Source organism: Pomacea canaliculata, linkage group LG5, assembly GCF_003073045.1.
Source record: "Pomacea canaliculata isolate SZHN2017 linkage group LG5, ASM307304v1, whole genome shotgun sequence".
Lineage (NCBI taxonomy): Eukaryota > Metazoa > Mollusca > Gastropoda > Architaenioglossa > Ampullariidae > Pomacea > Pomacea canaliculata.
The window spans coordinates 8,553,391-8,675,286 of record NC_037594.1 but is presented as its reverse complement, the minus strand read 5'-3'; the positions used below and the strand labels follow the sequence as shown (position 1 = coordinate 8,675,286).

The window sequence follows — 121,896 nt, the reverse complement described above, 5'->3', positions numbered from 1 at the left end:
AGATATATATATATGTGATTTATTAGCTGGATCCACACGAGCAACCACACACACACACGTACGCACGCACAGACCGCAAAACCTTACAGTGTCTTCAGACTAGTTATGAAAGCGCACCTTGACCTATAAAATGATGGCTCTACCTGTCGACCGCGCCTCGCGTAACATGCGCGTCATGCGATGCGGACAGCAAACACGAGGAACCGCATGCAGAACGATCCTGTTGCCCCTACGTCTTGAAATGAACTATACTGTTGACCTCAATATTCAAAGTGAGGCTACAGTAGAAAATGGCGGCGCCCTTAGACGAATAAATGTGTAATGTAGGAAATTACATCAGTCATTCATCATGACGAGCTCTGGAACCACTCCAGTTCAAGATGTGGACGAAGAAACGACTAAAATGGTCCAAGAGACCATCAACAAAATTAAATCTCAGGGTCTGTTTGATCAGTTCCGCCGAGATTGTCTCATTGACGTCGATACAAAGGTAAACAATTGTCAAGATCATTTTGGCAGTCAAAACAGATGATTCGATAGAAGCTCAAAGAATGAAAAATGAGTCTTGCAGTATCTACTGCTGTGAGATTTTCGCACCAAGATATCATTCAGTGCATCTGTTTTCATAATATTTCTTACGCTTGTGATATAGAATCAATAATGAATATTCCCTTCTTATAGCTTGGTTATTAAGTGAATTATATAATACTTTATGCAGAAACATTTGTTAAATACATAGTATGATTAACTGTTTTGTAAATGATTTCAGCCTGCTGCACAAAATCTTCGTCAGCGAGTTGAAGGCTTTGTGACACGCTTCCTTTCCAATTGTCAATGGAGCCCAAACTTGAATAAAAACCAGCTTCGGGATTCCTTGCGCAAGCAGATTAATCAGTAATCTGTTTTTATGTTTATATCATTAATTTAACATGTACGTGCATGAGTCAGAGAGTGTGTTTATAAGGAAAGAGAAAGTTGAATTTCTTGATTCCTTGTACTTCATAGCTTTAATCTCAATATAATCTGCATTTGTGCAGGTCAGGGATGCTGACACAAGGTGTGGAGCGTATAATTGACCAAGTGGTAAACCCCAAAATTTTCCAGGTTATCAAGCCAAAGATTGATGAGATTGTTTGCTCTCAGCTGAGACTTGACTATCGAGAGTGGCAGGCTGAAACTACTCGCCGCAAAGCTGAAGCCCTTCGTATACATCAGCTCCAACAGCAACAAAAAATCCAAGCGGTAGTAAATAGCATACAGCAGAAACAGCAGCAACAGCAAGCTGCAAACAGTGCCAGTGCAACAGCCATGTCTAGTAAGGAATCTTTTTCTGCCTATTTAGTCATGTCTTTTGCACACTTTGTTAAATATGATGCTATACAAATCATTAATAATAATGATAATGATCAAAGTGTTGTAGTCTTAATATGCCTTATTTATGGAATTATACTGTAATAATAACAGAGAAGTCACACAAAGGCCAGCTAGCTTCATGCACAACGCACACACATGAATACACACACACATATGAATGCACACACACACACACATGAATGCACACTAGACACATACCTGGTGGAGGAAACCAGAGTACCTGGAGAAAACTACTAAGTGTCAGCCCTGTAAACAGGTTTCATTTCTAGAGAGAGGAATGTCAGAGTATTGACTGTCATGAAACAATGTTTGGAGTTGTTACTAATAAAGTCTGCTGGCATAAATTATTGTCACCCTATATTTTGTTGCAGCTGTTGGGGCAGGGTTCAACATTCCTCCCCCTGGCATGTTTCCAGGTCCAGATGCAACATGGCAAACTGCAGGAGGGATGTTCGGTGGTGGCCTTTTCCCACAGATGCCGTTTGGCAATCCTTACAGCTTTGGTGTCATGGGGCAGCAGCCATTGCCACCTTACATGCAAGGCTGGGGTGGTGGGGGAGTGGACATATTTCCACAACTTCAGCAGCAGCTTCTACAGCAAGCAACCTCGACCTCACAGTCAGCAACCAGCACACCTGCACTTCAGCCACCACCTGTGCAGCCCATTCCCCCAGTCCAGCCCCCACCACCACAGCAGCCTCCACATGTGATTCCTCCTCCACCATCCTTTGCAGCAATACCTGCTCCAGCTACACCAGCACCACCTATAGCCCCACCCCCTGGCACCATAATCCCACCACCACCACTCCCTTCCACTGCTCCCCCATTATTGCCTGACCTGTCAAAGCCCCCACCTGCAGACATGCCCATGCTGCCAGCATCATCTGCTGGCATCTCTTCAGCTCATGACATCTCAATTCCCCCGCCTCCTCTTTTTGGACTTAGTGCATTGCCTTCTATCCCGTCTGATCCCCCACCTCCAGGAACAGAACTTGCTCTACCTACAATTCCCATGATATCTGCAGTGAGTGGAAGCCCCAGAGTCATACCCAAAGTAGAACAGGTAGTATCATCGCACTCATTTCTTTCACCTCGTCTTCTTGCTGAGGCCATGATTGAGTCTCCATCACCCAGCAAGACACCAGCGAAGGATAACAGTGGCAGAAAGTCTGGAAAGCTAAGTCAAGAGAAAGAGGTGAAAAAAGAAGAAAGTGTGGAAACAGTCTCAGAAACCAAGCCATCCCCTACCACTGCGGCTTCTACAAAAATGGTCAGGAATTTATTTGGCACAGATAAACTGGAAGAAACACCAGCTTGCAAAAAATCTGGGGAAACTGCTATATTACAGCCACAACCAGTCAAAGATGAGAAGGAGACGGAAAAGGAAGTGATAAAAGAGAAACAGAAAGATGCGGAGGCAGATGTGAAAGAAAGCAAACGCCATTACCAGTTTGCATGGAACAAAAGTGATGACGAAGATGACAAGCATAGTGATATTACCATCAGTTCTGTGCATACAAGTGATCTGTCTTCTTTCAGCCATTCTTCAGAGAGCAGTGAAGAAGGGGAGATATCTGACAGAGATGAAGGCAAGTCCCAGTCTTATTGTTAATCAGTCTAAATTTTTATGTGATTCTACATTCCATTCTTTTATTTATACAGTTGTAGAAACAAGTAATATGCAGGAAGGGACAGACAGAATGCTTAAACAGAAACTGCAGTGTATGAAAGGCAGAATTTTTTTTATTTTTTTTTTTTATCAGTTTGAGCTGAGTTGAAGATACAGAAAATAATAGTGTTTGGTCCTTCATGTTTTTCAGTGTTCATTTTGATTTTGCTTTCATTTACAGAAGAAGTTTCCAAAAAAGACTCAGAAGACGTGTCGAGCACTATAACTGAACTTAGTCACAAACCGGTTGCCTTGGATAAAGAAGTGTTGCCTGCGAAGGTGAGGGCTTCATCGAAGACAGGAGCAACAAATGATGGCAAACCAAGAAAACTAGTAGCGTTGTCTTATAACTACAGTGATAGTGAAGATGAGGAGACCAGAGAAGAGCGAAAGGCGCGTTTGGTAAGTATGTACTTAATTGGGTTGCCAAAACGTCTGGGGCTTACTTGTATGCATGACACATCACCCACACTGATTATCCCCACATGCACATGTTTACACAGAGCTAGATTTTCAGCCTTAGTCCTTGAGTGAGGGATAAAACTTTTACTCACAAGGAGGAGTTGGAGGGAGACTGTGTTATTGCAAGTCGTGCCTTTTTGTTGGTTGTCAGGCAAAAGAGAAAGAAGAACGATACTTGAAAAGGCAAGCAAGGCGAGCAGAGATGGAGGTGAAGAGGAAAGAGAGAGAAGAAGAGAAAGCAAGAATGCGGGAAAAAAGGAAAAAGATGCTGCCCAGTGAGCTGTCGGCATCAGATGGAGGGACACCAGTCAAAGATGAAAAGCCATGCAGTGGTTTGTAAAAGCATTGGCACACTTTTTAAAATTTAACATCTGTGTGTCTGTTTTATGGAGAAAGAGGATGTGCAGATGTGAGTACAATTTAAGTAGCTTACTTTGCTAACTCTTTACTGTTTTTCTGCTTACACTGATTTACATATATATTGGGTTTTATGGTGAATAGCAAAGCCTGTGCAAGAAGAGGAAAGAGGAAGAACTAAGGTACTTGTGTCAGCAGCAAGCAGCTCAGTTGTGACATCATTAATTCGGACAAGCATAGCTCAAGAGGAACAGCAGAACACTCCTCGCAAGAAACGTCGAACAAAGGCTGAGATGAAAGAGGAACTAATGCAGCAGAAAGTGAGTTTTCCTGGATATATGGTGCCTACAGTATTCGGATTTGTAGAACACAGTGGTGACACTTTCTTGTCTTCCAGTATGAAGTGCATTCTTTCATTATAATTGCAGCATGAGCAGATCTTAGGGATTAAATTTGTTTAAAATGGCTTGAAAGTGTAATGAAACGTAGGTCCCTGGAAAGAAGAATGTAATGTCTACATGCTATGTAGACCCTGAGGATGGACTTTATTCCTTTAATTAACAGATGTTTACCAAGAAAGAAACTCTGTGCTTAAAGTTTATAGCAAAATATTATTGATGTCTCAGTTGAAATAAAAATGAGAAGAAGGGAAGAATAATGGAGAAAAGAGAGTTTTTATTCCTTCTTCTGTTGCTTTAGTATTTCTTGATCATTCACCAGAAAGCCATTGACAACATCAATTTGGTAGTTTCGATTTCTTGTTTGAAAATCATCTAAAGGTCTTAGATTCATGTATGTAGCAACATAGATGACAGATTTAAGCACCTTTTTTCAGAATAATATTGCTAAAAATTTTTCAGGTTGAACAAAGAAGAGCCATGCGCAGGCAGCGCACCCTCAATCGGCGATATGCATCTGAGGAGTTCACATCAATTTTTAGTGAAAAACGTGAGCTGGCACCTCATCTGGGAATCTGTAGCCAGAGTCTGCAAGAACAGGATGTTGTTGAGGAAACGGTGGAAGTGGATACAACAGTGGACATGGATGCCAGTGGCATCATTGAGCAAGAGTTGGTGGTGGGAGAGTTTGTTGTTACAACTGAGTCTGTAGAAGAAGAAACTACCACCGTAGATGTTGCAAGCAGTGAGCTGCCATCAGCATCTGGAGTTATTGAAGTTGCATATGATCCCCTTCCAAGTAACAGCAAAGCTTCGGTCGCATCATCAGAAAAGCATAGTACTCAGTCAAGTCGTGCTAGTTCACCATATAGTGATATTTCAGAGGAAACAACAACAAATTCTTCCTCCTCGTCAGAGAGATCCATGCGTCAGAGACGACGAAAACAAAACTCTGGAGATAGCAGCCTCTCAGATCAGACTCCAGTTAAGCGCTCCCAGAGGATTTCATCTCGGCAAGAGGAACCTTCTCGTGGAAGAAGTGCTAGGTAGATTGTATTTTCAAACTATTGCTAGGTTGTATTGTTTAAAATGTCAGTGGGTAAAGCACGGTTTACAAAAGATATTACTACTTTTTAACCAAAATGATGTGCACATTTTTAAGGTCATAATTGTTAGAATGAATCTGCAAGTGGTTTTGTTTAGCAAATCATGAATGGCATAACTGTTATCTAACTTGGTCACTGGAATTTGCTGAGCATCATTGAGTACGCAGTCATACTTGAGCATTGCTTGCTGACTTCTTTGAGATTCCATTCTTGCATTAGAAAAAAAAAAAAGAGGGAAATGATTCTCTGCAAGTTATAATTATTATTTACCAGTACAGGGAAGAAAAAGAAACTTTTGTATTGTTATGTTTGTCTAAATGATGCTTTACATTTGTTAAAACTTAAGTCAGGTATTGCCACTATGATTTTATTTATGCATTTATTTATATGTGCTTTCTGTCACATTCTAATATTTTTAATTCTTATTAAATGACTTTAATAATAATTGAAAAAATATGTACTTATTAGATCCAAACCATCTGAACCACACAGAGCATCGGAGGCATCTGAAAGCCGCTCCCGCACCAGTCAGCGTTATGACATGGATGATCTCTACAAACCACGAACAAACCGGCGAAGACCGTTGACCCAACCTGCTGCAGACTCTTCTTTTAGTGGCAGGTCTGAGAGGTGTGTTACTACAGACACTACCATGGTCCTAAAGTGTTCTTACAACTTAAGAAAGCTGTTTTTGTATTTATTTGTATTGCCATTCCAGTTTATTTCTTAGTTTTAAAGTTTCTGATAAATCTTCTTTTCGAAAGTCTAATTTATCAATTGAATAACTTTAAGACATTCTATTGTATCTTCTGTAGTCCTCTTCTAATATCTTGCAGAGTGGCAACATTATAACACTGTTAGTTTATCTACTAACAACACCATTTCCTCTGTTCCCACTCCAAGCGACTCTATGACATTCTTCGTCAACGCCTCCTTCTTGTGTTCCCTCCATTGTTGTGGCCTGGTCCTCACTGGTGCGTGCAGGCTTGGCATCTCTTCCATCACTGGCGCTTGTAGCTCCATGCCTCTTTCTGTTGTAAGCTGGTTACCAATTATCACATCTTCTAACAATCTTGGGACGAGCGCCACTTCAACTGTCCAATGCTAATTAGGTGATTCCAGGTGGACAATGGCCAATGGAGCATTGATTCCAAATTTGTGTAACATATTTGCCGGCTACGCCCTGTCAGATGGGGATTAGAGACGAGGTCGCTCCTTACACACAGCACGTCTAAAACCTGTGTCACGCAATGCGTAGCTTGCTGACTATTGATACGAACAGTTTTCTTGAATCCATTATCTCTTGCCTTGTTGGTGGCCTGAACGCATAGCACTGATGCTGGTTTGTCGCCAGTACTGACTGAACAGTGGACACTATTGCAACCCTAGTGTCAGTTGCTGGTGGTATGTCAGGTAAAGATGGTGGACGAGGTCAATTCAGGATCTCTTCGAAGTGTTCCATCCAGCGGTCTCTTTGTCCTGCATTGTTTGTTTTATAGTCTTGCCGTCTTTGTCTTTCACTGGCTTGTTTGGGTTTATGTTCCTGCCTGACAAAGTTTGTGTTATTTCGTATAGTCGCTGCATGTTTCCCTGTATAGCTGCTGTCTATGCTTCCTCTGTCAGTTCATGGGTGAAGTGTCTAAAAGTGCATTAAAATGATTAAATTATAATTATGAACAGATTGCATGAGCCACATTCAATTTTTAACATTGTAATTGACTTTAATTAGAAATGGTTACATTTGCTATTGTTTGCTTTCTTTATCTTGTATCTTGTGAGAGAAATGGAGCATATCATTTATTTGGCATCTGTTAAGTTAAATAACACAAATTTTAGTGAAATGCATGTGTGTGAGTGAGAGAAGGAGGGAGAGAGAATAGTTAAATAGAGGAGGAAGTGGGAAGTAGTAGTATTTATATATTTGTAAATTTTTTGTTCTTACAGAAAAGACAAGCATGGAACAGACACACGCAGGCTGGATAGGAGACGAGATCGAGATTCACCAGACCGATTTTCTAGTAAAGATAAACCCTCAGTTGGGAGATCAGAAAACAGAAAGCGAAGTAATGTTCCTGAAGAGAATGCTGGGCTTTCATTGGCTGAATATAAGAATTATACTCCTCGAAGCACTTCGCAGTCAGGAGTAATGTCCCCTGGGAGACAGTCAACAGCAGGAGGAAAACCAGTGCTCCAGACACCCCCTGCCACCACACCAATTATTGCTGATATGGATTTAGAGCCAGTCTCTCCAGAAGATGAATCACTTGATGAACTCCTGGAAGATGCAGTAGATAAAAGCCAGTCAAAAGAAGCAGAAAGTCACAGCATGACTGCAGAGAAAGAGCAGCCAAGCACAGATGTGCTAAAAGTTGCCACAGAGGAGGATGGGGAAGGCACTGCAAGACGATGGAAGGGAAAAGTTCCCATTGAAATGGTTGACTTTGGAGAAGCAGCACGACATGCCCGTGGCACTGGTAGTGGCGGAGGCAGCAGCAGCAGCAGCTTGAGTGGCATTAGCAGTGGGGTTAGGGCTCAGTACAGCGTAGAAAATGACAGACGATCTGCCAGGCGACCAGATGGGTGTGCTTTTGCAGGTGGAAAGTATGGGACATCCACTTCTCGACCGCCTTCTAGTTCTACGCCAGGGTATGGGTTTTTAGCTTAATTTATTAAAGTGATACTGATATCCAAAATTTTTTGCTTTTGCATAACTTTAAAAAAAATTAACTGTCAGAAAAGGTATTTAGCTAACAGGAATAATTGTTTCTCGTTGACATTTTTATGCACTGTGTATATTCTGTTGCTTATATTACTTACATTAATGGTTATGTGTTTTAACTCTTTGAGACTATGTTGGACAAATTTATATTCTGCCATATTTAATAATTTTACTGCAAATTTATATAAAAAGGACAAAATCAAGTCATTCCACTAGGTTAATCACATAGGAAAAGAGCTACATTCCTTAACATAGGAACAGGAAGACATTGATTTGAATATTTAAATTTTTCTGGATGTACATTCCTATTCAAAAACAATGGCTAGTGATATTTCATCATTTTTGGGCCTATTTCTGATATTAATTTGTACATGGTGAGTAACCAATAAAATCCACTGAATACAGGAGTCACTATCATTGTGACCATCAATTGTGCAATCAAAGTTTCCTATTTTGGAAATACGATTGTAATACTTAATTTCCTTGGGATTTACAAGAAAGTACAATTTCATGAAGGAGTGAAGTAGGAACAGTGTCTTTCTTTTGGCTGAACTTTTTGAACTATGATTTTCTTTTATGCTTCAGAATCAAAGATCAAGGCCCAGACTCGGAGTGTTAGTGGAGGTTGTAGTGGTCACTTATCTAGCTAAATTTATGTTGAGCTGCCAATGTTAGTACTATTTATTATCTTTTGTTTTATATGTGTAGACTTGCCAGCTTTGTTTTTGTTCGTATTTTATATTTGAAATTTTTATTTGAAATCATATTTTCTTCTCAGACCACTTAGCCAAGGATATTCCTATGATCGCAACAAAATGTCATGGACTGCTCAAGTTACTGCCTCTAAGCCAATCCCACCACAGACACCAACAGAAAACTTGTAGGTGACCTGTAAAAATGCCCTCTCTCTCTCTCATTTATCCATTTATATATGTTTTAGGTTATCTCATAAGCTTATTTTTGTATTCTCATCACCTCATTGTGCCATTGTCATTTTCTAAATTTAAACTTATGCTGTTAAAGATATCTCTGGGATCTGTTTTATCATTGAAAGTATCGGTATAACAAGTTTAAAAGGATTTTTTTTTTTTGGTTGCATTTCAGATTATTATTGTCATCATTGTTTACATTTGTTCTAAGGAATTCTATTTTGGGAGAAAATTGGATACTTTTTCCTCCTACTCCAGCCTGTAGATCGTATTATATATGTTTTTCTTCTATTTCAGTCAAGGTCGATATGATCGAAGTAAAATGGTTTGGATTGCACCAGGACTGAAAGCTTCTAATCCACCCAAAGCCTCTTACGACAATAGTTCTGACTCGGGGGGTGGGGCACAACCAGGAGGAACCCATCAGGAACGGGATGAAAACAAGGCTTCATCAAACAGAAACAGCAAGGACTCTAAATCACAACCATCTTCAGAAAGTCACTCATCAACCCCAGTTCAGCGGCAGCTGTACTCTCCCATCAATGACAGTAGCAGCTCAGTCTTGACTGACAACAGCCACTCCCCAACACCACCACCGCTGTCTCCTCCTGCTCCCTGCCGCAGTAAACGTCATCGCAAAAGCTCTTCGTCATCTTCCTCTTCTTCTTCATCTTCTTCATCCACCTCATCATCACCAGAGCCACTTCCACAACCAGCTAAGCGAAGGCGCAAAGAATCAGAGTTGTCTGATGGAGAGATTACTAGCAGCTCAAGCGCTGAATCAGTCTCAAAAAGTAAAAAGGAACTTGAGACTAACATGGAGAACTTGCCTAAAGCTTATCAGATGCACAATCGATCGCCTTCTCCTGAGATCAAGTCCTCACCTGAGATGGTGAGGAGCAGAACACAATCAAGGTCTTCTCTTGAAAGGCAAAGGAAGAAGAAAAAATCACCACCACAACGGTATGCTTGCTTGCGAGATTCTAGGTCACCATCCCCTCAACAGGAACGAAGGCGGCATCAGAAAATGAAGCGAAGACGTTCATCCTCTTCACCAGAATCAAAGGAGAGTGCTGGATCATGGTCAGGGTCACGCAGAGGTTGTTGGTCAGCGTCTTCACAGGAGCCAGGGAAAAGAAAGAAAAGAGCTCGGAAGCACCCCTTATCTTCACCTGAGAGAAATTTAGACAGGCACAGCCTGTCCTTTCCACAGCAGGCCAGAACCCAACAGTCACCTTCTCCTCCAAGTTTGGAATCTGTTTCTGATGGGTTTTCTTCATTTCCAGAGGATGAAGGTTGTTCGTCTCCAGTCAAAAGGATGGAGATAGTTGAGGACAATGTACTTACTCCACCTACTCCTGGACTAATGGATGAGCGGGGATCAGTAACCCCTCCTCCTGTGGTAAGAACTGGAGCATTGCCTCGCTTGCCACGCCAAGACCTTTTGGGCAGTCCTGTCTCTCCACCAACACCTGACTTGCAAGATGAGCGCTCCCGAGAACAGACACCAGTGGAATTTGAAGAGAGGAAGTTTCTACCACTTTTGCCTACGCTGCACTCACAGGCTGAGATGGATGCAATCAGAGGCATCTACCCATCTTTAGCTGAAAGCATTGGACCAAAAATTTCAAAGTTTCCACAACCTGCAGAAGAAAGAGCAGCCAAAAATGACACTGATGTGACTGTGTTGGATCATGCAGCGCAAAGTGTCCCATCCCCACACACTCCCAAGGGAGAACAGCAACCAGAAGCCAGTTCCTCACCATCGCCACCCAAATTGCAGGCACAGAGAACGCCATCTGATGAGTGGCAGCCAGCATGTGCTTCCACAGTTGCAAGTGTATATGCATTAGAGCTGCCAAAACTTCCCTTGCAATCCCCTCAAATATTAGGTCAAGGTCAGGGGTCACCCTATCCACCTCCGCCTGATCTTAGTATGGAAAACTCGCCTGTACCTCCCTTGCTGGAAAAATGTGGTGACTCACCATCTTTTGTGCAAACTCATGAGGATTTGCAGGATGGAGACACACCCCAGCAGTTACCTGGAACATCATCACAACTATTTCCACCACCATTGCTACCATCACCACTTCCTTTGTTGCTGGAATCTCCCATATTACCTTTTGTACAGCAGCCAGAAACAGTACATGGAGCTCAAGAACTAGTAGAATGCTTGACAGTGGGAACTCCTCAATCTAATGAGGGAAAATCAGAGCCTTTAGTGTTGCCACAGATACCTGACCACGATCGTTCACCAACCATCTCTGTACCTTCACCCCACCTAACTTCTTCATCTCTGACACAACCAGCTGTCTCATCGCCCCAACAAAATGATGAAAAAGAAAATCTGTTGACTTCACCATCACATCAGTCACCTTCACTACCATCAACTTCATCTCCACCAACATCTTCGCAACTACCACCACCATCACAGCCAGCACCTTCTTCCTCATCCCCTGCACTGCTGTCATCATCATTGTTCACGCCGTTTCCAGCACCTGTACCATCTTCACTTCCAGCACCTGTGTCATCTTCATCTCCAGCATCTGTGTCATCTTCACCTCCACCGATGGTGCCATCTTCACCTCCAGCACCTGTGCCATCTTCACCTCCAGCTCCTGTGTCATCTTCACCTTTAGTATCTGTATCATCTTCACCTCCAGCAGCTGCATCACCTTCACCTCCAGCAGTTGTATCACCTTCACCTCCAGCAGCAACACCTGTGTCATCTTCTCCTCCAGCATCTGTGCCGTCTTCACCTCCTACAGTATCTTCACATGAAGAATTGCTGTCAGTGTCTTTAGCTTCATCTGCATTAAGTTCATTGGCTTTACCATCTGCACCCTGTCCACCCCAGCCAACTAGCCAATCCCTGCCTCCAACACAGTTAGCAACACTAGCCCCATTGTCTGTGCCATTGCAGCCTTTCTCACCTGAAGGAGTGTTCTCAGTTTCACCAGCACCACCATCATCAGAACTGCCACCGTTGGCCTCATCGTCTCAATTGTCATCATCAACACCACCACCAACACTGCCACCATCCTTACCATTGTTGCATCTAGAATCGCCTGCTTTGTTATCACTTTCACACAAACTGGGAAATGGCCAAGAGGTAGCAAAGACTGAAGAGATGACAGCATCATCTAATGCAGGCATGGTTTCACATACCCAAGTGGAGACTCCAATGGAAGCAGCTGAGATGCTGCCTTTGGAGGAAAAAGAATCTAAGATTAATTATGAACCACTCTTACAGACAGTGAATGTTCAGGAGCTGCCAGAAAAGATGGGACAGAGTAGTGAATCAGCTGGCTTGTTTGTGGCTACATCTCTTGAAGTAGATTTAAAAGAAACCTCTAAACTGTCAAGTGTGCCTGTACCAGCACCGTCTAAAATGTTAATGGATGCTCCCATTTTAGAAACACCACCTTTTGATGGTCGAACATCATCTGAGACACAGAGCATGATACAGCACCATTCAAAAACACCAGCTATTAATGAGGTGACACCAGCTGAAGTTCTGAGCATAACAGACACATCATCATCCAAAATACAGGCTCAAGTTGAGCTGGTGCCATCTGAGATATTGAGTGTGAGCGAGTCATTGCCACCCAATAATTTAGACCAGTCATTTACTTCTGAACATCCACAACACTCATCATTTTTGCTATCTGCGAAAGAAAGTGCTTTCCCAGATACAGCATCTAGTGTACCATGTACGTCATTGGCATCTTCTCAGCAACCTGACCATCCATCTTTATCTTGCTGCCTACCACCAGTGTCACTGAACCAGGCAGAAGAAGGGGAGCAGTGTAGAATGGCTCCGTTGAAAGAATTTTCTCATGAAGGTGAAAACACAGATGGTGCTGACCTTCAGAAAGATAGTAGTGACGTGGAAATGTCTTCACAGATGCCGTCTCCAACTGTCCTTCCTCCAGCTTCACCTTCACAAGTCTCATCAACATCACCTCACATGCCACAACAACTGTCTTCTTCTGAGCAAATACCTGAAGCCCCAACAACTCCACCACCACCACCTCCTCCTCCTCCACCACCACGACAGACTTCTCCCCCTAGTCGAAGAGAAACACGAGCTTCTTCTCATAATGGAGCCAAATCAGAGCCACGACACATGGTCACCAGAAGACACTCCAACCCTCCAGCTTCACCACAGCGGGAACTGCGCCGAAACCATCCAGTGTCATCACTTCCTGTGAGAGAGACTCGTAGCAGACAGGACAAAGGCCCAGGTGGAAAGAGGACAAGGCACTAAAGCCTCTCTAAGCACTTGTTTGAGCCAATGGAGTGAAAATTAAGTTGACATACAAAAACGTTTTAAATATTTATTCCTGTAAATATTAAAAATTTATGATACCTGATAAATCTTCTTTAGCAATTATACAATGATTATAAAGTTACTAATGCACTGGACTATTTACTACATAGTTCTGACTGCTGTTGCATCACAGACAGTGTCCAAAGCAGTCTGCTAGGAAAATGTTCACTGAAGACCACAAAAGTTGAAGATGAAAAACTGCAAAGTCTTTAAAGTTCTCCTAGGCATGTGGTTGCATGCATGTATGCACACACACAATGTGCACAGACTTTTTGTTTTCAAGTCAGTGGTATTGAGAAAATACACCAGCAGAGTCTTCCTCATCATCTTGCTATCATTTCTGATGTTTCAGACTGCTTTTTGTGTTTTCCTGAATGATGTTGCAGTAATATGTAGCAATACACAGCAATATGTCCGAATGAAGGGCATACTATATAGCAGTCAGTGCAGGCTGCTTTTGTTTTTTTAACAGTTGGTAAACCATGTTTGCTCATCAGAGCATACCTCTGAGTTATAGAGCACTGAAAGTTTCTTTACAAGGGAAATCGTTCATGAGAACATTTTGCTGCTAAACTGTTAAAAGTGTGTTAAAAGTGTTAAAAGTACTCTTCTTTGCTACTTTTTACTGTTCCCTAGAAGAAATAGGAGAAGCATGTGAGCAATGTATATATAACTGCATAACTATGGAACTGTGTTGAGTACGTGTCCTGTTCAGGGCATAAGTAAAAACAAAAAAAAAAAACAAAAACAAAAAAAATCGAGTAAAATTGCTTTCAAATCCTTTATGAGTTGTAGTTGTACTGAATTGTTTGAAAACCCACTTGGTAAACCACAGGCATATGCAAAACAAAAATTTGGAAAAAGAAGAATATTTATTTTTCAATAATAGATGACATTTTCCACAATGTTAGTGGCAAAATTACAATGTTGCCTAACATCAAATTTTCGTGACTGAGTACTTTTTTTTTAAACTTAAACTGACTGTCATACTATCACCAAAAAAGTCAAACACTGTCTATAATGCATTGTCAAAGTCCTTTGAGGTAGACCTTAAAAATGAAATGACCTACTACACAAACTACTGTAACAACACTTCTGCAATGGGAATACACAATAAAATACAAATCATGAAGTTGGTTTCCACAGAAGTTTTCAGCTGTTGCTGATGATAATTAACTGAAGGAGTTAAGTCTTTATACTAAAAGAATCAAATGGTCAGGGAGAAACAAGGAACTGGAGAATAAATTCATGAACATGAAAATAATTGCAAATATAATAAAGCTGTTTAATCCTAGAAAATATGTGGTAGCAATTCCTAATACTGTTGACTGCTTACTGTTAGGCTGCAGACCATGTAAATAATAAATGAACTGGAATTTATAACTATGCTCTAAACAAATGGTACAAATACTGGTGGAAAACTAATAACTTCTTAATACAATTGGTTCAAAAGTAAAGATATTTCTAAATTAATTCAAGATATATTTGTCTTCTAATTACCAGGAAAAGAAAAAGAAACCTCATCAAGCACATTGTTGCAATTTTTTACAAGTATTACAGTAACAACAAAATATACATTTGGATTTTTGCAAACACCAATAGTAAATTATCATTGTTGCTTAAAATTAATTTTTATATGCAACAATCACTAGAATTAAAATCTCCTTTTCATATTAAATGTGTAATTTTTAATTTAACTCCAGCTAATTGTAATTTTGAAAAAAAGCCATGGGCAATGAAATATTTTAAAATAAAAAAATTAACAACAGCATATGTTTGTTTAGCAGACTGAATTCTAGCTTTTCCATGTTGGTACAAGGATTGAAACAGTAACAAAATCTCCTAGCATTACAAATTGAAAAATAAATTTTAAAAACATCCTTTTTATTAATACATTAACTGATCAAGAAGTCATGCAGATGTAATTGAATAGCTTCCCCTTCTATAAAAAGTAAAAGAAAATTCTGGGACAAAACTGGTTGAACACAAAATGTTAACTGTAAGGTCACAGTGAATTTAAGTTTCCCATTTCGCTAAAAACTGAGCAAAACTACAGCTGAAGTAATCCGCATGTCAGCAGTGTGGATAACTCTTCAAAGATAAATATAAGCACTGTACACAAATATACAAATAGTGTATGTTTTCAGATAAAGTATACACCTTTAAGTATATTTATGGGGGACTGACAGCAGGTGAAGTTGAAGAGATTCTTAAATTGCCAATAAATCACCGATGACGTCCTGATCCCAGAATGTTGGATTGCTATGAGGCAGCCATAAATTTGAATGAACATTGCAATTGCATGTTTATTTGTGGATGCATGTTTTGACATGTGCATGTGTGTCCTTGCTTGTATGTAGTCACCATGTCACAAGATAGAAATGAATGGTGCAACACATTTCAAATTTTTCATGTCACTACATTTTCCTGTTGTGAAAGTAAATTCTTCTGTTACTAGTGCTTGAACTAATATACCACTGTAGGGTAATGGGTAAATTTGATGCCAGAGGTTTTCTTTTATAATAAATTAAAAAGAAATCAATGAACTCTGAATTCATTTTTAAATACAGCCTCTTGCATTAAATGAAAATTGCAATTAAAACAAATTTGGATTACAAGACACAGGTACACAAATATTAAATAGAGAGAACTTAGGCCGGAACATTATGTACAAGACTTGTGTTGGAAATTTATCAAACACAAAGATTTGTTTTTGGTATAGAAAATGGGTGGGTCAGTTTACATTTTTTTCCATAAGGTATTCCTGTACAGTATAAGATCACATAGAAATGTCATGAACATCTTCAACCATCAGTTACAGTTGCTGACAACAAGAGTAACAGCAACTGCATTCAAGCTCCCTTTACAACAGTTGTGTACATACCAAATTAAAAAAAAAATTAGCAGTCAACACTAAACCTGCAAATGATTGTCAGGTGTAGATATTTTTGTGAAGTGTTTAGAAGATTAATTACCAAAGGACTGTGCTTATGCTCCAGAGAGTGTGTATAAGAGTGAGGCCATGTGTGCATGACAGTTGTGTAAAACTAACACTTAAATGCACATTTATTTTTTTAATCGTTTAGATGAATTTGAAAAGCTGTAATGTCATTTCCAGAGAATAATTTCATAATCTCACTCAAGGAAAAAGCACTAAAAATCTGTACCCTCATAGTCAATGTGACAATAGCAGCATTTCTTAAATACCTTTGGTAACCAAGCCCAAGCACAACCATGAAAACCCAATGTCCATTTGTCCTCAAAACATAAACATAAACAACAATAACAAAAAAAAAAAGGAGATGGGGAGAGAGATTCAGTGCAGGAGAGCAGATAACAGAAATGAATATCTGGGATCTGATGGCATGGTGTAGTTGCGGCCCTACGCTCCACTGGGGGTGAAAAGGAGTAATAATAATAAGAAGAATCTGGGGCAGAAAATACAAGTAGGTTGATTTCAAGGCCAATCAATTATAGCAATGGACTACTTATTGAAATGAAAGTGAAGAGAAAAAATATCAAAATCTCATAACTTTGGTATGGTTTAAATACGATTTTGAGAAAGCCCTCCATCCACATTTTAGACAGTAAACAGTTTACCCTGTAGCACATGCTGCTAACAAAATGTTATATGTACCACATGCACCTGATTAGCAGGATAATTTTCTACCGATGGAGGATTATATCTTATTAAGTTATTTAAGGAGGGTTCCTGTTGGAGAAAAAAAAATCTTAGAAACCTGTCCAGAAACATTAAACATGAAATGTTACACATGTATGAAGCTCTTGTATCAGTTTCAGGGAAAGGGTGTTGAGTTTTTTCCTAAGCCTACACAAATCAACAAAAAGACAAATAAACGTATGAAAGCAGCATAGTGAAACATAAAATATTTACACAACAACCTAAACATTGTGGATTCACAGATGTACATAAGAGGCATTTCCCTTTACTCTCTCTTGAGCCCTACTCAGAAGTGAGGTAGCAGGCATGTCTGCTTGTGGTGTACACATTATTAACAACGAGCCTGCATGATGCTAATTGAACTCTAATGATAAAATACACCCATCTTGTTTACAATTCTGTTGTATCTGGAATTCAATTGACAACAGGCAGACCAGCCATTGAACATATGCAAACAAAAGCAGACATGTCTGTGATCTAGCTCCAGTGTTGAGGTTGTTGACCAGAGTCAATTCAGTCTAAGCAAGTTTTTCTGTAGATCTATGAGCCTGTCTTCATAACATCCGGCTATTTACCGGACTAATGAAGATAAAGAAAACAGCATATGTTAACAGTTAAAAAATGTGATTCCAAACAAGAGACAATCATGCAAGTACATGATCAAAGCTTAAAATGCAACATCTTTGGCATGATAATGTGCAGAATACGTTTTGTTATTGTCCAGCAGCACAAACAAAATGACTACAGTTTACATTTCAATCATCCACATTTGTGGAAATGAAAACCAACGTTCACAAGACGTAAGGAGAAGACATGTCTTCATGCACCATCTATTTCACTCCATTGGTCATCTTCAGCTGACAGAACACATTAATGGCTCACCCACACAACAAAATCTGAATGGTGCAAATGCTTCGGCACTTGCTGGACAATAAATCCATACATCTCATTTGCACCAAACTTATTCAATATCATACCTTTGGCCATGTTTGTCCTTTGCATTATGCTTTTCTTGACTTTTTAAAAAATTCGTCTCTCAAACATGATTAGCTTGAAGTCTGCTTCTAGACTTTCAAAAGCATGGACTGATGGTACAGTAGTAGACTGTAAAAATTGCCAGCATCGAAACAGCTTTTCCTCAGGATGAGTGGTTCTGATGGCAGAATCCACTGATTCCTTCAATTTGTTTTTGGTTTTTATCACACAGAATCAATTTTTAAAAAGAAATCTGCAACATTCTCTAACACTGACTTAATAAATAAAAAACACTGTTTATCCTGCAGTCACCGAATTGGAACCAAACTGCAGACCCAGTTTTTGTGAATGTCATTTAGAAGCCATGGAGTCAAGTATCTGAGATGCAGCAATGCATAATGTCTGTCCCCAAAACTCCATGGACATGAGATGTTTGAAGTATTGGTAACAATAGTCACAATCAATCCCTTCAAAGCTTCCCTGTGTGTGCATGTCATGGGAAGAGATTAGTCATTACTCGTTTTGCAACATATGCTTTAAAGTTGTCTTTAAATCATTGACTAACTGAATGGAATAGTCTTCTAAACTGAACCTGTCTCTGTACAACAAATGTTGAAGCAGCTCTTGTCATCTGAAATGTCTGCACATTCTGGTCAAGATTGTTTCTGCATATGGTCTTCGTAAGGATCACTTTTTACCTTTTAAACTCAGTAATGCTTCCTCAGTCAACTTACTGCATGCCACCTGACCATAAATCATTGAAGTGCTCACTGGCAGAGTTGACAAATCTCTGGTTTCTGACCGTAGCACAGCATATGATCCATGTGAACAGCTTTATTCACTCAGCACAGTTTGCGATTACTCATGTTAATCACAAAGCTACTGATGAACAGAAGTGTGTTCCTTATATCTTCAAATGGCAAATGTGTTGATGATCTGCTTATCCACATATTGCAGTGAACATGTGTCCTTGTTTTGGCCTGATGTTATTTTGTGCTACGAGGGTAGTTTTACCATACAGGAAAGCCAAATTTATGGTGTGAAACTGCAACAGCCTCTTTTGTCTTATGACTTTCCTCAAGATGGATTCACATCCTATTTTGTTGGTGCCACCTTGTGAAACCTCATCACAAGGCTGCAGCCAAAAACCTCTTTGGACATAAATGCCATTGGATGGGGATAAGGATTTTTTTCTAATACCTTCAAGACACTTGCTCTATACTGACTTGGTCATGAAGCAGCTTCTTCCGGTAGAACATGCTATTTCAGCACTTTCTGCAGCCGCATCGACGAATAACAGGAAGGTCGTAAATGTAACTTGTGCCATTGTCACAGAACAGTCGGACCTTACGTGTCTTGATGCGCTTAGGAACACAGCAGTGGTCTCCGCAGCTTCCTTCACAGCGCCTGTACTTGATGCGTACTTTGGAGTAGCACTTGGTTTTGGTATCCACATAGATATCCCGGAAGGCAACCTCTCGACAGGTTGGAGCTAAGACATAACAGAACTCAGGTAAAGCCACATGCAGTGACCACCAAGCAACCAGATCTGGTGTTAGGCGTTTCTGTTAGGCCAGCAATGTTTAATCAAACTGACAGGTTGCCCTTACAGTAATGTTAATTCAGCAAAAGACTTATCTAAAAAGTATGTCAACATGAAAGTAGCCAGCCCTGATGAGTAACACGAATGCAGTGTGATGCTTTTAATTAAAAATACCAAAAGCATTCCGTTATGGAATAAAGGTAATTGAGCAAAACTCTAAAAATAATAATAAAAAACAAGCCATAAACACAAGCAAAAATATTTATCTTACAGATTTAATGACGTGCAGCAAACAGCACTTCAATACAGCTAAACGTTTCTATAGCTGTTTAGTTTCTGCACACTCAAATTCTAATGTATTGCTTGAAATGGTCAAATTCAGCTTCAGCATAATTTCTTAATGGTGAACTCACTTTAAGCAATATGTATTCATGCCATATCAGTAGAATCAGTCAAATAAATGTGGGCAAAATAAAGATTTAAAATCTACATGCAACATTATCATAATGTGCATACACATTTTAAAAACTGATTTTTTTAAAGATATACCTTTGAAGAATTACACATGTACAAAAACATCTTTACATGAGACAGTAAGATCATGATAAAGCAAAACTGTAAGTATTAAAAAAATACAGTTAATAATCAAATTTTTAAAAATTATATAGAGGCCAGTAAATGTTCACACATGGGAAAAGTTGGAAGTAATGACTCAGAGCATTGTCAAATGCTTTTGTTATTAATTTCTTATCTTTAGCAAAAAAGTAGTGGCAGCCCGTGCTCTCAAGTTGTGTTATGTAAGACAGATGATGTTCATTTGCTTCTTTAGCTCATGCTTAGGTTCTAACCATTTAAAATTTAAGATTAACTGTTCATCGCTTTGATGACATTCAATGGATCTCTATCCTGCTGAATGTGTGAGGTGTGATGGACAGTACTAATGCCCCTCAATCTTAAGAACTGAATCTTAATTTTGAATTATAATAACAGTGCTTATGGAAGATTCCGCTATAGCCACTGACTAGTTACTACTACTCTATTGTTGAACAGTTCAACTCCAAGATCAAATTATATTTAATACAACAGCTTTATTCAGCAATTATATTGAAAGTATTTACTTTTTAAAAAGTCTTTCTTTTCAAAGCAACTTTTACACACTCCATAAAATGGATTGGAAGTGAAACTTAGAAGGATAAAAACAGAGTAACACAAAAGATAAAGCAATATATAGCAGTAATAGCAGCAGTCATAAGCAGCCATGGCCAATAGACATTCACACTTGCAGGGAAAGACCATTTCAAGCAATGATTAGAATGCACAGAAGACGGTGATTTCCAATAGCTATGCATGTTACACCATTCTGAATCTCATGCATATATTTTCCTGCATGCACATATACTATCATGCTTGTAGGGTTTTATGAATGATTCACATTTCCACTTCCACACTACTTGAATACTCATTACTTCATAGAAAGTTTTTTTTTTTTTGCGGTGGATATGGTAAAGGATGGTGGTGGTAACGACATTCAGGAAGCACTCCATCATATTGACTGCTCTAGGAAATGAAGCATATCAGCATATTTCACATGTGGTACACATACAGGCCACACACACACAAAAACAGTTCCCATCAATCGGATTGTACACAATGCATATGGCAGGAAGATGATGGCTACAAATACATACATACTGAGTGCAGAGTACATGGCTGTAGTACTTGTGCATAATGCAGTACAGTGGCAATTGGCGAGGACAGATACCTGCACGTTTAGTGGGACTAACCTCTATCACAGTATTTTCCTGAATATCCTTTCTCGCATTTGCATTTGTAGCCTGACTGTTTGCGGCGAGGCTTGCACCTACCGCGCTGACACATGTGGTTTTGGCAGGGGTCCAGCTGACATCCAGGTGTGACTTTATGCCGTGTGATTGCTGCCACCAGATCCACTTGCCTGCCATTGATAAACACCTTTGAGAAGCACCCTGCAACAGCAAATTTCTTTGGCTTGAGATCCCATTAAAGATCAGGCAATGATTTTGTTTAAAGTCATTCTTGCTGGTTAGGATTTTTAGACAACAAGATTGAAAGTATAAAATTCTGGCATCAAATAAAGAATGTCAAATCTAACAAGATTTACTGTTACCAAACACTGCATATACGTGGATTTCTCTTTCCATCTGACATACAAAAAGTTAAATTATGTAATATATTTTAGAATCTCAGCTTTGTGAAGTAAATAAACAATTTATATAAATATAATTAATATAGCAATTATTTTTGTTTTTATTTTTACCCAGGAAGTAACAAGAGTGATGTAGCTCACCTCTAAAACTTGTTCCATCACGAATATGCCATTTTTTAAAGGCACGTGTGTTTACATCAGCGGGTAGCCCGCCTAAATACAAGTCATCTGTAACATCCAGGTACTCCTTTGGTCCCTCATTGATAACAGTACGTGGCTGACCATTCTGGTTTATCATCATAGTAAAGTTCTTCCTATGTATTAGCATTTCAAGTACATGAGGTTGCCCATTGTCAACACGCTCATAGCTGAAATAATGAAAAATACCACTATAAAAATAATGAGAAAAAAAAATTACTGATGCAAACTTGCAACAGTATAGCCTTTTGAGGATCACTATAGTTCCTGATGGCAAAGTGACAGTATATTTCTCTTTGAGCAACTGATACTGTGCTAAAGATTAAATTTATTTGTTCACACTTTGTCACAAATTTCAATATTCATGAATATAGCATAGCAGCTGTGTTATTAGGATCATACTCATTGAAATAAATCACATTATTTACACTAAATATATGCTTTATCCACTCCTAAAAATTAGTACAAATGAGAAATTAGAGTGGAGACATGCTCATGCAGTCACACCTCCCTCCCCCACAAAATTTTGGCAACACTTGTTAAACTTCATCACAATGACAGATAATAATGGACAAATTTTAATGGAAGAGTGATGTTAAAACAGTTTACCTAAACATAGTGGACACTGGGTAGTTGCCGACGTCAAAACTGACTCGCACTCTTCCTCGGAAAAGCTCCACAGCTACATGCTGACTGTCACCAGAATAGAGAATGATACCATTTTCTGAATCTGTAGTGAAGGCAAGAGTGACGTTTGTAGCTTGCCGGAAATCCACTCTTGAAAGCTGCAGATACGAGTCCTCATCCTTAAGAGACACGCTGGACATACGTTCACACTTTTTGCCATGGAAACCTGTTTAGAACCAAGATAAAGGCAAAAGTAAAGTAATGAAATAATTCAAGAGAACATAATTTCAATCGAAAAATACCAAGAAAGTGAGCTGATAAATGCAGAAACATTAAATATGCATCTAGTCTCCATTTATAATAAATTGACAAATAACAGCTACTGTAATTAACGTCATCTTATTGTCTTATAAATTGTCTGCAGTGAAATTATATTCTTTGATTTAAGCCTTTCATGAAAAAGAATGATCAGAGATATTCTGCCACAGGCACAAATTATTTGTTTTTCTTTTTTATGGTGTGGTTTCATTCAGTACAGAATGAGGAGCAAAGGCCCCCATGCTTGAACTAAATCTTTTGTGGCAATATGAAATAATGGAAACCAAACTGAACTCCATGCTGTTACAAATATAGTTTTTAAACACATCCATTTGTTTCTCAAACTCCCTTTAGATTTCTTACACATTTATCCTTGTGACCACAACAGCTGTGAGGATATTTAATTTAGCTACATGCAAATGTTTCTAACACAACTTTCAACATGTTTTAAATATCAAAACTCAACAGCAGACCTATGTTTCAGAATTAGTTTAAATTCCAGCATTATTTCTCGACATCCAATTTCAATTATGTTGAAATTATGGCACAGTGACACAACTGGCACAAAGTGATGTGTAAGCAATGCGGCATGGCGTGTACAAAAGCAATCTATTTACCAGCAATGAGAAGCATGCATGAACATCAAGTGGAAAAAGAACTTGAAACAAAAAGGTTTGCATCCCACACCCTTATTTTTGTTTACCAGTGACACATAAAAGTAGGGTCATGCCACACTGAAAAGGGAGAGAACACTTAAGAAAAAAAGCAAAATGATGGATGTCACTTTCCAAAGAATGTCATCCATTTATGACAGAAACTGATCTGTATCATTTGTGGCCGTGTTTGTGGCAGTTTCCTGTCCTAGTATGGAATTTTATAATATACACCAGAGACAGCATAATCAAGCACTATTTCCATGCAAGAATTGGAAGAGCACTTTGCTTTAAAACTAACAAGATTCTTTAAAAAAAAAAATTATATATTTTTTTCTGGCTGTGTACATGAATGAAAATAAAATATATGAAGTGATAAGAAGTCCTTTTAAACAGAAATACACCACCAATGAACACTGCAATGCCACAATGCCAGAGAATGGGCAAAATATCTGTTGTATGCAAATGACACAGATATGTTACACAGAAGAAATGTAATCAGTTTCTGGGTCTAACTTGTTAGAAAAACCCAAATGATCAATAAGGGCAATGCAAAAATGTGAAATGCAGCTAGTACAGCCAGACATCTAATGCACCATAAAAGCATTTGCTTATAATTAAATTGTGCATGAGGATCTAGATTTTTTATTACAGTTACTTTCTGCCAAGAAATCTACTGATTTGCATAAAGTTAATTGCAGCAAAAGTTGGAAATTTTGGATTGCTGGCTGCTTTTCTGCCACAAAAAGCTGCAATGAGTAGATGTGCACTGTTCAAGGGATATTAAGAAAAACTATGGATGCTAGGAATGAATGAATAAAAAAGAAAAGAAATGAATTAACTGATACAAATTTTAAAAAATATTAAAAAGTCACTTTTCTTTTGAAAGAGATTCCACCCCTGAAAAAATATTTGTTCAAAATATTGCTTTGCAGTCAGAATGACATGTTAATATTAAAACACATTTTGCCCCTATTGATATTCTACTTGAGTGTGAGCTTAAAGCTAAGCTGATTTATTACAGTATTTTAAATTCGCTCTTTAAAAGGATATGAACACATCCATAAATATGATCTATTTCACACAGGAGTGCTTTCCCCTTAACAAATGCAAAGTTTGGGATTCTGCCTGTGCATTCATGTATTGCTGATAAATTGTCCGACTAGAGCCACAGTTCAGTTCTCATGCCATTTATTTATAAGACTCTTAAAACTGTGATGGACATCTTAATCTGAACTGAACCTTCCCTGCAGTTGCCTTTCCATCATCTGAAAGTATTTCTTAACTTTTAAAAAGGAAGTACAAACCACCTTGTACTATGTGTATATATATATATTTATCACGTTCTATTGTATTGATCTGTGCCAATTATTCATTATTTTAAAACATTCATACAGTTCTTTTATTCCTAAAACTATCGCATTTGACTTATTTCCTGAGTATCACTTTCTAAGTGGTACATAAACACTGAATATTGTATAAAGTTTGTCAATTATTATGATTATAGTCTTCTATTGTTCAACGCCTACAAACTTAGAATCTGTCCTAATGGATAATAAGAAATGCAAAAATAATCCCTCATGAAAAATTAATTATTCCTGCATCCCAAAAATTCAGATGTGTTGAACAAATTCAAATGTGACATGAGAGGAAAAATAGTTGATTAGCTGCTAGTGAGGTGACAGGAATGTGGTTTTCTTTCACAAAATTCAACAAAAAGCTGGAATGTAGCTGCTACACATTGAAAACGCTCACCTCTCACTCTCATCTGACATCATCTACTTTGGAATGGAAAGGTAAGGGTGAATTTACAAAACAATGAGATATTAAAATAAACTCCTGCATCACTCAAAAGCAAAACTAAACAAAGAAACTATTTTTCTTGAAACTATCAAATACTTTTTGACAGTGAAAATCTTTAGATAGCAAAATCTTTTTCAATGAAGAGGATGATATAACAATGGGATTCTATACCCTTTCAACTCTGCCTTAATGCAAACAGAAAATTAAAATAAAAATAAGAGTGCAATTATCCTGCCTGCCTGAAGGTGTTATAGTCTGAAATCTATGGGGGTTGAAATGGGGAGGGCATGCGCAATGTTATACCTGGTGCACATTTACACATATAGTCAGCGGAGCCTTTCGGCTGGTAGCACACTGCATTATTCTGACACTGGTGGTATTTGCAGGCTCCAGTGTTGGAGGCTGTGTCATAGTTAAGCAAGGCTAGGACAGGTGCAATCTCGCAGTACTGCCCAGAGAAGCCACGCGCACACATGCAGGTATAAGAGCCCACGCCGTCTTGGCAGGATGCTCCATTCAGGCAGACGTGTGACTTACAGTCATCTATATTTTCAGAACAGTTCTTTCCTTGAAATCCTGGTGGACATTCACATCTGCAAAGAAGAAGAAAAAGAAGCAGCAATGAAAATATGATACTTCTTATGTTTTAGATATATATATATATGCACATTAACTTTTGTATAAAAATGCTAAATAAAAATTGGCAACTCCATATTAAAATGTTAAGACTACAATTCCACCTTAAAGAAACATTTTCTTATATAAACTGTATTTTATTTAGTGCTGCATACATGTAGAAAAATGCTCACTGAACTTGAGGCATCCATTAGATTCTAACAATGGAATTAACCGTAAAACCTGACCCTGAAAATAATTGAATACTTGTAGGTGTATAGTTATCTAAAAATCTATGTTTACTAGATAGAAATACTTCCATAAAATAATTCATTAAGGACAGCCGTATTATAAATTCCAGTGAAGCAACCACAAGGGGAGCTCACCGATAACCTCCATCCATGGCAACACAGGTGGCGCCGTTGACACAGTAATTGTAGCCTGCCTTGCAATATGGTATCTTGTTTTCACATAATTTTCCTGAAAAACAGCATGACTAATTGGTTATGATACTTTAAACAGTACATTAGAAATGACTAAACTATAAAATATTTTACTTTGACCTCCACCAAACGTTTTCATGAAAACAAATTTGAAAGACCACACTACATGTCTTATTTTGCTACATGAAACCTCAGAAGCAATCATGCATCCCTATTTAAAATAGAGCCACTCAAATAATGATCTTGTCTCAAACTAAGGCAGGTGTTTTAAGTCATGCACAAAACTACTACTACACTGATTCACATGCATAAATGCATCCAGTCTCAAAACCATCAAACCTGTGTTTTATATATATATATGTGTTATGTGGCTAAAATGTTGGCTTTTATCTTCAAAATAATTCTAAATGGACCCACCTATAAAGCCAGGTGCACAACGACAAGAGTATGACTGAATCTCATCAACGCAAGTGGCGTTGTTCTTGCAGACATTGTCATGGCAGTCATCAATGTTTGTTTCACATCGGTCACCCTCAAAACCATCTAGGCAGTGACACCTACCAAAATGATAAAGAAACTATTTTTTTACATGACCTGATCTTGTATGTCGCTTATTATGTATGCCTTTTATTTAAATGAGTCGGTGAAATCTCTGAAGAGTTCATGTCTACAGCCTGTCAAACTTACATTTTGTCCTTTTTTATTTTTTTTTTAAATTAAAAACCCCCTTAAACTTTCTGTAAAACACTGATGGAATCAAGAGAGGATGAAATGTTAAGTCAAAATCATCATTCGTATAGTTTTAAAGATTTCCTGAAAATCAACCAAATCTTTTAGCATAGATATATACAAAACATTCATCAAAAGCTGCCAAAATAGGCAGTGAGACCTCTCACCTGAAACGACCGAACTCCAAAACTTCACACTTGCCACCATTGTTACATGGGTTTCCAAAACAGGCATCAATTTGCTGGTCACACCTGTCACCATGGTAACCAGGAGCACACTCACAGGTGAAGTTTGTGAACTCTACAAGCTTACAGACACCACCATTTAGGCAGGGTTTGCGCAAACAGACATTGCATTTCTCCGCAACAATTGGGTCAGGGTCCGCTGTAGAAAGAGTTAACAAACTTCATTTATACTGACCTACAATTACTCATTAACACCACTGCAACTGATTACGTTCAAAAATGGCATGTGAGTATAGGTTAAAGGTAAAATTATTAAATGTAACATCACATTATAATATCCTTCATATTTCAATCAGAATTTTAAGATATTCTGCTGAGGTTGGCTGTAGCTGTATTTATAAACAGAAGATCCAACTTGCCAATCTGCTTTGAGCTGAATGTCATTTCTAAACAAACTTTAGTGCTTTGGAAAATGTAACTGAAGTTTTGAGACATTTCATAAGGAATGTTAATCTGAATATTATTATAATGACTAATGGGTTTCAAAGACGCGTGTGTGTGTGACAGAGAACCAGACTGTGTGTATATGAATGCTTTTTTAAATAATTTGGATATTATATTTCATCTCTAAAATATAAATTTACTCACAAAGACATTCAAAATAGCTTGATGGTGTTGTCAACAAAAGCTTAGATTTCATCTGTCGTGGACCAGAGCATGTGGCAATGGCAGGTTCAATATAGTCTCGCTTGATCCAGTCTGAAAGCCACTTCAGATTGCAGTCGCACATCAATGGATTACCTCCAAGTGCACTGAATCAAGAGGACATTTATATCGTTGATGGCTACTAAGCCATAAAAATGAGAACCAGGGTGTTTTTATCTAATAAGTTATGTAGTGTGTCAAAACAGCTGATAATCTTTGATCTGTCAATATCACACAAACATATGTATGCATACAGACTAAAAAACAGACTGATTGACAAACAAGCAGGAAGGCAGACAAAATACAAACTCAAATTGCATTCTTGTATTGACATTTATAAATTAATGGTTACAGCAGATATTTAAATAACTGATTTACCACAAACTTGTTTAAAATTATATATATATGTATTATTCAACAATATTAAAACAGAATGACATTGGCAAAGCAGAGATAAGTTTAAAGATCACTTACATGTGTGACAATGCCTCCAGATCATTGAAAGCACCATATGGAATGGTTGACAGATTGTTTCCATGAAGTGATCTGAAAAAAATAAAGAAAGGTAGATGAATTGAGTTACTTTTGTTGAACAAACTATTGTGACTACATCATCTTTCTAATGCATAATTTTTAAATTTATTATTTTAATAAAATGCTGAACTTATCTAACAAAAGAACTTACAGAACACGTAGTTCCTTGAGTCCAACAAAGCTGGTATCTGCAATGCACTGCAACTTATTGTAACTGAGTATTCTGTGTGGAAAATAGAAAGACAACACAAAATGATCATATAAAATATACCCTATTTCACACAAGCGGAGTTGGCTTAACATCAAAACACATGCACACACACAATGATAACAGGTAATGCTAGGAAAAATTCTTTGATGCTCTCATCATGAGAAAGGAACTTTTACGAGTTATGTAAATGTTAATAAATTTATAAATTAGAACTTACAGTGTTGAGAGAGTCGTTAGGTTGGCAAAGATAACTTCTGGGAGTGTCATCAGCTGATTGTTACTCAAATCTCTGTGGAAGAAAGCAAAAGTTATGATCACTCTTTGGACAGAAGTAAATAATAGTCATCTTTAAATAACTTAAAAGCTTTGAAATCAATGTGTTTAATCCTTGAATTCAAGCTTCAATTATCCATCCAGCAGCTAATGACTATGCCTCATTTATCAAGTAATGTAAAAGGTGGATGCACTTACTTTTTCAAATTTTATATTTCATTTTAAAAAAGTACAGATTGCAAAAGCTTTTCTTAATGCTTCTCTTTTTAGCTTCTACATAAAAGACATTATTATTGTTTATATGAACCTGACCCCTGTTCGATCACCATCTTGCTATGGTCAGGGGTTTGTGTGTTGATGATCCTTAGAACTATGCTGATGGGAGCAAAAGCTCCTGGCAGGGTCACCCATGTTGGACAGATAAAGGAGTATAGATCAGACAAACCCACCAGTCCTCCAGGTCACAGTTGAATAATGAACTAACAATTCATTCCTGTAAAAAGATGCTGTCAGGGAAACTGAGACTAGAGACAATCTAACAGTGACAGTGGAGAGGCAGACCAGATAATTGGCGTTATCACAGTTGGGGACCAAAGCCACAAGGACATTCTCAGCCTGACAGCTGACATGCTATCACTCAAAAATCTCATTGCTATTCATTGCTGGAATGTGAGAACATTGAACCAAATAAGAAAGTTAGCATTGGACGTATGATAAAATGGAAAATGGAGATACTTCAAGATGTCAGAGTCAAAAGAGTGGGGGCAGACATAGGAAGTGACCATTATTTGCTTATTGGCAAACTTTATCTAAAGCTTAGGAAAGTTAAGGTAGGAGAACAAAGGCATCCATACTTTAATGTGGATGAACTTAAAGACTCAGCAACTCAACAGAAATTTATAATAGCACTGAAAAATAAATTCAGTGTCCTAACAGATGACATTCAAATGACAATAACCAACTTTAACCAAGCAATGAAAGACTCAGTTAAAGAGAACATCAGCTTCAGAAAAACAGTGAAAGAGAGCTGGATCTCCTTGGAGACAATAAGAACAATTTAGAAGAGGAAAGAGATAAACTACCAGTTGATTAACACTAAGTCTCCATGTCTAAAAGAGAAGTTGGTGAAAGAATATTACCAAAACGACAAGGAAATAAAAAAGAAGAGCAAGAAGAGATAAAGTCTGCAGAAAAGCTTGCTATAAGAACAGACAAAGCTGCAGAAATACAAGGCATGAATAGCTGTGTGAATGGATCAAATATGCAGCTACACAAACAAATGGTGTGACTGGATATGTGTATGTGAACACATAAGCATCCAAGCATGCATGCACATGCACACACACTCATACACATATAAAGCATGTAGTTTTAATTCAAATATGCATCAACTGTTGTTCAAAACAATGGCTTACAGGCGTTTTAAGTTTGTAAGCAGGCCAATTTCTTGAGGAATTCTTTGAATCTCATTGTCATCCAGATATCTGAAAAAATTAATTAATATTATTTTAAATATAGAACTAAAGACTCTTAAATTTATTAACAGAACAGTTTTAATAAAAAGAAACTGCATAATTTTTGGAGGTAACGTTTAATTTCAAAAATAAGAAAACTCACTGTTACTCACAAAGTATTTTTAAGGTAATCTTTTACTCTCTGGCCATGACTGAGACTGCTTTTAGTTTGTTTCATGGCCAGTGAAACACTGAAGATAACGGGTATTAACAAGTCTTCTTACAAGAAATTCTTTCTATACTATGGGCGTCGACAGCTAGCATATCAATAGCACTTAACTGGCTGTATCATACAACGCTAAATACAAGAAAAAGATCAAAGTTTCTCACAGCTCTATGGTGTCCAAGGGAATGTACTTTGGAATCTCTTGCAGATGTTGATGACTGCACCTCACAATTGTTCCAGTACATGTGCACTTTGGTGGGCAATAGGCTCGTGGATCACAACTGTTCTCAATAGTGACTGCGAAAGCCAAACATACTCATTTAGTTGTGATGGTAGCAACATAATATTTTGTTACTTCATATTATTTACAAGTGTACATCAGCTGGCTGACCATTTTACACACATACATGTACATCAATGGATATCTCAACAATTGCATATGTCACACACTCTGGTAAAAAAAAAATAATAATCAGCAGGCAAAAACTATACTTTCCTGCCATGATCATAAAATGTTGTACACGATCAACAGAAAACAACAAAAGTACTTAGTTCTAAAACATACCCATATTACTGTCTGGACAGCAATGGGGTGTTCCCATGTGACAACCCAAGTCATTATTGTCTGGAAAGTAAATGATTTCTTTTTAAATAAAATGTTTACATATTTAAAGTGCTCTTCACATGCACATACAAATTTGTGCTATTACAAGAAATGTAATAAAATGCAGCTTCTGAACCAGTTCCCTAGTCTATTTCGATGTTTGTTATGGAGTTCGATAATCCACCATCAAACACCGCGCCCTTCTTCAGGGGACACAATACTCAGCGCCTAAATTTATAGTGCAGACCGCATTGTCTCCCTTCAAATTAAAAAAACTCGTTCACGCACAGTTGTTTCTACTTATATACTATTATTTCATTGAAAATACCAAAGCCCTTTAAGTACAGCCTTATCAAATCGACACGGATGGCTTGACTGATGACATTAATCCATTTTTTTTTCTAGCACTTGTGGGAGTGCGATCTATCTTGGTCGTGATGTTGGGCATTATAAATACCTTTTCTTTTGGGAAAACAAGCCATAAACATGCGCTAAAGATCGAATATGCCTTATGAAAAGATACATTATACATGTGTTAATAACGTCAAAGGATGAAACTTTAATCAATTTTTTAAATAAAAAACTCCTTTGACGGAAACATCGACCATTTCTTGCCTTTTATCGGTTCACTTAGAATTATCATAGTCGTTATCCTGCATAGATATTCGGTACTCAGACTAAAGGGGGGGGGGAAATATTCTAAATGATTAATTAATATTTGCTTAATTTTTATTACTTCATTTACCTTCACACACAAAATCGTTCGCATTCAGTTCCTGGATGGGCTTGTTCTTCAGGTTGCCGGGTGCCGTGCAGGTGGGCGTTCCTGTGATAATGTTACGTTGGCTCAGCCATTCCGCCAGCCAGCTCAGATGGCAGTTACAGTTGAATGGGTTCACCATTAAGTTCCTGCACACACATAGCTCAAAATTCTAACTCAATTGAGCAATAACTACTTTAGTGGATAACAGCGAATGAGTAAGCTTATGACAGTGAAAACTAATTATGCAGTTTGACAGCTGACATCTGGAAAAAAAAAAAATCATGAGTAAACTACAGACAAAATGAAGCAGAAAGTAAGGTGGAAAATAACCCCCATTCGACTTTTTTTTAAAGAACAGATATAAACTTAGAAACTCAGAAAGAACAGCCGAGAAGAAGGAACGAAAAACGAAGAAAAGCACAAAATCACACAACACTCAACTTACAAAGTTGAAAGGTAATGAAGTCTGTCGAAGGATCCTTGCATGATACAGCGGATCTGATTATCATACAGAGACCTACAAAGAAAGAAGCAGACACTAGAGCAGGCGATATGATGGAAAACCGTCCACACACAATCATTAACTTCGAACTGACATATTTTTTTCAAGTGACATAATCAAGAAAAATAATTCTATGACTTTACTTTTATCACGCGAATTCTATGTTTATATAAACAAAAAGTCACATTTTGTGTATTTCTACGTAACACAGGTAAAATTTATTACTTACAGAAGTCGCAATTTGGATGTTTCTGAAAAAGTCGCATTGTTGATACAGGTAATTTTATTTCCTCGAAGCATTCTGGAAATCAAAAACAGAAAAGAGACATAAATTATACGATATAGTAGTAAGCACGGTGTCCAGTCTTTCGTAAAACTCTTTTCTCCCAAACCTTTCCCCCCAAAAAATCCAGAAATAAAATTTAAAAACACCCACCACAGCCATGGTCAGACTCATAGAAAATCCTGCGCTGCATCAAGGTATCTTTAAGGTTGTATTAGTAACAAACCAGTTGAACATCACAGAGTAAAGTAAAGCAAGACAGACGGACTGGTTACCAACCTGCCACTGAACCTGCGGACGGTTTCCATCTGACTGGGCGTGTGATGAGTTTATTATCTTAAAGCAGCTTGCAATGTTTTGGCAGCTTATACATATATAATTTAAGAAGGTAGGCCAAAGTTTAGCAAACGTGGCTTTAATGTCTCATTTAATTTTTTTTTTCGTTAACAAGGGAATCAATTGACTAAACAAATGTTAAATGAAGCAGTGACATCTTAGGGCAAACAGGTAAATATCCCATAATTCCCAGACCCATTAATATCTGAGATAGTACAGTCTGCGATTTTTAACAAAATCTTTCTTTTTTTTTGTGGTAGACAACATTCCCGCCCTCTTTCCCTCTTTTTCTTGTCGTATGCCGTACGGGGAGACCGCTAAAATGGACGACCTCTGTTCAGAGGGGAGTGGTTCACGCATGCTCCATGCTACAACATGCACATTTGACATTGTTTCCTTCGCCATGTGGGACAGCAACATGGCGATTACCTGAAGAGACCGCCGCGGCTCTGGGGTCTTGTTTTCCGGAGGCAGGCCATTGCTCCATGTTCGGCTGCCGAGCGCCAAATGTCACAGGAGTGGAAGTGATAAGAGCTCTGACCTTTCCCTCCCTTTTTCTCCGGAAAACTACTGCCTTCTGCGGTCACAACCCAAATCCGCAAGAGGTTCGACGTTTGCAAATATACTTTTTATTTATTTATTGTTTGCTTGTTTGTTTTTGGGTTGGTTGGATCAATGGTTGGTGGTTGTTCGTGACTTTTTTACCGAATAATTTCGTCTTCCCACTCTACCCTGCAGGGGATGGATATAGTTTCAAAGATTCACAGTAATATAGACACAAGACTAAAATTTATTTTGATTAAAACAATTTCTATTACTACCGTCATTACGGACTGATCAACTATTATGAATTATAGTAGAACAGGCAGAGTGCACTGGTGGCAAGAAAAAAATAATTTGCAGAAACCAGACACTTTTTTTTAAAAAAAAGATTCTGGTAGCCAAACACTGAAAATTTACTGCTATTCTGCCTACAATAAATCGTCGTCTTTGTTAACAACTGAAGATAGCAGAAAAACCTACGCCTTTGAAAGAACAAGAAAAAAATGCACCGATTCAACTCATCATGTCATCTGTAGTCTTTTGGATTTGTTGTTTTTTTCTGACCCTCCCGCCTGCCCCAGGAGACTATTAGATTTTTTCCCAGATAATGCAAGGGAATGGGGTAATGGTCGAAGAGATACTTAAGGGAGAGGCGGATCTCAGAAGATCAGGTGACTGGTGGCAGCAGGCCCTGTTAACAGCAGCCGGCGTGCAGATAGCGGCTGCAGATGTGGCAACGGACGCGAGAAGTTGGCGAGACACAAGCGCGATGACAGATGCGACAAGGTGTTGGTGCTGGGTGTGAGCGAACAGTGAACCAGTTTCCAAAGGTAAATTGTTCCTGTGCACGGCTAAGCACTGGCGGATCTGGTAGACCACCCACACACGCACACCCTCACACTCACGCACGTACAGCTCTAAAATATACACGTGTACCTAATTCGTGACATTGTCATGAAAAATGTCTCCGGCGCTGAACCCTACAGCATTTTAAATAATATATTAAAATTACAGGCATGAATGAATATAAAACAATCAAGATGAGCAGAGAAACTACAGTATTCCCATTGGTGGTGTTGTTGTTGGTGGTGGTGGTGGTGGCGGCCATGCGAGTGGTGATGATGTTGACCCGAATGTAGGCAGCTACTGCTGGGGTGATAAAAGTTATGGCAGTGATGTTGGCGATGATGAGAGTAGAAGTAGCAGTGCCAGAGGTACTTACAAACTCTTGACGTTGGCCAAGCCTTGAAACACTCTGCTGGACAGCTGCGACAGCTCGTTGTTGGACAGTTGTCTGCAAACACAAATATACAAGTAGCAGTTAACAGACGTTTGTCAGAGTACTATTCCGACTGCAGGACAACGATTCCCACTGCAGTGTCCGTAGGTGATTCACGTTCCAAGCGAGTGGTTCACCGACAGACACTGCGGAACGCCCCAAACGTGTTTGCTTGTTGCTGTAATTGTGGAATGACAACTTTATTCGTTGCTTTAAATAAATTATTTCGTCTGTAAATCTTTTAGTGGAATTTCTTTACTCTTTTGTTCTCTCGCCTCTTATAGTGAGAAATAAATATAGACTGGTCCCTTTTCTAAGAATATATTGGGCCGATATCTGGTCACCTCCACAACATCAGCCAATGGCCGATTCTCCAAACCGCAACTGTATGAATATGACTGGAATCTTCGCTCCATATGCGAAATAAGTCTGAATGAAAGGGCTGCTGTCAGGATTTTTCTGTTTTTGCGCTCCTTAGATGAACTGCCACTCCATGGCAGGCCTCATGTTACGACCACTCGCTGGGAAACGAGCTCGAGTGTTCCCCATGGGATGCTCAGTGGCTGCGCTGGCGTCGAGAGGCTAATCAACAAAGACTAAGGACCGAGAAAACGGAGGGTCGGGTCTCGTGACGGGAAGACTCCTCGTCCATAAATAGTGTTCTCAGGTTACTATGGCAGCTGTGGACATCGCATCTGACCATGCAGACAGTGTCCGTTAAAATTCCACATTCTCTCTCGATGACTTTGTGGAGAAACACGAAGCCAGCAGCCATCGAATGAAGAAAGAAAGAGTCAAGAGCTCCACATTCCAATCTTCTCTGGCACAGCCTCTTCCGATGATGGAGGCCATAACATACCAGGCATCTAAAGCATCGTTAGCATCTTTATTTTCTAAAAATCATTGTACCGATTGCCTTATACAGTTTTCTTTAAAAGAAACCCCTGATACATGAACCGTTTTTACGAAATCCATCCTTTCGAAATGTTTTGTATCATGCGTCTAGTGTTTGAAGCACAAATTAATCCTGTTGGCGATTTACTGGAAACTTACGAATTATCATTGGGAAGAAATGCACTCAGAGAAAATAACCCAATGATCATCTCTGCCTTTTTGAAAAAGTGGCAATTTTATGTACACATGGAGAGCAAATTTCAGTGACCAAAGGCAAGTAATCTCGAAATTGCCAAAGGGCTGCTTGTGTCCCTTGTGGAGGGTTAGCCCGGAATTCTGATCCTCTCAAAAGTGTGAGTGCCATTTGACTCGGCTGACCCTCCGACTCCCTCACATGCCTTCCTAACACCTTGGGAATCCGAGGTCCTGCTCTTCATGGTTTTACTCCTTCTTCCGCGGGCGCACGCACACAATGACCCTATAAAGGGTCAAATGTCAACTCCTTTCATCTTGAAATCTGGGCTGCCGAGGGGAGGCATTTCTGCTCTGTCTTCGTTGACAAACAGTTACAAGTTTACTGCACTTGTCAATCAGTATCAAAGTTTTCCCAAATACCAAACAAAGAAAGCAAAATACCGAACGACGGTCTTTTCTTTTACAGTCATCGTTATAATCGACTGGTCACATTTATAAAATAATTACTAAAACTAGATGGCGTTCATTAGAACTGGAAACGATCTTTGTCAAACCTCTGTCAGCTTTGTTGACTATTCAGACTCCACATCATCACTAACGTCCAGAACCAACTCTTCGTATAATAATATATATGTCGAAACAGAAGTCATGTTGACATTGTACATTTAATTACATCGAGGAAGATAATTTATTTCACATGTTTCCACAAGAAAAATCAAGCTTCGTGCGTTTCCTCACAAAGTATTCCCAACTTTTCCCTGCTAAATGGAATCCAGATGCTAGCAGGACGGTTATTTAACGGCTGTGGAAATGTTTGCTGCAGTTTTTTGACATGTTCTCAGTGAACAATGCAACATTTCTTTCTTTATTGGAATCAACATTAAGTTTAATGTGTTCTGGCGAGCACAGATGTGGAGTGTTTCTTGTCACGGAGTCCAGTGTAGAGATTTCTGTCCTTGACAACTCTGGCGCCAACTTATATTTCCGATGTTGATGAGGATGAGGCTTTCAGGCATTAAAGTGGTTTATGGACTCTTATGTTTATATGAGGAGGAGGCAAGTCTGCACGTGTTTGTAAGCAACGTAGTTTGTGGTACACGTGCAAATCGCTTCCGTCTCATCGAGTTTATGCGTAGAAAATATAAATAAATACAAATAAATTGGCCATTTTTGTGCACGTGGTTCTCATGGGGAGAGGAAGGGGTCTGTATATACATATAGGTAACATAAATGACAGAAGCTTCGAGGTCTGTGTATACGTACAGGTCAGTCAGTTTTTCGGCGCCATCAAATGCTCCATCTTCGATTTCGTGAAGTTTGTTGTCACTGAGGTCCCTGAAAACAACCGAGGCATAACTCATCTAAAACCTTAGTTTTCACCTAAATAGGCAAATATTAAGTACAGCACGCAGGCATGCTAGCACACGCACGCGCGCACGTACTCACACACACACAAATAAACGGGGAAGTGGCGAGAACGTGGACGCGTTAAGTCAAAACTAAATGATTTGCCATGACACATACAGAAAAAAAAATAATCTCTCGACATCCCTTCTGTACACACGAACAAGTCTTGGTTATTTACACACGAAAGCTTCTAGGACTGTTGCCGAACATTTTACAACACTCGACGAAGCGTCTTTTCAATTAATCTTGTCGGGCGAGTCTATAAAATGAACAATCATGCCTGTTTCTTCTTTCGTTCAGGCTTCTTTATTATTTTCCACCAGCCGTCCTTTAGAAAAAAAAAACTCTTCACTTTTTCCCCAAAGAAGAACGTCTTTGTAAAAAGAAAGTTGTCCCTAGCAAGCGAGAGATAAAAGTGCGCAGTAATCACAAGGAACTAACTTGTAATTTATTTACACTTACTACATGTGATGCTGAAGTAGACATAGGCATTCTACACGTGCGTGTGTGTGTGTGTGTTCTAATTTTGGGCTGAGCATGATGCAGTATTTACAGTCTAACGATTGGAAATAAAATTCAAATTTGGACTCCCCATGGGGAAGAGATGGAGATAAAAAGCAAAGAAGGAGAGCACGAGGCTGAAATGCATATCCCGTTAAGTGACTAAAAAAGTTGGCGACACCATCCTCCGTCTGGAGGCCCAGTGGCGAGTGAACTGCACATTCCACGTCACACACACAGCCAGCCATGCGTCACCTGCAGGTGTGAGTGCGGAGGTTTATGACTCTATTCCGAGCGTGCCGAGGGCACGGCGGTGAACAGGTAAGACTTTAATGGTCCGATTGTTTTACGCTGACGTCACACATGACGCGAGGTCAAGCGTGTCGGATGTTTTATAATGTCTCACAACCACAACTCACCGATTACGGGGAGAGACGATTAATAGGGGTGGATCAGATAAATAGGGGAGGAGGAGAATATGTGTGTGTGTGAGAGAGAGAGGTGGTTGACATCCATCATGTAGAATGACAGCTGAGATATTTTTATAACATTTTTCTTAACTGTACATTACATCACACTCCAAGAATGCATCCGTATATGGGGAAAAAATTATTGTACTGCTGAGAAGAAAACTGATCGCACAGACATATAACCTTATTAGGGAAATTTTTGATAGGAACTTAGCAAAAGCCGGGTAGGACCACCGCGTCACGCCTTTCTCACTTCCGTTTTGCTTCATTATTATTACTTTTTTTTTTCTTCAAAATGGAAATAATTGCATCACGTAAGTGCACGTGTTTGTGAACAGCTATTCGCCACTTAAGTAAAAAATATTCGTAGAGGTAGCTACTTGCTAGCCTACAAATGAACCAATGGCGTGCACTTTGTCATTTACATCTATATGTCCCAGCAAACCACATCAAATGAAGATGTTCTAATGAAGAGGGAGACACATAGACAGGTGAACCGACAAAGAGATGAACAGAGAGACAGGGAACAGAATCAAGGACAACACTACTTACAGAATCTGAAGGTTTGGAAGGCGTTCGAACAGCCCGTCGGCGGGGAGTCTTGTGATCTGATTCGAACTCAGTTTCCTAAAAGAAAAAGAATAATAATATTTGTTTTCACCTCTCTTCTATTACTATTAATACCACTACTACCACAAAACCCACCATCAACAAGCATAATAACAAAATATTTTTTTAAAATCTTGACAAATTCGAATCCGAAACGTTAGTCTCATTTCATCATGTTCAATTTGCCTTTCGGCATGTTGGTTCGTTACAGATGGAAAAGCTTGTGAGCCTGTTGATGGGGAGGTACTTACAGCTCCGTCGTGTACATGGGCACCTCCTTGGGGATGGCATCCAAACCTCGCCCCGAGCAGTCCACGGACGTTCCGATGCACACGCAGTCCCGCGGACACTCGCGGTCGATCATGCACGTGCCGGCATTGATGGTGCGATGAACCTCAGCACCTACGTGGTCAGCCAAACGGAGGAATATTAAAGTATTTATGCATCGAATAAGTCAAGAGACTGAAATATCCTTGTTTGCAGGATCTTGGTCATGTAGTGGGCACTTTAGACTAACCCTTGAGATGGAAATTATTCTTAAAGCGGTAAAAGGACTTAAAACTGAAAAGTGATGCACGCCATGAGGTCTTCAAAAAACCCGAGCAGGGGCTTGTCAACAGTGAAGAAGGAACCAGCTTACCCTTTGTAAGGGACCAGTGGAAAGTCTTAGACTCACCTTTGCATTTGAACTTTTGAGGCTTCACTCTTGTGATCTTCTTGCGCCTCATGCGGCGAGGAGTTTCGCACCTGGCGCCGCTGGTCTCGATGGGGTTAACTTTCAGGTAGTCAGCCAACCATTGAAGGTTGCAGTCACAGATGAAAGGGTTCCGAGCCAGATGTCTGTAAATAAATAACAAAAGTTTGAAAGACGAACAGAAGCGAGATGTTCCTCTTATTAAATCCTGTTCTTTCGGACACCATGTTTCTTCTGTTCTTAAGAATGAAAATTTGTAAAGAAAAACAGATGCTCAGCAGGACTGCCTACTACAGGTGGCGGTACACGTTCACTTTCATTTATTTAAACATCATTCACACACACACGGACATGTATGCAAGCGCGTGAGAGTATGCGAGAGTGGACCACAGACTACACACGCACGCGCGCCTTTTAGCCAAGTTTATTAATCCCGCTGTCTTTTAAACTCAGAAAGTTCAAAGGCGAGCGTGGCCGGGCTCTGGAACGGCAGTTTCACGCCTTAGAATCGTGGAGGGCGAGACCCATGGCCCTCATCTTTCACTGCCGAGTCCCGGCCTCCTTTGAGGCCCTCGCGCCTCTTTGTCGCCGCAGCCTGGCGCGATGTAAAACGTCGTCGTTACGGAGAGGAGGGAGGGAAGATGGAGTGCGGCAGCGTCTTGACGACAGGCGGCGCCCGTGTCCATGATCTCCGGCAAAATAAACCTGGACCGGCCTGGGATGGACACTTAAACCGGCTTTGCGAACTCTTTTGCTTTCACTTTTACATATTCTTCTCTGGCGGTTAGTGAGTACATTGCTCTGAAACTACTGTATAGACCCGCGGTTCTCAACCGGTAGTACGCTTACCCCTAGGGTACCCCTACCCGACATAAATAAGTAAATTTAGTATGGCAACTCTTCGGTTTTAAGCAAGGAAACCAATTCACTAGTTTCGGATCAGTGAGAACATTTGTTTTGTTTGTCTAAATTTCGTTGCTTGTTCATTTTTGGAAACTTTCACATTTGTCTTGTCTGCTGAAGTTTATTCTGTGTTTTATTTGCTCATTCCCTTTTTCCCAATGTCAAACTTGCAGCGTATGGATCGTTCTGGAGTCCATTATTTTAATTCTGGATTAGTTGGCTAAATAGACAGTTCGTTCAGTTATGACATTTGTTCATCGTTTTTTTATTCTGGATTTCTTCGTAGCTGACAACCTTTGAGCCAGTTACTTTCCATCTCCACACCTTCCTTGACTCTACATTCAACATGATTCATAAATCTCACTCATTCCATTCTGAACGGGAGCGAGCAGGTATCTTCCCTTCCACACACACAGGGGGATGAGAAAGAGAAAAAAAAAACACACACGCGCGAGCACACACACACAAAAAATTATTTTCTTTTCTTTCAAGTTACCTATTAAGTTCATGTTTTATAGTCAAGTACCATGCAGTGTTTCTTTATCTCCCATTCATGGTTCTGACCTTCTGCCAGACACAGCATCATAAGAAACAGGAAAGAGAGAAAAACCACACGTGACTTCCTGGATCATAAGACCAGAACCACCAAGTGCCCGGCTTTAGTGGCGTTAATGTTTCCATGCATTTCATTTCAGCTTTGATGTGTTAGATAAAGGGACCTTATCCTCTTCACAAGACAAGCTCTGAAGCTTTTATCTTCTGCCAGTTCCATGCAATCTCTGACACCAGAACACATCTCTAATAAAACAACTGGTTTTCTAATCACAGGCAGCTAGGAATAGATCCTCGCCACAGCTCAGCAACACGAAAAGCCTCTCCTCCCTCTCTCTCTCTCCTCTCTTCCTCCTCTCTCTCTCTGGTTCACTCTCAGTTCTAATCAATTCTACAAACCCGCCGGGAAATCAGCGAAGTTCTGTCCCTTCTGGATGTCCCCTAGGAGTCAGCTCTTGTCTATTTCTAGTGATAAGTAGTTCTTTAAGCTTGTAGAGAAAAAAAAAAGAAACCAGAAACCCTGTCTGCCGGTCGCCATTCAACAAACTGACCAGTAGCAATGACTAAAGGGCAAGACAGGTCATGGAAACAAGTAATCACTGTGCACACCTGTCTCCATGTCTTCTTATCCCCGATCTGACCTCGACATGACCTAAACCATGAATAAAGAGCTTAAAGGATTGCAAAGAGGTGCACATAGTGCGGGCGGGCAACCACGAACGTGCAATGACTACGTGTCGACATGTCCGCACTGGGTTGGGGCGACGCCATGACCCCGGGTCACGTGATCCCCTTCGCTTGTCTAAACAGAAGTCGGGATGTCATATTTGTGATGGGGATTACACGACCTTTGGTTGTTTGCAAACAGATTCTTTTCTATGTTTATAATGGTTTTAAAGAAACCTGCTTGTTTTCAAATGTTGCCCTCCTCCGAGACTCAGTATTCTCTAATAATAGGAAACGATATTCACCACCACCACCGTTCCTTGAAGACATAATAACAATAAGAAGGACAGTGTGTGTAGATACATACTCCAGGGTACTTACAAAGTCTGAATGCTTCGCAAAGGAGCGAAAGTTCCATTAGCCAGGGACTGTATCTTGTTGTCGTACAAAGACCTGAAAAAGAGTAAGTCTAATATAAAAGTTTTGCTGACATTGTTGCGGATATACAATGATTTAAAATTATTAATAAAAAAACTTCAAATACACACCACATGAATAAACTCATTCTTTGTCTCTCTAAGAACATATTATACGAAGACAAAAGAGAGAGAGAGAGGCGGAAAAGACACAAAAGACTAACGTTTGTTTCTTTACAGAAATTTGACAAAAAGCTCGCGAACGATTGGGAGAGCGAGCTGACAAATGTGTCTCAGCCTTTTAACAACTCATTAGAGGTTTGCGGAAACATTTCCACAGACTGTCTGCGGAAGCCGGCAATGAGAGCTTTCTTCCAATCGGCAACGGCTTCTGGGAGTCACGTGATCTGTTTCCATCCCTCCATTTCACACACGGTGCCCCGTACATGAACTCTGCAGTCACTAATCTCAACAATTCTGAGAGAACTGTCTCTGAATTATATGGGTTTTCGGGGAAAAACACAAAAAATGAAGATCAGCTGCCACTCCTACTCTAAATTTTTCCGGTTTGGGGGCTCGTATCATTATCTCAACAAGATTGTGTGGGTCCGTGATGTACAGCTGCACATCTTCATGTTGATTGGAAGATGAATGAGATAATATTTATCGTTATTATTTAAAGTTTTTTTTAATGTACTTTGAAAATATCAGTAAAGCGAGTATGACTAATATCACACGGCTATGTCCATGTAGTCCACTGCTTTTCTTCAAGAAGCTGAAGATTATGACACGGGGAGGAAGGGTCAAAGTTCGTTATACAGAGTAAGGACAGCCACTGAATGTCGGATATGACAGAAACCAAACGTTATCAAGGAAATGAAGTCCCACTTCAGTGGAAGAACAGTATGGACCTGTCCCAAGTTTCTGCTGGAATCCATCTTTCGCAGCTTCCAGATGTGGAGGCTGATGCGGTCTCGAGTCGTGATACGTGGCGATGCCACTTCCTTATTTACCGTTGTATTTTTTCCTGTCAAATCATTCCCACGCCTGTTTAAATTCCGCAACGGTCAAATCTCTTCCTAAAATAAAAAAAAAATTCACGGTGACGAGTGTTACGTGAATGAGATAAAGGGATAAAAAAATTATAAAAAAAAATTAGGCTTCTTCATTCATTAAACATCCCGTTACCCCTGTAAGTATAGACTCGTCCAATATCCGAAGAAAGAGTTTCAAGATGATGATTTCGGGGCTGAGAAACATTTGACGGGGTTGCCAATGTTTACCCTTTGCTGCTTTGATCAACAGAAGAGCACCTGCTTACAGCGCCTAAAAGCACAAACCCACGTTGGGCTTATACATCCAGGGAATATAAAGTTAATTTCTACCCCTTCCACCATCTTTGCCACCCCTTCACAAACACCCACCCCTCCACAGACACCCACCCCTTTACAAACACCTACCCCTTCACCAACATCCACCCCTTCACCAACATCTACCCCTTCACCAACATCCACCCCTTTACCACCCCTTTTATGAGCAGAATTGCAGTGAGATGAGTGGCAAAGCAGATTTCTGCGCCTGACGTCAGACGGTTTACTCACTAACAGTCCTATTATCTACCAAAGATATAGTTCCTGTCTTTAGCAGTTATCTTTCGGTGCTCACCTGATTTATTGTGCCTATAAATCTTGTGTTTAGAAGATTCGAAGAAACTTTTTCCCCCGTCGTGAATAAAATGCGCGGAATTATGTTATTACTGGGCTCTGAGGGAGCGCGGCATGCTCGGAACAGACGAATATTTCAGGTAGATGCTATGCAGCTTTCTAAATGCACACTGGCAAGTATCACTTAGTTTATCTAGGGAATTTAAAAATTCAGAATTCGGCATATCACGATACTGAGTGGCAGAAAAACCTTGCAGGGTAAAACAAGAAAAATATTTTGAAGGCAAAATTAGGAGAGGAGGGTCAAAGGTTAATGTAAAAAGGCAGATAGGAAGACAGGATGAGTTATTGCAGGTGCAAGTGCGACCTTTGTGGCATATGCACACCACAGTTCATCCACGTGACGACCGTCTCATTAAACATGTCAAACAGTTCTGCTTTCATTAAAATCAACAGTTTATTTATTTATATTTATTTATTGATGCGTACGAGTATTTATTTATAAACTTTTAAAGCTTGAAATAAACTTGAAAAAACCCGAATATTTAAAATAACAAAGTAGAAGAACTTACGAGTTGTTTGATACTTATCTGTAGATACTTATCTGTAGAAAAAAAATATGTTTCTTCCTCGAGTACAGAGCAATCATTAATACAAAGTCAGGACTGGGAAATTCAAAAGTTTATTAAATATTATATTTTGAGCTGCCATCTTGTCTAGCGGTCGGTAACCATAGTGAACATTAAACACCCATTCGAAATATAACTGACTCACATTTCAGATAATTACTTACAAGAGATGCAATGTCTGGAGGTCTTTAAATACATCCAGACGGAGGCAGGTAATGCGGTTGGCATTCAGCAGTCTGCAAAACAGTATTGTACAGAAAGGGTATTCCGGTAAAAATCTAAGCAACTGCAACAAATTTATTCAAGAAATAGAAATGTAAAAGCGCACACTGTGTCGAATGAACCGTTTACCCATTCTATATGTCTGTCCGCTGTGACGTCCGTCCGTCCGTCCGTCACTGACTTCCACGCCGCCAGTCATTCATTTCTCCTTGCATTGCATTCCCGCCGTCTTTGTTCAACCCGTTCACTTTAATTTTACATTTAAAACATTTATATTTGTGTGTACCGTGTGCACAGTTCACGAGAGATGCATAAGCGTTGGAACAACTGTTTGCATTTATGTGCATGTGTCTTCCATTTTTTGGCAAAAGTAAAAAAAAACAAAAAACTGGGGAGTGTCCATGTCAGACATTTCCCTAACTGACAACATCAGAAGAACAACAAAAACAAACAATAACAATGTCTGATACAATAAAGCCAGTCATCGTTACAGCCAAGGGAAGAACAAGCATATTACAATGTTTAACTGGTTTAAGAATGTGAGTGAACGTGAAGCAGACAGGACGAACCAACTGGAGAAACAAGCCTTCCATGATGGCTTTCTCTCTTCTTTTATACTTATCCACCACTTTCCTACTCCCTTTTATTCGATAAAAAAATTAATTAATGGATAAACAAAGAAGAGGGAACCATGAGGTGAATCAAACAGATTTGCCGGAACTGCTGTTGATATTGAAGAAATGACCAAACGAAGCGGATCTCATCCTGCAAGGAAGTAGAGGAGCTCCCTGCTCCACTGGCTCCAGAATGCACGCTCATCTAGAAGGGCAGGCTTTGATATATCTCTAAATATTGCCTTTGCGTGCTCTCTGAAGTCAGATTCTATCGCCAAGCACGTGTCAGAGGTTGAAAGGGCAGAGGAGGAAACTCTGCCCTCTTTTTATCGCAATATACACATCCAAAAGACATCAAACACCTGCTGGAGATAGTCGAGTTGGAGTTTGCTCCATTCACGGAAGACGCCTGACATCCGTTTCTGTCCGACACGTGAACAAAAAGCTTGTTATCCCTTATCACGTGACATATTTCATGTCCTGGCTGAATTCTTATAGTTTGATTTCTCTGCACCGAGCATCTGTAAGAAAGTACAGAGGTGACTTCAGTGGAGGGTTAAATACAGGAAGGGTTGGACTGATGAAGTATTTTCAGACGCACAATCCACTTTGATAAAAGTCTAGAGATTCTGAACAGAAAGACAGACGCCGTTGGATCCAGTGTTTCCTCTTCATGCATTCCTTAAGAAGACATTGATATCTAAACCCAGTCCCAATGAGTTTTTGAAAGCAAACATCATGAAAATATGTTTTGCTCTTGTTAAGCAATGACTTCGCCTTTCTTCATTATATGAAGAAGCCGCCATGCACGGATGTGGGAAGGAGCGACTTGCGTCAAGGAGATGTACTCTGCCAACACTAATAGACAAGGGAGAGAACTCTAATCAAGGACATTAACTCTGATTTGCAGCATCTCGCGTGAAATGTAGTGGCTGAGGGAGGAGTACGCATCGTCGAGTATATCTACCTGGCGAGAAACCCGGAATGAGGGGGAGGGAGAAGACTGTCCCTCCGGTTCCCACCGTGCAGTGGAACAAGTAGCAAGAGTGAAGTATGTGAAATATGGTGTGAAAAAGGCGGCCTCGTTCTCGCCATGACCTCCGGTCATAAACTAATGAGGCGCGAGATGATGTTGCAATCACAAGCAGCGGTGATGAACGCGCAGGGAGAACGCTCCCCCTCCCGAGTCCTAACAACAGGTGTTCTCTTCTCCAATCTGAGCATCTCGGGAGGACGGGCAGTGATGGAGGGCACCTGGCCGCACAGCTCTGTGTCTCAAACATCTAAGCTATGTCCATAAAGAATTTTCTAGCCTGGGACGACAGGTTAACGACTCCAATTAAATTATATTAAAAGTTGAAAACGAGAGAACATTTTAATACTTTCGGCAATATGAGAATATTATAAAACTCGTTAGTGATGACAAGATGCGGAGAGAAATCTTATCGGTAAGATATCACAAATGAGGTGGGAATTATCACAAATCTCGTCAGACGAGAAGAAACAGTTTTTATCAAAGTTCTAAAACACCATGATATCATTTTTTAAATCCTATACGTATTTCGTGTATACCTGTTGATATGTTCTCGGCGGCTCGTACAGTTTACAAAAGACTGAAGTTGTGATAAGTTAATTACAAATCTCTCTTCAAAATAAAAAACTGTAAAGTCTTCAAACAAAATATAATTACCGTGTCGAGTATAACACCACAAAGTGTATTTCACTATTTAAAGGTCTAGTAGGGTACAAAATATCTGAGTGAAGAAGTGGACCGGCTGTTCACTGAGGGATCATTTCACAAGGGGAGCAAACCCCGGCCCCGCTGGAGTGAGTTTCACATCTGCTGCTCTCCATCATGTCTCCCTACGACTGCTACCTCCGGTACCAGTTACAGGATAAGATGAAATGAATGAAACTGAGGGAGCCACGTACTCCATTGTCGATATACCCTCCTCCACACATCATCACACTCAGAAAGATCAAGCTTGTAAAGTGAAAATGTTCTCAATTCTAGCTCTTCTAATTGTTCATCCTTGATGCAAATTCCTCCTGTCTGTATCTTGTCTTTTATATTCTGTGGTTTCGTCACAAGTCGTCTTGTCTTCAAGATGTTCGGAAAGGACCAAGTAAAGGAGCGGGCTTTCGCTTTCTGACTATTTGTAATCAACCATTTCAAAGCCGGTATACCAAAGTGAGACGTTTTGAAATTTATGATTTCGGGGGAAAAAAAAAAACTAGGAGTGGATAACTGTATCAAGCCGCGGCCGCCTTCAGACCGACTTCGCCATCTTTGATAGCAGCACGGCAGGGGGAGTGAAATGAGATAGAGAATGACCGATGATCTCCATGAACTCTCCATGCACGCTTGTGGTATGTGTGTATGTGTGTTAGGCAAACTATGCAGGAAAGAGGTGTTTGTGTGTTTGTCTGTTTGTAGACAACACCAATCACATTCGCGAATCCGTCGTCAATGAAAAACTGAGGCGCCCCAAGAACAGTAGCAGTCTACGTGGACAATGCTCTTCTTCCAGCTTAGCATTTCCAATTAATATCGAGTAATTATTCAAGGTTTGTACTTTTTACCAATTTCTGAGCCTCAACTGTTTTGACTTATTAAAGCATCAGCTTGTTATATCATGACACAACACATGTAAATCACATCTGGTTACGGGTAATCAACTTTAGAAGCTGACACAGAGTTTAAAAATATCTGACGATGCTCACGAGAGCAGGAGTACAGAAGAAAGGGGGAGAATAGCCAGGAATTGAAAGAAAGGAAAAATATGATCACTCACAGTAGCTGTAAAGATGTCAACCCATAAAAAACTCCAGGAGGCAGTTCGCCAATCTTGTTGCCGTACAGAACTCTGGAACAAAAAGCATGACACACCGGTTGTCATTTACAGCATGGCAAAAACACGGGTACTCAGACGATAAATATAACATGCCAATGAAAATGATATAAACCATCTCCCGGTGCGGCAAGAAGCGTTAGACATTTTTTTCTGTCTGAAAGATACGAAAATATGACGAGGTCAGCTCAGCGTGTCTTGTGAGCTCCGCATGGAGGAGAAGGATGCTTCGGCTCTGTGATTACTTTCGCAATCTTCAGACATCTGGGTTTGCTGACCAGTCACTCGACTGAATAAGTGCATATGGGGGTGGGTGGTGGGATAAGGAAGTAGCAAGAAAAAATCAAATAAAATCATGAAAGAAATTTTTAATCAAATCTTTGACAGCACCATCCTCAGAAAAAGAAACACGTCTAAATCATTGAAAAACAAATTGTTGTCGCAATTATCTTTGTCTTCAGTAAAGAAGTTAAATGACATTTCAAGCTTCAAACCCCCAACCCCGCTTCTTTTCTTTAAAAATAAATGGTTGGGTATCATAAAACACAGACGCCAGTAACACAATTTCCAGGTGAAAATAATGGAGAAATCTTCATCACACTTTACTTTCGTACAAAGCACCGTAAAGTAAGAAAAAAACAAGGATGGTGGTGTTGGAGGGATGGCATGAAGAACTAAAAGATAAAATGAAAGCAAAAATGAAAAGAATGACAATGACACGAAAAAGGCCGTTCCAGTTGACTACTTCAAGGAGACGCTTTCTGGCTTTATCATATTCGGTATGGTGACGTCAGAGTTGTACCGCTCTTCAGGTGGACAAGTAAGACAATGTGACGTCAGAGTGGCACCACTCTCTAAGTGGACTATCTATACGATGTGACGTCATTATGGTACCGTTCCTCGGGCAAACACAATCTACGGTTGCATTTAGTGGGTGGAAGTTTGCTTCTCTACGTTCTGTGTCCAGTGATCTTTGCCTGGGGTTGCTGTCCTTAGAACCCACGTAGACAACAATGCTACTTCTGTCATGTTCCATCAAGGTTTATTTATTATTATTTATGAATAAAAATCAGGCAGAGCAATACAAGTAACTTACAATGAACTTAATTGATGAAGTCCTGAAAAAGCATCTGGAGCCACATAGGATATTTGGTTATTACTCAGGTCTCTGTAAGACAAACCAGAAAAAAAAATAGTGACACTCATTAAATAAAAGATAGCTACTGACTTAATCTTTAAAAAAAAACCACCAATTTAAAAAATCTCAAAAGTTGTGTGGCACTATTAACAGTATCGTGACAGTCAAAAGTTCGCTCACTGTCCTTTTTGCAAGAAAAATGTATCTACAAATGTATGTATGTGATGCTAAACATCGGGACAATTTTGAATAAATAACCGGGCAGTACCCTGCGGAACACCAAGTGTAAGTAAGCAAGTCGAGTTTTGAGTTGGCAGCAATCATGGCGCCTAATGAATGGAAAGAGACAAACAGAAGACACAGGCATACTCACATTCTCCGTAGTTTTTTCATATCTGCGAATGTTCTTGACGGGATCTGTGTAATGTGGTTCTCTTCCAGTCGTCTAAAAACAAACAAACAACAAACACACTCATCAGATTTGTGTAATGTGATGCCATGTGACTTCAAAAATAGAGACCTTTTGAGGAAATATCTGAAACCTGCTAACAATATGTGGTAATTACAAAGTTTACATATTGCTTTGCCATGAAATACAAATGCAGCCGTAAACAGTTTGTTTATTGGTATGCTTACAATAATGTGGAACTTAAAGACATCTATGTAACAATGGTAGTGATCTTAGAAATATAAACCAACTGAACATTGTTCTTATGCCGGGTGGACTAAGCATGCTAGAAAGTTTTCCCCATGAAGAAAACAGGAGAGAAAATTCTTGTCCTGCCGGAAAGATTCTTGGAATGGCGCATGGATGCTGAGGATAAAGCTGCAACAGGAATAATTTTGTAGAAGAAGATGTCTGGAAGCTATCAGCAGATGATGCGCTGTGAAATGTTCAAGGTGTCGGTCCACTGGGCCACACTCACACAACTACATGTACACGTGCTCACTGCATGTGCTGCACGTGCGTCAGTGCATCCGTTGTGGACACGGGCGCGCGCGCGTGCTCAAGTGTGTTTGTTTTACAGACATGCACGTGCAGGAACACTAAACGAATTCTCGGTTTAAAGATGTTCTCATTAGCAGCATCGCCAATATGCACCCACTTCCTCTTCTCCGAAGGAAAAGGCGTTGGAGAGCAACAGAATGACAAAAAATATATAGAGATATAAAACCGAGTGAGAAAGGGAGTAAGCAAGTGAGCAAAAAAGAATGAGAGTGAACAGAGAGAGAAAGTAAATGAAGATGACAGAGAAGGGGGGTAGTATAAATTAAATCATCTTTTTTAAAATGTTGCGACAACCTTTCAAGACCATCATCTGGTGGCCTGACAGCAACAACGGTAGTGAAAGTCATTGCATCTCTGTTCGACACGGCGTCTAGTCTGAACTCTTGTCTACCATGACTTTTCTCTTCGCTCTTTCTCCTCCTTCTCATCGCCGTGAGGGGCTTCAGGGTGTTTGTTCGAACCCGGGGCCAGGTAAGAAACCCGCGGTTCGGAGCTTGCGGGATGCCGCCGCTAGAGGTCTCAGTGTGGTCTTCAAGAAAAGGATGAGCACAAGCTCCGCTGACAAGGCTAGCGAGGACTTCGCGGCAATTTTGTCAAGTTGAGTGGACGGCACCAACGGCCTTAAAGGGCTCGAGCCTGGAACATCTCCATCACCATCAAGAACATTACCACGGCTTCCAAAAGGCCTCGTAACCAGAAGCCCACGTGATCAATATGACGCTTGCCGGGCTTCTGCGCGCCCTGGCGGGTAATGACAATCATGTCCAGAACCATTAGCCCGCGACCAGCTCTCCTCTGTCCTTTTCCTGTGTTTGACTTCCTCTCTCTCTCTCCAAGCTCTCTTGCCCTCTCTCTCTCTCTCAGTTTGCTCTCTCTCTCTCCTAGAGAGCCGTTGCACGAAATCCTAATAGCCTTAAATCCGTGCTTGTCCACAATGTTCTGTTTTATGTCTCACTCAAGAAGCGTTTCATTTCGTCGGCTGCGATCTTTCCTTAACATGCATTTTCTGTGATTTTTGAAAAGACATTGGAAACAGGATCTGAATCTTGAAGTAGCCCGACCTCACCACCTCCTTACAACACATAAACACGAGCGCATATTCACACCCGCAAAAAGACTATATATATATATAGCAATACAAATAGACCGTAAAAGATATTTAAATTAACATATACCCTGTACACATAAAATCACACATATAGATATTAGTTCGAAAGTTTTTTTTTTAATCGCCAATTAGCTGCACTAGGCAGCGAAACCAAGCCTCACGTGGAGGAGAAAACAACAGCGGCATCACAATGAGAATGTCTCTCGGCAAACATCAATCCCTCACCTCCACCGCCCCAGACTACCTCGCTACCCACCATCATCAGCAGCTACTAAATCTGCCACCAGCCTCCCCATCCGGCCTCGCTGGCAGCCATAAACCTCGGTGTACACACCAAACCAAGGCATCGCTAGTTTCCTGCTGAAAGGCATGCTGGTCCTGATGTTGGATCACGTAACTGTACAAACCGTGGTCTGTACCTCCGTCTCTCTTTCTCTCTCTCACACACACACAGAGGAGTGTGCGTGCATGACCCAGTACAAAATTTTACAGTAGGCGCCGTGCTTCGTGTGAGCTTTAAATCCAAGCTACAGTGGATTGTATTTTCAACAGTGTGGTCTCCGTAAGTAAGTGCACTTACATCTCTGTGGCAGACTCCGGGATGTTGTCGGGTATCTGGGTGAGGCCTTTGTCGCGACAGTCCACCACCCCTTCGATGCAGCGACACATTCGCGGACACATGTTCTCCAAGACGCACTCCCGGTTGCGCTCGACATCGTAGCCAGCTGCAACGACACAAAAAGAATTAATTAATTTATCGTCTACCCTACATACCCTGCTTTTTCTTTCTTTCTCTCCTCGACGTTCAGTCCCAACGCAAAGTTTTCTCCCCACTCCAGCCCTCGAGTTGCGGAACAGTTGAGGTTGCTGCGCTGTACAGGTACATCAGACGTAAGTGTCGTCGTCATCTTCCTCAACAACAACAGCAGCAAACGTTTTGCTGGGAGACAAAGTGGCATCAACCCTGACAGAACAGTAAGCCAGGATGGAGAGCGAAGCTGGAAAATTTGTCAGCCAGGAGGCAGGGGGCGGAGGGAGAAAGGAGGAGGAGGAGGAGGAGGAGGAGGAGGAGGTACTCACGAATACATTTGAAGTCGCTGTCCTGCAGCTCCGCGATCTCTGCGTTCTTGAGGTGAGGAGGTTGGGCACATTCCGTGAAGAGAGCGAGTCCTGGATTCTTTCTCAGCCATCGAGCTAGCCATGACAGGTGACAGTCACACACCAGGTTGTTGTCACTAACACGGCTGCGAAAAAAACAAACAATAAATTCAAAACAGCAATCAGTAACTTGCTTTTACGACTTTTACATATGTAAAACTTTTGTCATGCGCAGGTTTAAAAAATTGGAAACATACTTCGTTAGACACTTATACTTATTAATAATATGATCCGACAGACAGAAAGGTCAAAGATCAGAATATGTGCAACAAACTGACATGTTTATCGCTTCATGTGCATTTTCTCTATGCAAGCGCACATACAGACCCCACACAGAGAGACAGAAAGAAAAAAATTTTAAAGCCAAAACTGAAAATTAGAGAGGAAGAGAGAGAGAGAGAAAAAAAAGAGGAATCAATCATACATACTATACAGGAAATCAGAAAGGAAAAGCTGTCAAGCACACGTATAAAATTCTGGTTCTTCAATTTCGCTTCATTTTTTTCTCGTTAGTTTCTTGTATTCCTACTTTTCGATCAAAGTTCCCAAACACTGCCAAACTTATTTTCTGCTCGTCGCAAACATCAGTCAATCCATTAAATTGCATAAGTGCATAAAACATTTGTCTATACTACATACAGCATGTCCACATTATAATACAGTCATGGGAAGCAATGAGCTAAATGTCATAAACTCACATCAGAAACATAGAGAAAAGTTATTCGCCGCTGAAGAACCTATCATTCTAAATAAAAGTCAAGGAAAAAAAAATAATGTTTAGTACAAATGCCATGATTACTTCCTTCCTAAATAACAACTAGTAAGAAAAACAAGAACGCTAAGTGCACGCAGGCTGAATAACACTAAAGAAGCTCTGACAGAAGGCTAAACAAATACAGTTGCCGTCGGCACAACAAGATATTATGGTAAAAAATATTCCAAACAGTTTGCCAACATCTCTGTTCACAAGCCATGCAGAAGACACGCCAACTATTTTCCTGTGTGAGCATTAAAAAAAATTCACTTTTTTTTCCTTTTGGTAAACTGGAAAGAAATCGTTACACATCGTCGTTGGCGATTTCAAACAACGGCTTTGACAGAGCAGACAAGGATCAGGGCAGACAAATGGCCGTCTCGCCGAGAAGACACTCCACGCTCGTGACTCATGACATGTTTGGCTTGCCATAGTTTCGTCATCAATGCGCTTGCGTATTTATTTTTCCCCTCGTCACGATCGGAGTAATCGAGCGAATCCGACATGCACTGACATTTTCGGGTTTTGTATATTTCCATGCATACCCAGCAAACCACCCATGACAACAATTGAAAGGTTTTGTCGCTCTCTTTTTTTCAGTCTTTCTCCTCCATGGGGGCGCTCTCTCACTCTCTCTCACTCTCTCTCTCTCGCACACACACACATACACGCACACCACTTCCTATCGCACTTTTCCATTATTGTTTGCCTACGATGCCATCACACGGAAGCACCCAGCGCCAAAAGCTGCGATAAAGGGGAGAGAAACCTGCGGGTCAGGTCATCCATCGCCGGTGGCGCCAAGTCGCCGACGAGAGCGGGTGGCCGAGCGACCGGCTCAACTCATCTCCCCCTGCCCCGACCCGGCGCCCTGGCGGCTGCTCGATCCAGAGGCGCCCCTCCCCAGCATCTTCACCCCCTCCTCCCATCAACATCAACAATGAAGGATGCACGCGGGGCAGGGATGGAAGAGGACGAAAAAATTGCTTCCTAACGAAAAAAAAGTGTGTTTGAGAGAGAAAGATCTAAGTTTCTTTAAAAATCGTTTTTCGCAACAAAAAAAAATTATACATGCAGACACAATTTCTCAACATTTTTCATTTTCCAGACTAATACATTCATTTATCAGAATCGCCAGCTAAGCATTACATTATCATTTGGCTATTGTATACTCGAGCTGACTTCTCTTCCAAATAAAATAATTTCTTAACATGACATGGAAATTAATGTTTATCACGAAAAGAAAGTTGTTGTATACGTTTAGTATAAGCAGGCCGTCTACTGATTATATTCACCATTATTGAAGCCAAGTGAATTCATAAAGACTAGTGGACGCCATCGTGAGACAAGTCACGTGAGCCAGCTAGCCAATCAGGGGGCTCAGATAGGGTCCCTACATAAATTCGCAGGCAGGGTAGAGGTTCAATCAGTTCACAGAGTGAGTCCCCTGAGTGTCGATCAGGCTCCAAGCACGAAGGTCGAATGGGTTTCATTGGGAAAGGATGTGTATAGCTTTAGGGGAAGTCTCAGGGGCAGGTTTAAGTCTTCCACTCCGACCCCAATTACCATGGTTTTAGGTCCCTGACCCCCTCAATCCTCCAGCCCTGAGGCTTGAGTTTTTGTTTCCCTGACGAAAGTTTATTCAAACAATGGAAGAACTGAAATAAAAACTCAACGGCTCTCTCCACGAAAAGTCAGAGAAAGGGCAAGTGGGGAGATGGCAAAGTGTTGGTTGGGGGATGTGGGTTGTTGATGATTACAAGACCACAAGAAACGAGGTATAAAAAAACAAATTTTTTTTTTAAACTTTGGAATGCTTATTGTTCCATTAAAAATCTCTACATCACGCCAGTTTCGCTCAATAAAGTCGCCAAACCTAAAGGACTGTTGCCAAGAACAACGTGGAAACCTTACTTTCTCTTTCATCAATTGCTCGTGAGCTGCTGCTGCTTATTAATGAAAGAAAGGCTTTATAAAAAGATGTTTTTACGATGTTTTCTTCTCTGGGGTGGCCAGTCTAATTCACCATAGTAACAACACAGAAAATGTCAATAGTTCACAAACGCAGATTTCTTAACGGCACGCGTCTTGGCGGGACTCTTGGCGGGTCGTTGGCGATGATCTCGGTCGTCTGACGGTGATGGTGGTCTCCTCCTGGCCAAGACAAACAGCAGGAACATTGTCACGCTCACGGCCAATCCCCTTCTTCCAATCATTAGGCCCAAACCCTCATCGCTCAGATGGCACCGAGGTTGTTTTCTCGGCCGTAAACGACCCGGGGTTATGGGCACGGACAGCGAGGTTAACTCCAATCCGACTGAACTCCAAGCGTTTCAAGGTCCTCGTTAGGCCACGCTGTTGCTCTTCTGTTTATTATCCCTCAGGTCCGTTCACGGTTTAAGCGCCCACCGAAAGTTAGCCAGATAAAACAAGCATCCTGCAACCCTCGGGAAACACTCGGTACTGCTGTCGACAGAGGCGTTCTCCCAACGGTTCGCAGGCTATGCGGAACGAGTGCAATGGATGAGGAGAAACCCAGAGATGCAGTATCCAGATGTTTCGGGTAAACTGCTTGGACAGGACGGTTAGAGAGTGGCGGCATGATATGTGACTGTGGATGGGACCAAGAACTACTTCCATCTCTCCTCTAACTTCTCTACCCGTTTCACCTTTGTTTGGCTCAGTCTTACAATGCCAGCTGAAGATGGGTGGGTAGTATGTGCAGGGGAAGGAGGTAGACATTGACCAGCTCAGATCCTCACACATTTTCCGAACTAAGACGACACGCTGCCATCTCACTAGGTGTTATGTAATGACACATTGTTATCTCACCTGGTCGTCTGCCCTGACACACTTCTGCCCCACTCGGTGCACTAGGACGACACTCTCCCATCCCACCTGATGAGCAGCGACATTTGCCACTAACACTTCCGTCACAACATGTCCACTAAAATGAGACATATGGGCCGTAACTGACATTTCAAACAATGTCATTGAGAACAAACCTGTCGTGTCAGCGGGGAAGTGAACATCCGTGTGGTTACAGCACTTAAATTCAAGCTCGGAGGAGCGCCAGCCTGACACCTGTGGGAGTCAGCCATATTAGGGCAATCGCTGTGGAATTGTTAGAAACAAACTTCAGATTGATATCTATATATCAAGTAAAGGGTGAGGGAGACATAATGCTACAGTACACATAGAGGGAGCTTCCGTACCTACTGGTGTGAATATACCTTTGACTCGCAGAGTCTGAGTGTGAAGCAGCCTTAATATTAACAGTCATGAGTGTGAAGAGGCCTTAATGTTAACGGTTGATGAGTAGCTGAGGTAGACTTACTCCTGCATACAAGTTGGCTCTGCTGGCGAGAATCGAGGGTCCGCCAAGTCACTCTACTCCCGACAGGTGCCGCGTGATTCAAGCTTTGCCGGCAAATCACTCAAGAAATTTGCCGTAAGTGCCATTGTCTTTCGCCAGGAGTGCATCGTGCGATGCGATAAGATGAGTCGGTCGGTTACTCCGAGGTTCTTCCATTCAAAAAACTCGATATAAAAGTGTGCGTTCTTGATCAAGTACAACGAAAAAAACACCTTATGAAAGTTTTTCTTGTCCTGTTTTCTGCAGATATCAGTGATCTGGCAAACATCTTATTGCCCATAACATCACTCGCATACCGACTGTTTCTTTTTTCTTCCGAGAATGGTATTCACAATGGTAGACACTGAGCGGCAAAAGAGCAAAGGGAGATATGGTAAGGGAGAGAATTCCATTGTTTGGCTGCACAATAATATTTTCAGTAAGAAAACAAGTTTACACGCTGGGCGTCAAATCCACTCGCTGATTGCAAATGTATTCAAACGGGGCGTCAGATTTTCGCCCGCTTTGACAGCAGAGACGTCATTAAGTTAGCGACATGAAGGTTTTATGATCGCCCTACCTGTCCCGTCCCCTCAACTACTACAGCCATTTGTCATACCTGGGGCACTAGACGGGGAATGGCCCTAAGACAGAACCCCGACTGAAGTCACTCTGGACGAAAAAAAAAAAAATGAACACTAGTTTGTTACTGTTTGAATGAATGACTCATTAGCTGACTGATGATAAAGAAAATATAATCTTCAGAAACTTTTTACAAACTGGTCCCCTCCCCCAACCGATATTATTTCTAAATCCGTTGGGTTTTTCCAATGATATTTACTTGTGAGTGGTGTGTGTTACACAACATTAATCACGTCGCTGAAAATGTTAAAGAAAAATAAATAAAAGAGACTAAACTAAAAAGTTTCCCCCTCCACCTAAAAAATAAACCAATACAGTTATCAAAAATTGAAAACAATGTTAATCTCTGTCTCTTTGGGACAATCCCAGACGATCTGGAAAGCTGCGAATGAAGACGTATCCAAACGATAACTCTCTTCTCCTGGCGAGTGAGTCATCCATGACATGTCAACCGTTGTAGTTTAACACGTCAACACATTTCCTCTTCGCTGCATCACCTGACTCATCTTTCTTTATGCTTCAAACCTCGTAACCGCGTGAACCGGATCACCTTCTTCTGGACACGCGCGCGCATCCGGAACTGACTTTAATAGACGTGAGCAACTCCAGTGACGTCAGCGCCTGCGTTCGATTGTCAGTTGGCATGACGTCACGACACGACATGGGAGTTTATCATTGGCAATGGAAAGGAACGCAGGTGTAAAACGAATACACACTCACACACACGACTAAAGGAGTGGGAAAACAGAAGACAGAGTATTTGAAGGAAACTGAATAATTTTGTTTGAGAGAGAGAGAAAAGGTGATACAAGAGAGAAAGAAAGAAAGAGAAAGGGACGTTGGGAGAAGAAGAGCGGAGAGAGAGTAGACAGAAGAAAAGAAAGGGAGGAGAATGAAAGAACAAACACTGGAATCTCTCTTCACACTCTTCTAACGGTGCTGTCGCTGTTTGCTCAGAGAAAGAAAAGAAACATCGCGATACGGCGTGGAAGTGGTCCTAAGCAGGCTTTACACTGTGAACACCACCCACACGGGGGAAGGACACTCCATCGGCGGGTCCTAGCCACACTGGCCGAGTGTCCTTTGAGTATGTGTACCTGCTTTTTCACGCACAAATGTAACAGCTCGCCGACAGCCTGCAACCTGCGTCCAGACCCTAATTGGCACGTCCAGACAAAGATGGGGGCTGCAGGCCGATAATGTCCCTCACGCACAGAGAATCAGGACCAGCCAGTAACAGTTTACACATATTGTTAACATATTGTTAACAAACCCCAGTCCCGTCCCACCTCTTTGAAAATACTCTGGAGTGCCATGATTATTTCTTTGTGTATTCAGACGCAATTCAAGCAAACATGGACCGTTAATTGTTGTTCATAAATCCTTCACTTACCGGATGTCATGGGAGTGTGAAATTTCCGCAAAATGAAGATACAGGAAATTAAAAAAAAGGTTATTTAAATGAAGCTGGCAGATTAAGAGACTGTGAAAGGTTTCAGGTGGCATTAAATCATTCTACAGTTATAACAGGTGTTGAGTAAACTGTCAAAGCGACTCACAGGACTCGGAGTAGCGGCATGCCATCAAAGAGCTCCTGAGGAAGAGTTGTCAAGTTGTTGTCGCTCAGCGTCCTGAAACAGATGCAAGACAAATGTAAGAAGAAGAAAAAAGGAAGAGGCAACAAAGACGTTCATGAGTAAAGGACGAAGGAAACAGCAAGATCTTCTTAACCAGGCAAAGTTATGTGTGAGGGTCACAGGTCACGAGGGGGTGATTGGCGGCGCAGCGACTAATGTACCTGTCATCACGTCAGGTGTGACGGGTGTCCTGGATTCGTATCTCTCGGCTCCAGCATACTTCTCTCTGGATGTGACACCTGTTTACAGGGGAGGCCGTTGGTGGTTTTCCCCGGGTATTCCGGTTACATCCACCCGATGTGGGTTTTTTACTTCTGTATTCCCGTATGTATAAAAGTATTTTAAACCTGGTTTCGGGGATACAGGGACATGATGAAGGTGAGTGATTAAGGCAGCATTGAAGCATAAAAATGTAACCTGGTGTGTAAGCATGCACACAGGCCCATTCTAGCCCCAGCATCATCACAGGGTGGAAAGCCTGGGGAAGAGATGTTAATCTACCTGCAGTCTACCTGTCGGTGGCACCGTTGAGTCTACTCTGTTTACGCAGGACTTTGCTGGTCCGTTTGCTGTAGTTCCTCCTCCACTCCCCAGTACTAAAGCAAAGAAAACGACCTCGCCAACTCTTTGATTACATACAAAACCCAGGGCCTCTAGCAAACGATAGCCAGTCTAAACAACTGTACTGCTCGTGTGTTGGCGGGGTGTAAACAAGGGGAACTACTCCCCCGTATCAACATCTACTTCGCCATCTATCGCGGCATCCATTCGACTGGTTTCACGGTCTCAGAAAGAAAGTTCGACATTGTTCATCTGCATTGAACTGTGTGTTAGATGTTAGGGCTAGAAATCAGAAACCAAGGCAACCATCGAATCAACAGAAAGTAACAATGGCACCACCTGCACAAGGCAAGTTAGACAAACTTCCTGCGAATCACAAACAAACTTTATCACCTATCATTTTTATTAATCGTAAAACTGATGAAATTATTTTCATGTAAAGAAGTAATGCTTATTTTATTGCCTGTCTTAAATGTTTATTACACTCTTGAGATTCTGTTTATTTGCATATCTGTTTTATTTTCTGTCCTTATTTCATTTGATCGGCTCTAGTGTAGCACGATGATGGGCACATTCCAGTGTTTGTGTGACGATCTCAAGCTTTATTATTATTATTAAAAATACTGGCCTGGACGGTCATGGTTATAGCACCACTAAACGAGTAATAAATGCTAGTAACATCTTCAAAAACCACAGAGTGTACAAGGACAACAAGCAAGTCTTCACAGAAAACCAAGAATACGAAGTGCGGAGAAACTATCAACAAAGAAAAATCTTCCTTGGATAAGGTCATAGGCCATCTGCCTAATGGACTACACTCTATTAGAAAAGCAAGGTCTCTCTAAGAAAAGCAATTTTTAAAATTACGTATGAGAGCACTATAGGGGGCTAGTGCAGGGATATTCGGGAAAACTGAATCCAAGACATTGCAGTTTAGGGGAAATCATGCTTTCGGGAGAAAAAAAAACAATCTACAAGCAAAATTCGAAAACTGATATAATGGCACTGTAAATCTGATAATGTGAAGTCAGTTCTCAAGCTTGAAACAAGCCTCGAAAAGCTCGTCCTGCCCTCAGAAAAGACAAATGGAATGGCTGCTTTTATCGGACTTAACGACCGGAAGACAAAGTGTACGTCACTTCCTTCGCCCTAAATCATCAGAGCCTGGCCTCAGTCTCGCCCTTGTTTGAATTCTCGTTTGGGAAGAAACAAATCAGATGGCAATTCTACAAAAGATGAGTTTCTGGCCTGAGGTATGTTAACCACGCAGGATCGTTCTGTCTTTACTCTTTCTCGTCAGGAAGTTTGCATTCATGGTTTGGCGGTTAAACTACTACTCTTAGTGAGTATTTATATTTATGTGAGTGGAAAAACATCTTTTCGGTCATTTCACGGTGAACTTCGACTCCATCGGCACCAAAGTCAGGACCGCATTAGGCACCTGGCAAGGGCGACCACTCTGTAAATGACACAACCGGACGGAAGGAAATGACAGGATGGATCTGACTGGGAGGCAGGCAATGGAGGAGGGAGGAGCGAGAGAAGAAGACGAGCAGGACGCGCGCCACGCAGCTAATCTATTTATCAAGCGTGACACGTGACATCCGACCATCTCAATGAGTTAATGACGGGGATGGAACAATTTTCTGTTTGCATTAGGTGCCACCAGGTTCTCCCTGATATTTTCTCCCCTTCTTTTTGAAACGGCCAGGAGCGCTGCGTGACAAACCCTTAAATACAGACCTAACTTTTAGCCTTGTTTCTATTATGTTTGCATTGACTTATAGGTTTTGCCATGTTTGCTTTGAAAGGTTAACACTCAAGGACCCTCTCGGCAGTTTGTCTCTCCGGCCCTCCACCGCAGCCTGCCAAGACTGGAGTGGTCGTGCTTGATTCTCTACGTCCATGACAACTGTTTCTCTTGAGAGTGCCAACTTCCGTTTTGCATCATCCATCACTCATGTCTGTCTAATAGTGTTACTAACTGTACTGTAATATATAGATGTAAATAAAATAAACGTTAGCAAATGCGGGTGAATATTACATACATGATGGGCACCTTACTCTACCTGACTTCCATTTAGTTACACTGTTGCATTCATAATGAATGAACAGCAGGATAACAAGTATAACAAATGCTGCTGGTCAGCAAACTGATGGAGCTTTACCTTGTACTACCTATGCTATTCGATATTTCAGCATATGTTTAATGTCTGAATACTGACCATGATGTGTAAGCAATAGGATTATGTCTTTTAATATATATTATTAGCTATACAAATTCTAATCTACTTTTGGTTACAATTTAATGTCCTTACAAAATACATTGGTGAATTGAATCCACGGTTGTAGAAAACATTTGCGTGGAAGCTGAATGGATCCTCGGTGCTCCAGAACCTCCACGTGGTCTAAAAGCCATTCTTTCTTGATGCCGAGGTCAGCTGCATACTCAACTAAGCGGGTCAAGCTGCATACTCAACTAACCGGGTCAAGCTGCATACTCAACTAACCGGGTCAAGCTGCATACTCAACAAACCAGGTCATTCAAAGACGCAGGACAGGTCTTGCTGAGCCAGCGACTTGCACATCTTGTCTAAACCGACTCCTGGTGGGTTCGAGCCTCGAGATGTCCTTACAACAATCGTGCCCACAGCCCAACCAGGCTGACCTTTTAGTTACGAGGTCGAGAAATAGTTTGCGTTCTGCTGTCACGAGGTCTGGAACCCTTTGCAGGCGGCGCCAATGATTGGACTAAGACTCACGTGCCCGCAAAGAATTCTTCACGGCATCGTCACCTGCTTGGCGAGCCGACTTCCTACCTTCAGCAATCGTCTTTGATCCACCGATAAAGGAGTCGAGTCTCTCTTTCTATCTGGCAACCATTCAGTGTTGATCAGCTGACATTTACCATGGCAAGCGTTTCTTTTTTCTGTTTGCCCAGAACACGATCTTGAAGACCATGTGGGAGGGCAACTGAATGCGGCTCACGATTGCGCGCGAGCGCACACACAGATAAAGAGGAGAGAAAAAAGATTTTTCAGTGTCAATTAGGACTAAGGGGACTGAAGAAAATATTTTCTGATCCTTGCAGTCCATTTTATACTGGTGTTAATGAGCACTGCAGACGACCCCCTGCGGAGTTAATGCACTCACGTCACAAAGACTAACAACAGTGTTACGGACGTTCCTAGGCCAACGTGACAAGACGTCACTTCCTGTAATCTGCAGAGGTGCAACTGTTAACGAGCTTTACAACATCATGCGACAGTCCACATTTTCAAATGCATAAACCATGACTCAGCTCAACACGAGGACTTAAATAAATTAATTGAGAAATGCTCCACAATAATATAAGTGAAGGTGCACACAAGCTCACACATGCCATCGATGCTTTCTCCCACAAACCGACAAATCTTCGGATTCGTCTTCAATGTGTTGCTGGCACGCCTATTCCATGCTTCAGAAAACACATAATGCCCCTCACCCCTCAAAAAAACAAACAACAACCAGCAGCCGTCAAACTGCTTTATTAATTTGATTTTAGGGGATTCTCTGTGCGTGCGCGCGCACCCTCGTTTTTTTTTGGTTTTTTTTGTTTTGTTTTTTTTGTTTTTTGTTTTTTGGTTTTTTTTTGAGTACTGTAACAGTTGTGGGTCAGACCTTCAGATCGACTAACAACTATTGCCGTGTAAGGGAACACTGTCGGTGTTTATAGGGACTTAACCAACCATGTCGAAAAAAATCGCAGAAGATCTCTGGCTTACGACATAAGCAAGGGAGATCAGCAGAACACAGGGGAGGGAGTGCAGACGGTACAGGTAGCCGCCACACAAAGCTACATTCTTTTCTTCCCTCAAATTGTTTGCATCCTTCTATAAAACGTTTAACGGCTCAGGTAGTCCTCCTCCAAGCTTTTAGTAGTAAAGAAGTCAAAATTTCGACATCAGTAGACATCTTATAATGAAGGCGAGACTAAGCAGACGATGAAAGGATGTTTGAACTGAGCGTGCGTGCAAGTCGAGCAATATACTAAATATACAAGTTTATAGCAATATACTAAAGAAATAGTTTTTACTTACAGAATCTCCATCCTCTTCAACCACCTGATGGCTTCTTCTGATATACAGGTGATGTGATTGTGGTCCAGCTGACTGCACACAAGTAAACAAGAAAATGTTAGTACAGGTAATTTATCTTCCTCGTCAGCAGCTCCCTATTGATCATTGTTGTATTTATACAGGGTTTACCAACTCCATTAACTCACTTTTAATTACCTTAAAATTCACGGCTCTTTATTTCAATCTCTCCTCTACTGTTAACCAAAGTTTGTGAGGGATATGGGAACTTTCAGACTTTCATGCTGTTTCACTTGCTGGCTGACTCTGTCTCATTAATATTTCTTTCTTTTTTTTCTTATTTTTTTTTTTTGTATGTTCCTTCAAAATAATTCTTGATTTTTTTTTGCATAACGAGACGTAGAATGCCAATCCAAATATCAATGTTTCATCTAATACAACAGTGAGAGTGGAAGTTTAAAATAAAAGTTTGCCCTCGTTGTCTGCTAGTTCCCCCAGTTCTCGCCAGCACCGCTCGGCTCCCGTGAGCAGGGAACAGTCCATGGTTGTAAACGCCAATCACTGTGAGTATATTAAGTGCAAACATTTGTTCTTGCTGTTGACTTCACTCTTCTTTGTTCGTCTACGGAGCCTGCACTTAGCGGACCATAAACTACATGTTCAGCGCCGCTGGGAGCATCACCATCAGCACGACTTGGCTTGAAGGCTAACCAAGTGCACAATTCTGTTTAAATGAGTGAGTTTAGTTCAGTTAAAAATGAAATCGAAACGACAATTATGGTTTTGTTCGCGTGATACAAACCTTGGACCATCGCACTTCTCACCTGAGAGGTCAACCTGACGTCATAGAGGTCAGTGGACAACCCCATCCTCAGATAATACACAACATTATTGTATTGAAGGCGATCTCCAGTGACGTCAACAGTACGAATTTCAGCCAATCGAAACATTCTTTTCGAAAATAGATGAACTCAAAATTCGCAAAGCATTTTTGAAAAGAAAATTTAATAACAGTTGTCTGTTGTGGTCTGTGTCTAGAGCTGAATGTCATGTTTGAATGGAGCTAGCCGTTAGAGATACAAAGAACAGGCGTGTCTCTCGTACTCGTCCTGCTCTTGACAGACTTTGTAAGGAAGCGGGGGGCAATAAAGTATCACAAACTTCCAATCAAAAGTTCGACAAAGTTCTAACTGTTTGTGACTTACACATTCTTTAGTTGTTCTGAACTTTTCAGTGTCTTGCGGCCGATGTATTGCAACTTATTGTAGCTGAGGTCCCTGCAACAAACGTTAGAAACCTGTCTTCATGTCTTGTAAACACTAGGTGAGCAACTACTTTTTTTTTTTTTTTGCTTTTATAACAAGAGGTTTACAATCACACAAGTACAGAAATACCAACACATAAACACACAGATAAACATGGTTACAAGCGCTCCACATGCACGCGCGTCATGAAAGCCCAGGTAAACTTTGGGTTCGAGTCCTGGCAGCAGCCCCTGGCGACGCACGTCAAAGCTTCAGGCAGGTAAGTATCGCACCTGAAGACACCTGACACCACCTGTCAGCCCCTCTCCGCCCTGTCAGCGATCCCATCAACTCTTGCAACGTTCGCTCTCATTCAGCCCACGGGAAACCATTCTCTGTACGTCTGATGGTCAACAAGTCTTGTCAGACCACTTGTTTACAATATTTACAGCCTGTAAACATCCCGCCCCCATCTCGCCCCTCGACCATGTCCGAGTTGCTGTCTAACTTTTGAGAGTAAGTTGCTTCTATCACAAAAGCTCAAAGGCTTCTCGCTCTAAGGTACCGGCGACAAAAGACTTCCAAGGGACGCAACCTATCTTCATTATGTGGGTCGAAAAGTCTGGTGTAGTCGTTATCAAGTTGTTGGCGAAGATGACACAGACCCGACGTCCAGCGCAGCCCTTGGACATTCTATGGTGTAATCAGCGCCAAACAAAGGTTATCGGTTACCTCCCCTTGCTGTATCAGTCGCCTGTACTTCATACATCAAGTGATCTCTTTTAGCCACGTGGTTGGAGAAATGTTCAAACCTGCAGTACATCCTTCAAGATTACAGAGTCGGACGCCAACAAAGCTTTTATTTATATCTTATTTCGCTATCGTTGCAAAAGAACTTGTTTAATAATCGTGTGACCCGACTGGGTGCTTCTTTCATCTCAAATAAAGATAAAGTTTAGCAGTTTCCCAGACCCGGGGTAGTTCATAGAGGGCGGATCTTTCTGCGCAGACAACTAGTCTTTATGGAAAGAAAAGGACGAGACCGCCTTCTACAAACCAAACATCATTTTGAGTCAACATGAAAAAGGTTGTTTGATCCCCAAGACCTGAATTAGTTTTGATAATACATGTATCCCTCCGTAAAGCTGTTGTATCCCTACTACTGGTTACCAGCTAAGAATTGATGTTAATAACCTCCCCTACTCAATGTATCTTCTTCTTCTGTTTGTCATCATTCTTCCCCACTAATACCACTAAAGAAGTATAGCGACAGAGGCTGAGGCCCCACCACAGATTTGTTGCCAAGGCTTTAAGACTTGCTTTCCTGTCTTCTGTTCTGGAGAGTCACCCATCGCGATTTTTCCAGCTTTGCCAACGAAACATCACAATAGAAGTTGGTCGGTCGGCGAACTACCCGTAATAGAGCTCACGTTCATGTCTGCCGCCGGCTCACCTCTTCAAAGTGAAATTGGACCCTACCTTTGCAAACTAACTTTTAAACTCTTCCTTGGAAAAAAAAGGGCAGTAACGAATGAAGCTTTCCGCCTTTTAGATGTATTTTTGTCGTTTCTAGCATCTGCCGCCAGGGGTAGCTACCCGAACAATGAGCGGAAAGAAAACAGCAACCATCAACGTCGACCATGAGACCCGTGGAGTGGCAATGGGGTCCAAATCCTCTAATTGTGGGGCCCGGCGAGTAATATGGTATCCGACTTAATCTCGCGCGTTTCTCTCCTCTTTACTGCTTGTCCACCTAATGATGAGTTGTCCTCTCCTCGTCTTCCTCGCACGACCCCAAACCCTCCTCGCGCACATTCCAGGTTAAGCCTGCTCCGGCCCCTAAACACCCACAACTGCCTGGAGCTAAGCCACAAAATAAGGGCACAACAGTTTTAACTGATCGCCAGATTGCATTTAACGAGCCCATAAAGAGAGACAGGTACAAACTCCTTGTAGGCTGGAGTAGTCGGGGAAGAAGCATGGCTGTGCACCGGTTAGCGTTAAGGGTAAGTCTTCAGGTAATCTCGCGAGATTCAGTTTGTCCTTGCTGTCTGTATTTTCAGACGGTGGTGGGTAACAGGATAACTATTACCCGCTTATGTTGGCATAAGTTATTTTCAAGTAGGAGCCAGGAGTCAGCTTGAGGCTTCGGTCCTGACTCGCATCCCGTAACATCATCCATCGTTAAGTTACGATGAATGTCAAACGTTGCACACCGTGAGTCGTCAGTTCAATCTCACTTGTTTCAGTCTCATTTTGTGCACAGGTGAGAATGATTATGAGTAAAAGTTCAAAATGAACGGTGGTGCACGCTTGGATTTGAGAAATTGTATCTTGCGATGTTAAGCCGAAAACAATAATTATTCCCTTGCGTGTATTTGGGTCGACTGCAAGTGAATGAGCAAAGGAAAGAAATCATAAAGGATATGCCGCAGTCCTTGCCTATCTATGTGTTCCTCTCAATGACCGGTACCAGTCAATGGACAACTGACTGATGAGCCGCAATAAATCTCAAATGTTTCAGGATTGACAAAAGCTGGAAAAGAAAGGCCTACAAACATCCATCTTACATCTCAGATGACGGAACACACTACAATGGCTCTTCATTTTCTAACAAGAGTTTAAAAAAATATACACAGAGAAAACCTCAAGAAAAGAACTTGTCTACATGTGTGGGCCTATCAGACTAGCAGGCCATGACGACAAGATCGGACCACACGGTTAACCCTCCATTAAGGTTCATCACTGTACAGGTAACTGCGGTTGCATGACGGATACCTTTTAACCAACTTCAAAGAGCGTGAAACAAGACTATCGGGGTGTCTGGAGGGCTTATCGCCTGGGTACGGAGGCCGCACAGCATGACGACGATAAAGGAAGGAGCACACATCGTCGTTGGCGTGTGAGCTTCCGGTCTCGGCTGATAAAAGAGAAAAGAGGCGGGGGAGGACGAGGAGTGTGAAAACTCGTGTACAGTCGAGCTCATCTTTGCTTCACGTATCGAGGTGATGCAACAATGTCGTCTGCAGGTCTTTCGACCTCTCTGAACAAAGAAACAACAGAACAAATAGTGTTTTCAATGTCTAGTGTCAATCCATGAGTGTAAAAATATCAAGAATACTTCAGCGTAAAAATGTGTTCAGAAATCATGTTCAGATGCTGGGTGAGGGAAAAACAGAAGAAAAAAAAAATCCCAATGGGGTGGATCTTCCGTAAGTTTAATAGGAAATCTACCCTGACCTTTAAAAAAAGAATCAAGTAGATGAAAACTACAAAGCCGTCAAACCGTCGCTGTACTGTTGTTTATTTACCTGACGGGTAACGAGCTGTACCTAAACGCCGATCCTCCAATGCCGTACTATTGTTCAGAGACAGAAGCCATGTTGGTAGTGGTCTTCAGCGTCTGAGATTCACTTGTTTGTTTCCATGGTTCTGCCTCCACGTGCGAAAATATGGAGTATACTGGCACTGAGAAAGGCTTCATTGGCAACAGCTCTTCCTTCAAAGAAAGATTCCTTCTCTGCCAGAAGGGTTGAGACCTTACCCTCAGACCTTCCCACCGCGAAATTGGCACACCTGAAGGCGTTCTGCCCACCTTCACACGTGTGGACATAAAAAAAACAAACAAAACATAAAAAACAGAAAGCACGCGAACAAACGCAGTGTTGTATCGAGCTTCAAAACTCGAACCCAAGACAGTTCAGTTCCGTCCAGCGACCTGGAAGCTAGACTGTGAACTAAACGATGTTTATGTGCGTTTTAGGAAGGTCAAAGCTTCGTTTCACATAGTTATGCTTGCTGACATTTTTAAGGATTGGAGGGAGGGAGTAGTTTTAGGGATGTAAATAACAGTTTTGCGACATCCATTCAATTGCTTAGCGATTCAAGTTCAGATGACTGGTGTCAGGTGGAGTAGATAATCTCACCTACCCGTGCTGTAAGGCGACCCTTCACAGCTTTTCAATCTGCGTACAGGCATCTCAAAATAGAGGGGTCCCCAGACTCGCATTAGGTTCTCGGGTGGCTTGCAATCAGCCATCCATCTTGCATTTTTGTGTGGGAACATCGCATTGATTCCCCACCTCCACCACCACCCCTCCCTCAACCATCTATTTCAAGAACACGCGCAAAGATCTTACCCCACCCCGACCCACCTTCCATTTTTCTTCTTTCTTGAACAAGAATAAGTTACAGACTTTGTCTACAGTTGGTACCAGTGACAAGTCTTGGGTGTCACTGCACTACCACCATGCAGTCTCGTAAACAGGACGTACGACCTCTTCAAAGCTCGTAAAGACTTCATGACGATGCCTCTCCAAGTGACAAATACTGCGAGTGTTCGGAAGCACGAGGGACCCGGGTGTGAGTGAGAGAGACCTGATATCTCCACCCGACCACCTCCTGCCCTCTCTGTCTCACTCTTTTTGCGATGCTCCCTGAAGGTGGGTCTCGGGATCACCGGAGTGAAGACAGGAATGTAACACATGAAATGGGTTGAGCATCACACCGCCCTCGCTCACACACGGAGGGTCTCACGTGGCATGAAGTTTTAGTTCAGTATTTTTCCAGAGCGATTAGCAGGACCCTTAGGGGCTGTCACTGTAGCTGACTCAATGTAACAAGTGGAAAGAATTAAGGTCTAACCATAACCGGATCAAATGTGAATGGAAGCTTGACCACGTTTGTCGAAGTATTTACATGACGGTTGTATAAAAGCTTTCAAAATCTAAGTCGAACTTTGACCCTGTTAGTCTGTTTCTCCTGATATCAACTCTCTCATGGCCGTTAGTCTTCTCTGGCTTCCATCACAGTTTCTTCAGTTTCACAAGTCGTCCTTACGATAAAACTTTCCATCAGTGCCAAGCAGTCACGTGCTTCAACATTTGACTGCAATTTCTGCTTTGTGATCGTGTGGACATTCTCCTGACGATCTCTGATTCTGTGTTCTGCTCTAGGCACATGACCTTCTGAACTGTAGCTCATCGACACCTTCTTTGTCTATGAATGTCATCCGGCAGAAGAACGACCTGGGGTTCCCATTAACTTCACAGAGAAATCCACAGAAATGTTGTTTGTGTTGTGTTTTTGTGTTTGTGGTGCGCCGGGAGCCTGTCTTTGGCCGAGACACCGAGCTATAAACGCCTACATCATTGAATACAACCGAGAACATACACTTCTCGGACATGGTTTGTGTGCTGGGTTTTCTGTCTTGTTTATGTCTTTTGATATGTCCTCCGTTTGTTTGCTCACATATATTAGTCTGTGTCCGTATCTGTTGTGTGCATTTTTTGTCTTACTTTGTGTATTAGTCTTTATTGTGAAGCATTGAAACTTCTGCTTAATAGGGAAATCTGTTATATTAATTTCACTTTATTATACACAATATAAGATTCCCTTTTTACATGTTTACACATCTTTATTATAAGAACTTCATCTCAAACCGAAATTTAAGTTCTGTACAGATGCTTGAATATGTCGTCAGCTTTCAGCTGCTGTATATAGTTTCATGCTCAATTTCTGTTTGACAACAATCTAAAAGATTTGAACGTCACAGGCAGACGACAACATAGCCCGCTGGGAAGGAAGGTTCAACTGACCGACAGAATAAACAAAATTCCCTCTGGACGTCATGAAGAACAAAACATTGTCCGAAGTGAGGACCATTAGCAGAAACTGTCACCTGCCCCGAACCGGTCGTAGGTCTGAACTCCCTTTTTGAACAGGGGTCCAAGGAGTTTTCCGGTGGCCAATATTTGAAGGCGTCTTCAATGGGTAAACATTATCTCCCACGGGCATCGCGCCATCAGAGGTAGAATGCGACTCCCGCAGCCCCCGCCGTGCAAGATGACTCCATTTTCTCTTCACTGGTGACTGGCGTCAGCGCGGCCCCCCCACACACAAAGGCTGGGGAGGAAACCCTCCTTGGTGCTGATGGCCTGTCAGAGGGACTGGAGGCATCGCTCCGAGTCCCTGAATAAAGAGGCGGGTCTTGTATCAAAACACCGAGTAAGACTTCCCAGCAGGGGTGCGTGGCTCCCGCTGGCCTTACTTTGTTCCCATGAGACACCCAGCTGCTCGGATATAAGTCAATATTTGTATTCCGAATACAAAAAACTATTTTAAAAAACTACCTTCCTTCCAACACATGAACGATCGCCAAGAAGTCTGCGGGGAAAATTTTGTGAAAGTGAGCGAGATGAAGAGTAAATGTGTTTGACAACTTTTGTACAAAGCAGATTAACCTTAGGTACAAAGCGATGGCATTCAGTTCTGACAACTGTGTAAGGAGACGAGCCAAATAATAATAATAATAAAAATAAAAATCCTTGGGTCTTGCTGCGAGGCGCTTAACCCTGGAGGAGGCTCGCCGAGGTGTTAGATGTTCCCGCTCTTCAGTTGCCTTCAGGAAGGGGGAGAAATCGGAGCGGGAGGTGTAACAGGAGGAGTTAAGCTTCAGCCAATGATAGAGGTAGGGGGGAGAACAGAAGGTGGGTGAGGAACACCATCAGACGATTCCACGCGATTACAGATGCTTTACAATGGGGTGGCTTGTACATTCCAAGCACGAGGTTCTCTCCTTGTCATTGTCCTTACTCGTTGTCAAAGACGCGTATACACGCGCCTGAACACACTAATGTATGCAAACACATATTTATTAGATGGGCGAGTAAAGGTCGCAGGCAAAGACCGTTTGATTAACACGTAAATCAACTGTTCAACGCTCACCCGTTATTCGGACAGCAGTTACCCGTATGTCTCATTGACACTCACGGGTGGCGCCACGTCATCATTGATTAAGACACTCGTCGCCTACTCTTGTGCTGGCTTTTTTTTCTAGTTCTTTTATACATCTATCTAATTCAAATTGATGAAATGTTTGGAACAACGTACACTTCATTAGACTTAAATTAAATCGAGGCTTTGTTGCTTGCGAATGATGCGAGTGCAACGGTATGCACTGGGAATGTTGTAGAAGAATTATTTTTGTTGGGATCCTAATTCGTTCGCGCATGTCTTGTGACTTTTGTCATGAGTATTCACAGCTCAAAAACAAGACAGCAGTGTGGGAGTTCTTCTCCAAACTCATCTTCAGCCAAACTACAGAATCCTCCTTTTCGTCGTCTTCATTTACCTGCCAACCCCACTTCTCCATCCTCTCCATTATCCGCTACAAACAGAACCAGCTGGGATAGATAGAAATCCTTAGTAAAGTGGTAAGTTCACTTTGAATGAACACAACCTTTTTCACCGCTTAGAACAAGGAGGAGAAGAAAAGAAAAAAAAAAAGAAGGAAACGTTGCTTTGTGCGTTCTAGGGAAACCGTGGAGGAGAACGGGTGGAGGGAAGACTTGAGTCCTAACGACAAGAAAACAATTTTCAAAGGCACCAGAGTAATTTCTCAAGGACTCATCTGTTGCTCGGCTCCATTCAATTCCCGGTTCCAATTTTCTCTCGCCGGCTGTGGCCTTGAAGATAGAATCTTAAGCTGCGAGCAGGCGGTGTGCTTCTTCCTCTCGACTGAAATCACATCCGTGACCACAGACTTTAATGGAAGCAATCACTGAGCGTCTGTGAGTCACATGCACAAAACAGTGCGAGTAAAGTTGTGAGTCAGATCGCCATAGAAACCCGATCAGGAGTTCCTCTAGAGCATGTAACACGGACGCCATGGCATGACGCACGAGAAGAAGCCGGCAATCCATCACGAACAAACAAATGAACGAACAACGATCCAAGCCAATGAACTAAACAAAATTAGCACTGAAAGTACTATTTATCTATTTATTTATGTAGTTTGCTTTGTTTACTAATGCTACAAGTCCTATTTACTTGAACAAATTTTGTTCGAAAAGTTGGACTATCACTATTGCCATGAAGTGTTCTAGCTTCTGGTTCTGCATCCCCACATTAAGAAAACACATTTTTTTTAAAAACTTTGTTAGTCTTGGAATTAATCCAGTGCAAGTGACTGTAAAATCCATTATAACTTTGAAGCAAAAAGGTTTAAAAAAATGGCAGCATTAATGGTAGTCCCTCGGTGGCACCGACTAGCAGCAACTCTATGGTAGTTTACTTACACCCACCTACAGGTCACAGTCTGGCTCCCTGAAGTATGTGATTATGTATCTTTTCAATCAGACAAGTATTAGACGAGGGCCAAGCGGGTGTTTCTTGAACAAGCAACGACTAGCTGGAGTAGCTTGGGTGGTCTGCCTTCCTTATGTTTTTCACAGATGCGGTATTTTTATGATGTGGTTGACATTCTTTTTGCAGGCCCTCGTGAAGACGGGCGAAATGCGAGCGCGGACGAGTGTGGAACACTAGCGGAAGTTTAATGTCTTTCGCAGTGAACGACACGGGGAACAATGAAAGAGAGACTGACGAAGAAGGGCCTCATCTTCATCCCGGTCTTATTCTAAAATCCCGTTAACAACGTGGAGGATCACGTGACAAGCCCAGTCTGTTGTCAATGAAATGGTCACAAAATGTGTTTAGGATGTCGGCTGGTGGGTGGGCTCGGTTTGTTAAAACGACGGATTCTACTTGAAAGATGATAAAATGGGAAATTACAGTATGGCATTAAATAAGATATTGTAGTATAGCAAAGAGTTATGTTTTATGGAGTTTGAGGTTTATTTTATGGTGTCGTTGCTATGATATACTAGCATACATATTGTACTTTAGGTAAGGGGATATAATTAAAAATATTAATGACAAGTACCGAAACAAACAGACAACATTACAGGAGCAAACTGGCCTGGTCAAAAACTGTTCAGAAATAATAGTTATTTTCACTTTCATTGTGGATGGTACGCGGGGGGTTACAGCCATGGATTGAAAGGATTCGCCGAATCTTCTATTTCTGGATGTAGGACTGGGTGAATTTGTAGGACTTCCTGAATTTGCTGCTGTGAAGATATTTCCGAGGTTTCCGAACATAAAGCGCCTTCCAAATACAGAAATAACTATCTTCCGTGTGTGTGCAAGCACGTCCATGTAAAACTATGTATGCTTTCTTGTTCTCATCCCCTCCTCCCATATCCCTCTCCTCCGATGTTAGCACCTGTGACTGTCCTGATCTTGTGCCGCACCTCCAGCAGGAAACACTCGCACGACCCACACGACAAGTAGTCATCGTCGTCGACGAGAGCAACAGAACGCAAGCCCGTGTCTCCCCGGCCGACATCGCCTGAGGCGTGACACAAGGAGACTTTATGTGCCTCATGAATATTAACGAGAGAGACGAGAGCTAAGGGGTTTTCGAATAATTAAAAAAAAAAAAAAAAAAGGAGCCAAGCGAAGACAGGTTAAGTACGGGGCTGCAAGTAGCCCCTGCTCCCTGGTGATTTACGCGATTAATTACAAGCTCCAGTTGACCTCGCCTTCAGCAAGGGACGCGATTCCATTTTGGTGACGAGTGTTCACTCACAGCTTCTTGTCCACACAAAAAACTTGCTTTCCTGCCTTCCGTAAGCTCGTGTTATGAAAGACAAACAAACATACCTTACAGAAAAGTTTGTCCGTTGCATACTGACGAGCATCCTCAACCCAAGCACACACCGACTGACGCGACTAATCTTTCTGAAAATATCTTTCCAAAATGAAATCTCGGGGAATGTTTCAGGAAGAATTTAAAAGTGAAAGTAGTTGAAGACGCTGTTTCTTTCAGTCATGCATTGTATACCTGTAAATCTATGTGTACGTGATAATTATTTAGTTGTAAACCTGCAGCCACAAACGAACTCTTTATCCACTTTACATGAATTTACAGCCATGCACCAAGTCTTCAAGTCACTGGCTGAGGACACGCAACCCAGAAACAGAAATGCGCCTTGACATTGCAAGGACAACGATTTATGGGAGGGTCTGCAGATTAATATCTGAAGAAAAAAGAAAGAAAGGGAGAGGAAGAAAAAAAAAAGAGGAATCGTGGACAATAAATCTGCAGAGAAACGTGCTCGCAGCAACGGAGGCGAACAAGAAACAGAAGAGGGAGGAGCAGGGTTGGGGGGGGGGGGGCCGGACTGCGGCGATCTATCGTGCCGACAAGCCGACCATCAATTACAGAAGTCTTCTTTGAAACTCGCCTGTCCTTGAGCCACGTGCAACTGTTCCGCTTTGTGTGATGAAGCACGATCGGGGGGTCAGGTGGACACACGGGTTACCTGTTAGCACGGCCACTCCCAGCATGCCTGGCGCTGGGGGCGTGTCCTTGACCTCAGGGACCTTGTGCAACGGTCATTCAACTTTGCAGGTTGTTTAGCAAAAGAAAATGGCACCAGATGCATTGCTGTCAAGAGACAGAGATTTTTCAAACAATCAGAAACTTCTGTCTGGAGCAAGAGAATTTTTTTAATCAAATGAAGAAACAGTAGACAGGTCCAGAGATCGAATTTTTATTTAAATTAACCTCGACTCTGGGTCTTTTGCTTCAAACTGTAAGGCATACTGATCCTTTCTTGAGTTTTAAAAAGAGTGGGGATTACAAGAAAACTCTTATTCCTTCATCAGCCCCTTTCATCACAACTGTCTGCAGCAAAGGAAGATGGTAAATGCAATTGTTTCGAAACCCGCCTGCCTTCCGGTAGTTCTGATGGAAAAATCAGCAAGTGGTGGAGCGAAAACCATGCGAATCACAAACACAGGCTGCACACACTTTGTGTTTGCACTTAGTCGAACCATGAACCACGAACCACCCTCTCCTTGGCACGACCGTAGTTAACTCCTTTTCCTCTAAGCCACTAGCTGAAATACGTGGAGAGAATTGTTGGCGGGTGCGGACCGATCTCACCTAGAGAATATAGGTGAGGCGAAAGAACATGAAAAGAAAAATAAGAGGAATGAGAGAGAGAAAGGAAGATGTTAATACAAAATATCATAAGCTTGATACACTATCAAATGACAATTGACTTCCAACCACACCCGGTAAAACCTCTTTCATTCTCTCTTTCTATCCGTATGTGTGTGAGAGAGGTTCTACTTGGGTGGGTTTGGAAATTAATTGTCAATTGATAGTCTATCATGTTTATGACACAGAGAGAGAAAGATGAAAAGAAGGGCGGTAATCATATCCTGATTTGACCTATGACCATCGGCAGCAAGCTCACAAGGAATGGACATTCACCAAACGCCCATTGCCAAAGGTTGTAATGGGTTCTGAGGTGTATGACATGTTCGTGGAGAGACTGTTTTCTTCACGGCCAATGTTTACTTTCCTTCCACCCTGCCTCACATCGCCTCTTGCTCTCTGAAGGCCTTGAGAACTCGCGATCTTTACGATGTGAAGGGGACTGCCTGATCCCCCGACTTTATTGCCTCCTCTAGCTGATCCTCCTACAGAGTCGCGCGCGTTTAACACGAGTTGTCGAGTCCTGGAGTTGTTGTAGTGGTAGAAACTGAACAGAACAGTTCACACTACACACAGACTGCATTCTCTCTCCTCTTACCCTCCTCTTTCTCCCTCCCTCTCTCCCTAATTGCACTCTCACTCCCCATCAACAAAGTGGAAAACCAACATTAACAACAACAACAACAACAACAACAACAACAACAACAACAACAAAGAAGTCGGCGAAGGCTTCAGCTACTTACAGCCTCTCAAGTTTGTCCATCTTTGCGAAGAGCATATCTGGGATGGAGGTCAATTCATTTCTGTCCACACGTCTGCAACACAAGAAAAGAACCGCTAAACACATATGGAAAATCTGAAACCTGTGAACCACTAAGGCTAAATCAAAAACTTTTTTTCTGATAAAACTGAATCACAGACCCCGGTACCCACAAACTTGACTTTTCCTGGAAACTTGCAGGTAATTTTGAACATAAATTGCACAAACTAAACCTCACATCTCATCGGTTCATGAGTGAACCCTAAAACTTGGCATTAGCATTTCTAGAGCAAAAACAAAAACAAAAACAAAAACAAAAAAAAACAAAAAAACAAAAAAAACAGAACAGAACAAAACAAAAAAATTAAATAAAATAAAAAACAAAACAAAAACAAAAAACCAACAACAAAAAACCAACAAAAAACCGAAAACTCGTCGCCACCATTCTTGCAGGAGATAAAAATGTTCACTTCGCCATTAACAATTCAGTGCACAAACTAAAACCTAAACTTCAGCCATTAACGCCCACGGACGTATTGAAAGTGTTGCTAAAAATAGCCCTCCAGGTGTTAAGTGCATTATCCTCGTTGTAATGTAATGAGAGCGGCTTCCTTCTTTTATTCGTCTCCAGTAATTGACAGCTTTCAAGGTGCGATAGGATTTCGCCTGCCGCGTCTTTCGACTCGACCTACACCCGTGAAAGCTCCACTTTTTTCTCTTTCCCCCCCAAGTCAACCCCACGTGTACTCCAATCTGATTGTTGCTTGTCAGACATGCATGCGCGTGTGTTTATTTATGTAGGTGAGATGCAGGTAGGCGCGGTCGGAGGTCACGAACTGAGCAGATGGAGCTGGTGAGAAAGATGTCGGTGCTGTTTAACAATAGACTGGATGGATTCGGGAGGTTTCGTCCTCCACACCGGCACAAATGATCAGAAGAGAATGTTTGGCATTTTGAGGGTGGAAAAAAAAAAAGACTCTGGATTAAATGTCTATTACACATGCCGATACTTAATTCATCTCAGCTACACATTCCATCCACCCCACGGTGCTGGTCGCAGAGTATGTACCGACCCGCTAAGAAGAAAGAGCATCAGAGACTTTGACGAGATTTTAACCCTCGTGGCTACTGTGACAGTTGTTGGTATACAGGATAAACAAAAGCGGTGATAACACACAGCCTTGGAGTAAGCCGGTGCACGTTGTGATGGAGTCAGAAATAGTGTCATTCGTGGTATGCCATTCAATCCCACTTGTATGCTATCGCCACTATTTTGCAAGTGCAGCAACAACAGCTCATCATCAGTTTTGCTATCGTCTCCAGAATAACTTTCCTCACTTATTTCTAACATTAATTGTTTAAATTAAGGAAGCAGCAAAATATTAAAACATATTTGTTTCCTTATCTGGAGTTCACATATTATCTGTCAAATACAAAAGACCTATTAAAAACACACACTCGCCATTTTTCGACCAATGGACAGTTTTGTTGAGTGTCTCGGTCAACAAAGCGACTGTTAATGAGATCAGCGTCTCCAACTCCCCGGTGACAAAGTGTGACAGCGACTACACCCGGGGAGACAGTCGGCATGCCGAGCTACAGACTGCCGACGTTGTGTCTGAGAGGTCTGCACTCAGCTTCTTGAACTGCACCCGACAAGCACCCGCGTTCTCCAGGAACAGGTTCAAAGAAGTGCAATAAATTAGTCGAATTCCGTGACAAAGTGCTTGAGTCTTGTCCTGCAGACGGGTGTTCGTTCCTGTGGCCTGTGAACAGTCATCTGCAATGCACGTCCCCCCCCCCCTACTGCCGCGCAGCGACCTCCAGCGGATCTCTAAGGGGGGTGGCGAGTAAAAGATCGTTATTTTGGAGTTACACGGCTAGCTTGAGTGCAGCTGTTAAGTATTTGTCTGGAGTGTCTGTAGATAGACCAGACCAAGTATACCGCGATTAGTACGAAGGCTTAGGTTAGTCTCCTCAGCGCCGAGGGTGATAAGCAGCCGACAGGTAGAAGGAAAAATGCAGACAACGGAGAAACAGTCAGGTAAATGATCAGAACAGAGATATTTTTTTCTCCCTGGGATATTTTGTGATACCGAAAGTGTGTGTAGGATTGTTTTTATTTTTTATTGACTCTCCAGACAAGAACATGACAATGCTCCGTCTTCACCCTTAAAAGAAAGGAGTAGATGTAGATTCATTTTTTTACAATAGAAACTGAGTGAAGATTCATGTTACCGTGGCTTTAAAATAAAATTCAAGAGTAACGGTGCCTATACGAACCAATGCTATCCCAAAGCTACGTCAATATTACGTCAACGTTACGTCAATATTACGTCAACGTTATGCCGGGGGTACGCCAAGTTACAGGTCCAACGATATCACGTGAACCACACAGTACTATCTTGATATCGTCTTCCTTCTCGGGAGTGGGAGGGGTTTGGGGGCAAATCAGGGTAAAGAAGAAACGGAAAGGACGCACGCGGGCCGGAGAATTCCGAACGTGTGGATTGGCTACAATCTGTTGACGTTCCACACGAGCTCGCTGACGTTTTAGCGGTGTTATTGTTGACGCTGCAGTGCGTGTCACGGCCGCTGGCACCTGGCGCCTGATGTTGACGCATCATAGTCTCCGCTGCTCCAACAGCTGTTGAGGCGATGCCAGACCTTCTGATGAACACGATTAAAAAAAAGAAAAACTCGACGGGGCCAAACGCTTCTTTCCGAGGACGAGCTCGAGGCACTTCGCTCAGTCGAAGAGGCAACAACTAAAATTTTTAAATCTTTAAAATTTCAGTGAGATTAAAATATTTCAGCGTTTGAAGTCATTTGAAAATTTTTATAAAGCATTTTCTGTTCAGTTCCTTGAAAGCAGTCGGTAGGGATTTTTTTTTTGTGTGTGTTCTTGTCGCTTTGTGGGGTACATTCAAGAAAGGTGTGAGAGAAAACGGAGGGAACCGGGTAGAAACAAATCGTGTCCGTGTCTTAAACCTCAGAACGCTAAAGCCAACTCAAATTATACTTATTTATCTAAACAGGATAAATCCCCAATTATACTCATTTCGTTCTTTCCTAAGGGAAACATCAGTCCCAGAATTCCTCAGCAAAAAGAAAAACTTGGGATCCCCTCTCCACTAACCCCAGGTCCACGTGTACCCTGACAACCATGACACTTCTCATGTATTCAGCAGATGGAGTCAAGGTCCAACTAACAGATGGTCCTCGTGATTTCTTCAATACAATCAATCTGCGAACTTTCCGCAATGGTGGGTGGGCAGGGGTAGGTATATGCTGAGTTTCTTAAACATTTGGAAGCTGACATCAAGGGAACTCCAGCTCAGGTGATGGTTCGTACTAGCTGAACAATTAACGGAATGTTAAATATTTTTTTTAAGACTAAAAATCGGTATAGTAGAGCGGACTTCTTTGTGTTAACAGTCCACCTCGAGCAGAATCTGTAGCAACATCCTCTTGTCCTATATTAATTAACCCTAGGGGCCAAGCACCTACTTACGAGACTCCGTCAGCGAGGGGAAGCATGCATTGGCCCCAGCAAACACCGTGGAGGATTTTCGAGGCAGAATGCCACCTTTTAGCCTTCCTCGTAGTCAGGATACCAGCAGACGCCTGAAACTTCTTTTACCCATCCCCCATTTTTTTTTCCACCCCCGTGGTTGGGTACCTCATCCCAAGTCCTCCCCACCATCCCCCAGTTGTCAGGCTCTAACCTCTGCCAGTCGCTTGCTTCACGGAGTGTCGAGTGGTGCGTTCTGTTTTGTTTTGGATCTTTGCGCGTGCTCCACAGGAGACAGGTCTCGGCAGTTATGTTTGTGTGTGAGTGTGATTCGTTCTGTGCACATGCGCATCCCTGGCATGCCGGGACGCCAGACCGAGTGACTCCGCCAGTCCCGGGTGTCGGTGGCTGTGGATGCGTGACGAGTGCATCGTGCACATCGCGCGGCGGTGAACGGGTACTCGCAACACCGAGTACTCATAGACAGGAGTGCAGGCCCACCCCTGAAACTCCGCCGACGGACTCTTCAATCATTCGGGTGGAGGCACCCTTTATGAAACAACAAAACTGCAGTATGAAGATCCGTCTGCTCTTTGTCCCCTCCACTATTCCGCATTTTCTGATAACAAACAATAATTAATATGATTCTGCGAACATGCAGACTTTTTCTCTGCTCAAGGGCGATGACTAAACTCCCTAACCCCACCCCTAGATATCAATGAAGGCAAAAAAGAATCCATCCCCTTGTTAACAATAATTTTAAAAAAATCCTCTTACGTGCAGAGATAAAGCTCTGTGGTTTAAACTGCTGAACAAACACACCAACCGCCCAGACGCATATAAAGTAGGGAGACGTGCATTCAACAGGAGAGGGTAGGGAGGTAGTGGGAGGAGAGACTGGCAAAAGGAAGGAGAAAGATACCTGGGGGTTGGGGGTAGGCATGAGAGGTCCACCAGAAGATGGATGCTTCTAACCTGGAGGAGCTCCTCGATTTCTGACCTCTGCCTCTTATCCCCACATGCGTACACCCCAACCCTCCCGAACCGGAGGTATGCTCCCGCACCGACTCCTGGGTTAGCCCTCGGCAAACATATCGGACAAATAGAAGGGGGGTCGGAGATCAAGCCCTGAACCGCGCAGGTCTATGGCGGAACAAAAGTTTCCAACCGATAAGATTACAGGATCCGCATGGGCGCAGATCGAGGCACAGCATGAATGTCTTTGAAAAACTGTTGTCTGGCTGGTCTTGTGCTCGACTGGTGATTAATGGATGGGTCTGCTGATTGATTGACCGTTTAAGGTCTGAGAAGATCTGAGATTGAATACTAACGGTCTGTGAAAAAATTCTTCCACCTTCGTCCATTGGTTGTCCATTGTGCGATGCTGAAGATCGATGGTTAGAAATTTGGGGAAAGTGCGACGTGGCAAATGCTAGCTTTCTGTTATTTCTGGGTTTTTTTATTATTTTTTTTAGTCAAACATATTCAAATTTATTGTCAAGTTTCCTGTGGAGGTGAGAGGGAAAGTGTGTGTGTGTGTGAACACAGCAGTGGCAGAAGAGATGTTGTGCATTCATCTGCCACAACACTGCGCTACTGAAGTGCAGTCTGCTAAGCACACGACACCTTCACTGGTGAAACAAGGCCCCCCTACAGCAAACTGTAACAACCACCCTACTGGTTGCCTGGATACAACGACATCTTCTCCCGACCAGGAGGGAGCAGCAGGAGAGGGGAAAGAGAAAGGGGGGCTCGTCTATCAGCAACGAACAGTCTGTTAGCAATTTATCTCTTCAGTTTTAACAGGAGATACTTCTTCAAAGACGCTAATCTGGATTGCTCCATTCACAGAAACGTACATCAACGGCAGTGGGGCTGCGGGGTGACAGCACCCGTGGTTTGTGTGGGGCCACAATGTTTCTGGTGTTTATGGAGAGGTCTGTAGAGGTCTGTAGAGGTCTGTAGAGGTCTGTAAAGGTCTGTAGAAGTCTGTAGAGGTCTGTAGAGGTCCTCAGATTAGCCGGGTGGCGGGGTTCAAAGCTTCCTTCCGCACTAACAGTGTGGTGTGAATGGGAGAAAGGTTAATCTGGTGGTTTTCTCATACACCTGCACTTTTCTGACTGAATAATGTTTCTCTGGTCATTTATCTGGACTGCTATTCATTGCCATGGATCTGAATGCAGACCATGCTCATCTCAAACCAAACCAGTCACCGTTAATTTTCAACAGGTTAGCTGTGGTGGATATAATATGCAAATGGTGGAAACATTACCTTATGATTATTCTCCGAATTTAACAGCAATCTAAGGAAACTGGCGAGCATTTTAATTTCCATATTAATGGTCATAAAAGATAGGAGAGTGGGGGTAAGAATATTTTCTAAACGATACGTGCAGATAAGAAACAATGATATGAAGACACCATACTCACATCCGAACCAACTCAGTAAGATCATCGAAGGCGCCTTTCTCAATCGTGTGGATCTGATTGTGCTGAAGATGCCTGCAACAAACATGTAAACAATCTTACCACGTGACTTCATTGACATAAAACACAGAGACACAGAGCACAGGCGGTTCACTTTGGGAAGAGAACAATCTGGCAAAAAAATAATAAATAAAAAAAAATACCACCATGTCACGATACAACTGTAAACAAGAACATTATACAGTAATACTTAAAACAACAACGACGACCAACGAGAGGAACCGAAAGCTTTTGAAAATGTTGATTTTTCATTCAATTTAAAAACCATTTAGACAGAATAGTAAAGACGGTTAAGAACGTTATTTGCGCTTACTCTGGGTTACCCACAACATCACTTCATTTCTTGTCGATGTGGATTTGAATTAGCAGGGTCTTGCTAATAAGTTTTGATAATGTGGAGAAGTTGGGGAAGGTTTATATATATTTTTTTTAAATCCGACGTGGCTTGTAAATTTTTAGAAGTTCCGTGCCTGTGAACATTCCTTTTAGAGTCTAAAGACTTTTTTTTAATTTAACGAATTATTATTACAATAATAAGCACGGTAACCTGGATGCTCTCCACCAGCACCCTTGGAAATCAATTTTCTAGACTTCCCTTAATTTAAAGTGCACTTAGTGACGCTTATTAATTTTGTTTTTCAAATCCTGGTCGGTAGGTGTTCGGTTGTTTTAAAGGCAACAGGTCGGCCCTGTGTTCGCACATCCCAACGCAAAGCCTTGCAAGCACCCAGCAGACTCCCCCAGCACTCCCTCCCTGGCTTCAGGGGGTCTGTTGCAGCGCCAAGCATCTCAATCACAGACGCAATAAGCGTGCATGGTGGGACAGCTTGATCACAATGAACCACCTGCCTGGCTACAGCCATCAAAAAAGCATCGGTCGTCCTTATTAACCAACCGTAATATAAACGAAGCACGGCCTGATGAAGATTAAAAGCTGTTGGTAGCTGGACGGCGGAGAGAAGAGGGTAGAGTGTGGAGACATAAAGAGCGATGATGCACAGGAAGTGTACAAAAGTAACACGCGCACGCTTGAAATAATTACCGCTCCCTGCGGAAGTTGCGCTGTAAATGTTGCTACGCGCATGCGCTGATGCCTACGATGAACGTCACCCACGTTGGACGTAAATGTTTCTTCGTCCTCCGTTTTACGGCGCCACGGAACGAGCGCCTCTGTTTCGAGTGTCCTGCGCACCTCGGTCGCGCCGCGGAAACCGGAAGTGCGCCGAAAAACGATACATGGCGGGACTAGTGTCTTGCTGTCGAGATTTTTCTCTCCAACACCGTTTCTGCTTTAACGACATCGTAAAGGCAAGAAGAAGAAAAAAAAAAAAAAAAGCGCAACACAGCTTTCCATGTGAGACTGAGATGCTGCGGCTGTTGCAGTTTCTAAACAGCTGCGCGAGCTAATTCCTCCTAACATGACAACAATCAGGAAATGAGTAAATAAATAATTATTATCCTAATATCTCTGTCACGTGACTGTTGTTTTATTGTCTAATATCTGTGTCACGTGACTGTGCGGGGTTTGACTTCGTTGCACCGCTCGATCCTATCCCGCCATTTCTCTTCATTTCTGTTTTTCAGCTGTGAGTTATACTCGTCTTACACTTGTCGGGGCTCTGCGGTCTCGTGTCAGAAAAAGGCGAGAAAAGACATAAAGCATCGCACACTATGACAGTGTCCGTTAGTCACACTGCCACCTTTAAGCGAAGAACTGTCATACACCTGGGGATACTGCAAGATGAAGGTTTTCTTCTCTCTGCAGGTGGATGAGTTATACCTGAGTCTCTCTTAATCTCTCAAATATTTCTCCTTTCTTTTCTCAACAGTGATGATATCTTTGACCACTTCCGGTCATAGCTGACCTCTGGTTCATCACAGCGTCCCTGACATGTTCTTTTCCAGTTTTCATCACATAGAATTTCAAGAAGAAACAGGAACTGCTCACTAATCGTGGGGAAAAACCTGTATTACTTACAATGTGTGCAGACTGGTGAAACCTTGAAAATCACTTCTTTTGATGACTGTTAAATTATTCCCCTGCAGGTCTCTGAAACAAAGCAAATTCGATGGCGGTAATTATTTAAGTCAAGAAACTACAAGACATTAAAGAAAAACCTGAAAGATGCAGACAAAAGCATCATATTCCTGCCTATACTGCTTTACAACATGCACAGAAAACAGTCCGCTACTTTTAAAATAATAAATAAACAAGGAAGTGATCAAGAAAAATTCAGAGGTTCGGACAAAAAAACAACAAAGCAAAAACAAATACAAAAAACAACAACAGATAACTCAATTAAATTGCAATTAGCCAATGAGGGATTGCGACTCCACAAAGTCCGCTGAAGGGAATCGAACCGCCGTCGTTTCGTACATACAGTCTGTCTGACGGATGTTCTTCCACTGCGCCTGACAAAGATACCCGAACAAAGATTTTCACAACAACGACTCTGGTGAAGAGGTACCATCCTAAACGATCTTGTAAAACATTCAACAGATTGATTCTCGTCAGCCACAAAAGTTTGGAGCAAAAGTTAAAAACAAAATGGGGAAACATTTTTTTGATGTTAACCGAAATTGAATTTTTTTGGCCCCATAAATGGTAAAACTTCCACAGATACACAGTGTTATAGTTTATGTATTAGAAGAGTCTCTTAACATATATATATATATAAACATTGTGTATAAAATATACAGTCCGAATAAGCCAAATGACTTTCTATAAATATTAGAACAAATTTGCAATGCGACGTTGATTTTTGTTGTCGGAAAGACACTTTCCAGAAACTAATTAAAGGAGTTCTGATTACTCTCTCAAACACAGTTGATTAACGATGGCTATTTCCCTTTCAAACTTCCGCTGAGTAATAGTTCAAGAAAGGCTGATAACCAAGCAACCAAAAGAAGCAGAACTAAAAGTGTTTAGACTTCAGAAGCAGCCATTTCGTCTAATCATCCGTAGTTTATTGAGCGCTCTAAAGTTTAAAAGCCTTTAAATAAAATTAACAAAGTTCAAGTCCACCTCCATTCGTCAGAAAGTTGTAGAAGTGTTAGAAGTAGAAGAAGAAATAGAAGTCGAAGTAGTCTTTAAAGAAGACAGGCGACGATGAGGATGAGGACTGGGTCATGCAGACCCCAGAAGATGTTATTTTTCAGTGCAGCTCGCCCTATGACCTGTCCTTGGCTCGCCTCTATCACGAGGGTAGGATTGCAAATGAAGTTAGAACTCGCGTGCAAAGGGTATGTGCGGCCTGTCACAGTAACTGCCACCCGCCTGCTGAGTGCTGGAGGTTCTGTTGGCAGACATACCCTAGACTGGCAATGTTCAGACCTCTACAACTTGCGGGTATGTTCATTGAGACAGCGAGAGTCGCACAATCATCACCTTACTTATTTAGTGACTGAGATAAAAACAATTCCAAAATATTCTTCTCTGTTTTTTTCTGTTTATAATAAAATGCTTGAGTAATGTCTAGCTCTGGCTTGCCTAGTCATTCATGCCTAACATTCAGTTGTTGTCAAATTATAAATTATAACAGCGATCTGTAACTGTTATCTAACACCTCTTCAACTCAACATGCTTAATTCCAGACTTTGTAACGACTAGGACGAAAATTCCGTTATGGTCAAATTATACATTATAACATCACTCTACAAATATAAATAAACACAATACAAATATACAATATTGCTCTATAAAAATTGTAATTATATTATGTTATATGTAAGCTGAATCATACAGAATAGAGAGACGTTTCCATGCACAACACACAACACTGGATTATTGATGAAAACATGTTATCAATTTAAACTCTTTCAGCCCAATTGAATTTGAATTTAAAACAGAGACTAAAGAGACATTGAGCTAATATAAGAAATAATATTGTTATGGTGTGGACCAAAGAGAAAAAGCTCCGCTTAACGAAGTACATATTTGCATTAAACAAATAAATATATCCGTGAATTAAAGAGACTAATATGATCTACAGGATATAACAAAAAATTATGACCTCAGTATAAACATTCAACAAAAACAAATTTTATTCCAGCATAAGAAAGAAAAATAGTAACAACAGTATAAACCTGCTTGTAAATAAATTAATAATTAAGGAAATGCATTCTGGGGAAAATGGAATAAAAGAGAAATAAACGGACAGAAATATACTCAGAGAGATTACAGGACCTACAGGACGACCTAGAAAATTATTTTACTATTAGAACTGATCTTGTCAAGGATGAGTTGTTAACAAGCTAGTAACGAAAGCAAATAACTGGCCAACACTTTGCCGACACCGCCACAGTCGTCTGGAAACTGGACCTTGACTCTACATTTGGATGTAAGTAGTCACAGAAGGCAAAGTGCCTGGGTAAGCAAGAGAGACATCAAGACAGAGACAGACACAGAACGAAAAAAAAAACCGAGAGAGTGGAATCTGGATGAAAAAACAAAAAGGAAGAAATAGGAGAGGTAGGAAAAAAAAAGAGGAAGTGGCGAGGAGGGGGAGATAACAAGACCAAGGCAAGGCACTTCAGTCCCCATAGCCCACGTCATCGCAGCCTCATGCCTTTGGCCGTCCTCTCCTCATTAAATTATGGCGATGATTAAGGAAAAGACGCAGGAAACGCAGGCGCACATCGGCACCAGCCTCCCAAACCTGGCCTCGCGCATCAAGGACAGATTAGGGAGCACTAATTGGATGTTGCTTCCGCTGAAGGGTAAGAAAAAAAAAAAAGGGGGGAGGGTTCATTACAGGTATTCGCCGGATGAGACGTGTGTCTGCAACGGGCCCCTGCAGGAGGTTGCACAATACGATGCTCTAGCCAGGAGAGAGAGAGAAGGGTTTCAATCCACGGGTGTGTAGCAGCCATGTCGGGTATCGTCTTGCCACCCGGGCCTCCCTTACTACTGAGATACAAAGGTAACGATGTACAATTCCTTTCTTACTTATGGATCCAAGCAGTTCCTCCCGTGAACATGTTCTGCTCGAGACCTTTCGAAACACTTATCGTCTCAGTCAGTCTTAAGTTCTCCGACCTAACCTCCCGCCCCCATCCCGCCACGGGAAAGAAAAAGGCAGAAACAAGAAAAGTGAAGATTATCCTGTCGTTTTGAGTAAACCCTCTTGCTCATTCTGCGCTCTTTCTGGGAGGTCTCTTTTTTTCTGCCCTGCATGCCAAACAACCAAAAATCCGTTATGTGTTGAAATTTTTACAACATGTGGGCCAGATGGAATGAAATATATTTTCTTTTGGACTCGAAAGCTCACTTACTCGTCCTTCTTCCTTTTTTTTTTTCCCCCCGATTCAAGTTCACTCGAGTTCGCTCGTGAGTCTAAACGTCAGTAAAACGTAATGGTTTCCGTGAATGTCACGTGGTGCTCTTCTTGACGTAAACAGCTCACGTGCACCAATCATATTCAATGTGGAGTGGTCCCCTGCTCCCAAACCGGAAAAAAGACCGGAAGTGTTAAAGATGAAAATAAAAGTTACGATGATAGAAGGGAAAGGGAAGGGAGGAGATAAATTCTTACTGCTACCGTCCTAGATGTTTTACCTACTCTGTCGAGCAAGCGATTGTAAAGACGGTTTTCTTTTCATTTCATCCGTTATATGATCATTGTATTATCACCTCTACCTGAGCAGAGAAACGATTTTTATTTTCGTAATGCCATTATCGTTTGATCATGGATGTGTATAGGTGGACTGCTGTCTGTCTGCCGAGACCAACGCTTAGCCTCTTGCGAAGTTCTCCGCTGTTAGTCTCGGCGAGCCTAAACAAAGAATGTGAATAAACCGGAAGCTTTGTCGTCTAAAGCCTCGTTTTAGCAGCTAACTGGAAAAAATCGTCTGCCAGCAGTCCAGTAATGCAAATTCGTGGTTTGATTCTGTTCTGTACCGAGCAGATGACAAGAGGCTTCGAGTGACAGGTGATCTCATCGACCCGTCTGTATCTGGAAAACCTACTTTGAGGGGACCTAATTTAGAACCGGACAAAGTGTAGGTAGGAGACAAGCAGGTCAGCTTGTTCTCATCGATAATTCTCATGCATGAAATCAAGGCCATGTCTCAAATATTCAAACCTGATGTGGCCTTCACTATCTCCTAAATTCTCTTTCACACAGACACACAGACTCTGGAGGCGACCACCACCACCTTCATGGCATACTGTGTGTCACGTGAGGTGACATAAAATTTCTTTCACTTCAGGTTGTTGGAGCGAGGCTTATTGCGGTCATAAAACACTCAAACGCCAAGTCCCATGCGGACACACCTCCATGATAGGTGAGTAAAGGGAGGGGGACATCTCGACCCGTGGCTCTTCCCGCCTAAAAACACACCCGTCTTCGCCAGATACAGACCTTCACTACCCGCACCTGCCCTTGTTTTATACAACAACGACTAGCATTTTCTATCTACATGTATTTATATTTTTATATATAAATAAAACTTACTGATAGTAAACATATGTCTTGAGATTGCTGTAACTATAGCCAACAGGTGCGCTCCTAACTCTGCAAGTTTCCTATTCTTTACGACAGACTGACATCGTCACAAGAACTAAACATCTTTTCGTGGACTAAAATTTGCATCTGAACTTGCTAAAAGGAGAGTATTTTAATAGTTTGCTGTTTTACAAGCACGCAGGGGACAGTGGCAAACCCTCCACAAATACCTCAATTCTTGTTGGTTGAGACCAAGTGCATGAGCACTAAACAAAAATCTACTGCCTACGCATTGCTGAATTAGGTATTTGTTGTTTTTTTTAACTGTGAATAGAAATGTACGCCAAGGTGAGCTGCTGACAGGACTAAATCACACCTTGCAATAAAGTAGGGGTGGACGAGTGACCTTCCCGCCTCTACGGTTGTCTGTAATCATCTCGCTGAGCCGACTGCTAACAACCAGCGACAGAAATGATCGCTCAACCAGAAGGGAGAAAAAAAAAGGAAAGAAAGAAAAAGGAAAAAAAAAGACTTCGATAAACATACCAGCGGGGAAAAGGAAGTGTCTCGGCACTTGCGGAATTCCAATTTAATTGGCAGAATGGGTGATTTTTAAAGATCGCACTGATTCTTTCTTGCCTGCGCGCCATTATTGAGTCCCGGGGAAGAAGCCAAGCTCCCAGGACCGATAGAGGAGATAACCTGTCGTCGTCAGGCCTTCAAACAGCGGGCATTATTTCAGTAACATTCCTGTCGACGAGCATAGTCGAAACAAGACATATTTACAACTTAAAGCAGTAATCACCGTGTCTTCACGGCTCTCGGCTGTTTTCACCTGTAACTCCGTTGTCGGCCATGCCACTCAATGACCTTCAACTGCTTTCCTTTTACTCTTTCACATGTCATGCTCGAAATAGGACTTAAATTTAAATGGGGTGAGAAATAAGGATGGTGAGGAGGAAGACATGACCACAGCAGCGACGACGACGACGACGACGGCGATGCGAAGTAAAGTGTTTCTTGAACAATCAAGGCTGTCGAGCACACACACACACACATAAGGTGAAAGGTCAGCAGTGGACAACAACAATCAAGTAGGAGTTTTTAAAAACTGATGATGATGAATTTTCAACGTCCTGAATAAAGTCATTGTGCGCATGCGCGCTTGACTGGAAAATACGGGCTGGACGATGGACTCGTTTGGTTGAAGCTTTCTTTTTTTTACTTCGCAGGAGTAGGTCTAAAAAGTGTTTCATGATCTATTATTATTTTCCCCTCCAAACCGACACTTGCCATAATCGAGAGATTTTAAAGCAAGTTCAGAAAAAAAATAAAGATTCGCAAAGTCCGTCAACGGACTTAAAAGCGGAAAGCCAAAAAGGTTCAAAATGTTCAGAGAAACAGGTTTGTTCAAAACAAGTCAAATAAAGGAAAAATGAGAACCGTCAGACAAACCAATAAAAACTTATTGTCGACTATAATATTTGAGCTCGCCATCCATGACCGTGACGATGCTCACCCACAAAGACAACACTGCACGTGCGCAAACACCGAGGCAGGCTACAGATAATGGTGCAAGTCATCACCACGCTCGTCTAGACAGGTAACAAAAACACTCATCGAATTACACACCCATAATTTTCTCTTCACAAAACTCGCAAGTAATAAAAGCGGGTACATTCTTTTACTTCTCCTATTCACCCAACTCCAAACCTTCCTCCCTTCTCCCATCATCCGAGTCCAAGCAAAATGTTAGAAACCGAGCCTTGACATTAAAGAGTAAAAAAAAATCGGAGAAACCACTTCTGTCTCGTGATATCACGGCGATCTGGCAGGTGTGGAACCAATATGATGATGTTTAAGACGATGTGTGCATTAGAATTTCAGCCCGGGTGTTAATCTAGCTCCCACTCTAACCCCGGAGTTAGGTAAGGACTGGGCTCGGCGCACGGGCGACGGGTAAACAGTCGTTAAACTTTGAAAAGTGTGATTATAATGAGACCCCAACCGTCCTCCCGCCCAGTCATTTGCCTGAACACCCTCCCGTGCGCGCGGCATCCGTTGTTTGTTTTGATGGAATCGTGGCGCGCGAATTCCTGCAGCTCCGAGGCCAGGCTGCGCAAATATTTGAAATCGGCGGACTCTTCCTCTCTGGCGAGAGCAAACATTTTTACACGGATTAAGGCGTTGTCAAATCTGAAAGGGATTTCTGTGTTCTTTGCGTGCGACCCTGAAAGAAACTAATAGCCGTCAACCTGCCTCCCTCTTTCTTATCCTCGCTCACTGTCTCACGCGCGGGGGACCGATGACTGCTTGTATACAAAACATGTGAATCTTAGGACTGCAAGGTTTTTTTTTTTTTTTAATCTTTAAATCTTGAGCTGTTTATGACTTCTGCTCTCTTTATAAATGCATACCTATATTGGTTGTGTTTTACCAGTGAGTGTCCGAACCCAGAGACGGGACGGTTCGATACCCGTGTGGGGCAGCGAGCCTTCCTCGGTCGAACTGGTTTTTGGGAATGGTGACTGACTCCACAGAAGGTTGAGGAAAATAAAACAGTTAAAGTTAAAAGTTAAAGCCGGTCCAGCGGAAAATGACCAGAAACAGATAGAATCGGGTTTTTTTTCATATTTCTTTTATGCTGGAATTTTCTGTGGAAAAAAGATGAAACGCATTCAACAATAAAAAAATATTTAGACAATAAGAGTGTTTAAAGTCTTCATGGCGAGATAGGATTTGTAAATGTTAGGTGAGGTAGTGTATAATTACAGCTCTCTTCATTATACCCTCCCCCAACCATTATCCTCTCTTCCGTAGTTCCTTAATTCCGACTCCACCCCTTTTCTCTATCTCAACTCCCCTTTTGAAATCTTCTTCAAACTTTGCTTTACATTGACGTGAAACAACCACGATTTGCGGTTTCACGATGACACAACCCACCCTGGACCTGCCTGGCCGTTCCATGCAATCTGTCAGGAATAAAGCCCTCGGTAGTTTAGATTCTCTTGCGGGATGCTATCCCAGCCTCCTTTTCATTCCGATACACGACGCGGACAATTACACGGTGTGGTGCAAGTACCTCTGACTCCAGATTACATCTTACCCCAATTCGCAAAAACAATCCCGACCACACCCATGGGGCGGCAGCCGCAATCAAGTTGTAGAGAACCCGATAGCTCGCCACCGAGAGGATACAGCCAACACTGTTTGCAGAAACCCAGGAACCAGACTCTAGCTCCCGAGGTAGGCTTGCTTTCTTGTTTACCCTTGGGCTTTCCTCGCACTACTTTTAATTAAACAGACTCTCCAAAGCGGATTTAGCCAAAGCCTCGTTGAACTATCAACAGACGAAGGAAAAGTTCGATTTGATGGCTACAGTCAACAGCAGGACATGAGGGAGGGCGCATGGTTCCTGCATCAGACCGGAAACGCGTCACACGAGTACCATGCACGTGCAGCCTCACGGAGGACTGGTGTTGGTGATTCCGTTTACAGCTTACGATATTTTGCAGACCGATTTTTACAAATAATATCCTCTAAATCTTGTCATATTCAGCTATTCCATAAAGAGCATACGATGATGAGTATAATGTCTACATTGGACTGAAATTTGCGGAGACCTCAAGGAATGGTCAAAGTGACATCACGTGTCTGTGACATCACCAAACATAATGTGGACACTGTGATGTTCCCCCTGTCTCCCCTTTAGTGCATATTTCTGAACGGATCACTTACTCTGTAATTTTTTCGGCCATTTCATGATCCCACAAAATGTTTATGTCGTTTATTCGGAATGCTCCACTCTCACAAAACCTTGCACGCACTAGTTCTCCTGAATAAGTTTTATCACACGTCAGACTGACCTACAAGACGAATTTCAAACTCACATTATTAGTACAATAGGCACTTTGAAAAATACTATAAAAGGAAATTAATGTTTTTAATTTATCCTCTCTTCCTCTCAGTGACTTTGTGTGAAATTCTACAGGTCCGGCGTGAGTGCGTGCGTCGGTGTGTTTGTGTGTGTGCGCGAGCGTGCGTAAGAGAGCGAGAGGGGGGTTCAAAAGAGATAATTCTGCCTATCAGATCACAGATGGACAATAATACAGTCTGTAAAACTTGTGTTCAAAATAAGATGTAACCGAGACTTAAGTTTGCCTAAATGGTGCGCAAGGCTATTTCAAGGCAGTAAAAAGGTCACAACGTAAGTTCATGGGCTAAAAATAGCTCCCCGTTACTGTCCCCTCGTCAAACGCGGTTGTGAATATCGGCTTTAGGGGGGACCTGCGTTCCTCACTTTTGCCCAAAAGATCTGGATTCATTATGCCCCCCTTTCACTTGTAGTGCGTTCACTCCACTACTTTCTTCAACACACTGTGTGCGCGATCATCCAACACTTTCAGCCTGGTTGCTGGAAGAGGGGAGGCGTGGCGCTTTATAAATATACTTCATTATGTATTTAAGCCTGTACCTTGTGACTTGCCATACGCAGGCCCAAAAGAACAACATTCTCTACGTCCATCCAGATGATTGCCGTCCGAGCCTCCACCCATGCAAACTACGTTTAGCGTTTTTCTTACATAACTCTGCTGTACTTGTCCACCCACAGCAAGGCGGATGTAACATCAGCAGAAGCGTCGTGTTTGTCTACCCTATCCCACCCAACCACCCCTTCCATTGCAAAACGTTTCGCGACTTAGTTAAAATCTGTACAGCACTCGGCGGAAGTGACGACATCAGGACCGTCGATTGTCAACATGCGCAGATGACTGATGATTTAAGTGCGTTGCTCCGCTATCGCTCCTCATGACAAGCACACTCCTCTTCTCACATCATCTCCGTTTCGTCATCTGGAATGTCCACCTTCACTGCCAATGTTTCAGGACAAAGTTTCAGAGCGTGGGCACCGTGTCCTGTGTGAACACCGACTGCGCTACGTCTGGTCTGATCATTCTGATCACTTGTAATGACGGGAGATAAGGGGGAAGTTTTATATATATACAGAAGGAGGAAAAAGCGCTAGAGAAGGGGGAGGAAAATAGTAATAAAGAAAAGCGAAAGAACCAGAGTCCTGCGCTGTAGTACTAATCTACCCTCCTTCATCTCCTCTCAACCTTGCTCCAGGACTGCATGTCTCTCCTGAAAGCATTAGCACCGCCAAGGACTTTCATAAACCACAAGAGTAACTGTTGATGCGAGGGAGGTTAGCTCACACGGACCCGGGGTAGATAAGCACATTCCATAAAGACGTCAGAGTGAGCGACGTGACCATCGCCTGGGTACACGGTCCCCGATAGCCGGGTGCGCGGTGCAAAGGCGCCACAGTGTTACATGCCACCCGACAAGCTAGCGGGGCTCACCACTGTCTCGGGTAGTAATAAGCGGGTGATTTACTAGCTCCGAGGTTGTCCATGGGCAAGCCAGCGATCGCAGCTTGCAAGTGCTGTGAACACACGAACCTGCTCCACACACCTGCCAACAAATCTCTGCAGACTGGTCGCAAGGGGGCGCTGGTGCGCACGATAAACTCCTGACGCCAACGAACTGGCACAAGTGTGGCATGATACCCGGCCTGCCACAACCCCTACATCAGTTTGAAAAATACAGCGCACTGATAATGGAGTTAGCGGATTACAGTGGAATGGGGGCTGGATCAACCGCCGGAATGCACAGTAGAGAGTGAGAGAGAGAGAAGGAGAGAGCTGGTGTTTGTTTTACACCTAATCAGCAGCTGACTAGTCCTATTACTCCCCCTGTAAACAGAAAAAAATGCATATGGCCTCAGCGACATCAGAACCCAGAGTCCACGATCATCACTGATATCTTGGTGACAAACGCTTGACCGTAACTCCACCTGGGACAGGTAGGGGTAGTGGGAGGGACAGAGAGAATGGTGACAGATGAGTGCATATACGACTGTTTGATGTATTTGCTATGAAAAAAATACCAGTAGTGGAGGGCGTGCGCGAGGGTACAAATGTACGAGAATGAGATAGAAAGAAGTGGAAGAAGATTGAACTACGCGATTCTCGAAAAGCCATGCTACTACCTTGAATTTAAATAATATTCAATGATTGAAACAAAAGCAGACTGTCAGCCATATTGTGTCATTCGTAAAAGCTAAAGAACTGCTAACAGGTTCTGTGTTTTAGCAATGATATATATATATGTGTGACAGTAGTAGGTCTGTAGTTTGTCACCGCCCTGTGGCGTATAAAAGCAAACATGTTCTCGTCGGTACATGCAGCTTGGAGACGGTGGACCTCAGTCAGCGGACTAGGACCATCTGAAAGTCCCAGTGTTGTCCATAGGAATGGGAATCCCATGGGAATCCCATGGGAAACGTCCCATGGGGTGGGATGGGATGGGACAGCACACATTTGTATTTCCCATGGTAGTCGATACTTGATATTGCAAAATAAATTTACTGTTATTTCATTCATCAAGGATTTACATCTTTCCTCTGAATCATCTATTGTATGTGAAGTAGCAGGAATTATAGAACAAAAGCCGAAAAGTGGTTTTCAGTGTTGTCCATAGGATTGTTAATACCATGGGAATACCATGGGAAACATCCCGTGGGATGGGACGGGATGGGACAGGCATAAATTGCCATGGGATGGGATGGGACGGGACGGGATAGAAAAATATGTCCCATGGACAACCCTGGAAAGTCCCTTCATGTCGAAGGCTTGAGGTTCTACACTCCGTGGAAGGTGCAAACATTTTTACTTTGAGCGATAATGGTGATGTGTAGCAGCCTTATAATGCGCAGGTTTCAATCGTAAAGATGATCAATACCCCGAGGGAGAGATTGAATAAACCAAAACAAAACAGGACAAGGGGCAGGCAACAATGTGTCAAAAGAAAAGAGAGAAAAGACAGTTGAGCTTACGATCAGTAATTTCCGTTCTGGTAATTAAAAACGAGACACTTTGATTCGTATTATATTTAGCATGAATAGCAAGCAAGTGTGGAGAAGTCTGTGTCGCCCGGTTTACAGGGAGAAATGCTCGTCGTTGAATCAGAAAGCATTCAAACTGTGATACTAACTCAATTTCCTCAGTTCCCAATATGCTTCAGCACTTCCGCTGAAGTGGTCATGGCGAGCGAACTTCCGGAGTCCCTTGATTAAATCTATGTTGCTTCTTACAGTGTAATTAATTGGTTAAAATTACGATAGAGGAGGTTATTGTTTCATTTCTGGTTTATAGTCTACAAAGCGCCATACTCTCGTAGTCGGTGTGTTTGACGTCCAAGTAAAAGGTTGCCGGTTCGATGTTCACCTGGGTCTGGAACTGAATTAGTCTTCTCCCTACCTTGCCCACTCAGCAGATTCAGATTGGATATGTCAAGGTGAAAGGCTGAAGAGGGTTGTACTCCACCTTCCAGTGTATTAGATAGTGTGAACCACAACACGTTTTCTGCCTTTGGAAACCTTTACTCTACCTACCAGAATGCAAACTTGATTCTGTTTTCAATCACCGGGTTGAACTCAGCACCAGAGACTATTGCTCCGAATCTGAATTAATACACCCCACCAACCCACCCACCACGTGAACAGCCGAGCACACATGCGCAAGCACGCGCCATCACGAAAGAAGGAAAGAAAGAAAAAGGAAAGAACGAACAAAAAGCTGTAACCCATGACGAAATCCATTGAAAATATTTGGAACTACTTCAAAAGCCGTTTATAGCGGCCCGATTAAAATCTCGTAAATAAACGCATTCGTGGCCGCTTTTATGCACGGCTCTTGACTTTCCACTTTCTTATCTGACGGAAGAATGGAAATAAGAAAGGAGACGAGAAACCTGGCTTGGAGAAGGTTTGTGTGGCTCAGATGAAATATTGTAGGCGGTGTAAGGGACATGTTTCGCCAGCTCACGGGAAATGATGAGCCCACGCGGCATGCAGGGTGGTTGATGTCAGAAAACACGCATTTCGCAGATGTCAGAACTCACACCTTCACTGATATCTCACAGACACAATGTGCAGTCTGCTGAATTATCTACAGTTGTCAGTCAAAGTACACACATACCTGTCTGTAGAAGTATGAGTTGCTGTCACAGACACACCACACCTAGCAATTATTATCAGCGTTGAACTCTGCTCTGTAGTCTACCATTCACAATACGATGCCTCATTTCATGGTCTGCTACTGAAAATAATGTGGTCATTCCCCCCTTTTCTCTCTCTAATGGAATTCAAGAAAGCCATTTTTTAAACTGCGTACTTGTAGCGAAGGCAATCATTAGTCGCCTCAGCATCCTTGAGCTCCACGTGCTTGAGCCTCAAGCTCTAATGGACCGCCCACTCGGGTCACGTGATCCAGCAGTGATGAGAGAGACAAACTACATTCATTTTCGTTTGCGTTTCGCAGCTGAACCTCCAGTCGTCACTCTACTTGCTCGCTCACAACAAATTTTTTTCACCTAAAATTTTCTGAGTTTCTCCATGGGAAAACCCCGGGAGTGGCGAGGTCGCGGGTAGACAACAATCCACCGATGACTATCCCTACTTCAGATGTGTGTATTTTTAACTTTCCAAAAATTTATTATTTTCGCTTCTTGCAAAGGCTAGGAACATATAATATATACAAGTATAATTCTGTTTCAGGTATGAGATATGACACACACCCTCGCAAAATTAACGACAACATCTCACAGGCCCGCTTCCCATCCGGGACACACAAACACAAAGAACGTCTGCAACATGGGTGTCCAGAGCTTTTGTAAATCCAGCAGCAACATCCTTCGTTGCCAAGGGCAGCAATCAGCTCATTGTGCGCCGCTAGAGGTCGATCCTCACAACGCATCTTTGGTGTAAAAGGGATTATGGGAACGGTGCACGCGGCAGAAGGAGCTAAAGCAACATCCCGGAGTCTTAAAGGTCCTTGACAGGGCGGACCACTTACCTGTGAGAGAGCTCTTCGCGAAATGGCAAGCCAGCCGCTTTGTGGCTTGACTGAAATAGAATGCTTCCATTTTTTTTTTCTTCTTTTTTTTTTTTTTTTTTTTTGCAAATACTGTTTTAATTGCGTTCATTCACTACACCCATCAGGTATGTGTTCTCTCTCACACACACACACACAGCGCCCAGGTAAGAGAGAGACTGTGGAGAAGAACAGGACTGGAGAACATTCTCACAGATGTAAGATCACAGGTTGAGGTGCAGGTAGAGGATGTAGTGGGCATGTCAGCACTGGAGTAAACCTGGTTTATCCAAACAAGCCATATAGTCACTGACAGGAATGGACGGGGATGAAAGACGCTGGTTGTACTTCCATCGGGTGTGGGGTGTGACTCACTCGTTTGTGTAACCGTTTACATTTTTATGACTGCCCCGACCTCACCTTGTGGTTTCGTCTAATCACTGACATTTCTCGCTAAAAGGGCTTGTGCAACCACAAAGTCATTTGACATATACCCTGAAGATAATACCCAATGGGAACCTTTCCTGCCTATCTTCATTGCATTTCACCTTTCCCCCGAGTGTTCTAGACATTCGGGATCCAACAAGGACAGGACTGCTTCCTTCTCCATTAAAAAAAAAAAAAGTGGACCCAGAGAAGACTTGAGACTTCACACCTGGGCCTATGATCAAACTAAAGAGTAAAATAAACTGAACGATGATTTTGGAGAGAATAATGAAGAGGGTGATGCCTTGCAGGTAAGCGCCACAGAGAAAGCTTCTATTTGTTCTGGCAAAACACATTGTGAAAACTCTTTCACTCTATCTGATATAGAAGGAACAGTACGCCCCTTCATCTTGTCATTTTCTGCAAGAAAAGGTAAGAAGACATGAGAAATAAATTTCTATAAAATATTTAATTTCCGATTTTGCTATTGCCCAGTCAGCCAATGAGGTTGGCAGTATTTTCATTTAGTGATTAGATAATTTATTCGGGCAATTTTTCGTTTAAGTGTGTTGAGTGAGACGGACGAGGTAAAGAAGAAGGATGATGATGAGGAGGAAGATAAAAGAAACCTGGATGACGATCACGGATGTCAGAAATACAACTTTTCTAAACCCTCGCACACATCCAACATTAGTTTCCTGTTTTCACCATCTCTCATTCCTTTCGCACTTCTTTTTTTTTTTTTAACCAAGCTCTTGTCCTCCGGAATGTGAGGTGGCATAAAGTTATTCCGAATTTTTTCCTATCCCCGAGCTTATTTATTATGAGGCTTGCGTGTGTGCTATGACACGAAGTTTACCTGTAGACATCAATCAAAGGAGAGAAAGCTGTCGCCGGAGACGACGATGGAAATGTAATTTATCCAGTAAGCCTGCACTAAGCGGGATAAAAGGCAGGAAAGAAAAAGCACTCGGTTTTAACTACATTCACTGCTGTGCCGGGTGGCTATTTTCTCTTGTGGGGTATGTTTGCAGAACAGACGGCGAAATAGTGACGTCATGCAGCAGGTGATACACTTGCTGACAGTTCAACTTTGACCTGTTCAACCTCGGTGTGGCCCAGCTGCTGAACGATTTCTCTACATCGCTAAACCTCGGATGTTACCAGCTACACCCTGGGGTGGGGAACGTCCGGCTTTTTTTTTTTTTTTTTTTTTTTTTTTTTTTTTGAGGGGAGCCTTTTTGTATATATATATTTTTTTTAAGGGCAGTGACCATCTTACCTCCTTCCCTGCATTACCTTCCGCAACCATCTATGATTCATGATTCAACAAAAATTCTGATTTGACTTTAAACGAATCGTCAATTCTCGAACACTTTCAAATATACAAATATTCAATCTCTTTTATGTTCCTGTCTTTTCTGGAGACAAAATTGATTCTATATTTTAAAAAAATGTTGGAATCTGAAGAGTTGGTCATTGAAAACAACCGTAATGACATTCCGTCGTCAGCCTCTTCGTGGTGTTCGTGAAGTATTATCGTGAAAATGGAAGACCGCCCTAAGAAACATTTAAATGACGACTTTGTTGAATTTCATTTCTCTCATCACTTTCATGAATACGTTGATTTTATCCTATTTCATGAAGTAGTTCTCGCATAGTTAGTGCTTATGTGGGTGGACACACAGCATCTCATGTCCATCCTGTCTGTGGACGGCGGAAAGATGGAAACAGCTGCAGCAGCCGACTCTGTGCTCAGATCCTGGCGATGAGGACGAGGCTGACTACAGGGAATCTGTACAATGACAACTTCTGAAGCGGTTACTGCCAGGATGAAGCATAAAGCACTCGATAGCCACCACCCACCCACAACTCCTGCCAGGTCATCTGGCAAATGAGTGGTTTAATAGCTGGTGATTAGAGGTTCCTCCCTCCCCAGCCTCCTCACACACACCATCTCTGAGAGGTCTGGGATGGGTCTGACTGGACGGCTCTCGGTCGATCAATGTAATTCTTCATCAAATCATCCTTGGAGTGGTGCAGCCTGCCCCCGCCAGCAGTGGGGCAGTCAGTGCACGTGCACCCCGCGCGAGCACACACACACACACACTCTCCCTCCCTCTCTCTCTCTCTTCCATCGTCGGTCAACAAACATCAATAACTACACGTCGACAAGCTCATTTCCTACCATGTTTGCCTGTCGAGACACATCCATCACCAGATTCATCTCCTTTATTTGACAGCTGGCATCGCTTGGGATGACATCATGACCCATGGTACAACCTCTCTATGGATGTTGCCATGCTCAAACAAAAACTCTCTCACGTTGTACCCCAGTAACACAACCTCCCCAAATACCCGTGGTAATGTTTAACAATGAACTACAAACATATTCTCCTCCTCACCATCCCCATTTCCCCGATAAGACAGCGGCATGAGCCTTGACAGACAGACGCAATCCGTAATAAACGGCGGAAAAGGTGGCGGAGAGGTGCGACAGGGTTGGCAGCAGCAGGCAGGCGACCTTTCACAGGTGTAACATGGATGAAGAACATACCTGGCGCTGCGACCTGGCAGCAGATGATGATGTACGACAATCACATGCCGGTTCCAATTTACCTGGCGTTCCGAGGCCTCTCCTCCTCACAGACAATGGGGATCGGTGAACTCACCTGTCGGTGCTTCGTCGTTCAAGCGGAGGGAGGAGGTTGACAAGTGAGACAGGCCAGGGATGGGTGAGAGCACGATGAAAACTAAACTTGCGGATATGTTTCACGAATGGTACTTTCGATCAAGATCCCTTTATATATATGTATACTTTTTCTGTGTATGTATGTATACACTTTGAGACTCGTTTCTGTGAAGGATTGCGAAGTTTACTCTGTTTACTCGACACGAGGGTGTTTAGGGTCGGAGGTAAACGGAAGGATATTGTGTGCATAGTTTGTAAGCAGCACTGTATGTACTGAGACGCAGGTGAACAGCAGTACTGATGGCTGCACATGCTTTTGTGTTTATAAAACTGTCTTTACACCATGGCTGCTCTTACCGATGAACGCTTGAAAGTGTTTCTACGACTATTCTTGTAATCTACGACTAGGAAGGTTGTTTTTATTTAAACGAAATTCGTTTTGGGCAACCATGACTTCACTTTATTTTTGTTGTCTCAGTGTGAAAATAATAATAATCATCATCATCATCATCATCGTGTGATTTATATAGCGCATAATCAGGGATGCTCTCAGCATTGGACAAGTAGAAGACATGGAAAGAATAGGAGGGACAGAAGGAGAAATAATTTTGCAGACAAGTAATAAGAAACATAGGAAACACAAAGAAGGAACAAACAGTAAAGATGGCGAATGGCATACATTTTCAAAGGAAGACGAGCAAGCGGACTAGTCAACTGACGATAAACACAACTATTGACAATTATGTTGATTGGTGTAAAGAGTAATGTAAAAGTAATTTTATATCTACCAGCTGCATCATTACTAGGAAGGCATTACGCCTTTCTCTTTCACCGCCATGCTCTATTCTGAGTGACAAGCTCGTCACGTGACTACGTCTACACAGGAAAAGTGAGCGTAATTTTTTAAGTTAATTTTTGTTCTTATCCAAACTTCTACGACTTCTACACAAGTCAGTGAACTTCCGGAAGTATTTTAGTCTACGTTAGTGTAAATATTTAACCATGGTACCTCTGTCTCTCTGCGTGTGTCTGTGTCACTGCTTCCTGACTGAAAATCTTACCTGAATGTCTGTATTTTTTGAAGCTATCGGTAGATATACTCGATATAAACCAATCCTGTAAATTTCAGCTTCCAAAACCCATCCAGTAATTAATTATCCGCTAGCAAAGTACGCGATTCGCACCTGCGATCAACGAGCGCCGCTAACAGTGTACTACGTCACGTTGGTACACCATTCACAACATTGCCAGCCGTCAACAGCAATCACAGCGACAGTTGGGGTTATTCGGACGTTGAAAGTCTGCATTTCTCGTGCTAAAGTAGCAATTGCTCACACCCACGAGAGAAGCAGACTGTCAGCGCCCCAATAACACGAACTGTTGCTCATTCTCTCCTCACTGATTGGTGTTGACTGCAGGCAGCCTTATGAATGGTGCACCAACGTGACGTAACACACTGCTATCAGCGCTCCTTTATTGCAGGTGTGAATCGCGTACTTTGCTAGCGGATAATTAATTAACGGACGGGTTTTGAAGGCTGGAATTTACAGGTTAGGTTTATATCGCCCACATCTACCGATATCTGACAAAAAAAAAAAAAAAACAAAAACAAAAAACAAACAAACAAACAAAACAAAACAAAATAAAAAAGCCCGCAAACCGTTTATGTTGGTCTTTAACAGTTCGGGAAAAACCTGTTTTCTATAGCCTTGCAATTCCTTCACGCCCCTTCCCCAGTTATTCAAACACAGAAAGAAAAGAAAACAAAACACATAAACAATACAACTAAAACAAACCCAAAAACTAAAACTAAATAAAAACAATGTGTACTTCAAAGCCGCGAACCTGCGCCTCTAACTCAAGCTTCACTTTATTCACAACCCAAGGAAGCACTACAGCGAGGACACGTGCAAGCGCCATGTTTCTGATTATTTGTTCTTATTTTGTGGAGAGCTCTTCAGGAAACATTAGCAGAAGGAAGTGACGAGTGTAATCGGCATACCTGCCGCGCTGTCAGCTCTACTCACGATTGGCATGCTTATCGTCAGCGACGACAAGCATCAAAGTGCACTGCTCCCCGACTCCCACTGCCAGTCGAGGCTGAATTTTAATTCGTAGTGGCTGGCAAAAACTAGTTTTTTAACCCAAAAAATCTTGTCTTCTTCCGCACGTACGTCTTTTACCTGTAGACACCTTGGGAGGGAAGACCGTGCTACATCCGTTGTCTACAACCTGGAAAATTTTAAGTTTTTTTTTCCAGTCTCCGCTACAACAACCTCCACCACATATGACACACTTGACAAATTTTCTGTACATAAAACGAAACGGCCAATTCGGCATGGCTCGTTGGACACCTGTAAAAGGCATTAAGTTAAGGCCACCGCGGAGGAAATGGTCGTTTGAAGTGTTATATCAACTCCTGACGTGGTATCTCAACCATGACATCATACATCAGTCGTGACCTGAGACTGCCAGCGCCCCACAGAGATGTGAACCGCGTCCTCTTGTCATCACGCCAGGAAGTGGACACTATCAGTTGCTTGAAGACAGACTGTGGACTGTGGGTGACGTCTTCTGTCAGGACAACACAGGTGTGACGTTCATACTAGGAAACAGTGACGTGGACGTTTTGTGACCCCTGACCCTGATCACACTACTCGTTGCCCGCGCTTCGGTCATTGGTGAGTGATGACAGTTCAACAACATCAGCATGTTACCTTGGACACGTGTGTTCAGCCGGGTGTTCACTACTTTTAGCCATAATAGGGTATTTAGGTGCTCTACTTTGAAGACAAAAAAAATCCAAACAAACAAAAAAAATCCAAACAAACAAAAAAACAAAAAACAAAATCCAAACAAACAACAAAAAACAAACAAACAACAACAGCAAAAAACAAACAAAAACCCGAACAAACAAAACAAAGCGGAAGAACAATCTGAATAAATCGGTCTCACCAAAATTCTTTCTCACACACATCACTATTCTTGACTTCATCGTCATTGAGGTCGAGAGAAGTGCTGGATGAATGAATGAACTGTGTAGAGGTTAGAGATGCAAGGATCTGATGCTAATTATAGTAGTTTAAATTAAGAACTGATTCTTCGTTCAGAAAATATTCAGTCTGTGCGCCATGTCTGAAAAAGCTTGTCCTCATCTTGTCCTTCTTCATCCACAGCCAAGCACGTAAAACACATCCTTGTGTATGAGAAAATAATTCACAAACATCAGGCAAGGTGCCCGTCGGGTATCCTCTACAGTTGTGTGCATGTCCTGTAGAAAATAAATGTAGTAACCTTAGGTCTGAAATTACCTTCGACTGGCATCCAGCATGCAAGTGAAACAGCACGTAAGCTTTAGCAGTAATAATTACATTGTTACACCCTAACCTTGTGAGCAGCATGGGGTCCGGCATGTGAGAGTGAACATACCTGTCTCATTCCATCCAGTAGACACAGATGACGATACCTGTGGCGGCGTCTGCCAGGTGTGGGACACGGTCACGTCTCGGCGGGAGACATTATTATCTCTCTCCACTTCCTCTCCCACCCACCTCACCACCACCACCAACTTCACAGTCGGGCAGTCGGGCTCCTCAACACCCCCCTTTCCTACCTTCCCCCCACACTCACTCCTCTTCTCGGTCTTTCCTTCCTTTACCTCTTCGTCACACACCCTCTGCCCTCATTCAGTCAAACTCTATTCCCACAGTGTCACACTCCATTTGCAGCTCACTGCGCCTGAGAGATAACTAGCTACAGCTCAGTGCAAACAGTGAACGTGGAGAAGTCTGGTCAGGACGGGTATTTTTTTTTTTTCTTTCATCGTTACTTTCCCCCTATCCCCAACACCACCTTTCCCCAGTCTCGCGCTACCTACGGCAACACTCGAGAATAACTTTGGTCTCGTCAGGTACGATGAACAAACGACCTCAAGCCACAGCAGTCGGCTTGTCTCGCCTGCTTTTCTTTTCCTCCCTTCCCTCTCACCCTACCCCATTCCCCCACCCACCCCTTACCGACAAAAGCATTCGAAAACGAGGTTTAGTTCTTTCTACTCTTTTGTTCGTCCCTTCGGCGCCTCCGCTCGCGTCTGCGTGTGAACTGATGATTATCGCCGGCTGGTGCAAGAAACGCAAAACAATAAAAGCAAACGAAACGGTGAAATAATGATTGGTCATAAATATATATATGGATGAACTATGCTCATGTACTGGTAACAAGAATTTGTAGTAAAAGGCAGCTGAATTTTTTCAGGAGTTATGCATTGGAGAACGAATCAGGAATTTCTGCCAAACCTGAGTGTAAAAATTCTTTCAAGTGAGTGAGTTTAGTTCACTGTCAGATGTTTGTGTCCTACAACGGACAAGAGCTTTCAAAATTCGACATTTTAATCTCTATTGCAGTAAAAATGTGGTTCAATGGTGAATAACTGTCGCCCCACTGCCTATCATACATGTATTGATGACAATGTGATTGATTCTTCTCCATTTAGCGCTCGATTAGTGGGTGTTACATGACTTCGTTGTATTGAACTGGGATAACACAATTATATTCATGAAATATGTTAATGCTCCTGGATAATTGAAGAATGTCTGATGCACTAGGGCAGACCTTGAAAGTGTTGGAGATGATGATGATGATGATGATGATGATGATGATGATGATGATGATGATGATGATGATGATGTAAACTACGATGAACAGGAAGAAAGTAACTGGTAGTCAATTGTTTCCTCTCGATACCCCGCAGTACTTTTGTTTACGAATGATGGAAAAGAAAAAACTGAGGCCGCAAAGCTCCCACAGCCTGAGTGACAGTGTCTTGTATGTTTACCACATGCACACATCACCGAGAATTCCTAGAGTTGTTAAACACTCACTGGGAGGGACAAGCGCAAAGCACGCACATACACAGACACGCACGTGCACTTTCTATCTCTCTCTCTCACACACACGATCACACGCACGTGCACCTCAAGCATGCGTGTGAAGGAGCAGCCCGTTGACATTCCGCACGAGGTCCGCCATTATGCTGGCGGATTTTCCAGTTCTCGGAGGTTTCCGTGACCCTCGGTCCCTCCCGAAGAGTGACGGCTGACGAGTTTGCCTGCATGTTGAAATGCAAGCCTGGACTTTCCACGAGCTCAGTGCCTGCGGTCCTCACGAGTCTCTGACAACAACAGCAGCACCATGCTGGGTTCATCGTGGTTGAGGAAACGCCGAGCTCTTCCAAAATGCCGAGAAAGCACACATATACCTTCTCTTCTTCTCTCTCTCTTGCTGATGACCGTTCACGTTTAAAAAAGTCTGGCTAAGTTTTCACTTGACAGGTATGTAAAACTTTCCGGAACTTGATTGAATATTAATCCATAAACACGGACTAGATTCTCGAAAGTGCTTTGGTGAGAACTGTTGGCTGGTAACCGAGCAGAGCTCAGTATTTAGGTCTTGACTGCAGGACATTTCTAGAATCGTCATCCTACAAGACTACTGTATTATTCAATGCCTGTGTTCGGAAAGGTTCGAAACAGGAAGATAAAATATAACCGGTAGAACTGAACTGTTTACATTTCGTCGTGCACATTCTCGTAAAACACAACAAACCATCACGTGATTCTTTCTTCTGTCACAGGGCGGACAGTCATGGCTTTCAATCCTCATGGTGTAGGGACTTTTTTCTCGAATAATCCAGCCACAAAAAAAAAAATGTTTATCTTGCCATGGACCAGCTCTTGCCACACTTAATGCATCAGAAAGTAGTCACGTGGTGCGAGTCACGTGACCGATATACCCGTGATGCGTCTCGTGCACTGTATTGGCCTGCCTCGTGAAACAACGCGGAATACCGTCTCTCTGTGCTCGAAGCAGCAGCGACATAAAAATGCCTGTAAAGTGTGTAAAAGCACCCGGGTCTTGAAGGAAGAAAAAAAAAAAAAAGTCGGGTGCTGCGCATTCAACGTGAGGTGTGAATCCCGCCTTTGTTTAACTGAACTCTTTGAGTATGGCCGCTTGTACCAGGTGATATTACCAGCCATCAAGTACACAAAGGTCTTCTACAGGTGTAGTCTTCTCCCGAGGCGTCTGTCATCAAACACTGAGGTGTGAACTCGTAAAAGCCTTGCAAGCTTTTTTTCTCTTTTTTTTTTTTTCGGAAGTGGTGGGGAGCCTTTCCCATGAGAGTTTTCTCTGGTTCACTATAGAAACCATCTGAAACCTAAAATAAGGACTCTACTTGTCTTTTAAACAAGCTCATAACACTTTCACTTTAAAATAAAAATAGGCAGGTAAATACCGTTATTAACATTTCACCAGAAAAACTCAATTATCACACAAAATTAATAGATAAATAAAAAGGGGGCCATTGCTTTATAAAGTACAATCTTTAAAGTGCTTGACCGCTGAAACAATTAAACCTGCTGACAAACACGGGAAGGGGCAATATGGACGTGTAGGGTCAAAGTGACAGACGAAAGGACCCTTTACACCCGACACCCGACGCGAAGGGTGGCCAGCAAACTTCTATACCCGCCCCTGTCATCTTTCACACCTGGCGATGACGTCGAGGATAACACAACTGATCAGCACCACGGAGCGACAGCGATAACAAGGTGGAGCTAAGCGTGGAGTTTGTCTACCCTTATCACTCATCCACCCAGCAGAGAGGTCCTCTGACACGGTCTCGATGGGTGGAGAGAGATCGTTACACACCATTCGAGTCCGCAGACCTACCCGAGGTTTGTCCCTGTCCGTACGGGTAAGTGTTGGCGTGTGCGGGTGCGCGTGCTCTGCTTCTACCAACACAAAGCAAACGCCGGCAGGACACCGCCGCCGGGCTCCACCGCCTTATAACCCAGCCGCCAGACGAACAGAAGCCATAAAAAGGGGTCAAGTTCATAGCACGCCCCTCTCTCTCTCTCCTAAACAAAACTTCTGCACATTGGAACCTCACTGCCAGCTTTACGAGAGGTCCGAAGCCAAACAGACGTGTCTAGCGTGCTTGGGTGAAGCACCCAGGGTGCGTTTACCCGAAGCGCACGCACAGCACTTTCTCACGAACGTGCGAACCTCTGCAGATTTTTTTTTTTTTTTTTAAGCACCGACTTTTCAAGCCGTCTGTATTCTCTCAGTCTCAGCCCCACACTTTTTTCTTTTTTTTTTGAAGGGGTGAGGGAGAGGGGTTGAGGAGCTGGTCCATAAAAATTCCGGCGGCACCCGCAATAAAGAAAAAAAGAAGAGGAGCTGGAAATGTGTAAGCCCGAAGAGCTCAGGTAAACTCAGGTAAACAAGGCTTGTCTCGATCGGGTTTTAGCAAAGAGTGGGACGGATCGAATAACCGTGACTGTGGACACAGGGCAGTCAGCGCCATTAGCCGTGAATGCACGAGCAAGGGTTCTGCATTGCAGCGGGTACACAGTCAAACATCCGCCACAAAGGGTGCTACCCGTCTTGGTCAATTCACGTCCCGCCTACAGCACTTGGCGCCGACTGGCGACTGCACCCCTAACCCGCCTCTTGCTCCTTGTGTCACTAACCCGGGGGCGGTAGTTATGAAGCAAGGGCAAATGGTTGCCCTGGGGGCAGCATGGAGAACTCCAGGACAAACGTCTTGACTCCGAAGTTTTAACACCATGTCCAGACCTCGCAGGTATCGTTTTACTCCTGTAGTCCTAGTTATAAAGCGGTGGCAAAGATGTCACGTGGTCAAGAAACCTGAAGTCGTGTCCACGAGGTCTGAACATCGCTTTATGACTTCGGAAACAAGATGCTTTTCCTTGAGTTCCCCACGTTGCCCCCAGGGCAATGACTTGCCCTCGATTCATAACTACGGTCCCAGTGGGTGACAAGGCGAGAGAGCGAAGTCAAGCCTGCGAAACAGAAGACGAGGAAGACGATGAGAAGAGCGAGGGATGAAAACATTAATGACTGGCAAATACAAACGAAGGTTGTGCTATCATCAAGCTGTTGAACTAACTTCTGGTTGAATAGATATTGATATCCACTATATTTTTAAATATACAAAATAACCATGCTGGTATCCACTACCCTTTATTACAATTTTCCCGGTTGCCATAACGACGATGCCATTAAACTTTATTTTACAATGTTATCGACACAAAAATCACTGGTTCGTGTAGCCCACTTCACGGTATTTCTGAATAGTTTCATTCAAGCGTTCATTCCACCAATAAAATTCATCATTAACTGTCTGCCACTGTACACAGACTACTCAGAAGATAAGTTGTACAATCTAGAGTAAACTAGAGCAACAACCGTATCATCTACCACGTTGGTTAGATACCCTTGACACCATGAACGGGTGATAAAGAATCGCACAAGAGTACAGGTCGACAAAAGCAGAGAAAATTCATCGCAAGTACTTTCCTAAAGATAGCCCCGGCTGAAATCTGAAAAGAAAGTGAAGGATGGAGGATGCTGAGCACACGGACCTCGCCTCACACATCGACAAAGCAGACGTCTAATGCAGATACCTGCTGCACATCCGGGCATCACGCGCACCGCTCAACGAACACAGAGCTCAAAATGTCTTAGTAAACTCAAAGAATGTCTCGAATGCGATAAGAAAAGTAAACAAGACACATCTGTTGTTTTTGTTTAACTCGATTGTTGATGGTTGTAGGGGCTTCTTCGCAATGCACTGTACAGTTGTGTTCCTGCATCCCTTTGTTAACTGTCGTTATCATCTGTTCGAGCTTGTCACCAACCTCCACGAATGGGCAATCTGTTCAAACCTTTCTTCGAACCATACCTGCGCTGTTTTATTTATGTTTCAAGCAGTCAAACACGTCCATATTTTATTGTACAATATGTCTTCCTGAAGTTTAGACGACCACAAAGTTGCCTCAGCGGATCGCGACGATCTTGACGAAGAGATCCCTGTGTACACCCGCGAATGTCACGTGATGTGTCCGCTACCTGAAGGTGTGGGTGGATGAGGAGGAGGAGGCCAGGAGGTGGCTAGCGTTTGCAGCGCTCAGTCAAGCAGATGGCGAGCAGTAATAACTCCCAGATGGATGGCGTGCGTCGGGCCGCCGGAAGGCCACGAGGAGGTGATAATCAGTCGAGCGCCGCGCTGATGATCGCTACAGCCAGGATGCAGATGAACAACCCTCTGTCAGCAAACAGACCGACTGTCTCGACAGTACACACGTGCGTGCGCACACCCACACAAGCAGAAACACACGCACACGCGCGACATACACACACGAAGTGGATGACCGGTGGTGAGGCTGTGGGTAGTGGTTGTGGATGACTGGCGGGTATTATGTAACAGCCCTGGTGTATCCGAGACGATAGACGATTAGAACTGTCGGGTACTGGAGACAGGGTTCTGTCTGCCTGGTGTACTACACGAGCATACAAGGCGTAACGTTTTGAACTAAAGCACCCATCCACCAAAAAAAACAAAAACAAAACAAAAACAAAACTCCCAAAAACAAACAAATAAAAAACAACAACAGCAAACAAACAAAAAAAAAGAAACAAATAAAAAAACAACAGCAAAAAAACAAAACAAAACAAAACAAAAACAACAAAACGAACAGAATTTCTAATGAAGACAGCACGAATAAAGAAAAAGTCCCAAGAGGCAGCAGCTTCGTCCAAGCGCTATCGTCAACAACTATTTGTTTATTTTGAGTTGTCTAATTGAAATGAATTTTTGAAAACTTTCTGAGGGTCTGAATTGGTCAACCCGACATTCCCAGTACTCATCTAATAAGTCAAATAATCGCAGAATAATGAGTGGATGGATGGATAGTAACAAGACGATAATATTGCAAAATTTCGGTAGCCCTTGTATCAAGATTACTTAGCGTGGATATATGAACAATAATGTTGCCTGCAAGTAAGCTATACAAGTGAACCATATAAAAGAAAGAAACAAACAAACAAACAAACAAACAAACAAAAAACCCCCAGAAAGTCTTATAAAGTTAAAGCCCTTTCTCATCATGAGAGCCTTGTATTCAAAAAGAAAAAATGTCCGTACATTCTGCAAAAAAGAAAGCACGCTGCTAAATGGAATGCATGTGTTAAATAAATTAATAACAAGACATTTTCAAACACAATTACAAGTAGAGTACTCACAGTCGTTTGACACCTTTGTAAATCCCTCTTGGAATGTAGTTGAGTCCCCTGTCCGTGCAGTCCACCTTACGGTACCTATCCGTACACTCACACTCCTTCGGGCACGTGGCCTGACGCTCCCAGCGAGAAAGCGATGACGACGCGCTGATGATGATGACGACGATGACATGGCGCTTGCCTCCGACGAACACGGCAACACAGCACAACACAACAACAACAACAAAGCCAGTGTACTCCAGCGCAGCATCGTCAAGCAGGGTCGGGTAATCCTCGACACTTGCAGTCTCCTCCTGGCCACCCGGCACACACCCGGGTACCCCTCCGACAGCTGGACACCCATGGCGAGGTAAAGGAAACAGCAGTAATCCACCCGGATCAGCTTCTCAAGACTGGGAAGAAGGAGAGGACGACTACGTGGTAACCATCAATCGGTTATGAACTGTTTAATCGGGGTGCAAACTGACTGAAGACAGCCACCCCGAAATCACTTCCGAGTCGCGAAATACTTGGCATGATCGAAGACATCGGCATGTAAATAAATTGTACAAGTCATTCCTGGAAAAGACATTTTCAACTGTTGTCTAGTTGTTCACCCTGCGACTAAAACATCTCAGGTTTCGAACCCGAGGCCACAGCGATTTCAACTCGCACGACAATCATGCAAAAAAAAAAATAAATAATAAGATAAAAATAAAAACAACTTTGACTCCGGCTTGGTTCTTACTAACCCTGAATACTCGTTATCACTGATTTCAAATGAAAAGATGTTGCTGATGAAATCCCTGTTGTCGTACCCTCTTGAAGCTACCTCGTGTCTTGCCTCCTCCACCCTGAGGACGGGCCGCGAAAACAACACCACCAACATACACTCGCACAAACAGAACGACGACAAGAGGGGATGCGGTATCCGTTCCTCTTTCCCCCTTCAAGGTGCACAGCAAGAATACCGGGTATCCAGCAGGGACAGCCACCCGCAAAACGTTATCGCGAATAACCGAGGAGAGCCGTGCCGCTGCGTCCTTCGTCCTCGCCGCGCACTTCCACCAGTAACCGCTGCAACACTCCGCTGTCCCGTACGGCAGCGTCTGTACTGGGACGACCGAGCCACCGAGCGACCGAAGGCAGGCAAACTGGCTATCGCGAGTTTCTTCTTCGCCCTTTTTTTTCTTTTCTCTCTATTTCCTGCTCCCCCCAACACACACACACGTCTCCTCCCTCACTCACTCCCTCCTTCCTTCTCCAGCGCGCTCGCCACCGGCTTGTAAGGCTTGCGAGTGGGAGCGGACGCCTTTTGATAGCTCCCTCCCTCTCTCCGTCTGTCTGTCTCTCTCTCACACTCTCTGTTACTGTGTGTGTGTGCGTGTGTGTGTGTTTAGTGACGTGCCTGCGTGCATGACTTGCCGGCCCCGGCTCAGCGTCTCGAGGTTCATGGTTGAGAGCGGCGGCCCCTTTAACGCCCGACAACGAGGCTTCCGCACGGGGTTCGCACGGCCAGCGCCCCGACCCTCCATTGTCATGGGAGGACTCAATGAAACGTGCACACGGCGCACGCTAGACTCACGTGTACTTACAACAAAACGTGAGCACCGTGGTAGGAGGGAGAGAGAGATGAAGGGTCGGGGGAAAGTGGCGGGGGGACTGTGTGTACAGACATGTGCCGTGGATTCGCCGTCTGTAAGAAACTGTAAACAAGTAAACAAAATATGTAAACAAAGCTTTCCTGAAACGAGTGGATGCAAATAAGAATGAGGTCATGGACTGAACATAAGTGGTTAAATAACGAAACTGATTTTATTGGTTTCATTTAGTAAATACTGAAAACAAAATAGTAAACAAACAAAAAGGATTGATAATGAATTAAATGACTGTACATTTATCTAAGAATCTGCGAGACGATACTTACACATTAAACAAAAGATTCACCACACAGAACGACTGAGTTTCGCCAGTATTCAAAGAAAAAAGAAGTAAAGGAATATTGTAACAAGTGATGCTTTTTTTTTGCAATGTTGTTTATCCGTTTATTATTCCTCAGTTTTTTGCTCTTAGAGTTCAATTCCTCTCGTGAAAATGCCAAAGTCATAGAAAATGCATGTATTCAGATTATGTTTGACACATTGAGATAAATTACTGTACTGAGCTGAAACCAAATTGAGTTTCTAATGTATCTTGCTTGAGGGAAGTATTCAAGTAGCAAACATTGTGTATAACCAATAGTAATTGTAAACATTGTGTATAACCAATAGTAATGGTAAACATTGTGTATAACCAATATTTAGCGCTCAGAAAATAAAAACCTTGATAACATGAAGAGTGTGTATGAAGAGAACTTGCGATATTACTGATAGAAGTGACAAGCAGTTTTTAATGATGTCAACCATGACAACAAAGACGATGACGAAGAAATCAGAACATCAGAGGCAACATAATGACAACAGATAATTACATTATTGATTTTCTCTTAACTTTTAACAATTCTGTTTCAGAACTTTGTGGCTGGTAGACTTCTGAATAGTTCGCTGGGTCTGCCTGTGTGTGAGTGAACAGAGACACGGTTTGTTTGTTTGTTTGTTTGTTTGTTTGTTTGTTTGTTTGTTTGTTTGTTTGTTTGTTTGTTTGTTTGTTTGGTTGGTTTGGTTTGGTTTGGTTGGTTGGTTGGGTTGGTTTTTTTTTTTTTTTTGGTGGTGTAACTGGAAAATCGCTCCAGCTGCCTGTGGTTACATGTCTGTTCGATGATACCCGACACACATCGACATGCTGAAGACTATCTACCTCTTTCTTCACTCGCAAACACACTGCCACCCCAACTGAGCATCGCCACACCTTGTGAACACTTGCCTGACACGATGAACCTCCAATTGTTCTACCTAAAGATGATTATCTCCTAGTTAGTCCTTCATTCAACCATTTATTTAACTGATCTCTCAATTGTAAATGAAATTCTACAGATGGTTGGCTCAGTCAGACCTGATATAACTGTAAGCTTGTTGACATCAACAGACAGGTGTGCGCTACTTGTACACACGAGCGGAGTTCACTTATCGTTGTTATCACACTCTCGTGGTCTGGACAGACCTTTTCATCGCGATGGAACGCTTTTCATCGTCTTGTTACATCTCTCACAACTTTGATAAGATTTTTGTCGTTGGTAGGATCATTCTAATGTATCTTTAAAAAAAAAAAACTCGGAATGACATTCGAAAACACCGACTTTTTCTTAGTATGTGCGTCTCCTCTCTACGTACCTTTCTCTCGCCACTTTCCTCTCATTTCCTTTCATTCCCATTACCTTTCATATCTTGTTGTCTCTCTCTGCTCTGTAAAAATTAATTGGTGAAATACAGAGCGATTTGATAACTATAGTTTAAACTCTTTTTATACATAAGCATTATGTGTTATTTAGTCATCAAAATACCACCTTTTTTAATTTTGTAAGAAAAACTACTATTTAGAAAAAAGGAAGAAAAAATAATTGTACTTCAAGTTCCAAATACCTAGAACTACCTTCGATTTTTATAAACTTGGAAAAAAGCTTAAGGTTAATTAAAATTATATCCAGAATTATCTCCATAAGGCTCATTTATAATTTGTATAATTGTAGTAATTTAAAATATTGCACACAGAAGCTGAAACGTTGATCTCTCTGAACAGCGTTTACCTTCTTTTTGTTTTTGTTAATTTTCCGTGAGGTGAGGCTTTTCGATCATGTTGAACTTCTGTGACAAACGCGAGGCCAATTCTCTAATTTAAAGGAAGGGAGCAACTGCTCGCCGGGTTTCAGAGGCTGCCATGTTTCGCACTCTTTTGCGAAGAGAGAAAAAAACCTTTCTCTAATTCGTGACGTATGAACCGCCATTTGACAAAAAGAAAAAAAAAAGCAACTCGTTAGTTTTCTCACTGTGGTCTGGTTGTAGGGGGAAACGATCCACAGACACATTTCGTGAGATTTTCGACCACCTCGCTTAGGAAACTGAAAGCCCTCGCGAATTGGTTGGACCACAGACAGGAAATGTTTGTATTTAATTAATATCTTTGGTTGGACCATGTCATTCGATAACAAAATATGGCAGCCCTTTGGGGAGCCTTTAAGTCTTTTCTCTTTCATGAGATCAAGGAGAGACTTTTTTTCAAAATCTGTTGCTACCAGTAGATGAAAAGCCTTCGTTTGAGAAAGAAATTGTAAACATCGTAAACTTGAGGGTAACGATTTGGGGGACGAGGGAGGGATTTTTGTGTGTGTGTAAGTAGTCATAGGGTATGGTGGTGTTTGAACCTTCAGAAATAGGTTACAGGGTCTGTCGCACTCCTCGCCCTCATTTGAAAGCACGTGCGGGAACTAAGAAAACCGACAAGAAAGTATTTGTGTGTTGACAAGAACATTGTTGTAGAATGTGAGATGTAGTAGTGGTGTGAGTCGATCGCCTCCATACTTTCATATTTCACTTATGATGTGAAGCTTGTGTCGAAACCCAGTGTTACAAACTTCTTTCTCTTTCTTGGAGGGGAAGAAAGATAGTCGTCACGAGCAACGGAATTTGAAGCAGTGGCGGTGGGAATAACTATAGGTCCTCACTCCACTCAACAAGTTAGGAAACATTCAGTTTTGATCACTTCACACATTTCCCTTCATATTCAAAGAAATCTGCGAGAAATAGGATAAAGAGAAAGAGTACCATAGACAAGTGGCCTAAGGGGCGGCGAATGTAAGTGGTTCACCGTGTGTAGATCACAGCACGTGGCAGGGGGAGACCAGCCTTTCTCTTGTCGTCATCTTTACCTTCCGGTATAAATCAGGCAGCAATTTGTACCTGTGGGTCCACCAGGCAACAATTTGTGCTCTGGGGGTAAAGGGCATCAGTTTGTGTTGTGTGGGTAAATCAGGAATCATTTTGTGGTCTGATGCCAGAGTAATCTTTCCAGCCACAGAACCGAGTGAGTCTTCAACCATCAATTTATGTGATCAAACCCTCTAAACACCAGACTACGGTTAGAAGATGAAAGATAAAAGAAGATGAAGAGGAAATACAGTCAACGAAACTTTGGGATCTTAGTGACAGTAATCAACAGGCATTTTGCATTCATTTAAATTCAGCGATTTGGAACTTATTGGAAAAATTCACCTATTTGCCGTTGGTATCCTCCTCCTGTATACCTTTTTGTATGTGTGTATGTAGATCACCTGACAATACAACAACGGCCGAACTCTGCCCTTTTCTTAGCATAACCTCCAGAATTGGATCCTCAACCTCTGTCAGAAGCACAAAGGACCAGCCGCCGATACAGCACAGTCCTTTGCCACGAGGGCTGACCAGGTAGTCCATGCACATCTGAGAAAGGTGAGACATTTTCAATATTCGCCCCGCTTGAAATACTTGCTGAGGGAGCCGTCTCGGTCCAATAACCGTCAACAGTCTTAGGAAGAATGAAATTCGTCCGTGACACCCCTTACTTTCCTGAACTGGATCTCAGTGTCAACAGTCAGTCATATTCAACTTTGACCTCTTTCGTCTCAGTGACCGCCAGTCCCTCATTAAGACTGGTACAGCTTCATATTTTACCAAATATATAAAATTCCTATTTGTGTGTGGGTCACGGGTCGTCATATTAACGACAGGACATCAAAATGAAGGTCTAATCACATTTTCCAAAATATAATTCTTTTTTGACGGGTGATATGGGAAACCTTTGGCGGCTTTATGATGCTGTGTATATGTATAAATGTATTATTGTATATTGTATATTGTAAAGCGTGTGCACGTACCTGTGTATAAAAATTTTGTCACCTTAATAATTTTGTTCTCCGTTGACTGCAAGAATAACAATCAGAACGAAGCAGTTTGCATCTCGTGTACAAATGGCAGTCTTTAATGAAAAAAAAAAATATCCGTGATACACGCGTGAATTCCTCACCTTCCTTTCATGTTTTAAAATGCAGAAATGTGTGTGAAGCACCTTTCTCTTTTATGGCCGCCGTGTTCTGCATGCATGAGGTGGTCTCCTGTTGTACACAGGGAGGCGAGATGTAAAGTGGAGAAGGCCACAAATTCTCAAAGTGTCAGGACACATGATGTCACCAGCGTCAAGTGTCAAACTGGCTGAAATCTCCAGACATGATTGATGTCAACTGGATGACCCAGCCGCGTCGCCATGAGTAGTAAATACCTGAACTGCAAGCAAATTTGCACAGGGAGGCAATAGTTCATGCGAGGACGTGGAAAGAAGAATGAAGAATGTCCCGTGTTGCTATTTATTGTGCTCAAGTGGTTACATATAAACAGACATTCACACCCAAAGGTCAACGTGTGACAGATATCACTCTTCATTAAGAAAAAAAGAAGGAATGAAAAAAAATGAGGACATAATAAAAACATACAAATGAACTTGAACTGGACGTCCAGCCAGTCAATAAATACTCTCTCTCCTTGTCAAAAAAAAAAAAAAAAATAGAGACATGGATTTTTATAACAACATTGAGAGTCACGTGCATCATAAACATAATAATGTAAACGGTTATACCAGTTACATCTTTTAATTATTTCATTTGATGATGTTAATTACCTATTTCTTCGTCGATGACGGAGCACCTCCCTTGATGACATGTGGTTAGAAATCAGTAAGTTATTGACATCTTCACTCTGTCACTCTCTCTCTCTCTTTCTGTCGCTCGCTCTTTGTCTTTTTCTCGCGAGATTCTGGCTTGATGATTTGAGATACAAGTGTCTTATGATTCGTACATGGACTTTTCAGCGTTTGCCTACCAATGATCGGTGACGTAATAAAGCACCTGGCCAGCCAGCCAACCATATCTGTCAATTAGAGACACACCTGTCCAGCAATTTGCTAATCACAGGTGAAGCCTGCGTCACACAGGTTTGTCTCCCAGTCTTGGGCGATGGATGCGTGACAACGAATAAAAAAAAAAAAAGAAAAAAAGACTGTAACCGTTCTTGTACCTGCTTGGTTATTTCTGTCACAAAGACTCACTCAGCGACTCGCACGTCACGCCGCCAAGACGGACAGAGTCGCGAGCGTGACAGACATGCGTGTTCACCTTTGCGGTGATTCATCACACAGGAGCGCCATCATCCCTCATTATTGCATATCGTGGGCTAAAATATTTGCCCTGTACAGACTACTTTATATGGAGTATGGACTATCTATCAAACTGACTTTCTCTTTGTTTGTCCGTTCGTTTGAATGTCGACACTTGAAAGAGGGAATTATTTTGGGGAAATGTCACGTGATGAGCTTTTTGTGCAGATCATACTCGATCCTTTGATCATTGAGTCATTCTCATTCTTCTTCTACTGATGACTTAAGTTCTCAGCCCTCACTTGTCCAGGGTGGAACCTAACATGGAGAGAACGAAAGGTATGACAGGGTTACGCCACGCCCATTTTATGACGTCATTAGCCTGGTAATCAGCCACGCCCTGAGTTACAGGAGATAAGGATTGAACACAGACTAGGTACGCACAGACTGACAGAAGAAACACGGTAATAGCTCGAGGACGGGAGAGGAGGATTTTTATTAACGTATTCTTCCATGCACGTGGTCATAAGTTTACATCTAGCGCATTCGCAAGGACAGCACGCTTGAGGGCGCAACAAAATGACAAATTTCGTTTTGCGATAGGATACAGAGTCTGGTTGAGTGTTTCATTGGAAATTATAGCAAAACTTGTTCTTGAAGCTCTATGGCCGTCTCATAAATAAAGAACTGTGACGATATATATTGTATTGTTTTCCTCACCAAATTCTAAAGGAATATTCAGTTCAAATTCCAAACTGATCCTGATTGTGTCACAGACTATTTTTAGATGATGTACTTTCAAGGAAGAACGCTTATTTTCTACATTCCAAGATGTTGCTGATGGTTCCAAAGGTGAAGACAAAATGTTATCTACTCCTCAGATCCGATCGAGCCGTACTTGTAAAATGCAGGGGGAATCTCAGATAGTACAACACGATCGTGTGACAGGGTATCGAGACTGAGGAGAGAGGTGGAACGAGCGAGCGAGTCACGTGGTCACGACTTTTATCTCCTCCTTCACTTCCAGCGGACAGCTTCTTCCTCCCTCCACCAAAGCCTTGTGATCTGTTCCACGGAGACGGGACAGGTCCTCAAGCATGTCCCTCGACTCCAGCTGTCGCGCCCCTTCATCCTCTCTTCCCCTTTCCAGTGTCCATAAGTGAGCTGTCAACCTCAACAAGTTAGGAAAGGACAACAAAAGAGCGGAGAAGAGTAGAAGTGTTTCACTGTTTTGCTACACCGAGGCAACAACCTCGTTAAGTTTGACTCAGACAAAGTTGACAATTAAGTCACAGCGAGAAGAGTTTTCGAGACAAATCACGTGGACTCCACCTGGTACCCTGGGTAGTTGGATTTTGTTGGCAAGTGTTAGCTTGATGTCGAGACTGTAGTTACTGTTGTGGTGTGAAGGATTGCAGATGCCTCTTGAATTACTGCTTGATTAGAAGAAAGGTTCCAGTCGCCGTTTGTATGAGTCCTTTTCTCACCCTGAAACTAGTTTGAGACCTTTTTTTGGAACCAGGGTTAGGACCCTCATTATTTTTACTTAAGAATAGCTGGGATCGATGATGATCGTCCGATCCTCCTGAAACTAGATGAGACCGGAAAGATATATATATCTATAGACCCTGCTTTCCAGAGTCCAAGACGGCATCAAACTAAATGGAGAAGAGATTGAGGAAGTTGACAGTTTCACCTATCTTGGGTCCAAAATGTCAAACACTGGAACACTGGGGATGCGGAGGTGGAGATTCGAGCCCGACTGGCGAAAGCCAGTCAGGCCTTTGCCTCACTCAGGAGCACATGGAAGGCAAAAAACATCAGCCAGAAGATCAAGCTGAGAATCTTCAAGTCAAATGTGATCAGCACCCTCCTTTACGGATCAGAATCATGGAAGATGACCAAAACCATCAGTAACAAGCTTGACGTCTTCCAAAACAGATGCCTCAGGCGCATACTTAACATCTTTTGGCCAAACACCATCACCAACAAAGAACTCCACCGAAGAAGTGAAACCGAGTCCATCACCACGCAGGTTCAACGAAGGCGTTGGCGATGGATTGGACATGTGCTCCGCCAGCAGACAGCAGACCTTTCCAAAGTCGCCCTACGATGGACTCCAGACGGCCGAAGAAAACGAGGCCGCCCAAAGGAAACTTGGAGAAGAACAGTGGAAAGGGAGATGAAAGGAAAGGGCTGGACATGGGGTCACCTAGAGCGGGTTTCAGCCGATCGACATCGGTGGCGGACTCTGGTTGAGGCCTTATGTGCAACCTGATGCACAAAGAGGAATAGATAGATAGATAGATAGACCCTGCTTTAGACAAACTGCTATTTCCCACACTGTAGCTCAATACTTTCCGTTCTCGAGATACACGAGATAAATATCACCACACACACACAAAAAAATAAAACTTGTGACGTCATCTTTGTCCAGACATACCTGTAATTAACATAAACGATTTCAGCTCTCCCATTGGCTGTAGTTTTGACAACGTAAACAGTACAGTATGTCTATTTTATTGACTTTTCTTGATGTTTGTAGGCTTGTATCTCGGGAAACGAAGTAGGGTATCCTCAATACAAAGTTAACCCTCGAGTTTGGAAAATAATAATCTTGCACTCACTATTCTTCAGGAAAAAATACTGCGCCTCACAAGACCATTAAAGGCATTAGCTGTTCCCTTAACCTGCTCGCAATCTCGACGTGGATAAAACTGCACCATGCTCGCGCCAAACTATGTTCGCCGACGTCAAGGGGTCACGTGATCCTAGGCACTGAGCGATAGCTCAAATGGCGAGAGGGCGAGTCTCTCCCACCGCACTGCACTACAACAGAGAGAAAGAAAAAAAAAAAGAAGAAGAAGAAGGGAGGGAGGAGAAGAAAGAGGTTAGCACTCCACTTGATCGCTGGTGGGGGTGGGAGGAAACGGTTACATTAATTGCCAAGCAGGCACCTTGTCGCGGGGTAGGGTGACAGATGAGGGTCAGTCGTCCGTAGCCGCCGCTGCCAACTCCAGGAGGTTCGCGGGTCACTGACCCCGGTGTCACCCTCTCCTCGTTTGTCATTGATACGTTTAACTTTCGTGTCTCTCCGCCGTGTTAATGAGCGAATTAATGAGCAGACCTACGGTTGAGTTGTTTACCCTGCCAGTCGGCGTGGGAGCGAGTTATTCCCCCCTAGGTCCGCTCGAAGATTGTGTCTGAGCAGGAGACTAGTCTACTAAACCTGAAAGTATCTTCTTCTGAGTTGTTGCACAAGAAGACGAAGGTAGGAAGATACAGAGCATGACCACTGATCTTAACAAGTTTCAGGTGTGAACATTATACGAGGGCCGTAAATGAAGGCCCAACCAGAGGATGAAGACCACAAAAATGTTGAAAAGAAACCAAAATTGGTTTGAAAATCATTTTTCTGGTTCTGGCGCCGCGTACGACTGTCGTACACAGAAGACAGAGAACTCAGCAAAAGGAAAGTGAAAAAGATGAGCTGAGCTCACTGTAAAAACATAAATAAAATAACACAATTGCCTTCTACCCATTGCAGAAGAGAGTATATGTTTATTCTGAAGCGTTTCAATAATATCAATCCTTTTCAATGTTTAAAATTTCTTGCTTTCCCATATAAATCTTATCTTAATACACTTAATTCCATTGGAAC

General features: G+C 42.3%; 2 protein-coding genes across 3 annotated transcripts; one reads left to right on the top strand and one right to left on the bottom strand.

Annotated features, from left to right (window-relative positions):
* Positions 1-257: 257 nt before the first annotated feature.
* On the top strand, positions 258-14,128 carry LOC112563596 (mucin-17-like). Its single transcript, XM_025237705.1, has 12 exons — positions 258-490; positions 770-894; positions 1,038-1,315; positions 1,746-2,963; positions 3,225-3,445; positions 3,657-3,837; positions 4,007-4,182; positions 4,723-5,306; positions 5,835-5,996; positions 7,311-8,012; positions 8,864-8,965; positions 9,312-14,128. The coding sequence occupies exons 1-12, from the start codon at positions 350-352 to the stop codon at positions 13,282-13,284; spliced, it is 7,863 nt and encodes a 2,620-aa protein (XP_025093490.1). The 5' UTR covers positions 258-349; the 3' UTR covers positions 13,285-14,128.
* A 72-nt stretch (positions 14,129-14,200) lies between these two features.
* Positions 14,201-84,634, bottom strand: LOC112563597 (protein slit-like). 2 transcript variants are annotated; one of them, XM_025237706.1, is made up of 36 exons: positions 84,575-84,634; positions 82,540-82,611; positions 76,579-76,650; positions 64,948-65,019; positions 63,746-63,817; positions 59,028-59,099; positions 52,640-52,803; positions 52,140-52,284; positions 49,816-49,887; positions 49,401-49,472; positions 48,248-48,319; positions 44,781-44,852; positions 42,289-42,360; positions 39,769-39,932; positions 39,344-39,494; positions 39,036-39,110; positions 37,369-37,440; positions 34,960-35,031; positions 32,805-32,876; positions 32,519-32,590; positions 32,056-32,219; positions 31,272-31,331; positions 30,871-31,003; positions 30,442-30,510; positions 28,971-29,042; positions 28,694-28,765; positions 28,483-28,554; positions 27,952-28,115; positions 27,286-27,502; positions 26,807-26,946; positions 26,333-26,426; positions 25,635-25,924; positions 22,540-22,783; positions 21,874-22,100; positions 21,413-21,532; positions 14,201-19,496 (listed from the first exon to the last, which is right to left on the bottom strand). In XM_025237706.1, the coding sequence occupies exons 3-36, from the start codon at positions 76,611-76,613 to the stop codon at positions 19,270-19,272; spliced, it is 3,963 nt and encodes a 1,320-aa protein (XP_025093491.1). In that variant the 5' UTR covers positions 76,614-76,650; positions 82,540-82,611; positions 84,575-84,634; the 3' UTR covers positions 14,201-19,269. The 2 variants fall into 2 exon arrangements, with proteins under 2 accessions (XP_025093491.1, XP_025093492.1); XM_025237707.1 differs by having other exon boundaries at positions 21,332-21,532; positions 25,869-25,924.
* Positions 84,635-121,896: the final 37,262 nt, after the last annotated feature.

Coding starts and splice junctions, on each gene's coding strand:
- LOC112563596 (XM_025237705.1), top strand. CDS start 350: ATGACGAGCTCTGGAACCACTCCAGTTCAAGATGTGGACGAAGAAACG. Junction 5,997..7,310: donor TTTAGTGGCAGGTCTGAGAG/GTGTGTTACTAC, acceptor TTGTTCTTACAG/AAAAGACAAGCATGGAACAG. Junction 8,013..8,863: donor CCTTCTAGTTCTACGCCAGG/GTATGGGTTTTT, acceptor TTTTCTTCTCAG/ACCACTTAGCCAAGGATATT.
- LOC112563597 (XM_025237706.1), bottom strand. CDS start 76,613: ATGCTCTTCGCAAAGATGGACAAACTTGAGAGGCT. Junction 44,853..48,247: donor TTGACATCTTTACAGCTACT/GTGAGTGATCAT, acceptor ACTGTTTTGCAG/ACTGCTGAATGCCAACCGCA. Junction 26,947..27,285: donor TTGGAGTTCGGTCGTTTCAG/GTGAGAGGTCTC, acceptor TCATTTTGGTAG/GTGTCACTGCCTAGATGGTT.